Below are 122,591 nucleotides of genomic sequence, written 5' to 3' on the forward strand. Positions count from 1 at the left end.
ACTGGACTGAGTTGTAGTTTAAAGAATTTAATAACCTGATTAAATGGAGAACATCCCGTTATGACTGCACTCAGTTGTAGTTTAAAAAAATAATAACATCTTGAAGTGGAGAACATCCCGTTATGACTGCACTCAATTGTAGTTTAAAAAAATAATAACATCTTGAAGTGGAGAACATCCCGTTATGACTGAACTCAGTTGTAGTTAAAAAAATATAATAATATGTTTAGGTAGAAAACATACCGTTAGGACTGGACTAAGTTGTAGTTTAAAAAGATAATAACCTAGTTTAGGTGGAGAACAACCCGTTATGACTGGACTCAGTTGTAGTTCAAAAATATTACAACATGTTTAGGTGGAGAACGTACCGTTATGACTGGACTCTGTTGCAGTTTAAAAAATATTATATTTTGTTTAGGTGGAGAACATCCAGTTTTGACTAGATTCAGTTGTAGTTTAAAAAATATATTAACCTGTTTAGTTGGAGAACACCCCGTTAGGACTGGACTAAGTTGTAGTTTAAATAAGATAATAACCTAGTTTAGATGGAGAACATCCCGCTATGACTGGACTCAGTTGTAGTTTAAAAAAGTGAATAACATGTTCAGGTGGAGATCATCCAGTTATGACTCGACTCAGTTGTAGTTTAAAAAAAATATAATAACCTGTTTATGTGGAGCATAACTCCTTATGAGTAGACTCAGTTGTAGTTTAAATAAGATAATGACCTATTTTAGGTGGAGAACATCCCGTTGAGACTGGACTCAGTTGTAGTTCAAAAAATATAATAACCTATTTAGGTGGAGAACATCCCGTTCTGAGTGGACTCAGATGTAGTTTAAAAAAAGATAACAACATGTTTAGGTGGAAAACATCCCGTTATAACTGTACTCAGTTGTAGTTTAAAAAATATAATAACAGAATTATGTAGAGAACATATCGATATTACTGGATTCAGTTGTAGTTTCAAAAATATAATAACCTGTATAAGTTGAGAACATTCCATTATGACTGTACTCAGTTGTAGTTTAAAAAATATAATAACAGAATTATGTAGAGAACATACTGTTATGACTAGACTCAGTTGTAGTTTTAAAAATATAATAACATGTTTAGGTGGAGAACATCCCGTTCAGACTGGACTCAGTTGTAGTTTAAAAAATATAATAACCGGTCTAGGTAGAGAAAAAACCGTTATGGCTGGACTCAGTTGTAGTTTAAAAAAATATAATATCCTGTTTAGGTGGAGAATATTTAATTATGACTGGACTCGGTTGTAGTTCAAATAGCATAATAACATATTTAAGTGGAGAACCTCCCGTTATTACTGGAATCAGTTGTAGTTTAAAAGAATATAATAATCTGTTTAGGGAAAGAACATAACGTTATGACTTTACTCAGTTGTAGTTTAATAAATGTAATAACATGTTTAGGTGTAAAACCTCCTGTTATGACTGGACTCAGTTGTAACTAATGTGTTTCATTAAATATAGCAGTAACATAGAAATGACATAAGAGATTGCAATGACATAAAATTGATATAAATCATAGCAATGACTCAATATAAACTAATCTTCTGACTGATTATTTTCCTCTTATATTTATCTGAATATACAAACAAATGTGATCTCCTTAGAAATAGTTATTTGGTCTTCCACATGAGTATTGTCATAAGGAGATGCTGTCTACCTGAACAGGATATTAAAATATTCTAGACTACAACTAAATCCAGTTTATTTGCTGTGCTATGCTTACACTACAGGTAGCAAAAGCCGGTTTTAAGCGTCCTAAGTTTCGCAGAGTTATCACTCTGGTTCTGGGACTGAGGTTTGATGTGGGGAAATAAACAATAGGATAATGCATTTTAAGTTATAACTTGTATTTCAAGATATACGGCATGCATCAAAGACAAAATCACAGGTAGCATCCTGATAAAGAAATGTTCATATTTTCAGCCGTGGGGGCGTTATAAAGTTACGATTAATCCCACTATTCATTGGTAAAAGAGTTGCCCAAGAGTTGGCAGTGGATGGTAATGACTAGCCGCCTTTTCTCTAGTCTTACACTGTTAAATTAGGGATGACTAGTGCAGATAGTCCTAGTGTACCTATGCGCGAAATTAAAACACGAAAAACGAAAACAAGAAATGTTTGTGCATTTAACGCACGAATTATTATTTTTCAATTCAGTCTTAAACATTAAATAAACAAATCTATAATTTATAGTGTTAGCAGTCATTAATAATTTAATGTTCGGTTGGAAATTCGCGCAAAGCTATACGAGAACTATCTGCTCTGACTCTCCCCACTCTACTAGTAATAGACTATAATGAAGATAGCTAGACAACACCAGTCACTACCAACTCTTGAGTTATTCTTTTACCAAGAAGTAATGGGGTTGATAGTTACAGCATAACGTTCCCTGGCTCAAAAGACGAACATCTTCGATGTGACTGGGGAATCGAACCCGCAACCCACAGGTTGCGAGCCGAGCGCTATAATTATTGGGATAGGTCAGGCGCAGATATATTTTCAGAGGGCGCTGTAAGCACAGTAAATTTGGACAACGACTATGGTTTCTCACGATTTTCGAGCTTGCTTCTAAAAACGCGTGAAATTGCTATGATTCACAGTTATTGTAGCTACCTGATAGAGCAATCACTGCATAAGCTGGGTACTTGGTGGAAGTGTTACGTTCCATTAGAGATGGGCCAGTGACGTCAGAGTATCATTTCTCATATTAAATTTGTTGATTATTTTTAACACTCATCATGTCACTCGTCGTTATTTTCCGCTCACGAATCCCTCGCGAATATTTTTTTGAACGAATCCAAGCGGGAAATTAGTTTTAAATCGTATTAGTTGAAGTAACATAAGTTTTAATTTTCCCTTTCTTTCTTTCGGCTGGTTGAATTCATATTTGCAAGGAACATTTAGTTAAACAATTAATACAAATATATCACATCATCTATACTTTTATAATATGTTGAGAAGTTATCTGGTTGTTTTTACGACTTCACCTTTTCCAATGTTTTTTTTTAATTTGTAAAACGTGAAACTTTAAGAGTCAAACGTTGACTCTCAATCTCCAAGCGCAAACTGGAACTTTAAAATCTGTATCTCCACCGCTCTTTAAAACGTAAAAATCTCTGTCTATAAATTGAAACTTTGTACACTTTAGCTGGAAACTGAACCTGGAACTTTAAGTTTCTAGCCCGATATTGAAGCACCTATTTAACATATATTGTAATTGTAATGGTATTTTGATGTAGAAATGATATTATATTTTGAGCCTTAATTAACGGACAATTTGTAGTAAATATCCTTCTTTAAGCATTTCTTAACTTACCCGATATAATAAATACACTTTAATAAGCTGTTATTAAAGCACATTGTGTAATAAAGATAGTACTTAAAGATTTATTAAAGAACGTTTATCGTAACATTTGTTACAATGACAGTTTTGTTGGAGTAATTTGTTAAGATATGTATATTTGTCAATACCCTCTACCTTTTCAGCGAGTACTTAGTGAAACTTATAATAATTTAACACCAGATAGCTCTTAAGGAAAACATATCCACTACTTAAAGATGCTACTAGAGTAACTTTGTACTTTGGAGTGTTTCAAGTTGTGTGAGTAAACAAGGCTCAGAAAGCCGGCCATATACTTAAATGGACTTCTAAGACATAGTCTATAATGTACCCTGGGCTTTGGAGGTGTCTAACAAATAGGACTAACATTGAGGTGGGGATACATCGTCTATCAGTCTTAACCTCCGTTCGCCAGTCTCACATGACGAAGTTAATAAAATAAACTAAGTAAGCCATAAAAGAAATACAAATCAGAAAAGAGAAATGTGGATACTCATGCCCAAAAAGTCCATCATCTATATCACCTTTCACTGCCTGCAAACAGTTGTGGGAAGGTGACTACTCTCCAAAGTAAAAGAAGAGAGAGAGAAAAAAAAAGACAAAATAAGGTATTGCTACTTGGAGATGAGTAAGATAAACATGCCTCCAGATATTGACATTCAATAAAAACAAGTATTATACAACTCCCTGTGAGGTGCTTGATAATTTACTGATAAATTTTAAAAACGCAAATAGTAATAGTAAGATACACACGTCTTGGATAATAACAAATGATCAACTCATTTTAAAATATCTAAATAACTGTGGACAACTGAAACATTTGGTTTTTAACACACTGTAAAACACAATTCCATGAAAAGATTTAATTTCTTTTACGAATTAATTAATAAAAAAATTATTATTCTTTCATAGTACTGAAAGAAAGAAACATAAGCTTAAAAAATACCTCTTTCTTTGTAGTTCAGCACAAAACTACATAATGGGCGTTGTTGTAAAAAAAGTTTCAATGGGAGCTATCTATTCTACTTGTGTTGTAAATTTATGGTCCGGTATGGCTAGATGGTTAAGGCATTCAACTCGTAATCTGAGGGTCGCGGGTTCGAATCCCGATCGCACCAAACATGCTCACCCTTTCAGCCGTGGAGGCGTTATAATGTGACGGTCTATTCCACTATTCGTTGGTAAAATAGTAGCCCAAGAGACTGCTAAGGTGATGATGACTAGTTACCTTCCCTCTTGTCTTACACTGCTAAATTAAGGACGACTAGCGCAGATAGCCCTCGTGTGGCTTTGCGTGAAATTCAAAACAACGTAATGTAAATTTATAATTCCGTTTTAGGGGAATAGGTTTATTGTATAAATTCAGAAATGTTTTATTTGTTTTATAAATATATAAATTCTTTAATTAGTATAACTAAAACTGAGATAACTAATTCATTAACCCTATTCATCCGCTGGGATTATAAACTGAAAATAATTCAATTTCGGATGTAAAGGCACATTATTTAAATTTAAAAAATTAAAATAATAATATTAGTCTAAATATTTTTGATTTAACAGTATATGGTTTAACTTCTTTTAAAAGTAGTGGTGTGTTTTTTATTTTGCATTTCGCGCAAAGCTACTCAAGGGCTATCTGCGCTAGCCATCTCTAATTTAGCAGTGTAAGTCTAAAGGGAAGGCAACTAGTCGTCACCACTCACCGCCAACTTTTGGGCTACTCTTTTACCAACGACTAGTGGGATTGACCGTCACATTATATTGCCCCCGCGGCTGAAAGGGCGAGCATATTTGGTGTGACGGGGATTTAAACCCGCGCGCGACCCTCAGATTACTAGTCGAGTGTCTTAACCACCTGGCCATGCCCGGGCTTCCATAGTTGGAAGAACACTGAGATATTACTGCGTGGCTCTGTACTTAGCAAGAAAGAAAAAATAACAAATAAACGAAGTACTATAAAATAAATAAAACGCACACGACATCTACAGGCGAGTTTAACTAAAAGGTACAATATTCGGAGATAACTTCTTAGGAACATGACGTTGGAAATGATCGTTGTATATCACTATTTAGGAATACAGCGAAAAAAAATAACTTTGGATTATTATTTAGTGACAGAACGGTTTTGGTTTCGTTTATTTTGAATTTCGCGCAAGGCTACACGTGGGCTATCTGCGCTAGTCGTCCCTAATTTTGCAGTATAAGAGAAGAGAGAAAGCAACTAGTCATCACCACCCACCGCCAACTGTTGAGCTGTTCTCTTACCAACAAATAATCAGGCCCGGCTTAGCCAGGTTGCTGAGGCACGCAACTCGTAGTCATATAGTCGCGGGTTCGAATACCCCTCACACCAAATATGCTCGCCCTTTCAGCCGTGGGGGTGTTATAAAGTACGATCAATCTTACAGGTAAACGAAAGCCCTCGACACATTATATATGTATATTCCCAACGTGAGCAGCGCTGAATAAAATACAAGGGTTAAATGGCCACCTCAGGTCATCTTAACGCAATTTAAAACTACTTATTAGAAAGGGGACAACCAGTCATCAGAGTCTGCTGACCACTATACGGCTTCTCTTAACCAAATACCTGGTTTGACTGTCACACTTATAAGTCCAGAGAGTTGAGAATGCAGAGTACGTCCAGAAGCGTGTTTCGACTCGAACCTAGGACCTCACAGCTTGAAACCTCGCATATTCTCCGGCTCTAAATATTAGCGTTACATTGATTTAAACCGTTTCAGCAAGAAAGTGATTGATTTCATTGAAACTTTTAGAGTAAAATTACTTTGCGTTACGTCGTACTTTACGCTTTTCGATAAATAACTCAACACTTAAGTCACTAAAGTCGGTTAAGTTCTAATGAAAACCACATTATTAATCTTTCGCACAAAGACAATAGTGAAATAAAGTGGTTTAATATAAATCAGGTAAAGTCCTGAAAACGTGACAACTGCTGATGTATATCGTTACCAAATAATACTGTGTTTCTTGTTGCGAGCAAGTCATAAACAGCGTAGGAAGCGTAAGGTAGAATTATACTTCTATTATTTTTCACTCGTTAACTCAAAAAAAAAATAAAAAAAATCTGCTGATAGGTAATAGGCTCTACGTGATTATATAAAGACCAGTCTGAGATATTACTCCAGCTAGGGAGATATATGCAGATGATTTTGAATCGCAATAACAGAAGGTATGGAAGGATTTAATTGGCAGGCATCGAACTTAGAGGAATCCAAGTTATGTTCGTCGCAGTGAGGTAGACATTCTTTAGGTAAAGTGCGTGAATTCAAAGACGATATAGCCATCAAAGTTAACACCAAATCAAATCAAAAACTCGTGACAAGGAACAAACACACACACACAAACTGTGCACAACGTATTGAATTTTCTTGTACAAACTCACGTTTAATTGTTCACTGCACACAACAACACGAAATTTCTGTACCACGACAGTCTCCCACTACGAACTTTTTCACGGACTACGACTGGACTGAGATGTTTCAGGATTAAGATGTTGAATGGATATAAGATATACGAATAGCATAATAAAAAAGTTGTCACTTGTCTAGCTTCCATGAATTACGTAGAAGTTATTACAAAATGACCAGTTCCTGTTTTTTTCAGAAATGTTGCTGTAGTCAAATAGATCGTGCAAGTGTACACAATATTTATTTGTGCTAACCCTAACTGTTTTTTTTTTTTTTGTAATTAACAGCTAGTTAACAACATTCACCAACAATCTTTTGACGGACTCAAATCGAATATTATGATTTGACCTCATTAATAAAATGCAATCATAGCTTTAAATTGTGGGTCACAATTTTGTAGCAACTGGACGCGAACCATAACAGTAAGGCCCACAGTTTGTTATTCGAAACACTAGAACAAACCCTTCTCTGATATGACTAAGAAACGTACAAAATCGAAGACAGTTTGTTTAATAAAATATTACATTTTATTGTAGAGTAATTTGGGTACGTTATCTTAGGATATGAAAAATTGTTTCACTTACATGCAATTTAAAAACAACAACAAAAAGAACCGCTTATAAAAACAGCAAAAAAAGAAAATACAAAACCACAAACTTACATTTATGTCCACGTGGACTAACATATCTCCATGGCACATTTGGTGAAGATTCATTAACAGTTGGCTAATTAATTCTTGATGACCTGAAGATGACCTCGGAAGGTCGAAACGTTGTTTCCTCCTTCTCAGTAAAAGTGTTAATACCCATACCAGCCATTCTGAGATACAGCTGGCTTAATAGTTTTAAAAACGCAAAATCTCCAATAAAAACAGCAAAATGCGAAAATGGAAATCTCTGTGTATATATCCTCATTGGCCCAATGAGTCTCCTTATTAAATTGAAATCTGTGTGTATATCTCCTCATTGGCCCAATGAGTCTCCTTATGAAATTGAAATCTGTGTGTATATCTCCTCATTGGCCCAATGAGTCTCCTTATTAAATTGAAATCTGTGTGTATATCTCCTCATTGGCCCAATGAGTCTCCTTATTAAATTGAAATCTGTGTGTATATCTCCTCATTGGCCCAATGAGTCTCCTTATTAAATTGAAATCTGTGTGTATATATCCTCATTGGCCCCATGAGTCTCCTTATTAAATTGAAATCTGTGTGTATATCTCCTCATTGGCCCAATGAGTCTCCTTATTAAATTGAAATCTCTGTGTATATCTCCTCATTGGCCCAATGAGTCTCCTTATTAAATTGAAATCTCTGTGTATATATCCTCATTGGCCCAATGAGTCTCCTTATTAAATTGAAATCTGTGTGTATATATCCTCATTGGCCCAATGAGTCTCCTTATTAAATTGAAATCTGTGTGTATATCTCCTCATTGGCCCAATGAGTCTCCTTATTAAATTGAAATCTGTGTGTATATCTCCTCATTGGCCCAATGAGTCTTCTTATTAAATTGAAATCTGTGTGTATATCTCCTCATTGACCCAATGAGTCTCCTTATTAAATTGAAATCTCTGTGTATATATCCTCATTGGCCCAATGAGTCTCCTTATTAAATTGAAATCTCTGTGTATATATCCTCATTAGCCCAATGAGTCTCTTTATTAAATTGAAATCTCTGTGCATATATCTTCATTGGCCCAATGACTCTCCTTATTAAATTGAAATCTGTGTGTATATCTCCTCATTGGCCCAATGAGTCTCCTTATTAAATTGAAATCTGTGTGTATATCTCCTCATTGGCCCAATGAGTCTCCTTATTAAATTCGGTGAGGATTCATTTACAAGACACGAAGAGTGGTAAAAAACGTCCATTAAACCTCTAAACACTAAATACAAAACTGAAAATTTGTATGTACTTGCGCATGGGCCTCACGAACTCCTAAGGGGATACTTAAACCATTACACATTATTTCACAGAAAAGTATTCACTTATGTTATTATGAAGAGTTGCCAATTACGTTAAGCAATCAATCATGTCAAAAGTGTTTTGAACTTCGTTTGTTTGAAATTAGGATACAGGGGCTGTTCAATAATGCACTCATTAAAAATAATTTCATAACTATTCGCTTTCTCACAAGCATGGGAATGCTAAGTATGTAGGGATGGACCAAGAAGAAAATGGCTTCTGCATTCAGTCTGTAACTTTATGACAATCAGAAGTAACCGCTAAAGTTTAGTTATAATCTTATTTGAGCATCTGCTTGCAATTTTATCGAGTGTTTGACAGCTCGTGAGACTTTCAATATCATTGAAAAGTGTTATCCTTACTCCTTGTAGTTAGCTTTCTTACAGAAATCTGGAGTTCGTTTAAACAGCGTAAGTATAGGGTGAAATAGGAATGATCAATCAATAACAGACGGACGCTAGATAACTAACATGTAGAGCACTCAATGCTTTGTACACTATACAATCGGTGTCTTTAGGGATCTAGCTCCTATATTACGTATGAAGCGAAGATGTAAAAAAAACAAATCAATATGCATAATATTAAATTTAATTACACTAATACATAGAATACGCTAACTTTCAATCATGGGAAAAAAAACTTTACAAAAGAAGTAATAAAACATATTTTAAATGTAAAGTAATGTAGGGACCACATGGAATGCAAACATTAATAGAGAATGATACATGAATAGATTTTTCATATGTTCTTTCCTTACTGCAGATTCCTCAACATTTAGTTCCAGAAAGTCAATATTATGACCAGTGATGATTAATGACCTATTGAGTGGTACAATATCAATATATGTGGTCATTCTTTAAGTGCAAAGAAGAATTTCACATAACGATAACAGCATGTATTACCATTGAATGGTATTTACTTACCAACATACTTTAATGAAATCTTTTTTAAAAAAGAAGGGAACTTCTTTAAAATGTTTGCAACTATTAAGAATGACGTATAGATGGCAGTGCCAAAAATATTGAAAGAATGCAGGGTAGAATACACAACAACAACATCGCATACAAATCACTACATAAGTGGTCAACTCTTTACAAGAATGATTTTTATCTACAATTAAATGTTGTATTCCTGTCAATTGCATGAATTCAGGTTTGAATAAAAGCATTTAAACTGATTAGTGACATACAGTCTTACAGTGGCTAATGACCATAAGCTTGTCAAATTAACTCAGATCTTATTGGCTACTGATGTAATGAGTTTTATATGGTTTTCTATTTGCATTCCTACCTTATTTCTGTACATTTTGACCTTGCCATCCCTAAATTGTACTTAAGTTTTGCAAAATGTGTTTTATTACTCGTATAAAAGGGGAAAAAAAACGGTTCTAAAATTAATCATGTTCTCATTTATGAAAACAACGACAAAAAAAGAAGTGAAAAGTGAGCAGAAAATAAATGTTGCCATATTTGACTGTCTGCTGTGTCCACGTGAGGAAATGAACCTTGGATTATAGCATTGCAAGTCCATAGGTTTAACCCTATCCCACCGGAAGACAGTAATAAGCATACAGCATTTGTTAAAAATGAATCCGCTATTCTAGAAATTACCTTGCTATTTTATATAGGCCCGTCACGGCCAGGTGGGTTAAGGCGCTTGACTCGTAATCTGGTGGTAGCAGGTTCAAATCTCCGTCGTACCGAACGTGTTAGCCCTTTCAGCCGTGGGGGCGTTATATTGTGACGGTAAATCCCACTAGTCGTTGGTAAAAGAGTAGCCGAAGAGTTGGCGGTGGGTGGTGATAACTAACTGCCTTCCCTCTAGTCTTACACTGCTAAATTAGGGACGGCTAGCGTAGATAGCCCTCGAGTAGCTTTGCGCGAAATTCAAAGAAAACCAAACTTATTTTATAAGCTTAATAGCTTCAGAAATAGTAATTAGAACAACAATATATACATTTTGTTTTCGTCGTTTTAAAAGTGTACGTTTTGTGGTTTTAATTAATTTTCAAACTAACAGAATTTTTACACAGATGTCAAAGATAACTATGCCGTTGGCCTTTTCGTTAATATAATTCATCTCTTCATATCTTAAATATAACAATACAACAACGATCTCCTAGAAAACTACACAGTTGCTGGTTTTAATGTAAATTTACTATTAACGAAAGGTTATCTCAGGACATGAGAAATTACTTCCTTTACATGTAACCGTAAAAAACGATAACAGATAGCACGATATGACTTTGCTGTAAGAAAACACGTTGTTACAGAGACCTCATAAACCTTACATTTCACTGTTCAAATATCGTATGTTAGAAGTCGTTTAGCACTACAACGCTTTGTATAAACATACATAATAAATTAATATGAATACAAAGGCATAAAAAACATTGTTCTAAAATAATTCTGATAACGATCTACCCTAGTGTATTTTCTTGAACCAGTTTCTGGAAAATTATAATCTATTTATTTGAACCAGTTTCTTGAGTATTACAGTCTATTTATTTAAGCCAATTTCTAGAGTGTTATGGTCTGTCTATTTTAACCAATTTGTGGGGTGTCATAATTTATTTATCTGAACCAGTTTCTGGAAAATTATAATCTATTTATTTGAACCAGTTTCTTGAGTATTACAGTCTATTTATTTAAGCCAATTTCTAGAGTGTTATGGTCTGTTTATTTTAACCAATTTGTGAGGTGTCATAATTTATTTATCTGAACCAGTTTCTGGATATTATAGCCTATTTATTTGAACCAGTTTCTGGATATTATAGCCTATTTATTTGAGCCGGTTTACATATTATTGTTATTCTACTTTTTATTAATCAGTATATAGAATACCGTATTGTATTCCAGTCAATTTACGGAATACCATATCGTACCTATTTGTATCAGTTTGTGGAATACTATATTAAACCTATTTGAATACGTTTTCTGAGTATTGTATAGTATTTTATTTAATCAGTTTCCGGAGTGCCATATTGGACTTACTACATCTGTGGAGGAAACATTTTATTTTCCATTGAAGTCTAACCTATACAAATGACAGTTTGTGTCACGTCACGCTTGATTTCTCGAAATATAAAGACTTATAAAATCCAAGTTGCATTTATCCAGATAGAATAATTTGATTACTGTCTGCTCATTACGATTTTAATGACTAAGGTGCAAGGAAGCCGTGAGGATTGGGAGTTGTAGTGGTGCTCTGAAACCTTATAAGTGTAGTGAGTGTTAGTATAAAAAACCTAAAGTAAAGACGTAGTGTGAGATCACTAAACCTAGAGTCAAGTGTGTAAAATTTATCATGAAAGTAAATATATCGATTCAATTTTAAATCAATTTATTTTATATTATACTACCAACGTTTTTAATAGAAAACCAACCTTTTTCATCAACCGAGTCTAAATTAAGAAATCAACAAATATTTATTCTGTTTTCTTATCTATACGTTTCATTTTATACTTTCACTATATAGACTAACAATTATATTAGGTTGTACTTTTGTTGCTAAGCAACATGACACAGAAGTCATTGTTGGAACATAGTGTTACCAAGACGCATTGTCTTTTCTGTTTATTGGAAATTGTTAATATGATTTTTGCCAATAAGTATTCTCTGAATACACCTTGAATTCATTTCATGAATGATCTTAATTCTGATTGGCTAACAAAGGGATTCTCCGACGTTTGACTGCCTCGACTGCACCGTTCTGTCTCTTTATTGGTCACGCACGATTTTAGCGAAATTTGTTTACTTCAGTTAACTACGAAATGCGAAGTTAGCGTTTTCTATGAGGTAGAGGGGTTGTACTTGTCCCCTCATTTTTGGACTGACTATACACTGTTTTTTATGACGATAATGTTTATTATATAGCCAACTAACTATCTTGTAATCACAGGTTACTTCAATATAAGTTATTTTGATTTATCTTTCTTGGATCTAAGTCTATTCCATGGATTTTTGCGTCGCAAGTTAAGCTGGTGTTGAAAACGTACCATTAAATAACTTTTAACTTTCTGTCCCTTCTAACTTTCCTAAACGTCTCACATAAAATATTTCTTTACGTTTAGTCTCGTGATAACGTGAGGTCCTACGATAAAGATTTCATCGACATTGGTAGGGTTACAAACACTGATATTTATTTCTCAAAAGGTATGCTTTATTCCCACTTGGGATAAACGGCCAAGGGTCAATGGTCCTTACGATTCAGATATGGCCATCCCTAATTCTCAACTACTGCTCTTTAAAGAGAGAAGGTGACCAGTTTAGAATACTTAACATCCACAAAGGCTTAGTATGGCTGTGTGCCCCTCGCTAGTACAGCGGCATGTCTACAGATTTATAACGGTAAAATCAGGGGTTCGATTCCCCTCGGTGGGCTTAGCAGATAACCCGATGTGACTTTGCTCTAAGAAAATACACACACACACACATAGTCTGGCTGTGGCCCAGATGATGGGAGTCAATGTCCCCTTTACTCTGTGACCTCTGTTGGGATTGAACCTTGTACCCGATACATTAACTAGTGGGTTACACGAAACAAAATAGTATTTCGTACCAAATGTCGACACAACAGTATCATAATTTTAACAATATGCGACAAACAGATAGAATATTAATCAGACTATTAGTTTCGTTCTAAGTTTATTTCTTGGTAAATCCTAGTTTTCCGTCACAATTTAAAGCTTTTATAGTGAGTAAAACTGGTTTTTAGAAGACGTTTAAATACTCAAGTTATCTTTGCCGTACAACGTGTCTACTTAATACTGGTCACGCCGGTGATCTAAACGTTGTAGCTAGGCCTGGCATGGCCAAGAGAGTTAAGGCGTTCGACTCGCAATCCTAGGGTCGCGGGTTCGAATCCCCGTCACACCAAACAAGCTCGTCCTTTCAGCCATGAGGGCGTTATAAGTGACGGTCAATCCCATTATTCGTTGGTAAAAGAGTGGCCCAAGAGTTGGCGGTGGGTGGTGATGACTAGCTGCCTTCCCTCTATTCTTACACTGCTAAATTAGGGACGGCTAGCGTAGATAGCCCTCGTGTAACTTTGCGCGAAATTCAAAACAAACAAACAAACGTCGTAGCTGTTCTAAACAATAATCTAACTTTCTGTAACAACAGTTAAGTTGTAACAATAAAACATAACTGTTAAAACAACACACTTGAGAAATAAATCCGACAAGGGAGATGGGAAGTTACAAGATATTCAGTAATAGCTTCCTTCTACCCGCTTGGGGTAGATGGGTGCACGTTGGTGGGAAACTATGTTTTACGTATTTCGATTATTTGGACATTTACCTGAGGATCTGCAATCTTATAAGTCAGTCATGCTTTGAGTCTGTTGTGATTTTAAGCTAACCCATTGAGAAGGGAAACGTTTCGCTATAAATTAAACACCAAACTCAGAACAGCGAAACATTGAAGTAATTGTTGGACGTTGAATTCCAGACAGTTTTCTTTTCGTTGTTTAATCTAGTCAACAGCACAAATTGCCTACACTTGGGCCTCTCTGAGAAAACAGTGCTCACAAAAAGCACTCACGTTCCCAAATTTCGGCGCACAATAGTACGACAATGAGTCTTCGGAACAACAGTTTTGACATGTAATCAGTAGGTTACACATGACCCATTTGTTAAGGAATTTCTTCAAGCGTTACTGCGATAAAAATATATGTAGAATGAGCAACCTTATGGAATTGCTTTCATATTGCAGGTGTAATAAGAGTTCGTTAAATTCCCCTAAAGAGGGCCGAAGGACGTCTGGAAGGATAAACTGTTTTAACCACTCACACCACTCTACAGTAGTGTGTTGTCTGTCAGTAGACTCTACAATAATGTCACATAAGGAACACTTAACGTTGACATATGTACTGTCGTGATGTTAGTAAAAAGATGTGCATGCCATGAATCACGAGAAGAATTATGTACTCTGTAGGCTACAACATAGCATGACATACAAATTTCAAAAACAATAAATAAAAACATTTATTAATCTTAATTTCAGGTTTTATTTATTCTTGAAACAAAACACTTTCAGGGACCCTGAAGAAATACGTATAGTACGCAATGCTTTCATGTAGTTTGTAACTATAAGAATTACAAGCAGCGCTTTCTTCAAGCTTTAGGCCCGGCACGGCCAGGTGTGTTAAGGCGTTCGACTCGTAATCTGAGGGTCGCGGGTTCGAATCCCCGTCACACCAAACAAGCTCGCCATTTCAGCCATGAGGGCGTTATAAGTGACGGTCAATCCCACTATCGTTGGTAAAAGAGTAGCCCAAGAGTTGGCGGTGGGTGGTGATGACTAGCTGCCTTCCCTCTAGTCTTACACTGCTAAATTAGGGACGGCTAGCACAGATAGCCCTCGTGTAGCTTTGCGCGAAATTCAAAACAAACCAAACTTATGCCATAACTTGCATTACATGAGGACCTTAAATGAATTGAGAACTGGTCCTCCAGAGGACCCGCTGGTTGATCGCAACGTTTTTTTCTTTTTTCTATGTTTCTAAATTTTACGCGCACAGCTCCCAATTTTATTTTTATAATTTCAACAAGAGTTGCATAAAAAATGACCGTTTGTGAGTAGGTCATCGCTTTGTGCACTTGACGCGTAAATTCCTCAAACCCTTTGGTCACAAAACGAAATATCTGTTTATTTTTGTTTTGTTATTACAAACAAGGATTACCAGCTTTTGGCTTGGTGTTATAAGCCCTTGATTTGGAAGTTTCAAATTACATATGAGTGTTTCAAATGTCCAGAGTATTTCAGGTTTGTGTGATGACGTAATGACTCCTTGTGCTATAAATGAAATGGACGACTTCTCTACAGTACGACAACTTACAGATTGATCATATTGTATCTTTCTATTTTCTTTTCACGTTTTCACAATTTCTTATTTGTAGAAATACATAAAAATATGTATCTGAAAGCTCTCAGTTTTTGTTTTTATAAAATAATCGAACATTAATTATTATTATCATAATTCTGACATTTTGTGACATAAATAGCATTAACAAAGTCCACATCAGCAGGTTAACACCAAAAATAAATTCAGTTTACAAATATAAACAGTCTCTCAACCATTTCTATAGCTAGTGCTAGCTGGAAGATGACTGGTATGTAAGAATAGGCCTATTCGGTAGTGAATATAGCAGATATATTTTAGTTAAAAAAAGTATATGTCCCTATTTACTTTCACTCCTAAGCTCTGATTAGAACAGAACAAGAATCTGACCGTGAAGAGATATATTTCGAGAGATTGGATGTTACCAAAATGGTTACCCCTCCTGTGGCATAGCGGTATGCCTTCGGATTTCCAGCACTAGGTAGTCCATTGCGTAGGTTTGTACTTAACTTCACACAAACCAACCAAAAACGCCTATTGCTTTGTACAAGATTGTCCTGCAAGTCACATATCTAATTTTGCAACAAACACACAGACATAACAATAGGCGAATAAACTCAATACACGTATGATAAATATAGAGTTAGAATTAGAATTTTACACTCCACTCCACTGAATGAATACACAAATCACCAAATTAGATTTGGTTAAGCCAGAATGAGACTTACTATGTAACGTGACGGACTGTAGATAAAAAATGTTAAGATTTGACTCACCATGTGTAATTGAACACGTTCGATATTTTCAGGCATGGATGCGTTATAATTGTAACAATCAGTTTCGCTATTCGGGTAGAACTAGCTGGCAGGCGGCGGGTGCAACTCACTAGTTGAAGACTTTCTGATGAGAAAAATAATTACGTTTCGCTATATTTAAAATTTGGTACAACGACCTTGACACGCCATGCATGAGCTGCTGTTTTAGTCGAACATTGTATAGTGTCTTTATAAAAATCTAGGTTACAATATACATTTAGAAATAAATATCTGTCAACAAAGTGGAACATAAAACATGTCTAATACATTATATGTCTTTATAAATATTCAGGTAATAATATGCATTTAGTAATAAATATATCTCAACACTGTTGAAACTAAAATACGTCTAACATACTATACTGTTTTTATAAAGTTTATGGTAACAATATGTATTTCGTAATAAATGTCTCTCAACAGTGTTGAACGTAAAACACGTCTAACATAGTATAGTATCTTTATGAAGATTTAGGGAAGAACACGGATTTGGTAATAAATATCTCCCAATACTCTAGAACGTTAAACACGTATAACATACTATAGTCTCTTTATAAAGATTTATTTAAAGATATACATCAAGTAATAAATATATCTCAACACTTTTGAACGTAAAAGATGTCTAACATAGTATAGTGTTTTTATAAAGATTTAGGTAACAGTATGCATTTGGTAGTAAATATCTCTCAACACTGCTGAACGTAAAATACGTCGAATATAATATAGTGTCTTTATTAAGTTTTTGGAAACAATATGCACTTAAAAAATAAATATCTCTCAACGCTGATCAACGCAAAACATTTCTAGCATAGTATAGTGTCTTTATAATGTTTTAGATAATCATGTGCATTTGATAATTAATATCTCTCAACACTTTTGAACGTAAAACACGTTTAACATAGTATAGTATCTTTATAAAGATTTAGGTAAGAACATGGATTTGATAATAAATATCTCCCAATACTGTTGAACATAAAACACGTATAACATAGTATAGTTTCTTTTTAAATATTTATTTAAAGATATACATCAAGTAATAAATATCTCTCAACACTGTTGAACGTAAAACACGTCTAATATAGTATAGTGTTTTTATAAAGTAGTAGGTAACAATATGCATTTGGTAATAAATATCTCTCAATAGTGTTCAAGGTCAAATACGTCTAACACAGTATAGTGTCCTTATAAAGACGTAGGTAACAATGTGCATTTGTAAATAAATATCTCTCAATTCTGTTGAACGTAAAACACGTTTTAAATCGCTGTATTTTTTCCCTATGACAGTTTAAAACTTGAGTATAAAAAGACAGTCTATGTCTATTACGCTTTCTTTAAGATATGTTGAAGCTTTAAAAAAGAAAGGCTCTCCATCTATGATATTTTTAGGACGCTTTAAGAACTGTGTATGTAAGTCTTATTCTCTTGGTAACCTTTTCACTGGGATAAATTACAACTTTGTAAGAAAGACAGCCTAATTTTATCATGTTTAAACATGATGTAGTATAGTGTTTAGGGAGAAAGCGGAAATCGCTACCTAGTTAAGCTGTCCCATCCTCTGAACTAAAACTGTTGAGCAACATTTACAAAACCCTTAGATCCAGAGGTTTCAAGCTTTCTCTTAAACCCAGTGCTTCTATAATATTAGAAAACAATACGTTCTAATATGGAACCACCCTATTAGAAAAATAAAACCGTCTTAGCTGAATAGTATTTCCACAATGTATATATGTTCCTTTGTTTTTCTATTCTCTCTGTTATGGATGACAAAAAGATGTCTTATCTTTATCAGCTCCATTTACAATATTAAAAACACTTCAATCTGGTCCTCTCTAGCACTTAGTTTCCAATAAAATCCAGTTTGAGAAAATTCAAATTCTTTTCATTTGACAATCTTCTCCATTTCAGACACCATTCTAGTATTCCTTTTCAGAACCCTTTCCAACACTTCAATGTCCTTTTTAATGTAAAGAACCAAAGACTGAACACAATATTACAAATGTGGCCTTACCTGTACAATGAAATTATAATGTATTTAGACTTGTATTCAATACATCTGTATATACAACTTAAAATCCTATTTGCTTCACCAATAGCAACAGCACCCTACTTGAAATTCTTAAGAGACTGATCAACTATTACACCAAAGGTTATTCTCATCCAAATTATACTTGTAACTTAAATTATGATAATCCAAATGCATAATCTCCAATTTATCATAATTAAAACCCATCTGCCATTAACTTGCCCAACTCACTGAATGATATAAATCCTTTTGTAAACAAGAAGTATCCCGCTACAGCCAGCAACATCCAAGACCTTGACATTATCATCAAATATAAGTAATTTATTGACCATTCCTTCATGTATGTCATTAATCTAAATCAAAAGAACAAAGGTCCTAATGCTGAGTCCTGAGGTACCTCACTTGTGACATTACTCCAGTTTGACTGAACACCATTTGTAACAACCATCTGCTTTCTTCCATCCAGCCACTCTTCTACCTAGTTTCCTAACGTAACCCTCCAACCTGTAGAGATAATGTTCTACAAACCTTTTAAATACTTTCTGACATCTACACCATTTCCTCATCTACATATGCAGTAACATTTTCAAAAATATTTGTAAGACAAGAGTTTCTCTCAGTGAAACCATGTTGACTATTCAATAAAATTCTAAATTTTGTTAAATTTCTTTGTAAAACATCTTTTATTAGGCATTCAAATCTTTTCCCACAATGATGTAAAACTAATGAGTCTATAATTACTGGGACAACTTATATTACCTCCCTTGGAGTGACAATCCTCTGGTACTTACCCACTATTCAAGAACTTTCAAAAATAGTAGTAAGTGGCTCACGTATCCAATTTTTAACCAATTTCAAAACTCTTGAGAAAATATAACCTAGCCCAGGAGCCTTATCATTCTCTAAACTCTCCAATTTTTTAAAACAAATTTAAAACTAATACGATCACCTAGTTCGATCTTATCAACTGTTCAGGTTGAGGAATGCAGCTTAAATATTCGTTAGTAAAAAAACTGAAAAAAAAAGCAAAATTTAATATCCCAGTATCATCAGCCTTTCTTTATCGTCTCTTTCCCCCATTCTAACATTTTGTTTACCCTTATTTCATTTAAAGAAATACTTAATGTTAATTTCTACACTTTCATCCAACTCTTTTCATACGTCCATTTTGACGTCTTAATATTCTGTAATATTCTAATTCTCAACTTAAATTGTTTATGTTTTTTAAATTTTAGTCTATTTGTGGGCCAACCTTTTTTTTTTGTTTATTTGCAGCCATTCTTTTCTCTCTATAAGGAATATGTTTGTCTTGAATATTCAAAAATTTCTCTTTAAAAATGTCTCACATCTCGCATTCCTTCAATATTTGCTTTTTCAAATTTGGAATTAAAATTTCAATATTTCTGTAAACAGCAAAACATCAAATCTAATACAGCAATGAATACTTGTACCTAGTTGTTCCCCAATTTCTACCCTCTCAACCATTTCTGTATTAGAAGTTAACAATAAATCTAAAATAACATTATTTCTAGTAGATTCCTTGATTAGTTGGTGAAGAAATCAGTCTCGAACAGTTAATAGTGTCACCTGGTGGTCTGTAACATATTTCCACTAAAAAACATTTTCCCTTTATATTCACTTATAGAAACCCAGATGGATTCAATATCCTTGCTATTATCTTTGACACTCTAAAAATATGTAATAAAGGCAGCCTGACTTTATAATTCTCTGGGATATTTTACAAATGTGTGATAAAGACAGTCTGACTTTATAATTCTCCAGGATACCTTACAAGTGTGTGAGAAAGATAGTCCGACTTTATAATTCTTTATGCTACCGTAAAAGTGTGTGAGAAAGACGTCCTATGTTTTTAATGTCTTCTTTAGGCGACTTTAAAGGTATGTAATAAAAGAAACTTATATTTAGAAACTCTGTATCTATGTAAGAGACACGATAACACTTCTGCTGATGTAGTGTTAATAATACTTAGTTTAGGCAGTGCTGGAGTTAATATCTTTTTTAGTTATTTGTTCATTGACAAACATTATTAAAAGTCTAAAAAGAAATCAGCGAGAATTTAAATTTTGGCATTTGATTTGCTTCTCTATTATAATGGGTTTGAAAACGTCAAACAATGTAATTATGTAATAGTTGTGTTTCAGGACCAATGAGCAAAGTCGTGAGTATTAGGGAATAGAAAAAATAACTACACGTGATACTGTAACCTGGAGAGACGAAACAGTTGGTAAACAATATAATTTCAGATGGAGGTTGTGGTACACCAGGTACTATGAAATAAGAGAGACAAAGGTTACGATACATGAGGTACTATGAGATGGAGAGAGAATAATAAAATGATGAATTCAATACAATAGTTGGTTTATAATGAGTAGATTTATGGCGACTGGGAGGATCGCTGAAACTAATAAAAGTAATGAAAATAGTGTCAAACAATATGCAAACAATGATACAGGAATAATACAGTTATATATAAATCATCTCTACGACTTTTAATAATAAAATTTAATGTTACACTGTAAAATACACGGTCGTACAAATCGACCGACCTCGTAACAAGACTATGTAACAGTCTGTAATAATTGAGACATATTTTGACAGAACTTGTTTTAACTACTATGCAAGTTCTACGATCTTAGTTATACTATGTGTTATCTACCCTGACATGGCCGTCATATTATGATAAACTGCATAACAAGCGTCTGGAATATACAACCTCTAATTACAGTAATATTAAGTATGCATTTTGCAGTGTAACATTAAAATGTAATATTAAAATCATATTATTACCCTTGTTTGCATTTTTCTTGGCATTGCCATTCCTACATCATTTTACAAATGTTTTGATTACTAGTTTTGTGATGTTTTTTACCCTGATTGAAAGTTAATGTATTTATGAACATGTGCAACAAAGTTTAACATTATCTGTATTGATATTTTTATCTTTTGTTTCATAAATAATAAAGAGCTCGGCTCCTTAAAGACACCGATTGTATAGTGTACAAAGCATTGAGTATTCTATTTATTGTAATCATCTAATGTTCGTCCAGTAATGGCTGGTAACTCCTGTTTTTTAAAAATAACACCAAGTTTCTGTAAGCAAGCTAACTTCAAGGAGTAATGACAAAACCGTTTTGAAAATTATCTGAAAAAAAAACACGATCTCGTCTATTGACTCGTCCAACGAATTACGTTCTTCTCTCTCTTCTAAAGAAGTGAATCAATTAATGGACAGATTTACTTGCCCTAACCTTCAAATCTTCACCGCTTCGCTTCTAGTAACTGGTCGTCATTCTGCTGTCTGACACGTTTCTCACGGTTATGTCCCCAAGACTTTCTAAACCTTCAAGTACGTTTCTCACCATTTTTACATTCTGAAATTAGTTATTAATCACATATCGAGGACGTATTTAGGCCTGTATTCAAGGTTGTTTGGCTTGTAGAATTAAGTTTGAGATTACATCCGTGTACAAGTCATGGTAAGGGAAGCTAAACCTAAAACAAGTTCACGCTGTGGACGAGTTTTCACGAGTTTTTTTTAGGATTGTTTGTACACTCACAGCTTGTTTACAAGGTACTTGTTCCTCTTCTCTTTTAACAATACGCATGCGTGGAAATCCCACACTTGGTGGCGATATCTGATTGTTTGAGGTGTTTGGTGTTAAGTACAAAGCCACACCATGGGCTTACCTGTGGTATGCCCACCAGGGGTGTTGTAAATCTGCAGTTTTCTGGCTGACTCACGAGGGGTCTGCAAATTCAAAATGTGTAAAAAAAAAAGGGGGCATTATAATGTGACGGTCAATCTCACTCTTCATAATTAGGTAAAGAAAAAGTCATATTATGAGCCTTAAAAGATAATTAAAATATATTTTTATCACTTTTATTTTTCAGATTTCATGAGCAATTTGAGGAAAGTTTCATTATCCTGATAACATGACAACTCAAGTTCTTGTTTTATACTTTGTTTCATTAAAACGCAAATTAATTTTTTTGAGATTCACTGAAGGGAAAATTAATTTAATGTACACACCGTTAAAATAATTAATGCCATAAACTAAGTCTCTTGTTTCTTAACCTAAAGGTTTTTTTTTGTGTCAAGAATGTTTTAAAAACTCCCACTTCATTAAACTTAGCAAAAATCAGTAAACATCTTGAAACAATGAGATAAAGTCTGAGAAACCGCTTGTAAAGAAGCACTTCTAATATTTTTATATATTGTTTAAAAATATTGTGTTGTGGGAATACACACTACGACTTGAAACTCGTGTTATAACTTTATGTATGTTTTTAGTTAAGAACAAAGTGACAAGATGGGCTTTGGATGCGCTGTCAATTACTGGTATCGAAATATGGTCTCTAGCAGTAGTACTAGGCGTATATCCCGCTGTGCTGCTGGGGAGGTTTAGCTTCAGTACCAGTTTTTCTAAATTTAAATAATAATTTTCCTCAATTTAGGCAACCTGAATTGTAAACTTAAGTATCTAGTTTTATTTTGTTTGTTTGTTTGTTTTGGAATTTCGCACAAAGCTACTCGAGGGCTATCTGTGCTAGCCGTCCCTAATTTAGCAGTGTAAGACTAAATGGAAGGCAGCTAGTCACCACCACCCACCGCCAACTCTTGGGCTACTCTTTTACGACCGAATAGTGGGATTGACCGTAACATTATAACACCCCCACGGCTGAAAGGGCGAGCATGTTTGGCGCGACGGGGATGCGAACCCGCGACCCTCAGACTACGAGTCGCACGCTTCAACACGCTTGGCCATGCCGAATCTAGTTTTATAAATTTGGGCAAACACAGTTCTAAATTTATGTAACCAGCATTGCAGCTTCAACTGTGACCTCGTAGTTTATCCTAACAAATTATTATATTTTGTTTCTGTCAAAACACCTTCGGCCCGGCATGGCCACGTCGGTTAAGGTGTTTGACTCCAAGGGTCGCAGGTTCGAATCCCCGTCGAACCAAACATGCTCATCCTTTCAGCAGTGGGTCAGTCCCACTCTTCTTTGGTAAAAGAGTAGCCCAAGAGTTGGCGGTGGGTGGTGATGACTAGCTGCCTTCCCTCTAGTGTTACACTGTTAAATGAGGGACGGCTAGTGCAGATAGCCCTTGAGTAGCTTTACGCGAAATTCAAAACTAACCAAGCACTAAATCTGTTCACTCAGGTATAAGTCCAAAGCATACATTTATATTCTTATGAGACTTAAGAGTAATAGCTTATAGATGTAAAACAACTTGGTTTTGAAACTTCTTTTGAACGTGGAATAAAATAAAAGTTCGATTTTTAAATGCAATCAAAGCGCAAATAATTTTGGTTAAAAATAAAAAAGAATCCCTTGTGGTGACATCTGTGAAGTGTTAGGGAAACTATATAATTTAATTTTAGTTAACGCATAACTCATCTGTTTCTGCAAGGTGAAAGAAACGTTAATTTTCCAAATAGAAAAACAGTAACACAGCAAGGAATCAAATGTCTCCTGTGAGCCTGGAATAATTCTGGAATCAGAACAAAATAGTCTTGATATTTCTATACCAACGACATTTATCCAGTTAACAATAAAATAAAAAAAGAAATAGCTGTACTTCAAACTGACTTCTCATCTGACCAGTATACGAGTTAAGTTAAAAGTATAATTATCTGCGACACTGAGATCGCTTCTTGAGATCAAATACTAAAAGTTTTGAACATCAAATAATTGGTGGCGTAGCTACTTTTTATCTCTTACTGTTAACATATACTCTTATTTGTTTCATCTCTTAAGATGGACAGAGAACGAGATTCGGATGATATGAAATAAAAGTGTATATATTGTGTGCTCTTTACAAGAATCTGAAAAAGGTAAATGTGGGAGTCACTTGATTTGTTTGGCCTGGCATGGCCAGTTGGGTTTAGGCGTTCGACTGGTAATCTGAGGGTCTCGGGTTCGAACTCCGGTCGCACCAAACATGCTCGCCTTTTCGGCCTTGGGGGCGTTATAATGTAACGGTCAATTCCATTGTTCTTTGGTAAAAAATTAGCCTAAAACTTAGCGGTGGGTAGTGATGACCAGCTGCCTTCCCTCTAGTCTTACACTGCTAAATTAGGGACGGCTGGCACAGATAGCCCTCGTGTAGCATTGAGCGAAATTCACAAAACAAACAAACAAACACTTGGTTCGATATTTTCCATAAAATGATTAATTTGATGAACTCCAATGATGTCATGAAGTGCGTAACAGAACATTGGACCAGAATAGAAGTGGCTGGTCTGTAGGGAAGCCAGTAACGTACGTAGAAGGAAACACAGTCCAGTTGAATCATAAGTGGGGAAAGAATCAGTAGGCATCTTAGTATTCTGGTCTCTTCACAAACTCATCGTTAAGGCTGTAGACGTAAACGCCCCCTGGAGAAAAGAGAAGTGGGATTAATAATATTTTAAATCTCGGGTCAAAGAAAGGGGAAAAGCAAAGGGCGAAAGTCGTGTTTTGGAATTCGGTGTCTGTATTTCTGTTTACTATTCACTCGCTAATAATAGGTGTAAATCACGTGGTTCATTTAGGAAAACGTACAAGCTCACGTGTCTCATCCGCCTCTAATTTTTCGGACTTCACACGTGGCCGAGATCCTCAGGTGCCAGAAGCGGGCATTAAACTGTAATTATGTTAAACGAGACAGTCTATCTATAAGGTTGAAAAACTAAATGAAATAATGGATAACCAGCCATCTCTACGATGATGAGAAGCCTTTGTTACCATGGTAACCCTACCTAGCCTTTCCTTGTAATGCCTCACTTCTTCTCATTGATTGGTGAGAACTAAACTGATCCAAGCCACGTGCATGAGCGTGTCCCTTAAATTTGAAGAAATCGATTTTACTGTGCGGTTTTAAAAACCCTATGGTAACAACATGACAGCAGAGAGAGGGGGGTAGAGTGGTGGTGAGGGGGGAAGGGAGCTTCCGTTAGTTTGCTTCAGACTTTTTTTTTTATGTTATTTCTCACCCTTGGGCGCATCCCAGTTGGAGGTTTTAAAATGATTTTTTTTTCTCTTTATTTTGAACTCCAGTCGGATATAATTGATATCGACTCTCAAGAAGAGAACTAGTGATGGTGCGAGACAGGATCAGCCGTCTTCTGTTGCCATGCCAACAAATATTAGGTTACAGTTCCAGATACAGGGTAAAGTAACTAACGTGATATAAGGTGATTGGGTATGTCTAATCGGAAGGCTTAACAACTGGGATTTTACACGGTACAATAACGTATAATATAGGATTGGCCCGAAAGTTCCATTTTACTATACCTTTCCGAAACAATGGGAATTGACTGGATTTTTAGTGGAGTTTATTGTTTTGCCTTTTTAAAAGGAATCATTCTGGTGGAAAATCTAGTGCATCTCACCAAACATTGCTGGACCGAAAACAAGTGTTATTCTTAAAAACTCGTAAACAACTAAGATGTTTTCCGCGAATCAAAAGACTGTATTTGTCACACGCCCAGCCGCGTTTCGATTCCACACAGAGCTTCTCAGGATGATAAAGTAAAACAACAGATTATATATGATTTGTAAGAGAGGTAGAAAAAGAGAAAATATTTTTTTTTTTCTGGTCCAGCGTGGCCAGGTGGGTTAAGGTTCGCAGGTTTGAATCCCTGTCGCACCAAACATGCTCGCCCTTTCAGCCGTGGGGGCATTATAATGTGACAGTCAATCCACTCTTCATTGGTAAAAGAGTAGCCCAAAAGTTGGCGGTGGGTGGTGATGACTAGCTGCCTTCCTACACTGCAAAATTAGGGACGGATAGCGCAGATAGCCCTCGAGTAACTTTGCGCGAAATTCAAAAACAAAAATAAAACAAACTTTATGGGAGTGGTAAAGAATTATCTAGTTAACATAAACTAGTGACATACACACACACACACAATGTCTAGCAACGTTTCTTGACAAAGCTCATATCTAAACTACTCTCAAAATGCGGCTTCTTTATATTGTTGTGCTCTGGAGTTAGGAGTTGGAGATCCAATTTAGGAACTGTGCCATTCCACAAAATACCCCATACTTTAAACAGTAGGTGCGTTATAAAAGTGACAGTTAACCACTTTAACGTGGACGATAGTGTGCTTCTGATTGTTTGCCTTCATTTTTGGTTTGCTTTGCTATCTGTGATGTGCCCACCATGGATATCTAAACCTAAGCTGGAGTTAGAAGCCTACAAACTTACAGTTGGGTCACCGGGAAGGAGAGCTTAGTTTTGATCAATAGTTTCAAATCAGGAACGGCTGATGATTACTCCTGTCTTCTGTAACTTTCCCTGGCAACCATTCGGAACTGGCCAACAATTGACGTATAAAGAATTTCTGTTGTTAGACCAAACTTTAAAACTGGGAAAGAAGAATATTTTAATATCAAATCAATCGCATCTTTAGGTTTCATTCATAAAAAAAATGCAGTTATCTGTTAGTAAAAAATGGCCTAAGAGTTGTCAGTGGTTGGAGTTGGCACCTGTCTTCCTTCTAGCCTATAGCTTTATATTTAAGAACTGCTAGAACAGGTACATTTAGAGCAGCTTCAATAAACGAACAAACTGATAAGTTACTAACAACTGAAAATAATGCAAATTTGTTTGTAGAAGTTATAAATTAATTGAGACAAGGGGTTAACGTTACTAGTAAAATAATTATTCTAACTGTTATTGTTGTCTTTATTATACGTATTACTGTTGTTCTTACAAATGTTTGGCCAGAGAATTTTCAGACCGTCGTCAGGTGCTACATCAGGCATCTTCTATGTGTCACAACCAAAAAGCTTTGCTGTCGAATTACCAGGATTTGAACCCCCGAACCTGTGATTCCGAGTGTAGAGATAAGCACAATATGGCTCCCAGTATTACGAAAATAATTGGACAAAAGACACAAGAAATAAAAAAAATAATATATGCACTTGCAAAACACCTAATTGTTTTTGAATTTCGCTCAAAGCTACTCGAGGGCTATCTGTGCCAGCCGTCCTTAATTTAGCAGTGTAAGACTAGAGAGAAGGCAGCTAGTCATCATCACCCACCGCCAACTCTTGGGCTATTCTTTTACCAACGAATAGTGGGACTGATCGTCACATTATAACGCCCCCACGGTTGAAATGACGAGCATGTTTGGCGCGACGGGGATGCGAATCCGCGACCCTAAGATTACGAGTCGCAAGCCTTAATATGCTTGGCCATGCATAACCCGTTATGCAAAATATTTAAAATAATAAGTGTCCACTTGATAGTCAAGTGGACAACGTTCCCGTATTTAGGATTACATGTTTGTGGATTTGAATTTTGGTAAATACACTAAAAAGAATTTCTGGTTAGGATGCATACAAAATGTCTGAAAAAAATTGTAAAAATAAAAGCAATAGATATAATTAAGACGACAATAACAGTTATAATAATTATACAATTACACAATACAACTACACAATAGATTCACAATGCTACAAACGCTAAATGTGACGATAACGCTATCAACAATTAACAACAACATTGACAACGTTTTGGTTAAGTGTGACGACAACACTGACAACGTTTTGGTTAAGTGAATAAGAACATTGACAATGATTATGGTTAAGTGTAAGAACAACGTTAACAACGGTTATAGTTAAGGGTAATAAGAATCCTGACAACGGTTATAGTTAAGTGAAATACAACATTTACAATAGTTGTAGTTAAATGTAACAACAACGTTACATACTTTTTGTATGTTGCAGAAGACGTTAATCTTTAGGTGTTGTTTCGTCAACATTCTACACTTCATGGTCAAAAGTATGTGGACACCTGGCCATCACACCCATATGTGCTTGTTGAACATCTCATTCCAAACCATGGGCATTAATATGAAGTTGGTCCCCTTTTGCTGCTATAACAGACTCCACTCTTCCAGGAAGGTTTTTCACTAGAGTTTGGAACATGGCTGTGGAGATTCATTTCTCTTCAGTCACAAGAGCATTAGTGAGGTCGGGCACAAAGGTGTTCGATGGGGTTGAGGTCAGAGCTCAGTGCAGGCCAGTCAAGTTCTTCTACACCAACCTCAGCAAACCATGTCTTCATGGACCTCGCTTTGTGCACGGGGCACTGTCACGCTGAAACACAAAATGGTCTTTCCCAAACCGTTGCTACAAAGTTGGAAGCAGATAATTCTCTAAAATGTTGTTGTGTGCTGTAGCATTAAGATTTACCTGCACTGAAACTAATAAAACCTAGCCCAAACCATGATAAAGAGCCCCAAACCATTATTCTTTCTCCACAAACCTTTACAGTTGGCATTATGCATTCAGGCAGGTAGCGTTCTCCAGGCATCTGCTAAATCCAGATTTGTCCTTCAGACTTCCAAATAGTGAAGCGTGATTCATCACTCCAGAGAACGCGTTTCCACTGCTCCAAAGTCCAGTGGCAGTGTGCTTTACACCACTCCAGCTGACGCTTGGCATTGCGCATGGTGATCTTAGGCTTGTGTGCGGCTACTCGACAACGGAAACCCATTTTATAAAACTCACGACGAACAGTTATTGTGCTGACGTTACTTCCAGAGAAAATTTAGAATTCGGTAGTGAGTGTTGCAAGTATGGACAGACGATTTTCACGCGCTTCAGCACTCGGCAGTCCCGTTCTGTGAGCTTGTATGGCCTACCGCTTCGTGGCTGAGCTGTTGTTGCTTCTAGACGTTTCCACTTCACAATAATAGCACTTACAGTTAACCGGGACAGCTCTAGTAGGGCAGAAATGTGACGAACTGACTTGTTGGAAAGGTAGCATCCTACGACAGTACCACGTTCAAAGTCACTGAGCTCTTCAGTACGACCCATTCTACTGTCAATGTTTGTCTGTGGATATTGCATGGCATATGCTTGATTTTTATGCACCTATTAGAAAGAGGTGTGGCTGAAATAGCTGAACCCACTAATCAGAAGACGTGTCCACGTGCTTGTAGTGTATTTCTTAATAGGCCTAGTTTACAGCTCCAAAGTCCAATCCATACTTTATTCCACATAATTAGATAAGAACAACATCAAAGTTAGCGGTGGCTGCTGTCTACTGCTAGACGCCATCTTGTTTATCACTTAAGTCAGGAAGACTTAAAGCTTCTAGTCCACGAAAAATTTTACGTGAAATAAACTAAAAAAATAATCTGTAAGTTCCATTACATATCTTCAGTAAAGTGAGACATTAGAACGGAAGTGCCACGTGTAGGTCACATATCTTCAGTAAAGTGAGACATTAGAACGGAAGTGCCACGTGTAGGTCGCATATCTTCAGTAAAGTGAGACATTAGAACGGAAGTGCCACGTGTAGGTCACATATCTTCAGTAAAGTGAGACATTAGAACGGAAGTGCCACGTATAGGTCACATATCTTCAGTAAAGTGAAACATTAGAACGGAAGTGCCACGTATAGGTCACATATCTTCAGTAAAGTGAAACATTAGAACGGAAGTGCCACGTATAGGTCACATATCTTCAGTAAAGTGAGACATTAGAACGGAAGTGCCACGTATAGGTCACATGTTTTCAATAAAGTGAGACATTAGAAGTCGACTTTGTATAAATCTTTAATCTGAAGGATCACAAGATTACAGGCAAACGAGTTTATTATTAAACAACCAGAGGTAACTTTTGTGTACATCCACTGTTCGAGACCATAATTTCAAATAAACTTGTTTATTAGTATAATGTACCAACAGCTAAACTGTGTAAATCTCTTGTGTGACAGTTTATAATGAGTTTTAAACTACGCGTGCTCATAAGTAACATAATAATAGGTTTGAAAAGAAGTGCTGCAGAAAAAATGAAATACAAATAGTGACAAAACTGTAAGCTACATTTACAGCAGTGATATTAGTTTTACAGAAAATATTCATTCATTTACAGCATTGATATCAGTTTTACAGATAATATTCATTCATTTACAGCATTGATATCAGTTTTACTGATAATATTCATTTATTTACAGCATTGATATCAGTTTTACTGATAATATTCATTTATTTACAGCATTGATATCAGTTTTACTGATAATATTCATTTATTTACATCATTAATATTAGTTTTACAGCTAATATTCATTCATTTATAGCATTAGTATTAGTTTTACAGATAATATTCATTCATTTATAGCATTGATATTAGTTTTACAGCTAATATTCATTCATTTACAGCATTGATATTAGTTTTACAGATAATATTCATTCATTTATAGCATTGATATTAGTTTTACAGATAATATTCATTCATTTATAGCATTGATATTAGTTTTACAGATAATATTCATTCATTTATAGCATTGATATTAGTTTTACAGATAATATTCATTCATTTATAGCATTGATATTAGTTTTACAGATAATATTCATTCATTTATAGCATTGATATTAGTTTTACAGATAATATTCATTCATTTACAGCATTGATATTAGTTTCACAGATAATATTCATTCATTTATAGCATTGATATTAGTTTCACAGATAATATTCATTCATTTATAGCATTGATATTAGTTTCACAGATAATATTCATTCATTTACAGCATTGATATTAGTTTCACAGATAATATTCATTCATTTACAGCATTGATATTAGTTTCACAGATAATATTCATTCATTTGTCAGCATTGATATTAGTTTCACAGATAATATTCATTCATTTGTCAGCCAGGCCTCGTTTTTTGTTCAACTTGAAGTATAGTGGTGGATAAAACTGATTACATACCACAGCTTTTTGTCAGTAGTTACCAACAAGTCACGGAAAATAAGAAAGTGACACTCAATAGTAACAAACATTTAGCTTTAGAATTACAGCCCTATTATGTGTAAGAAACTTATATTTTATGCAAGCAACCATAGTATTTAAAACATAGAATGGTAGGTTTCCTCTCTAAAACAATGTTAAAACTTCATCTATTGTATCACCATGGAATCTAGATTAACAGTTTCTTGTCATCACCCGCATGCACTCGGTACAACCATCTGAAACATTGTTATTTACACTAACTGTTTTACCTAATATCACGTGACACTAAACGCTCTTTAATTAGGATGATTTTACAGAATTTGGTAAATCTGTTCGTAAAAGTCAGCAGCGAATTATCTTTAATAACAGTCCACCCATATGATTCCGTTGAAAACTTGAGTTAAAAACTGCTAATCTAGTTTGCTTGGCCTAACCAATACTTATGTATCTGCAGGTACTTTTACTTTTATTGCTCTAAAGCAGTCGTCTTTAATTCGGACGACAAAAATTACAAAAAAATCCACGTTTACTTTGAAGTGAAGCTGTAATAACAATCTCAGATCAATAACTCATGTGACATAGGCGTGGCCAAACATTTTGGTCATAAATGAACTGTTTTTGTAGAAAAGCTTTGAACTTGCAGCTTATTTTTAGACTACGTTTGACAAATAATTGTTGGATGTTAAGACCTATCGATATACCAACTTACACAAAAGTTACGTCTGCTTTTCTATAAAATAAAAGTTTCCGTCTGTGCAGAAAAGGTAAAGAAAAAAAAATGGATAAAATCCAATCTAACTTGGAAATTCTAAATCTCGTGCATTTCTTAATGAATTACATCGAAATCCTGTGGGTGAGAGAAATGCACAGTATAGCACATTCTCTAAAAATATGAAACAGTTTGAATCACCACAATACAAGATACACGATGTGGAAAGTTGGTAAAATATCACTTCTTTGAAATACACACAATTTGTCCTGCAGGTCGATTTTGCCGCACGACACATCACTGAAAACTTTGATATTCGAACAGTTGAGTTGCATAAATTTATCGTGTGACAATTTACACTGAGTTTTCAGCTACACGTTTCTGGTTATGATATACCCACAGTTCAGTTGTATAAAATTTCTATTTGACATTTGAGGCCTAGATTAAAACGAATAATTTGTAACTTCGTCCAGTTTTCCTGACTTAACTGTTCGTTAATACACCTGCGCCGTAGATTTTATATTATACAGCTCAGGCCTTTTGTGTTTATTTTTGCGAGGAGATATTGTTATTGTAGAAACTTTTACTTAACCGTAAACCAAACGATGCTAACAGAAAATACACAAAACTATTATTTTTAGATTTCAAAACTTGAACTAACCTGTTTACTAGATTGGGTGGTACTCTCGACGTGAGGAGTTTCCTTAGATAATTAGGTTTTAGGACCTTGAGGTAGAGAAACGTCGCCTATACCTTATTAATACGAGTGGATACGTCGAGGAAATGAGTGTCACTACGCTCATTATACAAGTTTCTGCTGTGCTTATTAGCATCAAAGGAAGGAATTTCCAGCCCCATCCGCACGAGATCATGGAACCCCTTTTGGCAAAAGTATTGTGGTCTAAAATGTCTACGGAAATTGATTTTACTCTTCCAATTTTCTTTGGATACAAGTTTAGAGATAATAAATGTTATATAGACGTGATGGGAGAAACTGACGAATCGACGTCTTTATAGCTTATTTGGTTGGTTTGATATGACAGACAGGGGTGATAGGTTTACAAAGAGGGGCTGGTATCAGTGAGGAGGGTTATCTAATTTAACACAATGTGTGTGTGGAGCGAGGAGGGTTATCTAACAGCAGACGTTGAACACAATGTGTGTGTGGAGATCACGGAACTACAGTGCATAAATAAAAGTTTCAAACTCTGTGAAACTGAAAGCACTGAAATGAAAGTTTGAGCAGTTTTTCTGAAGATAAAGTCAGTTTAACAACAAGAAAAAAAAAGACCAGATAAAGATTAAAAGACCAGAGAAATACGAAGAAAGGGTTTGTAGAAATAATTTCAGATTTAAAGTTTGGTACTGACATTGTAGAAACCGTCCCTCATGTTAATGTCAGCCGTTTACGTCCCCCTAAAGCTAAATTTTGTCATCTTAAAAACCTCTTTTTACATTGTCTCTGAACAAACACGTGGAGACGGTGCAGGTTGCCTTATTCTGAGCAAACATAACGCCCTTGGTCAAAGCCACAAAGTACGATTACTCTCTTAAACCTCTTGATAAGCGATTGAAAACCTGAGGGCTTTTGAGAAGTGCACTAGTACGACAGGTGGTTTGGACAGTTAAAGTTGTCTCTCAAATGTTAACCTACAACTCACCGTTTGACATCAAGATAACATAAGTCGAAATGAAACTTATAGAGAAAGCCTCGGATACTTTGCCTAACCTAACTTAAAAGTTGTTTTATTCCTAATGTAAATATTTAAGAGTATTTTTACTGTATTTTAAAGATATTTTGATCTACATATAAATCTGTAAGAGTATTTTGTCACTGTATCAGAAATACATTTTGTTCCACCTGTAAAACATTACGAACGATTGTTTGTCTTGTTGTATTGAAAAGATGTTTAACCCCAAGGCTATCCTCGCTCTCAGATACTTTTCCGTCATAATTTTAACACAACTCACTTTCTCTGTCTTTTCGTGCCAGCTCGTCTAGAGAGAACAGCGGCTCTACAAACAATTCCAACTCGTCCACAGAACACAGCGGTTGTACAAACAATGCCAACTCGTCCACAGAAGACAGCGGTTGTACAAACAATTCCAACTCGTCCACAGAAGACAGCGGCTCTACAAACAATGCCAACTCGTCCACAGAAGACAGCGGTTGTACAAACAATGCCAACTCGTCCACAGAAGACAGTGGCTCTACAAACAATGCCAACTCGTCCACAGAAGACAGCGGTTGTACAAACAATGCCAACTCGTCCACAGAAGACAGTGGCTCTACAAACAATGCCAACTCGTCCACAGAAGACAGCGGCTCTACAAACAATGCCAATTCGTCCACAGAAGACAGCGGCTCTACAAACAATGCCAACTCGTCCACAGAAGACAGCGGCTCTACAAACAATGCCAACTCGTTCACAGAAGACAGCGGTTGTACAAACAATGCCAACTCGTCCACAGAAGACAGCGGCTCTACAAACAATGCCAACTCGTCCACAGAAGACAGCGGTTGTACAAACAATGCCAACTCGTCCACAGAAGACAGCGGTTGTACAAACAATGCCAACTCGTCCACAGAAGACAGCGGTTGTACAAACAATGCCAACTCGTCCACAGAAGACAGCGGCTCTACAAACAATGCCAACTCGTCCACAGAAGACAGCGGTTGTACAAACAATGCCAACTCGTTTACAGAAGACAGCGGTTGTACAAACAATGCCAACTCGTTCACAGAAGACAGCGGTTGTACAAACAATGCCAACTCGTCCACAGAAGACAGCGGCTCTACAAACAATGCCAACTCGTCCACAGAAGACAGCGGTTGTACAAACAATGCCAACTCGTCCACAGAAGACAGCGGTTGTACAAACAATGCCAACTCGTCCACAGAAGACAGCGGTTGTACAAACAATGCCAACTCGTCCACAGAAGACAGCGTTGTACAAACAATGCCAACTCGTCCACAGAAGACAGCGGCTCTACAAACAATGCCAACTCGTCCACAGAAGACAGCGGTTGTACAAACAATGCCAACTCGTTTACAGAAGACAGCGGTTGTACAAACAATGCCAACTCGTCCACAGAAGACAGCGGCTCTACAAACAATGACAACTCGTCCACAGAAGACAGCGGCTCTACAAACAATGCCAACTCGTCCACAGAAGACAGCGGTTGTACAAACAATGCCAACTCGTTTACAGAAGACAGCGGTTGTACAAACAATGCCAACTCGTCCACAGAAGACAGCGGCTCTACAAACAATGACAACTCGTCCACAGAAGACAGCGGCTCTACAAACAATGCCAACTCGTCCACAGAAGACAGCGGTTGTACAAACAATGCCAACTCGTTTACAGAAGACAGCGGTTGTACAAACAATGCCAACTCGTCCACAGAAGACAGCGGCTCTACAAACAATGACAACTCGTCCACAGAAGACAGCGGCTCTACAAACAATGCCAACTCGTCCACAGAAGACAGCGGTTGTACAAAGAACATCAACTCGTCCAGAGAAAATTGTTTGTTTGTTTGTTTGTTTTTTTAATTTTGCCCAAAGCCACACGAGGGCTATCTGCGCTAGCCGTCCCTAATTTAGCAGTGTAAGACTAGAGGGAAGGCAGCTAGTCATCACCACCCACCACCAACTCTTGTCTTGGGCTACTCTTTTACCAACGAATAGTGGGATTGACAGTAACATTATAACGCCCTCACGGCTGAAAGGGGCGAGCATGTTTGGCGCAACGTGGATGCGAACCCGCGACCCTCGGATTACGAGTCGCATGCCTTAACACGTTTAATCATGCCGGGCCCCGTTCAGCGAAGAAAATGGTTGTATGGAGACACAAACTCAACGCAGAAGACCGTGGTTATGAAATAAAATACGTTGAACAAAGGCACCTCTGTAGTCTGCGAGAAACAGTTCTTTTGTCAAGCTGAAGAGCCAACTTATACAGCCAGGAAAACGTAATGACTTTCCATTCTAACATCTATTCGAAAGAGGTAACATAATCTAGATATCCAAAAGATCAGAATTATAATGTAAGCATGAGTACAAAAAGACCAAAACTAGAGTCCTTTTGAGATTCCTCTTTCTTCAAGGTGTATCAATACAGAGTTGATGTCAGATTTATTATATCAAAAAGCTACTCTCTTTTCCATATCACGGATAGATTACCACAGTATTAACATTAATGTTATTATCTGAATGTTTCTTTTCCTTATAGGGGTGAATCGTAGCAGGGTTAATGTTGGTGTTTATTATCACAATGTCAATCTTTTCTTTTTGATTACTTTATATAAGACCTCAAACCAAGATATTTGTTTTCTCCGCTTAACCTACAGACCAGGGGCGGAGATTTTTTACACCCGATGATGAGGATGATTTTTGCAACCACTTATGTGGACTGTTCAATTTGCAAATTGGGAATCTCTGATTACGTGAACCTGAAAGCTGTAAACATGCAGTCACAGAGTAATCTTGTTTCCACGATACTTACATGTATACTTAGGCTTACTGACTGATACTTTGAACTATCGATTAGATCGAAAAGCTTAGCAGCACGCATATATTAAAGATGTACATTTCGGCTACTGAAGAAGCCTACATCTAGGCCTAATTATGTAATTTGATTGGTAAGAATACGAGAATCGCAAGAATAAACACACAATTTGTAGGCCTGTGATGCAATAAAACAATTCAACAGACCAAACTGTAGGGGGGATGATTGTATGCACCATATGAAGGGGGGATGTATTCCACCCATCCCCCCAGGATCTACGCCCCTGCTTTAGGTTGTCAAGATCTAAAAACCATGATTTGTTTGACTGTGGTTAAGCGCAAAACTTTGGTCACTAAGAGCATCGAAACTCGGTTTTTAACCTTGTAAGTCCGCAGGCATACCATTTTGCCATAGGGGATCAAAATAACTGAATTACTAAAGTTTTTTGTTTGAAAAATACATAAGTACATAAAACGACCAGTGCGCTAATGCACGGAACCTGATAATGTGTAAACTTCGAACTTAAATAATCAAATATTTTATTCTTCGTTGGTTTATTAACAGTTAAATTGATTCGACACTATGAGTTGTACCAGAAATACTATCATTGGTCAATGTACTCCACCATATGCAGGTTGGGGTGAGTCTGAAGCATATATTTAATTATAACGTGTTTTTGTTTCTTTTCGTTTAGCCGTCCCTAATATAGCAGTGTAAAACTAGAGGGAAGGCAGCTAGTCATCACCACCGTCCCTAATATAGCAGTGTAAAACTAGAGGGAAGGCAGCTAGTCATCACCACCGACCCTAATATAGCAGTGTGAAACTAGAGGGAAGGCAGCTAGTCATCACCACCGTCCCTAATATAGCAGTGTAAAACTAGAGGGAAGGCAGCTAGTCATCACCACCGATCGCTAACTCTTGGGTACTCTTTTACCAACAAATAGTGGGATTGACCGTAACAATATAACACCCCAACTGCTAAAAAGAAAAGCATGTTTGGTGTGAAGGGGATTTGAAACCGCGGCCCTAATGCCAGGCTAATGTACTTCACCTTATGCAGGATGAGGTTAAGTCAGTTTTTTAAAAGTTTCACTCACTTTTCCACTGTTTCATTTTAGGTAATTCATCACTGAGTGGTATTTACCTTGATACTGAATTAGTTTTTACCATTTTAAATCTTGTCCAAAGAAACGAAATTCAAATTATTACACAAATGGCTATCTGTGCTGTTCCCAGGCTGAGGATCGAGTCTCTGTTTAATTGTTGTAAGCTTCAAGCTTTTAACAGAATATCTTCTTGTATCACAGAACCGCTGGTATGCTTTATTTTCTTAACCTGATGATGACCAAGGAAGGTCGAAACGTTGTTCTCTGCTTATCACTGAAAGTGTTAACACTCATACCAGCTGTTCTGAGATACATTTTTATTTCGAGAGGGTTTCTCATATCCTCATTTACTGAAACTACAAAGAGGGTTAAGTGGCAAACTTCAGATTGGAGTCTCGGATTTACAGAGGCACAGCTCGGCATGTTAACTACCTGAAACCTACGCCCGGTCCAGCTATTCAGTTTGAGATGTATCCTTACACCTCGTAAGTATGAACGTTTATTTATTTTGAGCAAAGTCACATGTCTGTCGTCAACTTATAATCCCATACTTTGGAAGGTTATGTGCAATTCTACAGAGGTTAATTTATTGTCACCGCAGTCACTGCCCAATATACGTAAAGAACGTTTATTTTTTGTCTTTCGCTATTTGAGGTTTACACGTTCTATAATATTCAATGAAGGGTTTCGATCTCGCAACTAGCACTTTGCGGAGATAAACGCACTAAACACTAGGCCACACCAGTCACTTATAGTGTGTAGCCACCGAAAGCGAAACTTAATAATACCAATAAAACAGCAACATCTCTACCAAATATATAGTTAGAAATATGGTAACGTAAATCTCAGAAATTGAGTTGAAAATAAAAAAATATATACAGAGCATTTTTGTGTTTATGTTTACTGGCCACAATAAAGAATAGGTCAGAATATTTGAAACATAAGTAAAATTAGAGAAGAACTGAAGTTAGGAATAAAAACAGTCTTAACGTAAATGGTCTCATATATTCGCACACCCACATTCTTCCTAATTTTTGAGGTCTCACCCTCTCACGCCCAAATTCTTCATAATTTCTAATGGCCTCATATACTCTCACACCTACATTCTTCTTTATATTTAATTGTCTTATATACTCTCACACCCACATTCTTCCTAATTTTTGAGGTCTCACCCTCTCACACCCAAATTCTTCATAATTTCTAATGGTCTCATATACCCTCACACCTACATTCTTCTTTATATTTAATTGTCTTATATACTCTCACACCCACATTCTTCTCAATTTTTAATGATTTCACATACTCTCACACCCACATTCTCTTCAATTTTTAAAGTCTCATCTTCTCACACCCACATTCTTCATAATTTTCAATGGTCTCACCCTCTCACACCCACATTATTTTTAATGATCTCAAACACTCTCACCCCCACATTCTTCATAATTTTCAATGGTCTCACCCTCTCACACCCACATTCTTTTTAATGATCTCAAACACTCTCACCCCCACATTCTTCTTAATTTTTAATGATTTCACATACTCTCACACCCACATTCTTTTCAATTTATAAAGTCTCATCTTCTCACACCCACATTCTTCTTAATTTTCAATGGTCTCACCCTCTCACACCCACATTCTTTTTAATTTTTAATGGCCTCACCCTCTACTCGAACATTTTTTACATTCGAAATTGAAAAAAGAATTAGCATGTAAAAATAGAATTTCAAAATGTTTCTTTTGTGTCCCACTAGTCACTACCTTTTGTGTCCCACTAGTCACTGCCTTTCGTGTCCCACTAGTCACTGCCTTTTGTGTCTCACTAGTCACTGCCTTTTGTGTCCCACTAGTCACTGCCTTTCGTGTCCCACTAGTCACTGCCTTTTGTGTCCCACTAGTCACTGCCTTTTGTGTCCCATTAGTCACTGCCTTTTGTGTCCCACTAGTCACTGCCTTTTGTGTCCCACTAGTCACTGCCTTTTGTGTCCCACTAGTCACTGCCTTTTGTGTCCCATTAGTCACTGCCTTTTGTGTCCCATTAGTCACTGCCTTTTGTGTCCCACTAGTCACTGCCTTTTGTGTCCCACTAGTCACTGCCTTTTGTGTCCCACTAGTCGCTGCCTTTTGTGTCCCACTAGTCGCTGCCTTTTGTGTCCCACTAGTCGCTGCCTTTTGTGTCTCACTAGTCGCTGCCTTTTGTGTCCCACTAGTCACTGCCTTTTGTGTCCCACTAGTCGCTGCCTTTTGTGTCCCACTAGTCGCTGCCTTTTGTGTCCCACTAGTCGCTGCCTTTTGTGTCCCACTAGTCGCTGCCTTTTGTGTCCCACTAGTCACTGCCTTTTGTGTCCCACTAGTCGCTGCCTTTTGTGTCCCACTAGTCACTGCCTTTTGTGTCCCACTAGTCACTGCCTTTTGTGTCCCACTAGTCGCTGCCTTTCGGGGAATGCCAGAGCGCATCACTTTGTCTGCTCAATGAGAGATGATTGGAAAAGAAAATTTCGCAGTTAAAAAGGATTATATAACATATTTGTAGGGTTAACGTTTCGACTGTTCTTTGCGTTTGAGCCATAAATTATTTAAATTATTCACTAAATAAGGAGCTAGAAATATTAATAATAAATATGAAACTTAATCAATCATTCGTCCCACAATTTGTCACTAAGTTATATCAGTTAAGAGGGATTCTATTTTTTTATTTGTACTCTTTTTTTCAACGCTAATGCCGAGATAGAAATCTCAGAATTCAGGACAACGTAAAAAATAAGCTATGTATAATCGCATGGATGAAGAATCTGACGTCATATTCATTTTGTCTTTAATACTTTTCTACAACAATGCCACTTAATGGTATTTATAAATTGTAAATAATATCATCTGCTATGTTTTGTTTCATATACCAGATATATATATATATATTTAAGTGAGGAATTTGGGATTCAATAAATCAAACTCTCACGGTATGTCATATCATATTGTTATCTATCGGAATTATTTGTCAAAACATCAATGTAAAATTCTTAAATTAATCACTGACATATCAAAATATCAAACTTGGTTGTTTGTAGTCAAACACACAGCTACTCAATGGGCTATTTGTGTTGTGCCCATCACAGACAAGAACAATTACATTTTCTTTGTCGGTGCCGCACCTTGGTCTTCATCTCTTTTTTAAAGGGTGTTGATAGTAGCTTAAAAGTTAGTGGTCTGACTAGTAACCCGAGAGTTCATGGTTTGCGTTCCGTTGCCACAAAACACACTCCGCCCTTTGGTGCCGTGGGCAAACTATATATAATAATAACAATGAAATCTCACTAATTGGTAACAACAAGATAATTCAAACAGGTGGCGCCACGTGCTTTTGATAGGCACTTTATTTAAAGTCCGTCAGTACAAAATTAGATACAGCAAAACAACCATTGAGTGTCTTTGTTACAACAATTGAAATATAATTATAGAACTTTAAACGTAATTCTGGCTCTTTACTCTGTGGTGATAAAATCCACAAAAATCGAAGTATTAGTTAATTATTATAATGATTGTTCTACAACAAGAACAAATACCATTAACAAAATTGTTTCTTTGAACAAGTACGTAATAAGTTAGAAAACAAGTCAATATAACCCTTAACAGTGAACTACTGTAATACAAATATATGGATTTTGGGCGATTATTACTAATACCAGCTTTATTGCTTGTCGCGATCAGAGCCATTAATATAGCAGAATTTAAAAAACTGTTTGTTCAGTAATAATATTGGGTTGAGGAATAATTCGTGAGCGTTTTTTTCAAGTTAACAAAATATATTCATAAATGAAATGCTTTCGCAAAATATTTCATGTCATTTGGTAGATAATTCTTTGCTCTAATAGATGGTGTGTTTGATTTTCATATGTCTTTAATTTTTGCTTTCATTTTCAGCTCATTAAATGGAATGTCAAGTGGACAAAATCGAACATTTTCGACACCATCTGCTTTTCGCATTTAATTTCTTGCAATTTTGTTTAAAACAATGCATACTATATACCTAGGTATTACATGAAATAAAGTATCATAATAAATGTTTTGGGTGTAATGTGTTCATGCATTGAAGTATTGTATAGTCTTGCATGTAATGCTTGAATGAAATTATTTAAAAACGCTCACGAATTATTCCTCAACCTAATACAACAAACAACATGTAAGAGTGTAGAACATTCGTTAACGTTATATTAAATAAGTTATAACAGAATGTGTGGATCATCTATTTCAACATTTATTGTGTCTAGCCACAAGTTTTATTAATTAACAACAGCAAAGTTTGATTTATTCAACAATACAGAAGCTTTAATAAGAGGCAAATATTTACACTGAGAAACTTGGGTGTATTTTGTGTACACTAAACATTGATAATCGACAATCATACGTACGTGTTCTGTGATGACACTCAGTAACAAAACCGTAGGAGCAAATTTTCTTCAAATATTTCTATTAGTTTTCATTATGTGTACTCTAAAAGTTTATGTGTTAACGCAAAAGATAAGCACATTTTCAAAGCTTTATCATTTTGTGGAATACAGAACAATATGATTATGGAACTTTGCATGCGTTATTTAGCAACTGTTTTGAATTGAGGTAGTTCAGAACTTTGTAATTTTTGTACAGTGTGTTTGGTAAGCTGCTGCCCTCTAGTGGCAATGTTTTGGAATAACTTGTGAATAGGAAACGTAAAAATATGGCTTTTATTGGAACATCTGAAACAATATTATTAGGCTAGCTATTAAGTGCTGAAAATTTAATTATTTAAATAGGTTTTAAACATAATATTTATCTAGAAATATTTATTTGTTATTTCATGTTATTTTAAGAGATGGCGCTAGCAGTCGAATGAGTCAATGGAATAAATAGATGATGCTAACTACATCATTAGTGAAAACAAATTATTAGTATAAACACATTATTAACAATATAATGTGAATAACAATATAATTTATTCAGCAGCATTACTTAATAATTGTAATGTTTTGTTAGCTCGTAGGTTTGATAACGTTAGTTGTAATGTTTTTGTTAGTTCGTTAGTTGTAATGTTTTTGTTAGTTCGCAGGTTTAATAACGTTAGTTGTAATGTTTTTTGTTAGTTCGCAGGTTTAATAACGTTAGTTGTAATGTTTTGTTAGTTCGCAGGTTTGATAACGTTAGTTGTAATGTTTTGTTAGTTCGCAGGTTTGATAACGTTAGTTGTAATGTTTTGTTAGTTCGTAGGTTTGATAACGTTAGTTGTAATGTTTTTGTTAGTTCGCAGGTTTGATAACGTTAGTTGTAATGTTTTTGTTAGCTCGCAGGTTTGATAACGTTAGTTGTAATGTTTTTGTTAGCTCGTAGGTTTGATAACGTTAGTTGTAATGTTTTGTTAGTTCGCAGGTTTGATAACGTTAGTTGTAATGTTTTGTTAGTTCGTAGGTTTGATAACGTTAGTTGTAATGTTTTTTTAGTTAGTCTTAGTTGTAATGTTTTGTTAGTTCGCAGGTTTGATAACGTTAGTTGTAATGTTTTGTTAGTTCTGCAGGTTTAATAACGTTAGTTGTAATGTTTTTGTTAGTTCGCAGGTTTGATAACGTTAGTTGTAATGTTTTTTAGTTAGTTCGATAACGTTAGGTTTGATAACGTTAGTTGTAATGTTTTTGTTAGTTCGCAGGTTTGATAACGTTAGTTATAATGTTTTTGTTAGTTCGCAGGTTTAATAACGTTAGTTATAATGTTTTGTTAGTTCGCAGGTTTGATAACGTTAGCTGTAATGTTTTTTGTTAGCTCGCAGGTTTGATAACGTTAGTTGTAATGTTTTGTTAGCTCGCAGGTTTGATAACGTTAGTTGTAATGTTTTGTTAGTCTCGCAGGTTTAATAACGTTAGTTGTAATGTTTTGTTAGTTCGCAGGTTTGATAACGTTAGTTGTAATGTTTTGTTAGTTCGCAGGTTTAATAACGTTAGTTATAATGTTTTGTTAGTTCGCAGGTTTGATAACGTTAGTTGTAATGTTTTGTTAGTTCGCAGGTTTAATAACGTTAGTTATAATGTTTTTGTTAGTTCGTAGGTTTGATAACGTTAGTTGTAATGTTTTTGTTAGTTCGCAGGTTTGATAACGTTAGTTGTAATGTTTTTGTTAGTTCGCAGGTTTGATAACGTTAGTTGTAATGTTAATAACGTTAGAATAGTTTGAATGTAAAGTGGTAAAGTTCAATGACCTCCAAGAAATAATTGAAGAGGAACAATAGAACGTAAGGTCAACATGATTTGAATTTTATGATATTCGAAGGGTCAAATTACTCGGACATTAAAGTGGATACAATTTTGAGAAAAGGCACAGTGAATCGTATGTTTGTCAATACAGATTTCCTATCAGTACAATACAAACTCCAGTAAAGACAGACCTTATAAAAATAAGTGATTAATTATCGAAATATGTTAATAAAGTGTGAGTCTCATGTTCTTCTTGTTAAACTAACACATGATAGTTCCTTTAATATACGTTCTATAAGTACGTCTAACGGTTGAAATTAACACAGATTGTTCTTCATTACCTAATATATTCCTATCTTAATACCTTTAAATAGTGAAACAAACAAATAAACATGTTTGTCATTTTGTTGTTAATGTTAGATCACTGTAAGCTTACTGATGTTCTGATCTTTAAATACAGTTACGTATTGAACTACACACACAATAATTATACACTAATTAGTCACTTGAGTTTGCATTTAATTAATGAATTGTTTTAATCTATTATTATATTATATTATATTATATTATATTATATTATATTATATTATATTATATTATATTATATTATATTATAGCAAATCTAAAATTAATATAGAACAATAGATATTTATTACTTTTCTTTATGTACTTTCTTGTGATACAAATATAGTGAACTGAAAGTACTGAACACAAGCGGTGACACACACAAGGGCGACATCTATAAACTATAACGGTTGTTACCTAGTCCGTGAAGATTCTCCATCTAGAGACGTTAAGCCTAACGTGATCCTGAAACATGAAAGTAAATGTCGGTTAGGGTCGTTTCAATTATGGTTGCTAGTAGTTAGAAGTTTTACAAATAAACTAAACACATTTGAAATGTTCAAATGTAACATATATACAGTACTATGCACAAGTATTAGGGTAGAATCAAAAACTAGATTTCAGATTATTTTGAAAGAACACTGGAAGGTAAATCACAGGTGAATTATTAAGTTTTTTTATCCTCATATTTAGTACAACAGAAACTCTGTGGAAGTGTTAGAGTTCAACAAACAGTTAAATTGTTTGTCTCCATTTTGCTTTAACAAACACAGACAATCTTTCAGCTATTGTTGCAACATATTTAATCAAAGTGTGCATATGGATTTCACTCCAAGTATTTCTAATACATAAAGTTTTATGGAAATAACTTTCGATTTGTCAAGTTTTTGATCTATCAAATCCCAAATTTGCTTAATTTGGTTGATATGGGGGCTCTGTGGGGAACATTGTATAACTTGAATAACTCCAGCAGTTTATTTATCAGCTAAGTAACTACTACCTGGCTTGGATGAGTGTTGAGTTATTATCTTCTTGAAAATATAATCCTTTACCAATAACACACTAAACACTGGGTATGTCATGGCAGAACAGTATCTGATGGTTCTTATGTGGTCCATTATTCTATCAATTTTAGAAATTTATCCTGTCTTTTAAGCATAAAGAAACACCCCAAACCATCACACCGTCCACCCACATGCTTCATGGTGTCTGCTACAAATTAAAATAACTTTTACCCTTCTTTTGCCGGACGTATAACTTACGCTTTGAGCCAAATATTTTAACTTTGAACCAATTCGTCCATAAAAATATTTTTCAATAATCAAAAGTTCAGTTTTGTTCATTTTAGCAAATTTCATACTCTCGACAATGTTTGGAGATCGAAGTAAAGTCTTTTTACTGCTACACGACTGAAAACGTTCCTGTTGAGTCTTCCTGATACTGAAGATCTCGACGTTTTTCATCATCTCGTCCATTGTTGTTTATCTCATGGTTGACATCAGTGGTTGTCTTCTGTCTATTCTGAAGGCTGTATAAACATACATACTTAACATGGGTATCATTCAGTTTAGACGTAATGCCTCTTCTGTTTCTATTTTCAAATGTCTTATCTCGATATCACAATCTAGGGTGTACGTGACAATGTTTGGAGAGCATTACAAGTGTTCAGCAATGTGTCCGAGAGTCTAACCAGCATCACGTGAAACTTTTGTGACGAATCATCTGTTCTACTGACAACTATCTACGTTTGTAAGGCCGTTCTATGAAAACAATACTTAACATATAGTGTTAAAGACTGTTTTTGTCAAGGTTTATTTGTGGATTACTATTATAATAATTTTTTTCAAGGATATATCAGTGATATATGCTAACTCTTTTATATCTTCTTTCTACACAGTTAGGACATTATATGAGTAACTTCTATTGCAGTTATTTCAAACCTTAAATTTGATCAGTATGTTCATTCAATCAGAACACTTACCACATACCCTTGATACAAGTATATGTGAATTATAATGAATGATATGTATTCTAACCCTAACTCATTCAGTTGTTAACAGGATCAGTGAAGTGTTACCATAGTGTTGATGTTTACATTGTGTAATGGTATGGAACAATTATTGTTATAAACAACAAAGAACGACAAGGATCGTTTTTGTCTCAACATCTTTACACATAACTCTGTATTTATATAAAAAACTCATCTCTAGGTTTTATATACCATACAGTTTATATATCTGTAGATTAATACTCTGACACAAACAAATTCATATGGACTCTAAACTATAACATAAATAACCGTTACTTTGTTTCACTGTAAATAAACAAGTTTGGGTTTAATAACAATGCACTATGTGGTGCTAACAATAAGGTGGTATTTCTAACAATACATTTCTTGGCTAAGATCTAAAACTAAGTTAGGTGCTGTTGTCCTACAATAAAGTTTCGAATTCAAATCACGATTTGAAAAATAACACTTCATAATTAATTTATGTAAATATTTTTTTATTTAATAAAGCTATCTGCACTAATTACGGGGCATATCAAAATCCCGGAAAACTAAAAACTTTACTTCTCGAAATATTTGTCGTCAACACGTAACTATGGTTACAATAAACTTACAACTTTCGTTTTTTGTCTGAAGATTACAAAGTTTTGCTATTCATTAGTTTCTCTGTGTGTTGAACATTTATGTTGGTTTCTTTCTGTTTTATCTCTTTTTTTAAATGTTATAAAACTAAAACCAGACTTATGTACTAAATGTAGTGGTACGTAAGTTTCATTTCTGTACTATGTTTACTGGAATATTCTGTTTTGTTATAAGTTTTTTTTCCCAAATGTGATTAATATTTCACTGATGTTATATGGTATATGGCATATCTATGTATATATATGATATATATATATATGATATATGGTATTATATGGTATATTTACGGTATGTATATGGTAAAAAGTTTCAACTTTTTTGTATTTTTCAATCTGGCGAAAATTTAGGATGTAGTTACCCACTTCACAATCCTCAACATTTGAGTGGATACTAGTCTTGCCATCTAGTGGCAAATACAGTAAGTTTGAAAGCTACTGCCGAGCGTTTCGTTATTATCAAGTGATTTTGTTGCTTCATCTCAGTCTGACGAAGAAATAGGGAACAGTAAAATTTTTCTAGACCATGGTACAGGCTAGTCGGTAAAATTATAACACAAGCCATTACGTAACCACGACAGAAAACAGTTTGTGAAGGCAGTGGAGCACTATTATAATATAAGTCAACTGTGTAAGAATACATCAGTCAGTTAACTGTACAGAACCAAAACATTGATCAATATTATAGTATAAACCAGTAGGTCAAAGTCATAAGTTGGTTAAGATCATGTTATAGATAAAAGATGAGAAATAAAAAGAATGCTGATACTGTATTGTAATCCGAGGGTCGCAGGTTCGAATCCCGGTCGCACGAAACATGCTCGCCCTTTCAGCCGTGGGGGCGAATGTGACGGTCAATCCAACTATTCGTTGGTAAAAGAGTAGCCCAAGAGTTGGCGGTGGGCGGTGATGACTAGCTGCCTTCCCTATAGTCTTGCACTGCTAAATTAGGGACGGCCAGCACAGATAGCTCTCGTGTAGTTTTGCGCGAAATTCAAAACAAACAAAGAAACAAGAGTGAGTGACAACTCCAAGCCAAAATGACGTTTACACCATAATATAAACTAACATTGACTGCAAACATATATTCTATATATATTATCAGATTATTAATTATTATTCTATGCTTTCATTCACCTTATGGGTATAGCCAAACGTCATGTTATTGTTTTCGACAAACATTTTACCTGGAAGACCCAGATGCCATCTGTTAAACAGAAAGTCACCTCCAGTTAAATTCCTCTGCCAGTTGACAGGAACATCCTTATGACTAAATCAACTCCTTGTTTTATATTATTAAAGGACTTTCATTTGACCTCTTCTCACATGTGGTCACTCTGCCTGCTGCTTCTAACTTTCTTCAACAAGTTCTAATTATAGAAAATCTTTCTCTTAAACTCACTTCTCATGAAGAACGACCTCATTCTACCCAGGAGTAAATTACAAGCATCATGATTCTCATCCATCTCCAGCACATTAGCATCTGGTAACATTATTTAAAACAGTAATTATTCACGTTTTCTTCCTGTTCGCTGGACCACTTAGTAAAGTCCAACCTCCCCTTGACCATCTATTGAACTATCACATCATGCTGCTCTCAGTGAACTATTTCTAACATAATGAATCTTTTCAACTGAACCTATCAGTTATTTTAATTAAAATGGGTGATGAACTGACTCACTGTCTATACACATGATCTATGTTGCATCTATGTAAATCTATATAAAACTTCTCACAACTGATATTGAGAAGTCATCCAACCTTCACGTCACTTCGAACATTTCCACAGTGTACAATATCCACGTTATTTTTTGTAAGATAACACTATGTTTGTCCATAATTTGTTGTACACTGACATACTATACATGTTGTACTATAATTAATGATACAAAATTATTACAGTATATGCTGCGAAAATGTGCCGTAATCACATTATTACAACAAGGACAAAGAAGTATTACACTATGAAGTGTTTACAGTAGTTCATATTTGATGTTATCTTGGTATCTGGGTTTACAGTAGTTCATATTTGATGTTATTTTGGTATCTGGGTTTACAGTAGTTCATATTTGATGTTATTTTGGTATCTGGGTTTACAGTAGTTTATATTTGATGTTATCTTGGTATCTGGGTTACGACCAAAACTTATTCATAGTTACAGCTACGTCGCTATGACAACAGACCTATTTAACTGATAGTTTCTACATTATTCCAGAGAGGTCGTTATATCAGATACAGATAAGATTGGTTCACTGATATGTACTTTCGGGTTTAGTTCGATGAATCATCAAGTGCTGAGCTCGTTGAGTTTATTATAAATTATTAAAAAAACAAAAAGAAATGTATTAATGCAAATAATTTTAACTCTTTTCAAGTTTGTTTTGTTTGTTTTTTTGAATTTCGCACAAAGCTACTCGAGGGCTATCTGTGCTAGCCGTCCCTAATTTAGCAGTGTAAGACTAGAGGGAAGGCAGCTAGTCATCACCACCCACCGCCAACTCTTGGGTTACTCTTTTACCAACGAATAGTGGGATTGACTGTCACATTATAACGCCCCCACGACTGAAAGGGCAAACATGTTTAGCGCGACGGGGATGCGAACCCGCAACCCTCGGATTACGAGTCGCAGCCTTAACACGCTTGGCCATGCCGGGGCCCTTTTCAAGTTTCACAACGTGATTATAGAGAAATTTTTAAAAAATTAGTGTGTCTCAAAAATTATGGGATGGAAAGATGGTAAACTTATATCATAGAAATGTAAATAAAACAATTATCACGTGGTAAACTTATATCATAGAAATGTAAATGAAACAGTTATCACGGGTCAGCATCATATGTTCAACTATGACCTAGTATCTGATCAGTTACAGGAACATTGTCTTTTTATTGAACACGTCTGCTGAAGAATAACCATTACAATAATTTGCTATTTCTTACACAATTCTGATTATTATGACGATATAGTTAAAAGCTGCTAATGATAAGTTATCTCTCTATTGGACATGATAGACGAAAGACAGTAACTTAACAACACTTATCACTAACTGTTGAACTGTTTTAACCGAATAGTAAAACAAAACAACACATTAATATCACCACGCGTGAAAGGTCGAGCATGTTCGAGGATAAAGTGAAATATTACACCACTCTAACCATCAGGCCATTCCAGGGCCTAACATGTAAGTGATACAAGTAGTAGTAGTGGTATCCGTTTGCTATTACGTACAAACTACCCACAACAATGTTGTACCTGCCAACACCCAACAGTTTTAAAACATATTTTATCAAACCACTTACGAACAAATCACTTTGGCACAGTGGTATGTCTTCGGGTTCGCAGCGTTAGAAACTAGGTTTCGATACCCGTGGTTGGAAGAACATAAATAATCTACTGTATAGTTTTGTGCATAATTTCAACAAACAAACAAACTTTAGAGTAACCGACATAGTCATTTAAAGAATCTATAATGATACATGTGTTATACTAAAAGCTATAAACAGAACTATTGTTAACTATGCTATCAATACCTGCTGGATTTCAGACATTTCTTTATAGTCACGTGTTATACATTGAAAATTTCCTTATTATCAGCGTTCAGACTTTCGAAATTATCACATATTTTAAATTCTCCCGAGTTTCTCAAGAGATATTTAAATATCTTTCTGTCTGTATAGATATTTCTTATCTCCTCAGTAATATCGGTCAGAAGCTATTGGTGAAACACTTTCGTCTGGTTAGAGGAAAATCATCTCATGTTTTTTAAAGTAGTTGTCTTTTAATATAATGTACACTTTTCCAAGTCACATATGTATTCTATTAAACTGAATATAACACACATAAACCTTGACAGTAAGTTTTTGTAATATGTGTGTTGACTGTATAGACAGAACGTTTTTAGTCTGATGTAACACAACATGGTAAAAGTATATAACCAGTTCAGTGTGATAAACACATTAATAAAAGTGTTGTGATGATTGGTACTTTCGTTTTTCAACATTTCTTTTAAAGATTTTTGAAAGACAACTACGAAGACCTGTTAAACATCTTTGTCACACGTGTTTTTGATTCGTTACTATAAAGCTGATAGAGACATCTAACTGCTTCTTCAACTTTCAATGAGACTCATTTTACTTGAGTTTTATAAATAAATCAAACAATTAGTTTAGCAATTAATGATTGTTAAAACAAAACGTGAAAGCACATTTAAGTAAAACTAAGTTATTTGTGTCACATTAAATATCATCTGTCCTAAACTTCTCAATTAAAGAAACATACCGTGTTTCTCCGAAAATAAGACAGGGCTTATATTAATTTTAACTCCAAAATATGACACTAGGGCTTATTTTCGGGGGATGTCTTATTTTGATATATTAAAAAAATGAAGTCACAAAGTAAAACTATTAAACTAACAATTTAAAATAAACTATTATTAAACTATTAAACTAACTGATTAATACTTAAACAAACTAATTAACTAACTGTTAAACTAATTAATAAATTAATTTTTTTTATTTCTTTCCTCTTCCTGCCACTCTTAACTAGGGCTTATTTTAAGGGTAGGGCTTATATTAAAACTATCCCCAAAAATCACACTAGGTCTTATTATCGGAGAAACACGATAATAATATCTTTGTTGTCATGACAACGTTAATGTCATTTTAAACATGTACTGGGTGTAACTTAGAAACCAAGTTAACGTCCAGTTATGAAATTATGTTTACTTGTTTATGGTGTAATACCTCTTTCTTGTAATTGTAACAATGCGAGTAGGACACAGTTAAACAATTGTATATTGTAGCATTTTATTTTGAAAATATCGATTAATTACACTGTTAAAAATTAAAACATGTATTGTTAGTAATTTCAATTATTTTAATTATACTATTTTATTAACAACTTTAATTCTGTGGCGTCTATTATACTGTTACATGTATATTGTATCAGGGTGCAGTAAACTGTAGATAAATAAATAATAATTCTTACTTCCCAAATAAAACTACTTCGGTATATTCGTACAAAAATAACGGTTCTAGTTCCTCTGAAGAAAATCCAGAAAGACACGTGAAGGCTGGATCACTTGTCAATGTCACTTGCTGGAAAGTTTTATTTGAAAGTGTCAATGGTTAGTTACAAATTATTTTGTCTTCATCAGATTTACAGTAATGGGTATACGTGTGTTTGATTATAGCAAAGCTACATCGGGCTATCTGGTGAGCCCACAGAGTGGAATCGAACCCCTGATTTTATCGTTGTAAATCTGTAGACTTACAGATGTACTATTAGTGGGCCTAGAGAAACGAACAACAAAGATGTATCAGAAACTGATGATTTTACTTCTGGTGACGTCACTTTGTACAGTTTCTCAGTAGCAACAGGTAAGGTTGGATTTTGTTGCATTTTTAGCGAGAGTTGATTCAGAATAACTTAAAAATGCCGTGTCACACGAAACATGCTCGCTCTTTCAGTCGTGGGACGTTATAATGTTTTGATCAGCCCCACTATTCGTTGGTAAAAGAGTAACTCAAGTGTTGGCGTTGGGTGGTGATGACTAGCTGCCTTCCCTCTAGTCTTACACTGCTAAATTAGGGACGGCTAGCACAGATAGCCCTCGTGTAGCTTTGCGCGAAATTCAAAACAAACCAAACCACACAAATCCACGGCCATGAAGTATTGTACCATACATGTATCAGGTCATCCGATAATGTCCGAAAATTTAATATAGAAAGTGCATCATCATTCCTGTCTTTGTAGAAAACTTTAATGACTAACATGTAGCAGGACATGTATAAAAATGTCCATATAAATAAAAGAAACTAACCCAACTCCACTTTTTCAAATCATTAATCAAATAAACCCTTATGAAGATGGATGTGTCTGAGGAGCACATTAGGTATATAATGCTTTAGGAGTTTAAAAAAGACAATAGTGAAGTACAAACTACACGAAACATTCAAGGTGTTTATGGTGTAGAGTCTCAATTAAAGAAAATGTTTAAGGGGTTTCGAAAGTTCAGATCAAGTGACTACAGCTTAATTGATGTGCCACGTTCAGGTCGTCCTGTTGAGTTTAATGATGACTTGCTGCTGGCTGCACTTGATGAAGATTGTGCTGTAACAGTTGAAGAACTAGTACAGAAGTTTAATTCAACCCATTACACAGTTCACCGTTATCTACAACAGCTTGGAAAGGTGTCAAAACATAAAAAATGGTTCACCCCATGACTTGACAGAAGCCAATCTTAGAGCAAGGGTGGACATTTGTACTTCTCTGCACTCTCGTGAACGTAACTCACCTTTTTTGGACAGTTAGTGACTGAAGATGAAAAATGCATATTTTACAGAAATGTTAAGCGCCACAGAAAATGGCTCAATGCAGGTAAGCTGGATAAAGTACAGCCCAAAAGGGAACTCCATCCTAGGAAAGTCTTTTTAAGTGTTTGGTGGGATATTGTTGGTGTGATCCACTTTGAGTTGCTGCCACTCAATGTGAAGATTACATCAGACTTCTATTGTCAAGAATTCAAGCACTTAAATGTTACACTGAAAGAAAAGAGGCCTACTTTGACCAATCATAAAGATGTTTTTTTATATCAGGATAATGTATGGTCCCATACAGCAAGAATCACATCTGTAAAGATTGAAGAGCTAGACTGGGAAAAACTTCCACATCCTCCTTATTCTCCAGACCTTCCCCCATCTGATTATCATGTATTCCAAAGTTTGCAGAACTATCTTGATGGAAAAGAGCTTGGAATACATGAAGATGTTAAAACTACCCTTTCTACATTCTTTTTCTCCAAACCCCGAGAATTTTATAGAAGTGACATTCAAAAGCTTGTTAATCGTTGGCAGGAAGTAATTAATAATAACTGAACATACATTACTGATTAAATAACATTAAAAGTGTTTGAAATCTTTTCTCTTTTTCTGAACCTAAAATCGGGCAATTCTTAAAGGATGACTTGATACCCACACACCTGATAAGCTCAGTTAAACCAAGAATTTCGGGAAGAGGAGAAAACGTGGAAAGTATTTCGGTTTAACATTTAACTGGCTCTTAGCCGGAGTTCTGGGTTAAAATCAACTGTAGGTGCTCAGTTTACTTTCTCTTTAACTCACTCGTGATAGGATATTAGGTTAAGCAATACGAAAAAGAAACTAAAAAAACAAGGCCCGGCATGGCCAAGCGTGTTAAGGCGTGCGACTCGTAATCTGAGGGTCGCGGGTTCGCATCCCCGTCACATCAAACATGCTCTCCGTTTTAGCCGTGGGGGCGTTATAAAGTGACGTTCAATCCCACTATTCGTTGGTAAAAGAGTAGCCCAAGAGTTGGCGGTGGGTGGTGATGATTCGCTGCCTTCTCTCTAGGCTTACACTGCTAATTTAGGGACGGCTAGCACAGATAGCCCTCGAGTAGCTTTATGCGACATTAAAAAAACAAAAACAAATAAAACAAACCAAAAAACACGTTGGCGTCTACACATATACATAAATACACACGAACATTACTAACACATGCATTCACGAAAGAATACGGTTTTGATCGACAAGCAAGAAAAGACCGCCGACTATCACAAAATATGGAGGGATATCGGTAGATTCTATGATAAGAATTTGAAGTTTGGGAAATGGGACAATCCCGAGAAAACCCAATCCTAATCCCTGGTCTTAACCTGTCTTTGAGGATCCCGAAATTTGTGCCTAAAATGAAAATAAAGAATGTTGATTATTGGTACACTAAAAATACAGTAAGGTGACAGGTGGGTGCGCATTGGTACACTAAAAATACAGTAAGGTGACAGTTGGGTGCATCATGTCTTGTGTGTTTTTGCTGGTGTTGAAAAATGTTTTCTTAGCATGTTTCCTGTGCTGACTGTTGGATAAAATCTTTCGGATAAATTCGGAATTCTTTCACAAATGAAACTGTTATCTAAATATAGAAATAAGTGTGATACGAAAAGGAAGGATAAACACTTTGTCTCTTTAGCTAGTTTCCATATTACCAACACTTTGAAATATTAATAGGAGTCTCAGAAGCTGAGAAATGCTTCTTATTGCAAATAAGGTACTCAAATGAGGCTATAACTCAACTTTAGTAGTTATTTGTAAGCATTATTTCTTGGCCCATCCCTAGGTACTAAGGGATAGTACCGCACTTTGTGACAAACAAAAACTGAGCACTGTTAAAGAACTGGTAACTACCGTAGTTTCATGATATATATATTCATTGGACACCAAACATTAACAATGAAGTGAAGCAATAGTATAAATCCTGAACATAATCATAAATTACGAATAAACATTTGCTCAAACGAATTATCTCGAGTTAATCGAAATGAAATGAATTTTGTTTCATGTTACTCAATCATAAGTACTTCTGAATAATGTAGCTAGATGGCAGGAAATAGTATATAAAAAATTTCTCAAGTGCCTTTACGTTTAAAATATGTTACGTCGTCTCCACACGTATTTCTATTATCACGACATTCTGTATTACTAAAATCGAGAACACATAATTGTAATCCTATAGTATACGTAAATAAAAATGCTTTTAGAGAGAATATTTTTAACTTGGAGAAATACGAAAATACTTAAATATAAATAATAAATACTAATAAAACTATTTGAAACAAATTAATCATATAAAAACGCGAGAAAACAGTATAACGTATGGCACTGATTTTATGTGCGTATCAGACATTGGTTTACTGTACTATTATTGAGTATAATTGTACAGCAGGTTTGTACGTAACTATCTTTGTCGGTTACAAATTTTTATTATTTACGAAATACTCTTTGGTTTTTATTTTGAATTTTTATCAATAGAAGCATCTGTCTTTTTAGATAAATAAAACTTTACTGTTGTCAGTAAATTCTGGTTATACACAGAGATAATGAAATATATACTTCAGTTCATTGTAGATGATCCAATCATTTTATTGCAACTTACTGAATGTAACGTTCACGAATGTCCTATAATATGAAACTTCACAAGATGATGAACGCTGAATGAAAAAGTCAGTACTGTAAAAAATTACTGAGTGATTACAGTTTCACAGTTGAGCAAGTCATATGTAATAAACAGTACATAATAGGAACGAGAAATTACAGATGGATATTTTCTGTATCACGTGGTTGAAACTGACATACTTGTAATACGTCACTGTGGTTTATTTATACGTCATTTTTAACCAGTTTTTTTTTTCTCTGAGAGCTCTTTAATAACATATTAAAGACACAGATTTTATTTGTGATAACTCATGCAGAAGTCCCACATCTGTTGAAAAACTGTCAAGGCTAGCAGAAACATGAAACGTGGACTACAAACCTATGCAGTAAATTTATTCTGTAAATCTACTCTGTAAATTACCATACAATGTTCACAACCAATGTGGCTCCTATACTGCAGTAGAAATATGTATTAGGGACTACGGTTTTCGTAGAAGATAGCGCCTTTTTCAGGACTTAGTAATTACTGGTCACTTTCTTTGTGAATGGTCAACTTGTGCACCAGACACAACAATAACTGATTTCTCGTTGTGGAAAGACCTAAAGTAAACTGTGTTCCATGAAAACCTCACACACTTCCACTTCTCAACAAAACAACTTTGCAGGAAGTGTCTAAAATACCAAGAGAGATGTCAGTTGTTGTTGTTGTGATGTTAGTTGTTATATGATTATGAGTCACTATGGATGCCGGACAACAAGTCAATTGAAAACATAATAATATTGTAGGGTTAACAACGACATTAATCTAATTTAAACTTGGACAAGCGTAGATGAAGTAAACCTTAAAAGAATTGCTTGTACAATGTTCTACAATACTAGTTTTATTTGCATTTTATAAATAAATAAAACTGCAAGTACATCTTAGTACAACAAAATTATTTGTATCTGTGTTGATATCTTATTTGGAATTAAATTTAGAAAAATAATAATATTTTTGTTGTTATGACGACATAGTTGTCATTTTAAACAAGCATTGGCCTCTACCTGGAAACCAACTAAATATCCAGTTGTGAGATATTATATGTATTTTATAATTCAGTACCACGTGTTATTTTTATAACAAGATAACGAGGTGACCATTCACAAGACGCAACAATAGCTTATTTCCGGTTCTGTTAAGACCTAAAGTAATGTGTGGTTCGGACGAGGGACAACATATCAAGTTAAAAACATAATAATATTTTAGGGTTAACAACGACATTAATCTAATTTAAACTTGGACAAGCCTAGATGAAGTAAACCTCAAAAGAATTGCTTCTACAATGGTCTACAATATCAGTTTTGCTTGAATTTGATAAATAAAAAACAACATGAGATTTGTTTATAACTTATAACACCTAAACCTAAACCTGGAAGTGCAGTACAACAAAGTTATCTGTATCTGTGTTGATAATTTATTTGGAAAAATAATATAAAAACGTAATAATATTTAAGTTGCCATGACGACGTTGTTGTCATTTTGAACAAGCCTTGGCCGTTACCTAGTAACCAAGTTAACATGCATTTGTTAAATATTATATACATTTCATGGTTCAATACCACTTTGTACTTGTTGTATTATTGTGATTATAATATAAAACTGTTCATGTTGTTTGATAAAAATAATTAAAATGTCTTTGCGAACTCTTGAAAATTACACATCAATACAATGTAACACATAATTATTCATACTTTTCATTGAAGTAAGATTCATTTAGTCCTCTAGTATACATGTTCCCAAACGTAGACGTCCTTTGTGGTGATCTGTTTTTGAATTCTTTCATAAGCTCTTCTATATTTATCCTGTCGACCTCATCTTTGTGAGTGTTACAAACTGCCACATGGTTGAGGCAGCACTGAGACATAGTTGACCTTAACTACGTCTTCAACCATCTTAATACAGAAAAGCTGCGTTCACATTCGCAGCTGGATACTGGACATATAAGTAAAATTTTTATGAGAAGAAACACTTCGCTAAACATCTGCTGGTTTGTTTCATGCATTTTACAGCAAGCATCCTCTGTACCTTTCAGAGATACTGCTTTTGTTGTTCCTTTGAACATGAGCAACTGAAACTTGAGCCGTTGTGCAGAGATTTCAAGATAGAACTTCTAACCGAGTTGTCAATCTTGCCAGATATGATCATGTTCTCAAGTGCCAGATATTGTCTCAAGTCATTGTTGTCTGCATTTAATCTAGTGATCAGATGTTCTATGACTGTGTCCACAAATTCAAAATATTGGCTCCTGTAGTAATCTCTAGCTGTTGCACAATGGTGTGCTGAGCCATCACCTGTTATTCTTCTGGGGGGGGTCTGTGAATGCGTGGTAGTTCAATAGGCACCAGATCTAGGGAAGTTACCTTTTTTCTCAGCTTCATCAAATATCTTGTTGTAATTTTCCTCTGTTCGCAATACCCGCAATTGTTCAACTGTCATTGCAGAAGCTTCAATCATGCCGGATTTTGTCACTGATTTTGCTTGGTTTGTTTGTTTGTTTGTTTTGGAATTTCGCACAAAGCTATTCGAGGGCTATTTATGCTAGCCGTTCCTAATTTAGCAGTGTAAGACTAGAGGGAAGGCAGCTAGTCATCACCACCCACCGCCAACATTTGGGCTACTCTTTTACCAACGAATAGTGGGATTGACCGTCACATTGTAACGCCCCCACGGCTGAAAGGGCGAGCATGTTTGGTGCGACCGAGATTCGAACCCGCGACCCTTGGATTACGAGTCGAACGCCTTAACCCACATGGCCATGCCGGGGCGGCTTCCTATATAAGAGTTTATTGTAACCACAGTTACAAGTTTAATACCAAAATATCTCGAGAAGTTATGCTTTTAGTAGTTTAGATTCTGATATATCCAGCTGTTGGTCCAGATAACTGATATTTTATAAACGTATTTGAATAAATTAATTATAAAGAGGTTTTGGAAGTTCTGATTGGAATTCGAAATTTTAATGTAAATTAACAGTAGTTAACTTAGTGGTAGATCTGAGCCTATGTCTTATATTTGTACAAGAGTTCCCGGTAGGTGGTGATGACTAGCTGCCTTCCCTGTGGTCTTAAGCTGCTAAATTAGGGACGGCTAGCGCAGATAGTCCTTGTGCAGCTTTACGCGAAATTCAAAACAAACCAAAAAATAAAATAGTACATTTGTTGCCCTCTAGTGGCTTTTCCGATAACTACTGACGATTATTCAGCTTCAGTACGGTACACAAGAGGAATTATCTTCTGTAGGTCTGTGAGAATGTTATACAAACATGCTTTGGTTTATTATTAGACATCTAATAGGTCTACAGCTATTGTAAAATTTATCTGACTTATTAATAATTGTCAACTACATTTATTTAATTTTATACTTAGATTGGTATTAATTTAATGAGAGAATTGATGGTGTTCTCATGACTAAAGAATTCTGAAGTGTTGTGAGTAACCGTTGGTTATTGGATAGTGATGCTGTGTTAGGAAGATTTTTCAAATGCACGTTTCTTGTTGAGATTATAAGAAAAAAGATAAATTAATAAGGTTCCATTCTACTATAGAAATAATTATTTTATTTTCATGTATTACAATAACAATTTAAAATAACACATAAGACATCATGTTCTGTTATTAATATTAATGTGCTCAAGATAAACATGTTTAATTGTATCTGAGAATGAAATGTAATAAAAAATCAAATCCGTCTCGTCAACGAACGTCAGCTTTTCCCAAAATATTCAAGTAGTTCACGTTCCTGAAAAAAAAATAAACACACATATATATAAGAGATACCTACTTTATTAAAAACATTTCTAAAGTTTGGTTCTCGAGTAACTATTATAGATATATAAATAATACGTGCGGTGTATATTTAACGTTATTAAAGTAGATACATTTTGATATTTCTTGTAAGTACTGTTTGTAAATATAATACATATCTTCACACTACCTAAACAAGCAGCCAAACAGTCAGCTTCACTTCTATATCGGTTTTCATTCCCGTCACAGCCTCCAAAAATAAATTTCTTACACTTGTGGCTGTCTGGGTCGTAATAATAACTGGGAATATTAGCTGTACAAGGTCCTGAAACAGGTGGCGACTTGCAGTCTTTAGCTCGGCCTGTGGAGGTATGACAAAATCACTGTCAGTCGTAAATTTATGTTAAGTGTAATAGTTAAAGCTAACTCTTTCATACACTGTAGTTATATTTAAAAATTATAAACCTATCAACATATTATGCTTGTAGTTAAAGTATTATAAAAGAGTTATCTTTCAAGGTAATTCTGCGATATGAAACATTTCTATGCCATATACCTCGACATGAAGATTTTAAAATTGTGAGTTGAAACTTAACAAGTAATTTATGAGAAGTTATTGTTATTTTGAATTAAGCACAAAGGTACACAATAGGCTATATGTGCTTTGCCCACCACGGGTATCGAAACTCGGATTTTAGCGTTGTAAGTCTCCAGACATACCGCTGAGACACTGGGGGGCAATTTATGAGAAAAGTTGTAAAATACGAAACTCAAGAGACGTTTCTAACATTTCTTTAAATAAACATCAACAGAATACGAAACAAAAACAAACATTCACGTGATTACTATAAACCATGTGCCGATATAATACGACACAATAATGGCTTCATGACGACTAAAACACAATTTCTTCAATTAATAAGTTCTGCATTTTATCAAAACGTGTTTATTGAGAAACACGGACAGTTCTGTACGACTGTATAACACATCTCAATACCTGAGTCCACTTATAAGTATTTTAATTACATGTTTTAACAAATACAAACAATATTATTAAGGACAGGGACGACAGGGAAATCATTGTCTAAATTAGTAACGAACATTCATATTTAATTACATGCAAGTCTGTTGTTAGTTTAATATAATAATATTCTAAACAATAAGTATTTTTAATACTATTATTATCAAAATAAGGATATTGTAACCCGATCTCCACAAAGATGTATTTATTTTTATATCATTATGTTCATGTTATGTGTTAGGTCAGATATATGTAGTGGATTCAGTAGCAATATGTTATCCATTCCTGTAATCTAATATATTTTATTTATTCCGTTTTTTCATTGTTAGTATTGTTTGTATTATTATCATCATTTATAGGTGACTTTAAAACTGTTTAAAGTTTTATCTAAATCTCAGATACGGACAATACTTATATATTTATACTATTGCATCTATATAGTTCATGTTGATTGCATCAGCTTCTAAGATTGGAGGCCTGGCATGGTTAGGTGGGTTAAGGCGTTGGATTGGTAATCTTAAATTGGTTCGAATCCCTGTAATATGAAAAATGCTAACCCTTTCTTCCATGGAAGCGTTATAACGTAACGGCGAATCTCAGTATTCGTTGGTAAAAGAATATCCCAAGTGTATCAGTTCTCTAAGTGTTGCATTGTTTTCATTTTATAAATTAGTTTTCAAATGTTATATTTTACACACACACTATTACACTGTAGTGTATTAAAACATTCCTCGTATAGCTTTGTGCGAAATTTAAAACAAACTTTCGTTTCAGTTATACAATCATGAAAAACAAGATTTTTATTCACTGGATTTAAATCTTTGACATCTGATAATCCATTAGAGAACATTTTTTTTTTACTAGTCCTCTCCATCTTTATGACTGACAGACTGTAAGACATCTTCACCTACATCCAAGGTCGTACAGTTTTAAGTTCTCTCAAAACTGTACTTATTAACCTCACCTATATCTGTTTCACATAGATGATTTAACAATTTTCACTTTCTATAACTGTGTTAACTGAAACTATCATATATTCTCAGTGATTTTGTTCTGCTGCACATTAACTACAAACAAATTTTGAATGCAATTCATTAATGAATAGAACAGATATATAATATACAGTTTTTGTATTCGCATTAAAAATACGGAGAAACATGATTTAAAGGATTTTATTTAGATTTCGTACACTGTTGCACCCTTACAGTTTGCACTTAGATGAAAAGTGTGGTCTAAGTTATACGTGGAAAGTTATTGAACAAAAACAGTTTGGTTTTGAGCAATCATTTCTGCGCATCCCTACGTTAAAACTCACGTGATCTGTCGGTCTAAAATATTTACCACAGGTAAAGGTGAGTTGTTTTTAGTTTTGTAATTCGGATTAAAGGTGGTTGATATTGAGAAACTAAACTATATGGGTAAAGCACGTGCAGATACATTTGTATTCAGATCAAGTAACTTAGATTAGCAGTTTCGAGATGACTTTTTTAAAAGAAACATACAGGTAGAAAAGTATTGTTCATTACTCACCTTTAAGCTCAAATTAGTTAAATTTTAAAGAAATTTTCCTGATTATTAATAGCATTTAACGTTACGTGCTATTTACTTCAGTGATTAGTGTAAATAATAGTGTTTCTAACATCCGTCCCTCTTACATACGGGAAAGGACAAAAAACTGTGTATCTAAATTCCTTGGCGTAACTACAAATGAAGTTATAATAGGCGTTTTAGAGATAAAAACTACCACCATATAGTTTAAAGAACCAGGATTGGTTAATGATAAAAACCTATTTCGTATAATAGAATTGCGATCTCTTGGCTAATGTTAATAATTTTTGAGTGTAACTTTCTTATTGAGGTTGTTTAGTGTATTGATTGATATTTTGTTTTACCCACTATCATGCCATTAATTCAGTAAAAACCGCAGCCTAACAAACTAATGAATAAATATTTACTATAAACGTCTTACCAACTAAGTGTAGCTACCATATTTGTAGCTAATATTGAGTCTATTTCTTTCAGTCTCATAATTAATCTATTCTCTTTTCACACACAAGGTGTTTTATTTATTAAATTAACAGTTTAATTCAACACTTAGAGGGTAAATAATTTTCAATAATGTCTGGTGTTGTGCAATCTTTAATATTTACCGTTTATTTAATAACAAGTTTCATAACTAAGCTGAAGTATTTAATTATAAATACATACTCAGTGAAAAAGTTAAACAATATATCAATATACTACAACAATTACTGATACGAAACAAAGAAATAACAATGAATCGGAAGCGTTTAATGAAGTAAGATACACAGAAACAGTGACTGAGTTTTATAAACCGGTAATTTAAATTAGCAACTTAGAGTGTTTGTTTTCGAATTTCGCGAAAAGAAACTCAAGGACTATGTGGGCTAACCATTCATAATTTAGTAGGGTAAGTCTAGAGGGAAGGCAGCTAGTGATCACCGCATACTGCCAACTCTTGGGCTACTCTTTTACCAACGAATAGTGGGATTGACCGTCAAAGTCTAACGCCCCCACGGCTGAAACGGCTAGCATGTTTAGTGCGATGGGCATTTCAACCCGTGACCCTAAGATTACGAGTCGAACGTTTTAACACACCTGATCATGCCGGGCTATATTTGCTACTTGAGAAAACAACCTAAAACAAAATAAAGGTTTGAAGGAAATGTAATATTAGATGTTTACAATTGTAGAGCAGCAAGAACTTTTATCACCAGTTTAATAAATAAACCAGATTTAATTGTATAAATAATTGAAACAACAGTAATATTAAATAAATAGAAAAGTTTATTATAGGAAGTGTTTATATAGAATAATGTTAGGTTTACCACTAGTTCATATAATAATAATGTTAGGTTTACCACCAGTTGATATAATAATAATGTTAGGTTTACCACTAGTTGATATAATAATAATGTTAGGTTTAAACTATTTGATTTTATAATAATGTTAGGTTTACCATCAGTTGATATAATAATAATGTTAGGTTTACCACCAGTTGATATAATAATAATGTTAGGTTTACAACTAGTTGATATGATGATATTAGGTTTACCACCAGTTGATATAAAGTTATTCCAGCCGTAAGTATAGCTTACATTTTTACTGTATTCTAGTGAAATCAAAGTTTAATGAACAACAATAAGACATTAAACATTATTAACAAACCTGAACAAGCAGACAAACAGTCTGCTATTGTTTCATATCGGTTTCCGTTCCCGCCACAACCACCGAAATTAAATTTCTTACACTGGTGACTTTCGGGATCGTAGTAATATCTTGGTATAATAGCTTCACAAGGTCCTGTAACAGGTGGAGATTGGCAATCTTTATCCAGACCTGTGAAAGTATAAAGTGATCATTCCCTCTTGAAGTTTGTTTGGTTGTTTTTTTTTTTTAATTTCACGCAAAGCTACACAAGGGCTATCTGCACTAGTCGTCCCAAATTTAACAGTGAAATACTAGAGGGAAGGCAGCTAGTCATCTCCACCCACCGCCGCCAACTATTGGGCTAAAGAATAATGGGATGGACCGTTATATCATAACACCCTCTTGGCTAATAGGGCGAGCATGTTTGGTGCCACTGGGATTCGAACCCGCGACCCTAAGATTTCGAGTCGAACGTCTTAACACACCTTGCTTTGCCTGACCACCCTCTCGTCCTAGGTAAGGCCCGTCATGGCCAAGAGTAGCCCAAGAGTTGGCGGTGGGTGGTGATAACTAGCTGCCTTCCCTCTAGTCTTACACTGCTAAATTAGGGACGGCTAGCACAGATACCTTGGCGTAGCTTTGTGCGAATTTCAAAAACAAATAAAAACAAACCTACTAGGTACATTAAATTTAGAATACCTTAGGATACATAATAACTGTTTAATACACTATATTGAAAAGTGAAAATTTTAAACCTAACATCAGTTTACCTCCACAGTTAGAATATTTTTAAACTATTATTTTCCAGGTAATTCTACCATATGAAACATTATGTGCTACATATCCTGACATCGAAATTCTAAAGCTATACTCAAAAACTTATCAATTTATTTTATGAAATAAAAATGAAATAGCATAATTATAAACATGATTTTCCTCATGATCGTTACAAACAACTCCTACCTGTTGTTACTGACAAGTTACCCAGTGTTATCCCTAGTAGAACAACTAATGTTATCTCTTTAAACATATTTACCTTCGTTAGTTGAAAACTGACAAACACAGACTAAGTCGTAACTAATCATGGATGCTTTTATATAAAACTTCTTATCAAGTGACATTGACAAATAATCTAACCTTCACGTGACTTTCAGGACTTGTATAAGTTAGGAAAAACTAGAAACTTTAACTTTTGTTATAATGTACTGAACCGGTTTTATTAAACTTAAAACAAAATAAACTTAGCAATAAATTAACACGAAATAAAAATAAAATAACTTATCTAACAACAAGTGAGTTTTCTCATGTTCCATGCAGACAGTTCTCACAGAACACGTCACAAACATATAACCACACCTGTGGCTACTGACAAATTGAAAATGTGACGTCACTACTAGAACAACCAATAGTTTTCTTTATACGCCTGTCTTGTGTATTACTCAAAATCTAAGTTTGAATCGTGAGTCTAAATCCGCAATTAGATTTCAAATTGGTCAAGAGATGACTGAACTACAAGCTAAACGTTTGTGCTTCAAATAGGACTACACGAGTCCAAAATATACATTTTCTGTTGTTTGGTCTCTGACAGCATAAAACCGTTAGTGTTTAATTCAAAACCTGTGTCTGAGTGTATTGGTCACATTATAATCACATCAAGTATCATGTGAACCCGCTGAGAAAACAGATTGAAAAGTGTTTGAAAGATGAAGAAAGAATGAACGAAGATAGACCAATAGAAAAACAGATATGCAGTGATGTAATTCCGTCACAATTGTTATCGCAACGAACTGACTGGTTAAACAATGATAAAATTAAATCTGTATCTTTACGGTTTAATTGTGACAGTTGAATCTAGTATTACAAAGGATACTATTAATTATGGCAGTTGAATATAGTATTACAAAGGATACTATTAATTATAACAGTTGAATCTAGTATTACAAAGGATACTATTAATGATGACAGTTGAATCTAGTATTACAAAGGATACTATTAATTATGACAGTTGAATATAGTATTACAAAGGATACTATTAATTATGACAGTTGAATCTGGTATTACAAAGGATACTATTAATTATAACAGTTGAATCTAGTATTACAAAGGATACTATTAATGATGACAGTTGAATCTAGTATTAGAAAGGATACTATTAATTATAACAGTTGAATCTAGTATTACAAAGGATACTATTAAAGATGACAGTTGAATCTAGTATTACAAAGGATACTATTAATTATGACAGTTGAATATAGTATTACAAAGGATACTATTAATTATGACAGTTGAATCTAGTATTACAAAGAATACTATTAATTTTGACAGTTGAATCTAGTATTAGAAAAAATACTATTAATTATGACAGTGGAATCTAGTATTACAAAGGATAATATTAATTATGACAGTTGAATCTAGTATTACAAAGGATACTATTAAAGATGACAGTTGAATCTAGTATTACAAAGGATACTATTAATTATGACAGTTCAATCTAGTATTACAAAGGATACTATTAATTATGATAGTTGAATCTAGTATTAGAAAAAACACTATTAATTATGACAGTTGAATCTAGTATTAGAAAAAACACTATTAATTATGACAGTTGAATCTAGTATTACAAAGGATACTATTAATTATGACAGTTGAATCTAGTATTAGAAAAAATACTATTAATTATGACAGTTGAATCTAGTATTTCAAAGGATACTATTAATTATGACAGTTGAATCTAGTATTACAAAGGATACTATTAATTATGACAGTTGAATCTGGTATTACAAAGGATACTATTAATTATGACAGTTGAATATAGTATTACAAAAAATACTATTAATTATGACAGTTGAATCTAGTATTACAAAGGTTACTATTAATTATGACAGTTGAATCTAGTATTACAAAGGATACTATTAATTATGACAGTTGAATCTGGTATTACAAAGGATACTATTAGAACTAGAGTTGCCAAATTAGTTGTTTCTGATATCAAAAACACGTTCCTTGTATGTAATCATGAGATAACCCTAGTTGTACTAAAAACATATAAAAGTAACACAATAATTTCTGAAAGAGACAAAGAATGACAGGGTTTAATATAATAAATAAAAACAATTGTATGGATAATATTGGTACATATATAGAACAGTGAATTAAAATCAGTTGTATAAACCTGCCTTACCTGAACAGTGAATGAACATATTAATATTTTACTGTCTTATCACATGTTAACATCTTTTACTGTCCCACTGAAAGTGTATAAAACTGTAATACACTTCAGCTCTATTACTGATGATACCAGAAGGAAGCAAATATATTTAGTTTTAAACTTTATTGTTAAAAGCTGTTATTTTAAAACAAGTTCTCGTGAACTCACAACCAAACTTTTGTCATTGTTTATTTATGAGATTAAATATAGCAATACAGATGACAACAATAGGCAAGTTTCAACTGTATATTTATTGTTTAAAAGACTACCTGCAGGTGTATTTTGTTGTTTTGAAAATAGCGAGCAGAACTCTATACGTAAATAATAAATGGTAATTTAAACTCAACAAACCTATGTTTAAATTATAAATATTTGACGATGGCTGATGAAATTTAAAACAGAATAAAGATTTGTTCATGGACCCAACCAATGTTCTGGAACAATTATTACAAGTTTCGTACATGTTGTGTGTGGTCTTCACCATACAGCGTGACATTCCATAAAGCCTGATGGTATCGGGTAGGCACTCAACTTATTACGGCAGGTAATTTGTTGTTAAAATGTGGCATTACTTTGATAAACCATAAGAAACATACTTTGTAAAAAATTTTATCTATAAGACTTGAATGAGGTAATGAAATAAAATCGACCATAAAAATTTATACATTTTTAAAATAAATATTCAAGAAGTTTTTACATTGTTGTAAGTTTTCTTTACATGAAAAATATCGTCATTTGTTTTTGTCTTCAGCCAAACTTGTTTCTTTTTCTATAAGTATGTTTTTTATATTTTCAGTTTTTGAAAAATCTTTGTTTCTTGTATTCAACTGAAAAATGTGGTTCACATTGTTTTATTGAAATAGAACCATTTCTTTTTAATAAGACGTACATTTTATTAACATAGTGCCGAATTGTTTGGAACAGACTCTGCACGGCCAGGTGGTTTAGACTTTCGACTCGTAATCTGAGGGTAGGGAGTTCGAATCCCTGTCGCATCAAATATGCTCGCTCTTTCAGCCATAGGAGCGTTATAATGGTCGACCAATCCGACTATTCGTTGTTTAAAGAACACCTAAAGAGTTTGCGGTGGGTAGTGATGACAAATTACCTTCCCTCTAATGTCACGCTGCTAAATTAACCTACGGCTAGCCCAGATAGTTCTCGAGTACTTTCGCGCGAAATTAAAAAACAAAGAATCTTTCAAACAATAAAGCTAACTAAACTAAACAAACGTGGCAGGGGTTCAGTTTAGAGAGAGAGAAATCAGAAGAGTTCTCTCTCCAACTGGGGTGTTCAGGAACGTTGTGGTTCCTCTTCGTACCCTTACATGAGATATGTTTTAAAATATCCGTGGAATTTTTACTTTATTTTTAACATTTCAAAAATATTTGTGAGTGAGAGGAAGGACGGGAGAACTGGACGAAAGAAGCGAAAGTGAAGTGAGCCAGACCTTGGCTCGAGGATGGAGAACCCTGGCAGGTGGCGAATTGGTTTTTAAAATTTACTGTAATTGATTAGATAACCTTGACTGGGTAAACGGCCCTTTTCAGAATGAGGCTGGGACCTACAGGTCCGATGCCAGAGATTTTGCTGTGGGGGGAAACGGGAGTACCCCGAGAAAACTCACTTTCAAAAGTAAATTTGATAAACTTTTATAGGCACCGGCGAGAATCGAACTCGCGATCTCCTGTTTACTAGACAGGCGCTTTAACCAACTAAGTCACGACGCCGTTAGGTGGAGAACATTTTCTGAATACTTTACTCCTGAAGCTGGTGTCCCTCAGGGAAAGGTGGTTAGCCCTATACTCTTCATTATGTATGTAAACAATATGGCACTGAGGGATCCAAATCATGGATTCTCTTCACAGTTTGCAGATGATGTGGCAGTCTGGAAAAGTGCCGCAACACCCACGATAGCAGCCACTAACATACAACCGCAACAAAATAGAATAAGTGAAATCTGTCAATAATATAGAATAAAAATAAACAGAGCAAAAACATAACTCGTAGTGTTTAGGAATTTTACAAAACAAAAAACAACAGCCACAATTATATATGAATGACACTCTACTCCAGATTACCCCATCGGCAAAATTTTTAGGTTTAACCTATTATTCTAAACTAACTTGGATCAATCATGTGAACGAAATTAAAAAATTAAGTCTGGCGAAGAACTAACTATGCTAGGAGTCCAACTGGTAAAAACAGTGGAGCATCTACAGATAACATACTAAAAATCAATAAAACATATATTAGACCTGTAATAGAATATGCAGCTCCAGCATGGATAACTGTAAGCAATAAAATAATTAAAACTAAACTACAAACAATCCAAAACACACTCCTCATAACTGCATACAGAGTTCCAAGAACTATATCACCTGCCAACAATACCAGATGGACTCCTACATATTACAATAATGTACTTTTATAAGAATTGGATGAAAAACGAATTACTATGCGAAATAGACAGGTACCTCATACATGATGAAGCTAGTCCTAAATATCTCTCCCCCAGTTAACTTATATTTTAAATATAAAAATAAATAAAAAGAAAAAATATAAATTTCAAATAATAATAAATATATAGTTTATTTATATATGTATTAAAAAATGCCACCAACAAACTTGACATTCTGCTGATAGACTAAAATCTGACGTACACTTTAGACACACGAGGAAGACATAGGAACTCCCGATTGAGCCATTGGGTTGGGGTGATAGTAACTTATAGGATGGTTAGTGTTCCTTGGAACGCAATGAAGACCGAGGCTATGATGGAGTAATGAGTTCCTGAAATAAGATGTTACAAACTTGGTTCTCATTGCTTTCCAAGGAACATCTAGCCATCCTCTAAGTTACTATCACCGATCAACCGATCTATCTCTCCTAATTTTCGAATTCCCGTCGCACCAAACATGCTCCCTCTTTCAGCCGTGGAGGCATTATAACGTGACAATCAATCCCACTATTTGTTAGTTAAAGAGTATCCAAAGAGTTGGCGGTGGGTGGTGATGATTAGCTGTCTTCCCTTTGATCTTAAACTGCTAAATTATAGACGGCTAGCGCAGATAGACCTTGTGTAGTTTTGCGCGAAATTCAAAAACAAACAAAAGTACACCGATAGCTACCTAAAGAATTCTCAAATAATAGAGCGGGAAAAAATACGTGATGCCACGCGAGAAAGTTCTCGTTGTTCAAGCCTCCGGAATAAGACGAAAAAAGCACAAGTCTAGTTTTGTTGTAGGCCAAATACTTAATAGAGATACAAACTCCACCCTGTTCGCTCTATGTACTGTAACAACGAAAGAACTAAACACAGTAGATAAAGCAAAATAAAATAATGTTAGAAAAAGACGAAAAGCCCAAAGAAAAATAATAAAACTTACTAATTCGTCTGAAAATTCAAAAAACGAGAAAGTAGCAGAAACATCTAATACTGTGGTAGAGGGAGCTTTTCTCACAACTAACAACAGAAACACTTTGGATGTTGATAGAAGAACTGTAAACATTCAGAACGATACTATTGTAAACTACACAGACAGTGAGACAGACACAAATGTACAAGAAGGTTTTACAACTGTTACATCCAAAAGGAAAAACAAAATTCACCACAAAAACTTTATTTTTGAATTTCGCGCAAAGCTACACGAGGGCTATCTGCGCTAGCTGTCCCTAATTTAGCAGTGTAAGATGTAAGACTAGAGGGAAGACAGCTAGTCATCACCACCCACCGCCAACTCTTGGGCTACTCTTTTATCAACGTCCCCACGGCTGAAAGGGCGAACATGATTGATGCGACCAGGATTCGATCCCGCGGCCCTCAGATTACGAGTGGAACACCTTAACACACTTGCTCAAAACAAACCACACCATTCTGGTATTTTCTGTGGTTTTAATAATAATTTGAAATATATCAATAAGCTAATACCTTGTTAGACACTGGCACGTGATGCCCGTGCCCCGATTCTAGTTACCAGTGCCCCAAATCCTTAATAGCTCTCCAGAAAAATCATAATCAATATTTTATTAAATCGCCGAATATCTTTGTGTCTGGCAACTAGCGACACCTGTGGTCTTTGTTTTCTTTTCCCGTTATTATACAAGTTTGTTCTTCCAAGGTGGAAAGATATTAGTTCGTATCAGTGTTACCATATAAAATAACTTATGAACAAATGTTAAAAAGAAACGAAAGACAAAAACAGCAGGAACAAAGTAATGTTACACAAGAAAACAAAACCTTAATACAAACACAAGAATCACAAGAAAACAACACCTCAATATAAACACAAAAATCACAAGAAAACAATACCACACTCCCAGAAACAAACGCTAACACACTTGACAAAACAAGCATGTTGACTAACATAATCAAAAGCATAATCTCAGAATTTATAACAGAATACACAAAACCAAACCAAACAATCAACTGTATTGATAGGATAGCCGACATCCTGTAAAAACAGATTATATCTCATATACCACAGATAACAACAACACTTACAGAATACCTACTGACAACATAAAGTTCACAGTAGTGTATATCAACATCCAAGGTGTGCAATAGGTTCCATGAAATATGAGACCTTACACAAGAGACTGACCCTCAAAACTTTAATATATAACAACAATAGATTTAAAATACCATATTACACAACAATAAGGAAAGACAGAATAAACAAAAACGATGAAAACAGAGGTATAATGATGCTGTATAAAACAGATCTATCAGTCACAGTATGAGCAGTAATAACGAACATGTTACTAAGGGTATTCTGTAAATAAAAATAACAAAAGTAACAATATCAGGAATATACTGTTCACCACTTAAGTAACTAGACATAACATTACTCAATTTTCCCACAACCATAACTCTATAGTCATTGGAGATCACAACAGTAACAATGTTAACTTTGGATGCAACTGTACCAACAATAAAGGAAGAAGTCTCTTAAGTTGATATATGATAATAACAAAAGACAGAGAAACCAAAACACAAATTAACAACATAAAAGAATCACATAAGAGCACAAATAAAGTTACGAAAAAATCATAAATGTGATAAGTGTTGCTCAAAATTAAACAATAAAACTGACTAGAAAAAATTCTGGACACACCTTAGACGACTGACCAACGACAATCCAGCCACAAAGAAATATCCTACTCTTGAATACAATAATACAATAATATACAAATATAAAGAAAAAACCGAAATACGTAATACTTTTAAAATACATACTGATCCAAGTATAAATACTTATATTTATAACAAAGTCACAAACTATAAACTAAACAATAAAGAACAATTTGAACCAGTTTTCCCAAGAAACATAAAAAACTAGGAAGACACGATCCTAGCAAAAGAAATATCTACACGTGAACTTCATGAAGCAATAAAAACAAATCTCCAGGTGAAGATGAAATACAAGCCTTCTTCCTAGAAAAAGGCACTCCGAAATAGTTTGATCACCTGAAAGCACTTTTCAACTTATCTCTATCCTCTGGATACATAGCAGTTTTTTTGGAAGCATGAGAATATATTAAAGTTTTATAAGGTAGAAAAGCCAGTCAATAAAACTAATAGCTACTGACCAATCAGCCTGACCAGCTGTGTAGTCAGAATTCTTAAGATAATAATAAGTAATAGACTCTTCACATTCTTTGAGATAACATCAAAATTACCAGAAGAACAAAAGGGATTAAGAAAATTTAAACAAACAACAAACTACTTAGTTAGACTAACTGTAGAAATATTAAACAGCTTTAACAATAAACAATGCACTGTCGCCTTCTTTGTTGACATTAAGAAAGTATTTGACACTGTATGGCACAGCGGTCTACGGTTCCGAATGAATGAACTGTGACTACCGCGTGGAGTTATTTGCTAGCTGTCCAACTTTCTAGAAATCACAGTAAATGTAGAGAGAACCATTCTTGAATACTTTACTCCAAAAGCTGGTGTCCCTCATGGAGGGGTGGTTAGCCCTGTACTCTTCATCATGTATGGAGAAGCTGGTGTCCCTCAAGAAGGGGTGGTTAGCCGTCTACTCTTCATCATGTATGGAGAAGCTGGTGTCCCTCAAGGAGGGGTGGATAGTCCTGTACTCTTCATCATGTAAGGAGAAGCTGGTGTCCCTCATGAAGGGGTGGATAGACCTGCACTCTTCATCATGTATGGAGAAGCTGGTGTCCCTCAAGGAAAGGTGGTTAGACCTGTACTCTTCATCATGTATGGAGAAGCTGGTGTCTGTCATGGAGGAGTGGATAGCCCTGTACTCTTCATCATGTATGGAGAAGCTGGTGTCCCTCATGGAAGGGGGATAGCCCTGTACTCTTCATCATGTATGAAGAAGCTGGTGTCCCTCAAGGAGGGGTGGTTAGCCCTGTACTCTTCATCATGTATGGAGAAGCTGGTGTCCCTCAAGGAGGGGTGGATAGCCCTGTACTCTTCATCATGTATGGAGAAGCTGGCGTCCCTCATGGAGGGGTGGTTAGCCGTCTACTCTTCATCATGTATGGAGAAGCTGGTGTCCCTCATGGAGGGGTGGATAGCCCTGCACTCTTCATCATGTATGGTAAAGCTGGTGTCCCTCAAGGAAGGGTGGATAGCCCTGTACTCTTCATCATGTATGGAGAAGCTGGCGTCCCTCATGGAGGGGTGGTTAGCCGTCTACTCTTCATCATGTATGGAGAAGCTGGTGTCCCTCATGGAGGGGTGGATAGCCCTGCACTCTTCATCATGTATGGTAAAGCTGGTGTCCCTCAAGGAGGGGTGGTTAGCTCTGTACTCTTCATCATGTATGAAGAATCTGGTGTCCCTCAAGCAGGGATGGTTAGCCCTGCACTCTTCATCATGTATGGTAAAGCTGGTGTCCCTCAAGGAAGGGTGGATAGCCCTGTACTCTTCATCATGTATGGAGAAGCTGGCGTCCCTCATGGAGGGGTGGTTAGCCGTCTACTCTTCATCATGTATGGAGAAGCTGGTGTCCCTCATGGAGGGGTGGATAGCCCTGCACTCTTCATCATGTATGGTAAAGCTGGTGTCCCTCAAGGAGGGGTGGTTAGCTCTGTACTCTTCATCATGTATGAAGAATCTGGTGTCCCTCAAGCAGGGATGGTTAGCCCTGTACTCTTCATCATGTATGGAGAAGCTGGTGTCCCTCATGGAGGGGTGGATAGCCCTGTACTCTTCATCATGTATGGAGAAGCTGGTGTCCCTCAAGAAGGAGTGGTTAGCCCTGTACGCTTCATCATGTATGGAGAAGCTTGTGTTCCTCATGGAGGGGTAGATAGCCGTGTACTCTTCATCATGTATGGAGAATCTGGTGTCCCTCAAGGAGGGGTAGTTAGTCCTGTACTCTTCATCATGTATGGAGAAGCTGGTATCCCTCATGGAGGGGTGGATAGCCCTGTACTCTTCATCATGTATGGAGAAGCTGGTATCCCTCAAGGAGGGGTAGTTAGCTCTGTACTCTTCATGATGTATGGAGAAGCTGGTGTCCCTCATGGAGGGGTGGTTAGCCGTCTATTCTTCATCATGCATGGAGAAGCTGGTGTCCCTCATGGAGGGGTGGATAGCCCTGTACTCTTCATCATGTATGGAGAAGCTGGTGTCCCTCATGGAGGGGTGGATAGCTCTGTACTCTTCATCATGTATGGAGAAGCTGGTGTCCCTCATGGAGGGGTGGTTAGCCGTCTACTCTTTATCATGTATGGATAAGTTGCTGTCCCTCATGGAGGGGTGATTATCCGTCTACTCTTCATCATGTATGGAGAAGCTGGTGTCCCTCAAGGAGGGGTGGATAGCCCTGTACTCTTCATCATGTATGGAGAAGCTGGTGTCCCTCATGGAGGGGTGGGTAGCCCTGTACTCTTCATCATGTATGGAGAAACTGGTGGCCCTCAAGGAGGGGTGGATATCCCTGTACTCTTCATCATGTATGGCGAAGCTAGTGTCCGTCATGGAGGGGTGGTTAGCCCTGTACTCTTCATCATGTATGGAGAAGCTGGCGTCCCTCATGGAGGGGTGGTTAGCCGTCTACTCTTCATCATGTATGGAGAAGCTGGTGTCCCTCATGGAGGGGTGGATAGCCCTGCACTCTTCATCATGTATGGTAAAGCTGGTGTCCCTCAAGGAAGGGTGGATAGCCCTGTACTCTTCATCATGGATGGAGAAGCTGGTGTCCCTCAAGAAGGGGTGGTTAGCCGTCTACTCTTCATCATGTATGGAGAAGCTGGTGTCCCTCAAGGAGAGGTGGTTAGCTTTGTACTCTTCATCATGTATGGAAAAGCATGTGTCCCTCAAAAAGGGGTGGATAGCCCTGTACTCTTCATCAAGTATGGAGAAGCTGGTGTCCCTCAAGGAGGGGTGGATAGCCCTGTACTCTTCATCATGTATGGAAAAGCATGTGTCCCTCAAGGAGGGGTGGATAGCCCTGTACTCTTCATCATGTATGGAGAAGCTGGTATCCCTCAAGGAGGGGTAGTTAGACCTGTACTCTTCATCATGTATGGAGAAGCTGGTGTCCCTCATGGAGGGGTGGTTAGCCGTCTACTCTTCATCATGTATGGAGAAGCTGGTGTCCCTCAAGGAGGGGTGGTTAGCTTTGTACTCTTCATCATGTATGGAAAAGCATGTGTCCCTCAAGGAGGGGTGGATAGCCCTGTACTCTTCATCAAGTATGGTGAAGCTGGTGTCCGTCATAGAGGGTTGGATAGCCCTGTACTCTTCATCATGTATGGAGAAGCTGGTGTCCCTCAAGGAGGGGTGGTTAGCCCTGTACTCTTCATCATGAATGGAGAAGCTGGTATCCCTCAAGGAGGGGTAGTTAGCCCTGTACTCTTCATGATGTATGGAGAAGCTGGTGTCTTTCATGGAGGGGTGGTTAGCCGTCTACTCTTCATCATGTATGGAGAAGCTGGTGTCCCTCATGGAGGGGTGGTTAGCCGTCTATTCTTCATCATGCATGGAGAAGCTGGTGTCCCTCATGGAGGGGTAGATAGCCCTGTACTCTTCATCATGTATGGAGAAGCTGGTGTCCCTCATGGAGGGGTGGTTAGCCGTCTACTCTTTATCATGTATGGATAAGTTGCTGTCCCTCATGGAGGGGTGATTATCCGTCTACTCTTCATCATGTATGGAGAAGCTGGTGTCCCTCAAGGAGGGGTGGTTAGCCGTCTACTCTTCATCATGTATGGAGAAGCTGGTGTCCCTCATGGAGGGGTGGTTAGCCGTCTACTCTTTATCATGTATGGAGAAGCTGGTGTCCCTCATGGAGGGGTGGTTAGTCGTCTATTCTTCATCATGCATGGAGAAGCTGGTGTCCCTCATTGAGGGGTGGATAGCCCTGTACTCTTCATCATGTATGGAGAAGCTGGTGTCCCTCAAGGAGGGGTGGATAGCCCTGTACTCTTCATCATGTATGGAGAAGATGGTGTCCCTCAAGGAGGGGTGGATAGCCCTGTACTCTTCATCAAGTATGGAGAAGCTGGTGTCCCTCAAGGAGGGGTGGATAGCCCTGTACTCTTCATCATGTATGGAGAAGCTGGTGTAACTCTTGGAGGGGGTGGATAGCCCTGTACTTTTCATCATGTATGGAAACAATTTGCCATTGAAGGATCCTAATCATGGATTCTTCCCATAGTTCACTAATGATGTGGAAGTCTGGAAAAAGTGCCACAACAACAACATTAGTAGCCACAAACATACAACCACAACTAAATAGAATAAGTGAAAACTGTCAAAAATACAGAATAAAAATAAATACAGCAAAAACACAAGTTGTCATCTTTACAAAGCAGACAAAACACAAAAAAACTACAGTCTGAAATATATATGAATGGAACATTACTTCAGACTGCCACATCAGCAAAATTTCTAGGTTTAACCTACGACTCAAAATTAACATTGATTAACCATGTAAGTGAAATTAAAAGTAAAGTCTGGCGAAGAACCAACTATGCTAGGAGTCTAACTGGTAAGAACAGTGGAGCATCAATAGACAATATATTAACAATTTACAAAACATACATTAGACCAGTAATAAACTATACAGTTTCAGCTTGGATAACTGTAAGTACCAAAATAATCCAAACCAAGCTGCAGACAATACAAAACACATTCCTCACAACAGTATACAGAGTTCCCAGAACCACATCATCTAAATTTATACACAAACATACCAACCATACCAGACAGACACAGTACAATAACATACATGATGAAGATAGCCTTAATCACCTCTCTCCAATCAAGATATATTTTAAACACAAAAATAAATAAGGGAGAAATATATACAAATATATAAGAAAGGAAAGAAAAAACCCACATACTTCCCACTAGTAGAGCAAGAGAATGTCTGTAAATGTATACCAGTACATGGACAAAGGGTTGGAGAATGTCAGCTCACTCTGACCAACACTGCATGACCATATAAGTAAAGAAAGAGGTCAAAGAGCACTTGACACTCCAGGGTGCATATGGTACTTGTACAATGCTTTACGAAACCTGTTTTACTAGAATTTTATAAATAAATAAATTAGCTGTCAACAAATTTTAAAGCTAAATCTGAAAGTACAATTTGAAAAAAATTAAATTATTATTCACTAAAGTGTTTTTTGAAGTAAACTATAACTTACGAATGAAACAAATATAATAGTTTTTTTTTAATGATCATGGCTTCATTAATGTATGTTAAAACAATGTTTGGCCGTCACCTGGAAACCAAGTTAACGTCCAGTAGTTCGAAACACTAATTTTTTAGTCTTGGCATGAGAATTTAAAGAAATACTCTGAGCTTTTAAAAGTATAGACGTATAACTCATAGCTCCGTCATCTCTTGAGAGATTTGAGATCTTGTTCAACTTTATACTTACGATACAAACTTATATTTTTAGTAAGAAACGAGAAAGATAATTACATAAAAAGTATTGGTTGTTTTCTTACTTTTCAGTAGTCACAGATTTGGTTGTATTTTTGTTGCGAGTTCTATAAGAGGTGTCTGCAACTGACATGAGAAAAATCCCTTGTTGTTATTTACGCTATTTTATTTTTTCTTGTTAATTTATTCATAAGTGTGTGTTTTTCTTGTATTAAGGTTAATAAAACCGGTTTAGGACATTGGCATGAAAGTTAAAGATAATAGTTTTCCCGGAGCCTCATAATTCCAGAAAATCACGTGAAGGTTAGATTACTTGTCAATGTCACTTGGTGACAGTAGTTTTATACAAAAGTGTCCATGGTTAGTTATGACTTAGTCTATGTTAGTCAGTTTTCAAAAAGTAAAGAGAAATATGGATATAGAGATAACAATAGTTGTTCACTGTGTAACTTGTCAGAAACAACAGGTAGGAGTTGTTTGTAACGATCATGAAATATATATCACATGGTGATAATTATTTATTTCATTTTTATTACTTCAAATTAATTGCTAGGTTTTTTATTAGATAATCTTTTTCAAAGATAATGATAAATTAGAAGAATTTAAAACAGAAGTTGATTTAAAGTAATGGAAATTATTCTTTAACATTAAAATATAGATCGGTACAAATATAATGGAACAACATCCATAAAAGATTTCATGTCAACACTTTTAGATGTTGTGATGGAAACAAATAGAAAATAATAACATTTAAACCCGTCATGGTCATGTGGTTGAGATGCTAGAGTCACATTCTGAGGTTTATTGATACGAATCCCTGTCAAAACATGCATCCTTTCAGCTGTGGGAGCGTTATAAAATCATACTCAATTCCACTATTTTTTAGTAAGAGTAGCCCAAGAGTTGCCCGGAGTGGCGATGACTATCTGCTTTCCCTTTAGGCTTCCATTCATACATGAGTGACTGGTAGCGCAGATAGCCCTCGTGTAGCTTCACGCGAAATTCAAAGCAAACAGCAATATAAAAATATTGTATTTATTGTTGTTCCTCTTTCCAGGAATTGCGGAAGTCTTGGTTTATCATTTATTTTCCGTTTTAACCACGTTTCGTGATGACTGGAAAATAAAATATTTTTCCCAGAACAATACTCAGCAGACATAAATAATATTATTCTCACTTTACCAAGTTCAGTGTCGTCGAGAAAACTTATATTCTTGACTTCACTTGGAAAAGGCCTTTTAGGCTTAAGTATTTCAAAGAAAAAATGAATCCATCGTAAATAACACTAAAACGGTATATAAACAAGTTTTAAACCTTATTACCAATGGGAGGGTGGCTGAATAAAAGAAGAGGAATTTCTCTAAACAATAATGTTATTCGATCATTAAGTTGAACGAGATAAGTGTTCATTCAGTAAGAGGAGAATTGTTGTTTTTAAATGATGGGTAATAACAATTGTAACACAAGAACACTTTGTTTTGTATAATTGTTTCAAGGCAAAATAACGTGATACATTGTTTGTTTTATTAAGTTATTGGGTGATAGTATTTTGTATATAACTTCTTACAGTCGTGATCTCTTTCAATGGTTAATAAGACTGTCATAATGTACGAGTGTTTTTTCCAATGTATATGTCTCATATTAAAACTTCCATTAATTATAGCTTCACTGTCAAGTGAATATTTCATTTCTCTACAGATTATTGTAACAAATCTATGTGCTGCCACTTCGGTTCCTTTTCATATTTTACCAATGAGACTTTCATAACATCATGTCTGTTATCTTCAAGAGTAATTGTGTTCTTGTTTTCAAACACAAGAGTAATTCTGTTAGATAACTTTGTGTTATTATGTTGTTTAAAGGCGATTTATATCTCTTTGAAAGTTGGTATATTTAACATTCTGTCATTTATGTCTGTCTTTATCACACTCTGTGTTTTTGTAAATGTTTTCGTTACTACACGAATTTTTCATTTACCTGACTAGTAACATCAAATATTGGCTTTCTTTAGTGGTAATACCGTAAGTTTCGTGATTGTTAAAGTGAGATTCATTCTTTATCAGGATACGTTACAGGTCTTTATCACTTCTCTTGAAATCTTATGTTGTAAGAACAGGTTTTATATATTCATCGTAGTCACTGCATAGACAGACCAGTGTTTAGCTTTCCACTTAACTACAAAAAGGAAAACAAAACACCATAGAAGTTCTGATCACGTGGTGGACTGACTTTGTGTCTCGTTTTCTACGGTTTCTTTACATGACGTAAGGTAACCTTGATTCGGACGTGTGACAGAGCAGGCTCAAGTCAACAAATACTGTTCAAGCATTTCTTTTTGTACTTGTAAGAGAAAAAGTGGCAATCAGTCTACAGTTAGCTAAACCTAACAAGCAGAGACAGTTCTTGTCGTATTATGTGAATAATTTGATAAATTTCTTAAAGTTTAACATTCCGTTAATTGTATAGTATGAACAGTCGATTAATCGTACAGTATAAACAGCTAAGTTAATTTTACAATTTAAACCAGTCATAAAAATCTATCGTATAAACTATTTGATTCAAAGTATATTATCGACAAGTAGATTTGTTTGTTTACAGAAAAACTACTCAATGAGCTCTCTTGGCTGTTTCCAGTTTAGGTGTTGATATCATGCTTTAAAGCTTCAAGTTCATGGAGTAGTCCTTTAGGTAAAATTATAGTACAGTTTGACATGGTCACAATAGAAGACAGTTTGTTAAGGCAGTTAATTGTACAGTACCAAAACACAGGTGAACATACGTTAGTTGGTCAAAGCTATTGATTGGTTAAGATTAGCTGTAGTACTGTTGGTCAAAACTATAATACAGATAAGATAACCCTAACTATAGCGGTATGGTCCTTGATCACGAGAAACCCACTTGAAATAAAAAATGTATCTCAGAACGCTTGTTTGGGTGTTAACACTTTTGCTGATAAAAAGAGAACAACGTTTTGGTCAACCTGAAGATGACCTTGGTAGGTCGCAACATTGTTTTCTCCTTACCAATAAAAGTGTTAATACCCATACCAGCAGTTTTGAGATTACTAGTGGTATGGTATTCTCAAATTTATCTTTGAGTAGCATGCAGGATTTGTAAGATGAAACAAATATTCAGTAGAAACTATCTCAGGAAGCATTGAACGAATTATCTCTGCCTTTTACTGACCTTGAGTTACAGTACAGGCACTCCTACATGTATAGTAAATAATCTTATATTTAATACAATAGTATTGTGTTGTTGTGGTCATGACAAAGTTAAAATGATAAGTTATCCCCATATTAGAAGTGAATAAAGGAGGTCACATACTCAACACAACTTACAACCAACTCTTGAACTACTCTAACTGAATAGTAAAATAGAACATTACTTTAAGAGATTGCAATAGAATCACTGTGACCACCAGGCCATTACAGGTCCTAACACGTAAGTGATACAAGTAGTATTGGTATCACTTTCATCCGTTTGTTATTACATACAAACTACCCATAAAAATGTTGTACCTGACAACAACCAACAGTTTTAAAACTTATTTTATGAAAGTATTTGTGAAGAAATTACTTTTAAGTGCACCCTCCGCAGTATGTGGGCAGACTCACACCGCGAAAACTAGGTTTCGATACCCGTGGTTGGAAGAACATAAATAATCTACTGTGTAGTTTTGTGCATAATTTCAACAAACAAACAAACTTTAGAGTATCCGACATAGTCATTTAAAGAATCTATAATGATACATGTGTTATACTAAAAGCTATAAACAGAACTATTGTTAACTATGCTATCAATACCTGCTGGATTTCAGACATTTCTTTATAGTCACGTGCTATACATTGAAACTTTCCTTATTATCAGCGTTCAGACCTTCGAAATTATCACATATTTTAAATTCTCCCGAGTTTCTCAAGAGATATTTAAATATCTTTCTGTCTGTATAGATATTTCTTATCTCCTCAATAATATCGGTCAGAAGCTACTGGTGAAACACTTTCGTCTGGTTAGAGGAAAATCATCTCATGTTTTTTAAAGTAGGCTTAACATGGTAAAAGTATATAACCAGTTCAGTGTGATAACCACATTAATAAAAGTCTTGTGATGATTGGTACTTTCGTTTTTCAACATTTCTTTTAAAGATTTTTGAAAGACAACTACGAAGACCTGTTAAACATCTTTGTCACACGTGTTTTTGATTCGTTACTATAAAGCTGATAGAGACATCTAACTGCTTCTTCAACTTTCAATGAGACTCATTTTAGTTGAGTTTTATAAATAAATCAAACAATTAGTTCAGCAATTAATGATTGTTAAAACAAAACGTGAAAGCACATTTAAGTAAAACTAAGTTATTTGTGTTATGTTAAATATCATCTGTCCTAAACTTCTCAATTAAAGAAACTTTATAATATTTTAGTTGTCATGACAACATTAATGTAATTTTAAACACGTACTGGCCGTGACCTAGAAACCAAGTTAACGTCCAGTTATGAAATTATGTTTACTTGTCATGATGTAATACCTCTTTCTTGTAATTGTAACAATGCGATTAAAACACAGTTAAACAGTTATTTATATTTTCAAAATATCGATTAACTACATTCTTAGAAATCGAAACGTGTATTGTTAGTAATTTCAATTGTCTAAATTATACTATTTTACTAACAACTTCCGTGACGTCAGTTATACTGTTACATGTATAGTGTAACACCGTACAACAAACTGTACATAAGAAAAATATATTATTTTTCTTTTACCAAGTAAAACAGGTTCAGTACATTATTACAAAAATAAAAGGTACCAGTTTTTTCCGAAATTAAGCAAGTCTGGAAAGTCACGTGAAGACTGGATCACATGTCAATGTCACTTGCTGGGATGTTTTATATATAAGTGTTCATGGTTGTTAAGAATTATTCTGTATCCATCAGTTCTGGAGTAACGAACAACAAAAAATGTATCGGAAACTGATGTTGTTGCTTCTAGTGACGTCACTTTGTAGCTTCTCAGTAATAGCAGGTAAGGTTGGATTTCGTTACATGTTCAGTGAGTGTTGATTCAGCACAACATAGGAAAACCTACTTGTTTTTGTGTTACGTTGTGTTTTCTGTAAATGGAGGTATCTTTTAATATATAATTACATTTAACACATTCACTTTTCAACTGTCAGTGACTGTTTTATATTTTCACAGGTTTCGACTGTTGGTCTAAGCCTGACCCAGGTCTTTGCTATGCTTATTTCACCAGGTATTACTATGATCCAGCCAGCCACCGCTGTAAATCGTTTATTTACGGGGGTTGTGCGGGAAATGGAAACCGTTACAAAACAAGATCACACTGTTTCGCTGTTTGTGCTGGTTTGTAAATAATGTTTATGTTGTTGTTGTTCTGTACAAATTTTGTGAATTATATATTGTAAGAAAGAACGTAAAGCTATATATGACATTTAGTAAAACGTAACTTGTTATAAATGTTTAAAAGAGACGAACAAAATGTAGATATATTTACAGTAAATATTGTATATTTTTAATATTTACATCAGATAAAACAATTCTAAATACAGTTAAAAGTTAGAATTTCAATAATTTATTTATCCTGATTTTCTTTAGGAACGTAACAGAGTTGAATATTTTGGGAAAAGCTGATGATAATGAATGAGAAGACGATACTTTATGTTGTCACACGTTATTGTCAGATGTGTCTAAATATGTGTGTGTTCAGTAGATTTCAAACACAGCGTGATGTCTTGTTTATGTATTATTCGAAATTTCTTATACTGGAAAATAAAAACTGATTTCAAGTCTGGAATAAAATATTATTAATTATTTCATTGGTCGTAATAATAAACACAGGAAACTTGTGTTGTAAACATTAACCTGACATAGTTATCCAATAAACCATAGTTTATAAATAGTACTTTAAAACTATGATTATAGTTACAGATTAAGTACTCAAAATAAAACTAATCTCAGAATGTTGTATTGTAATTATGGGCGTAGATAATTAACAGCAGGAAATGTAAATTGATAATATATTATAGATTGTGTTGGTTTGAACTTAACTTTATACAAATCAAGGAACTAGCTCACGGTTTTTTTAAGTTTATACATTCCACAAAAAAATATTCTTTTAACTTGAACTTTATATTGTGTGTTATTGACATGAATTATATCTATGATTGATTTTACCTGTAATTACAAGGTATTCTATGGCTATTGTACTGTCTTACGTGAGTTGTGTTGTATTCTTACAAGCGTGAGTAAAGCCGTGAAATTCTAGTAATTTTCTAAATTTAAGATTTTTAAAAAAGTGTCTTCTATCTGTTTATAAACGCTTTTCTTTTTTACTCAATGTAAATAACATGTTTAATAAATTATGTTTTGTTTCCATATAATAATAAAATAAAGAAACATTCCTGTAGGTCCAGGTTAAACAGTTTAAAGTTATCTAGTAATGGTGATTACGATACTGAAACTGAAAGAAAACATTAAATAACATATTGAAAGAACCGATGAAAAAGATGTAATTATTTTATTGTTAATTATAGGTAATTAAAATAAGGTCTCTATGACAACTAAAGTATTATGTCTTTAACTAATTAAACGGCCCGGCATGGCGAAGTGGTAAGACATTCGACTCGTAAATTGAAGGTCGCGTGTTCGAATCCCCGTCACACCAAACATGCTCGATCTTTCAGCAGTGGGGGGGGGTTATACTGTGGCGGTCAATCTCACTATTCGTTGGAAAAATATTAGCCCAAGAGTTGGCGGTTGGTGGTGATGACAAGCTGCCTTCCCTCTTACACTGCAAAATTAGGGACGGCTAGCGCAGATAGTCCGTGTGTAGGTTTGCGAAGAATTCAAAAACCAATTAACCGATACATTCTAAATTTTCTGAAAGACGACATTTATTCACATTCACTTTCATATTTAGGTTTAGGTGATTAACTTGTGAATCCGTTGTTTCATTTAAACCTAGTTAAACCTAGTTTATAACAGAATATATTTCAACAGCAGAAAGTGATAGATCAGTTATCATCGGCCGACAATGTAAAGTCTGACAGACATATCTAAACAAACAAAAGTTCCCAAGTCTTTCTAGGATCTTAGAGAAAATAATAAAATTGACTTTTTTCCGTATTAAAATGGTTATAAAAAGTTCTACAGGATAACGTTTCACAAACAACATGGAACCGAGTTTTAATATAACTGTCGAATTTCACCACGAGAAAGCTTAAATATATACGTATAGTCTACATCAATAAAAATGCTTCTAAGAATATTACATTTTAATTTGGAGAAATAGGAAATTACTTAAATATAAATAATAAAACTATTTGAAACAAATTCTTTATTTGAAAAACAAAGAAAATAGAATAACCTATAGCACTGATTTTATTTGCATGTAAGTGATATGATTTTATTGTAGAGTTTCTGAGAAAAAATAACCCTATGTTTGTACGTAAGTATCTTTATTTATTACAAATGTTTAATATCTACGGAATACATTTTGAGTTTTATTGTAAATATATGTTAATTAAAGCATCTGTCTTGTTAGATAATTAAAACTTTACTGTTGTTAGTAAATTCTGGTTATACACAGAGGTAATTAAATATATACTTCAGTTCATTATAGATGATCCAATCATTCTATTGTAACTTACTGGGTATAACGTTCACGAATGTTCCACAATATGAAACCAGATTCGCTTCTTTTTGTTTTGGGTTTGGTCATTTCCTCGGCTCCATTTTCTTCTCTGTACCCGAGACTCAGAAGAATCATTGGTTCGTTCCCTCAGTCGTCGGAGACTTCTTCGAACCACAGAGACCTGCCCAGTTGACTCAGGGCAGAATCCATGAAGGTCAACATACCTTCAGATAAAGAAAAAAGACACAGTTGAAAACTGTAGGTTTCTTCTCCAACTCGCCTATACATAAGTAAAATGGCCACTTTGATACAGTGAAACTGTTGAGATTTACCTTCTAACCTGTGTGTCTCTGATTTCAGGAAATATTTCTGAAACCTGCTGATTCGGTCACTTTTCGGAATTTTCCTTAGAATCGTAATTAGAGGTTGCGTGAGGGACGATGGGTGGTATTGCTGGTCGATCATCATGTGTCCACCCTGTATTTGTCACTCCACACATCTTTGGAGGCTCTAGCTATGTGTGTTTCTTCGTATTGTAACATCAGCATTTGTTTTATCCAATTGTCTCCAAGAGAGACCTATGATCAATCAGATCTTGCTGTTCTCCTATTGTAATCCTAGGGTACCTTAATGAACATAATCTCCTTAGGGAAGGTACTGATATTGAATGGAGGTGTCGATCCCTATGTTCTTGGAACACATCCCTTCTCTCTTCAACACTGGTTATTATTCTTATTTTAATACATCTAATCATAACTACTATTCATCTCTCGGTCTGCTCCACTTCACTGTTCTCCCACTTTATATGGATGGTTGACGGTAGCCCACGAAGCAGTAATAATTTCCCTATTTTCTTAAGAGAAAATGGTGGTGAATGCTACTTGACCCGTGTGACCCGGTGGAAGCTGGACCAAGCCAACTGGCCCTCTTTCACTGCTCTCACGGAACTTGTTTGTAAGTCTTTGATGAACGACTATGTGGCAGCAGTGTCTTACTTTATTATCCAGGCAGCTGCTCATTGTATTACTGAAACCTCAATAGGTTTTACAAGTTAGCCTCTTTCGTGGTGGAATCAGCACATGGCACGGAAACCTCAAAAAACGAATCTTACATACACTTTGTAGCTATCGCACACTTTCGAAACGCATCGCTTTTCAGCAGGCCAGTTCACATGCGCGGGAGGTAAGACATCAAATTCAGAAGGAATCTGGGATTAAATTCACAACCAGTTTGTCTTCTACGACCATTTCCAAGTCGTGTGGTACAAGGTTCGGAAGTCCAGTGGACAGTGTAATTTGTTTCCCCCTTTCCATTTTGCTCACCTAAGTCCAGGAAGTTCCTGGTGCCCGGAAAATCACCGATACTCTCGGTGAAAACTTTTACCTGATATCTAGCTCTTCTGCTTCATCCTCCATCTTCTTAGCCATCAAGACTCCGGAGAACGATCACCTCTTTTCTTTCCAGCTGATCGTCTCTATGACTAAACTCGCTCTTTTACACTGGTGGAGTTGAAGCTGGTTCTTTTACATTGTTCAGATCTGATGATTTACACTACGAGATGCTGTATCATCTATTGCTTGCATATCTTCCTATTCTTTCGGTTGTTTTTAACTGGATCTGGCAGGAGAATGTTGGATTGCGTGGCAATTTATCTATTTTTATTAAAATTGTTTTTATGGGAAGGCGATTTCAACTTCCTGTGGGTTCGACAATTTCCTGTTCTTTTCTAAAGTAACTTGGAGTCCCTCAAAGCTGTGTCTTGAGTGTCATACTTTCACATTTCGTGTAAGTTGTTGAACGTGATATACGTTTTAAAATATTGTTTACTGTTGAGAAGAAAACACAAACTCAAGAGATGTCAGTAAAATACTAGTGTACAAGTATTGTATGTGTAGTTCAATACGTAACTGTATTTAAAGATTAGAATATTAACAAGCTTACAGTGATATAATATTAATAACAAAAGAACAAACATGTTTGTTTGTCTGTTTCATTGTTTGAAGACATTAATATGAAGAACAATCTGTGTTAATTATTACTGTTAGATCTACATATAGAACGTTTATTACAGAATCTATCATGTGCTACTTTAAAAACAAGTACACTTTATCAATATGCGTCGATCATTAATCACTTATTTTTATAAGGTTTGTCCTTACTGAAATTGGGTTAATTATTTACTATAAACCAGACGGTTAATTCAATATTATAAACCAATTTATTCGCAGTAGCTACAGGATATGTAAAATAAAAATTTAATCCGAATGTTGTTATTTCTGTAAACACTTCTCACATTTTCTCTACCATATTACTGAACGTCAGTTACTAAAAATACATTAACAGTGATTAAATTATTACGTTCTGCTGTAAACACTTTTACCTTGGAGTTAACATAGGTATTGCGTACTACACTGAGGAGTTTCTAAAGCTTGTGGAAAGTTTTTACACTCCAATGTTTCAATATTCTGTAGAAAGACTTCAGTGAATAATGTTAAAAACTTAGTAAATATACACCTTGTAGAATAGTCAGAACTTTATGTAAACACACCTTGAAGAATAATCAGAACTTAAAAGATACAAACCTTGTAGTGTAGTCAAAGCGTTATGTAAACACACCTTTTATATTGTCAGAAATTAATTGATATATGTCTTGTAGTACAGTCAGAACTTCATGTAAACACACCTTTAATATTGTCAGAAATTAATGGATATATGTCTTGTAGTACAGTGAAAACTTCATGTAAACACACCTTTAATATTGTCAGAAATTAATTGATATATATCTTGTAGTACAGTGAGAACTTCATGTAAACACACCTTTAATATTGTCAGAAATTAATAGATATATATCTTGTAGTACAGTGAGAACTTCATGTAAACACACCTTTAATATTGTCAGAAATTAATTGATATATATCTTGTAGTACAGTGAGAACTTCATGTAAACACACCTTTAATATTGTCAGAAATTAATTGATATATGTCTTGTAGTACAGTGAGAACTTCATGTAAACACACCTTTAATATTGTCAGAAATTAATGGATATATATCTTGTAGTACAGTGAGAACTTTATGTAAACACACCTTGAAGAATAGACAGAACTTAAAAGATACACACCTTGTAGTGTAGTCAAAGCGTTATGTAAACACACCTTTAATATTGTCAGAAATTAATGGATATATATCTTGTAGTACAGTGAGAACTTCATGTAAACACACCTTTAATATTGTCAGAAATTAATGGATATATATCTTGTAGTACAGTGAGAACTTTATGTAAACACACCTTGAAGAATAGTCAGAACTTAAAAGATACACACCTTGTAGTGTAGTCAAAGCGTTATGTAAACACACCTTTTATATTGTCAGAAATTAATTTATATATGTCTTGTAGTACAGTCAGAACTTCATGTAAACACACCTTTAATATTGTCAGAAATTAATGGATATATATCTTGTAGTAAAGTGAGAACTTCATGTAAACACACCTTTAATATTGTCAGAAATTAATTGATATATATCTTGTAGTACAGTGAGAACTTCATGTAAACACACCTTTAATATTGTCAGAAATTAATTAATATATATCTTGTAGTACAGTGAGAACTTCATGTAAACACACCTTTAATATTGTCAGAAATTAATGGATATATATCTTGTAGTACAGTGAGAACTTCATGTAAACACACCTTTAATATTGTCAGAAATTAATGGATATATATCTTGTAAAACAGTGAGAACTTCATGTAAACACACATTTAATATTGTGAGAAATTAATGGATATATGTCTTGTAGTACAGTGAGAACTTTATGTAAACACACCTTGAAGAATAGTCAGAACTTAAAAGATACACACCTTGTAGTGTAGTCAAAGAGTTATGTAAACACACCTTTTATATTGTCAGAAATTAATTTATATATGTCTTGTAGTACAGTGAGAACTTCATGTAAACACACCTTTAATATTGTCAGAAATTAATGGATATATATCTTGTAGTACAGTGAGAACTTCATGTAAACACACCTTTAATATTGTCAGAAATTAATTGATATATATCTTGTAGTACAGTGAGAACTTCATGTAAACACACCTTTAATATTGTCAGAAATTAATTAATATATATCTTGTAGTACAGTGAGAACTTCATGTAAACACACCTTTAATATTGTCAGAAATTAATGGATATATATCTTGTAGTACAGTGAGAACTTCATGTAAACACACCTTTAATATTGTCAGAAATTAATGGATATATATCTTGTAGTACAGTGAGAACTTTATGTAAACACACCTTGAAGAATAGTCAGAACTTAAAAGATACACACCTTGTAGTGTAGTCAAATCGTTATGTAAACACACCTTTTATACTGTCAGAAATTAATTTATATATGTCTTGTAGTACAGTCAGAACTTCATGTAAACACACCTTTAATATTGTCAGAAATTAATGGATATATATCTTGTAGTAAAGTGAGAACTTCATGTAAACACACCTTTAATATTGTCAGAAATTAATTGATATATATCTTGTAGTACAGTGAGAACTTCATGTAAACACACCTTTAATATTGTCAGAAATTAATTAATATATATCTTGTAGTACAGTGAGAACTTCATGTAAACACACCTTTAATATTGTCAGAAATTAATGGATATATATCTTGTAGTACAGTGAGAACTTCATGTAAACACACCTTTAATATTGTCAGAAATTAATGGATATATATCTTGTAAAACAGTGAGAACTTCATGTAAACACACATTTAATATTGTGAGAAATTAATGGATATATGTCTTGTAGTACAGTGAGAACTTCATGTAAACACATTTGGAAGAATAGTCAGAACTTAAAAGATACACACCTTGTAGTGTAGTCAAAGCGTTATGTAAACACACCTTTTATATTGTCAGAAATTAATTTATATATGTCTTGTAGTACAGTCAGAACTTCATGTAAACACACCTTTAATATTGTCAGAAATTAATGGATATATATCTTGTAGTACAGTGAGAACTTTATGTAAACACACCTTGAAGAATAGTCAGAACTGAAAAGATACACACCTTGTAGTGTAGTCAAAGAGTTATGTAAACACACCTTTTATATTGTCAGAAATTAATTGATATATGTCTTGTAGTACAGTCATAACTTCATGTAAACACACCTTTAATATTGTCAGAAATTAATTGATATATATCTTGTAGTACAGTGAGAACTTCATGTAAACACACCTTTAATATTGTCAGAAATTAATGGATGTAAATTTTATAGAATAATAATATTTGAGCTAACGTATCTCAGTCACTCTTAGAAGCGATGAAAACTTTTAATCACTGCTTTTATGTGTTCGAACTTGGAATTATTCCGACTTCTGATATTTTCTAACGAAATATTTCTGTAATGTGTATCACTGGATGACAACTGTTCGGTACGTGTGACAAACACCATGTTTTGTACAGTTGATAAACAGTTGTTTAACAGTTTTTTTTCCATTTCCCCAACTGTATTGTTCAGATAATTTGTTCTTGAAAGACCATGAAGTTTTTCTTGCTCAAAAATATTTACCTTCTTCTTATCCTAGTGGAAATAAAAGTTGTTGTTTTTAATATATATATATATTTTATACTTCTAATAATTGTAACGCTGGACAAGTGAACTGCACGAAATTTGACAATACTACATGCTGGATATTTCAGTTCTGCAGGTAGAAGCACTGCAGCAGAAACCCAGAGATAACACAACTTTTGCAACAACATCTCTGGGGTATAAAGGTGTGGTCTCAAGATGACTCACATGGGTATGGAAACGTTAATTAAAAAAAACAAATAGTGTTTTAATACCCATTCCAGTCGTCTTGAAAATACATTTTTACTTCAACTTAACAAAGGAACATTCTTTGTATTTATATCTAATGAGCTCTAAATCAATGTGTATAACCTGTATGTTATTGTATAGCGATATATAACCTGTAGTTTGATGGATAACGATACATAACTCTTAGATTATAACATAATGTTATATAATCTGTTGTTCATTGAATAACAATATGTAACTTGTAGATTATTGTATAATAATATGTAGCCTGTAGTTAGTAAATATAACCCGTAGCTTATTAAATAACTATATATAACCCGTAGTTTATTAGATAACGATATATAACCTGTAAGTTATTAAACAACAATACATAACCCGTAAGTTATTAGAAAACGATAATAACCCGTAACTTATTACACAACCATATGTAACCTGTAAGTTATTAGACAACGATATGTAACCCGTAAATTATCAGAAAACGATATATAATCCATAGTTTATTAGACAACGATACATAACATGTGAGTTATTAGACAATGATATATAACCCGTAGTTTATTAGACAACGATATATATAACCTATAAGTTATTAGACAACGATATATAACCCGTAGTTTATTAGACAACGATATATAACCTCCAAGTTATTAGACAACGATATATAGATTATAACATAATGATATATAGTCTGTTGTTCATTGAATAACAATATTTAACTTGTAGATTATTGTATAATGATATGTAGCCTGTAGTCAGTAAATAAGGAAATATAACCCGTAGTTTATTAAATAACGATATATAACCCGTAGTTTATTAAATAACGATATATAACCCGTAGTTTATTAGATAACGATATATAACCTGTAAGTTATAAGACAACGATATAACCCGTAATTTATTAGAAAAGGATATAAAACCTGTAAGTTATTAGACAACGATATATAACCTGTAAGTTATTAAACAGTTATACATAACCCGTAACTTATTACACAACAATATATAACCTGTAAGTTATTAGACAACGATATAAAACCCGTAGTTTATTAGATAAGGATATATAACCTGTAAGTTATCAGACAACGATATATATAATCTGTAAGTTATTAGACAACGATATATAACCTGTATGTTATCAGACAACGATATATAACCTGCAAGTTATTAAACAACGATATATAACCCGTAACTTATTACACAACCATATATAACCTGTAAGTTATGAGACAACGATATATAACCTGTAAGTTATGAGACAATGATATATAACCTGTAAGTTATTAGACAATGATATATATTACCACTGAAAATAGAAGCTTGTTTCTTTGTTTGTTTTTGAATTTCGCACAAAGCTACTCGAGGGCTATCTGTGCTAGCCGTCCCTGATTTATCAGTTTAAGACTAGTTATCACCACCCACCATTAACTGTTATATTCACGTTCAATATACTACAGTAGATGTTCCTAGAGAGCAAAATGTTTCTACAGAACACAACAAAGGAAACATTGTTTGCAAATGTGAAACAAGGAGCCATGAACCCTGCTTTTGTTTCTTATCGATTTCCATTCCCACCACGACCCCTATTAATGAAACTCGTATCCTGGCGGCTATTTCTAGCCTAGTCCTCCATAAGAAGCACATGGTTTGGGTGTTGACTTGCAGGAATTTCCTGTGAAAATATGAAGCAGTCACTGCAGTTGATAAGTGAAATAAACCTTAGATTCCCCTACAATTGTAATGAAAGTTTCTGCATATCTTGTAGTTATAGCTGAAAATTATAAACCTATCATTAGCTAATGCTTACACTGAGAATACAACAGTGGTTTATCAGAGTAATTCTGATATGAAAAATATACAGTTTAGATATGTTCACATCAACACTCGAAACACTCACGTAGAAACTCAGCAAATAATCTTCAAACATATATCGTAACGTAACGGACAATTGACTATTTAATATTCACCGAAATCAACACCCACAGAAAAACTAAAACACACCAATCACATCTGTGGATATTGAGAAGATACAAAGTGACGTCACAAGATCATCTTTCTTGTTCATTACGTCAGAAACTGACTAGAAACAGTACGTCGTAAAAAACAGTGGACACGTGTGTATAAAACGCTTCAGCAAGTGACATGAATTAGTGATCCAATCTTACCCTGATTTGTATTTGTTGATAGGTGATCTTCAAGGTCACAACGACGACGCATAATTTTGCGCTAGCCCTCCCTAATTTAGCAATGTTAGACTAGACCAGACCTAGACAAGTTTATTTTAGTGATAAAATCACAAAACGTATTAATAAATTAACGGAAAAAATAAAATAACCTGACTCACAGCATGTGATTTTCTCATGTTCCATACAGGCAACCGTCAACGAACACGTAACAAAAGTACCACCATACCTGTGATTACTGAAAAGTGACGTCACTATGAAAACAACCAATATTTTTTATTTATAAATCTCGCTCGTTCGTTACTCAAAATCTAAGTTTATATTGTGAGTCTAAAACCATAATTAGTTCTCATTTCGTTCAAAAGACGGAGCTATGAGAAAAAAAATATCTTTAATTCATAAGCTTACACTTCAAATTCTCAGAGCCAATCTATGAACCGTCATGTCGATGTTGAACTTTGTGTTTTGAACTACTGGACGTTAACTTAGATTCTAGGTTAGAGAAAATTTTGTTTACCATCGCATTATTGACACCGTGAAGATTAAAATGTCTTAACATTTGTTTATTTTTATAAGTTTTACATTCTCTACAAAGAAACACTTTAATGAGATATAATTTAAACTGTTTTGTCAAAATGTACTTTCAGGTTTTTCGTTAACACTAATTTATTTATTTTATTTTATTATAAAATTCAGGTAAAACCGGTTTCGTAAAACATTGTAAAAGTAACTTTCTTCTGTAGTTAGTTAAGTATGTTAAGTCAGGTGAACGTTTGTTTTATTAGGAGAATGAATGAACGTCCAATTAACAGCTGGTATTTGATTTTCCTTTACTGATAAATTTCACGTAAGTTGTATATTGAGGCCTGAGAATTAACTTTATTAACAACTGTAGCTCTGTAACGTAAGTTTATTTTACTTTATTAATAACTTCAGTTGAACTATACTCACATGTAATTTATGTTAAGGAACTACAATTCTTTTTTAAATTCAAATCAAACCAGTTCAGTCCATCATCATATAAATGAAAGTTCTAGATTTTTTAGAGGTCACTGAAGGCTGGAATGTCACATGAAGGTTGAATGACTGGACAATGTCACTTGTAGAGAAGTTTAATATACATGTTCCCGTACTTACTTGATACATATTTTGTCTCCGTCAGTTCTAGAGTAACGGACGATAAAGATATATCAAAAATGTTGTTCTGTTATAATGTTACTATTTTTATATAAATCCATTGACGAAGTTTTCTATAGAGTTTTCGAGTCCCAATATTAAGATATTTGAGGTGGAAATGATTCATATCACAAAACTACCAAGGAAAATAACATCTTTAGAATACCCTAACTATAGATATTAACTGAATGTAAGCTTTAACTTTTAAACTATAAATAAGAAATATGGAAAAATATGTGAGGTTTTATGTGTGGACTGGATTCTTTGCTGTACGTGTCTGTGACTTGTTGGTGATAAATTTAAACCATAAATAATCAGCATACACTCCACTCGTTGTAAAATATATTATTAAAACGTGTCAAACATATATACATATGTTCGTTACACTGTTGGTGATCACGGTTGAATCCAGATATTTAAATAATTGTATTATTTTTTGCGTGATAATTCACACAGGCTCGTTTATTCACTTTACAACGGGATAGAGACCATGTTTCAACAGGTTTTGGTCAAAGAGATCTTGAAAGTTTCTTGTTTCAACTTGAGAACTTAGATACGTCAGGAAACTTTAATATTAAACTGAGAAGGTAATTTGGTAATTATAACAATTATTTTTCAAGATGAAAAATTACACATTGTTCCAAAGATTGTTTGTATGTTTGTTTTTGAATTTCGCGCGAAAGTACTCGAAGATTATCTTCGGTAGCCGTCCGTTAATTTAGCAGCGTCACAATAGAGGGAAGGCAGTTTGTTATCACTACTCACCGCAAACTCTTTAGGTATTCCTTCAACAACGAATAGTGGAATTGACCGTCACATAATAACGCTCCTATGGCTGAAAGATCGATCATATTTGATGCGACGGGGATTCGAACTCGCGACCCTCAGATACGAGTCGAAAGTCTTAACCACCTGGCCGTGCAGAGTCTGTTCCAAAGAATTCGGCACTATGTTCATAAAATGTACGTCTTATTAAAAAGAAATGGTTCTATTTCAATAAAACAATGTGAACCACATTTTTCAGTTGAACACAAGAAACAAACATTTTTCAAAAACTGAAAATATAATAAACAAACTTATACAAAAAAAAAGTTTTTCTGAAAACAAAAACAAATGACGATATTTTTCATGTAAAGAAAACTTACAACAATGTAAAAACTTCTTGAATATTTATTTTTAAAAATGTATACATTTTTGTGGTCGATTTTATTTCATTACCTCATTCAAGTATTATAGATATATTTTTTACAAAGCATGTTTATTATGGTTTATCAAAGTAATGCCACATTTTAAAAACAAAGTACGTGCCGTAATATGTCGAATGCCATAATTAATAGTATCCTTTGTAATACTAGATTCAACTGTCATAATTAATAGTATCCTTTGTAATACTAGATTCAACTGTCATAATTAATAGTATCCTTTGTAACACTAGATTCAACTGTCATAATTAATAGTATCCTTTGTAATACTAGATTCAACTGCTATAATTAATAGTATCCTTTATAATACTAGATTCAACTGTCATAATTAATAGTATCCTTTGTAATACTAGATTCAACTGTCATAATTAATAGTATCCTTTGTAATACTAGATTCAACTGTCATAATTAATAGTATTCTTTGTAATACTAGATTCAACTATTATAATTAATAGTATTTTTTGTAATACCAGATTCAACTGTCATAATTAATAGTATCCTTTGTAATACCAGATTCAACTGTCATATTTAGATATTTTTCATTAGCATGTGGATGTCACGGAAAAATTCAAATCCAGTTCAATAACTTCCTTTTAATACTTTTCCGATAGTTCATAAAATCTATGGTTATTGAATTTTACTGTTCATTACAGGGTACTAGTATTTTCCAGTAACTTTGAGGTTATCCTTTGTTATAAAATAACCAACAGATTATACAGTGTTTTCCAACAACATGTTTAACACAACGTTACGAATATCGAACATATTATATAACACATCGATATCCAATAACCTAGAAGTTTCACGTCTTTATTCATTAAATTAGAAGTTACACGTCTTTATTCATTAAACTAGAAGTTACACGTCTTTATTCATTAAACTAGAAGTTACATATCTTTATTTATTAAACTAGAAGTTACATATCTTTATTCAGTAACCCACAAGCTTCACACGGTACTTCAGAATTCTGTACATGTTACGATACAAATACTTCTGTGAAGTCAGATAAACTTTATAATACTCGTTGAATAACGAGATGCCAAATAATAAAGTAAATATTAATTATCTTTAATGTATTATTTTCCCACAGATCTTCTCAAAATAATTTTCCTTCTACTTTTCTATCATTTTGAATGTAAATGATGGTCAGTAGCTATCACGAAATGTCACCAGAGGGCGCTAAAATAAACAAGTTGTTAAAAAGACAACCGTGAAAGATACAGATGTAATTTTATCACTTTTCAGCCACTCACTTCGTCGCTATAACAATTGCTACAGTATGACGTCACTGCATATTAGTTTTTCTATTGGTCCATGTTCGTTCTTTCTTTCTTCATTCTTCAATCACTTTTCAATCGCCCGCTGTTTTCTCAGCGGGTTCACATGATACTTGATGTGATTATAATGTGACCAATACACTCAGACATAGGTTTTGAATTAAACACTGACGGTTTTATGGCGTCAGAGACCAAACAACAGAAAATATATATTTTATATGCAAAAACGGCTCGTTTGGGCTGAGAAAACACTTTACATAGAAGAGCGAACAACGTTTCGACCTTCTTCGGTCATCGTTAGGCTTTGGACTCGTGTAGTCATATTTGAAGCACAAACGTTCAGCTTGTAGTTCAGTCATCTTTTGACCAATTTGAAATCTAATTGCGGATTTAGACTCACGATTCAAACTTAGATTTTGAGTAATACACAAGACAGGCGTATAAAGAAAACTATTAGTTGTTCTAGTAGTGACGTCACATTTTCAATTTGTCAGTAGCCACAGGTGTGGTTATATGTTTGTGACGTGTTCTGTGAGAACTGTCTGCATGGAACATGAGAAAACTCACTTGTTGTTAGATAAGTTATTTTATTTTTATTTCGTGTTAATTTATTGCTAAGTTTATTTTGTTTTAAGTTTAATAAAACCTGTTCAGTACATTATAACACAAGTTTCTAGTTTTTCCGAAGTCATACAAGTCCTGAAAGTCGCGTGAAGGTTAGATTATTTGTCAATGTCACTTGATGAGAAATTTTATATAAAAGCGTCCATGATTAGTTACGACTTAGTCTGTGTTTGTCAGTTTTCAACTAACGAAGATAAATATGTGTAAAGAGATAACATTATTTGTTCTACTGGGGATAACACTGGGTAACTTGTCAGTAACAACAGGTAGGAGTTGTTTGTAACGATCATGAGGAAAATCATGTTTATAATTATGCTATTTCATTTTTATTTCATAAAATAAATTGATTTGTTTTTGAGTATAGCTTTAGAATTTCGATGTCAGGATATGTAGCACACAATGTTTCATATGGTAGAATTACCTGGAAAATAATAGTTTTAAAATATTCTAACTGTGGACGTAAACTGATGTTAGGTTTAAAACTTTCACTTTTCAATATAGTGTATTAAACAGTTATTATATATCCTAAGGTATTCTAAATTTAATGTACCTAGTAGGTTTGTTTTTGAATTTCGCACAAAGCTACTCCAAGGTATCTGTGCTAGCCGTCCCTAATTTAGCAGTGTAAGACTAGAGGGAAGGCAGCTAATCATCACCACCCACCGCCAACTCTTGGGCTACTCTTTTACCAACGAATAGTGGTCAGGCGTGGCAAGGTGTATTAAGACGTTCGACTCGTAATCTGAGGGTCGCGAGTTCGAATCCCAGTCTCATCAAACATGCTCGCCCTTTTAGCCATGTGGATATTATGATATATCGGCCCATCCCATTATTCGTTAGTAAAGTGTAGCCCAAGAGTTGGCGGCGGTGGGTGGAGATGACTAGCTGCCTTCCCTCTAGTATTTCACTGTTAAATTTCGGACGACTAGTGCAGATAGCCCTTGTGTAGCTTTGCGTGAAAGTAAAAAAAACAAAAAAACTTCAAGAGGGAATGATCACTTTATACTTTCACAGGTCTGGATAAAGACTGCCAGGCTCCACCTGTTACAGGACCTTGTGAAGCTATTATACCGAGATATTACTACGATCCCGAAAGCCACCAGTGTAAGAAATTTAATTTCGGTGGTTGTGGCGGGAACGGAAACCGATATGAAACAATAGCAGACTGTTTGTCTGCTTGTTCAGGTTTGTTAATAATGTTTCATGTCTTATTGTTGTTCATTAAACTTTGATTTAACTAGAATACAGTAAAGATGTAAGCTATACTTACGGCTGGAATAACTTTATATTAACTGGTGGTAAACCTAATATCATCATATCAACTAGTTGTAAACCTAACATTATTATTATATCAACTGGTGGTAAACCTAACATTATTATTACATCAATTAGTGGTAAACCTAACATTATTATTATCTCAACTAGTTGTAAACCTAACGTTATTATTATATCAACTTGTGGTAAACCTAACATTATTATTATATCAACTAGTTTAAACCTAACATTATTATTATATCAACTAGTGGTAAACCTATCATTATTATTATATCAACTAGTTGTAAACCTAACATTATTATTATATCAACTGGTGGTAAACCTAACATTATTATTATATCAACTAGTGGTAAACCTAACATTATTATTATATCAACTGGTGGTAAACCTAATATTATTGTTATATCAACTAGTGGTAAACCTAACATTATTATCATATCAACTAGTAGTAAACCTGACATTATTATTATATCAACTGGTGGTAAACCTAACATTATTATCATATCAACTAGTGGTAAATCTAACATTATTATTATATGAAGTAGTGGTAAACCTAACATTATTATTATATCAACTTGCTGTAAACCTAACATTATTATTATATCAACTGGTGGTAAACCTTACATTATTATTATATCAACTAGTTGTAAACCTAACATTATTATTATATCAACTGGTGGTAAACCTAACATTATTATTGTATCAACTGGTGGTAAACCTAACATTATTATTATATCAACTAGTTGTAAACCTAACATTATTATTATATCAACTGGCGGTAAACCTTACATTATTATTATATCAATTGGTGGTAAACCTAACATTATTATTATATCAACTGGTGGTAAACCTAACATTATTATTATATCAACTGGTGGTAAACCTAACATTATTATTATATCAACTGGTGGTAAACCTAACATTATTATTATATCAACTAGTGGAAACCTAACGTTATTATTATATGAACTAGTTGTAAACCTAACATTATTAGTATATCAACTAGTGGTAAACCTAACATTATTATTATATCAACTTGTGGTAAACCTAACATTATTATTATATCAACTAGTGGTAAACATAACATTATTCTATATAAACACTTCCTATAATAAACTTTTCTATTTATTTAATATTCCTGCTGTTTCAATTATTTATTCAATTATATCTGGTTTATTTATTAAACTGGTGATAAACGTTCTTGCTGCTCTACAATTGTAAACATCTAATATTACATTTCATTCAAAAATTTATATTGTTTTCGTTGGATTATCAGGTAGCTAATATGGCCAGGCATGAATAGGTGGGTTAAGGCGTTCGACTCGTAATCTTAGGGTCACGGGTGGAAGTCCCCGTTACATAAAAGATGCTCGTTCTTTTAGCCGTGGGGGCGTTAGAAATTGAATGGCAATCCCACTATTCGTTGGTAAAAGAGTAGCCCAAGAGTTGGCAGTGGGCGGTGATCACTAGCTGCCTTCCCTCTAGTCTTACCTTATTAAATTATGGATGGTTAGCGCACATAACCCTCGAGTTGCTTTGCGCAAAATTCGGAAACAAATAAAGTAAGTTGCTAATTTAAATTATTGGTTCATAAAACTCAGTCACTGTTTCTGTGTATTTTACTTCATTAAACGTTTCCGATTCATTGTTATTTCTTTGTTTCGTATCAGTAATTGTTGTAGTATATTGATATAGTGTTTAACTTTTTCACTGAGTATGTATTTATAGTTAAATACTTCAGCTTAGTTATGAAACTTGTTATTAAATAAACGGTAAATATTAAAGACTGCACAACACCAGACATTATTGAAAATTATTTACCCTCTAAGTGTTAAATTAAACTATAAATTTAATAACTAAAACACCTTGGGTGTGAAAAGAGAATGGATTAATTATGAGACTGAAAGAAATAGACTCAATATTAGCTACAAATATGGTAGCTACAGTTAGTTGGTAAGGCGTTTATAGTAAATATTTATTCATTAGTTTGTTAGGCTGCTGTTTTTACTGAATTAATGGCATGATAGTGGGTAAAACAAAATATCAATCAATATACTAAACAACCTCAATAAGAGAGTTACACTCGAAAATTATTAACATTAACCAAGAGATCGCAATTCAATTATACGGAATAGGTTTTTATCATTAACCAATCCTGGTTCTTTAAACTATATGGTGGTAGTTTTTATCTCTAAAACGCCTATTATAACTTCATTTGTAGTAACGTCAAGGAATTTAGGTACACAGTTTTTTGTCATTTCCCGTATGCAAGAGGGACGGACGTTACAAACACTATTATTTACATTAATCACTGAAGTAAATAGCACGTAACGTTAAATGCTATTAATAATCATGAGAATTGTTTAAAAAATTTAACTAATTTAAGCTTAAAGGTGGGAAATGAACAATACTTTTCCACCTGAATGATTCTTTTTGAAAAGTCATCTCGAAACTGCTATTCTAAGTTGCTTGGTTGTAAACGGTTGTAAGTATTTCAGACCAATAGATCACGTGAGTTTTAGCGTGGGGATGCGCAGAAATGATTGTTCAAAAACAAGTTGTTTTTGGTAAATAACTTTTCACGTGTAACTTAAGCCACACTTATTGCCTAATTTCAAGCTGTAAGGATGCATCAGTGTACCTAATCTAAATAAAATCCTTTAAATCATGTTCCTCCGTAATTTTAATGCGAATAAGAAACTGTATATTATATATCTGTTCCATTCATTAATAAATTGTATTCAAAATTGGTTTGTAGTTAATGTGCAGCAGAACAAAATCACTGAGAATATATGATAGTTTCAGTTAACACAGTTAGAGAAAGTGAAAATACATCTATGTAAAACAGATATAGGTGAGGTTATTAAGTACAGTTTTGAGAGAACTTAAAACTGTACGACTTTGGATGTAGGTGAAGATGTCTTACAGTCTGTCAGTCATAAAAATGGAGAGGACTAGTAAAAACTAGTCTAAAAACAGTAAAAACTGTTCTCTAATGGATTATAAGATGTCAAAGATTTAAATCCAGTGAATAAAAGTCTTGTTTTTCATGATTGTATAACTGAAACGAAAAATTGTTTTGATTTGTTTTGTTTATTTGTTTGTTTTGGAATTTCGCACAAAGCTACTCGAGGGCTATCTGTGCTAGCCGTCCCTAAGTTAGCAGTGTAAGACTAGAGGGAAGGCAGCTAGTCATCACCACCAACCGCCAACTCTTGGGCTACTCTTTTACCAACGAAAAGTGGGATTGACCGTCACATTATAACGTCCCCACGTCTGGGAGGGCGAGCATGTTTGGTGCAACATGGATTCGAACCCGCGACCTTCGGATTACGAGTCGAACGCCTAAATACACTTGGCTCCTGAAACGAAAGATAAAATCGTTTGCTCGTTTCTGAAAACGAAAAACACGAAACATAAATTTATACCACACTTGTTATTTACCACATTACTCATTACCACACTTGTTATTTACCACATTACTCATTACCACACTTGTTATTTACCTCATTACTCATTACCACACTTGTTATTTACCACATTACTCATTAGTTTTCGATTGACATCAGAAACGTTTGTAATTAGAGCATATTTTTCAAACTTCGGGTCGTTATAGAAGTTGATGGATCCAAGAATGGTTAACACAGAAGATGAACAAACATCGATACGGTGTGTGTGTTTTCTTATAGCAAAGTCACATCGAGCTATCTATTGGGTACACTGAGGGGAATCGAACCCCTCATTTTAGCGTTGTAAATTCCAAGACTTAGTTCTGTATCAGCGGGTGACGTTATAAGTAGGTAACTTATTTATGTTTTAACTTCTCTCCAGATCAAGACCTTAATATTTTTTACTCCATAACCTAAAAGTGATATTAAAATAAACTGGAGTTGTGTAAGAGTTGTTAAAAGCAGTGTTTAGAATGGATCATGTATCACATCTGTCATCAACTACATACAATGTAGTTTGACACATTGTTCATTAATTTGAAGATAATGAAAATAAACAAAAAGAAAACCAGATGTTTATTATTTTTTGATACATTAACAACGTTGGTTAACAATAATAATTAATCATATTGAAAACTGCAGTATTTTGTTTAAATTTGGAAAAATATTTTAAACATTACTTGGAATTATTAACAACTGATGTAGATAATACTAATACAGAAACTTTATGACGTATGACAAGTACAGAAAATTATATCGAATTATAGCTTAGCTTTTTAAATCACGTTTTCTATAATAATGTTTAATTTGAATATTAAGTTATCCTGACAACTAGGATAATGTTCATCGAAGCTCTAAAGGGTCTTTATTTGTAATTGAAGGGAAACGTAATAATGAATGTTTGTTCATAATGAAACGTTCAAAACTCTAAGAATTATTTTATTATTGAGTTATTTATTTTCACATGATAATCTATATAAGGAATCATGTTGGTTCTATACGTTTACCTAAAAATAATTTTGAATTAACTGATTATAGCTGTTATGGTACTGGTGACAGTTGGTCAAAAATGTCAAATACACAGTGAGTTTATTTTATCGCTAACACTTGGTAAAATGAAATCGATATTGAATTACAGAATTTTCTAAGAGAAATCAAAGTTGCTTATGTTCTATACGATTGTTATTAATTAATAATAGTTATAATGCTGTAATTAGAAGTGTTAGAAATGTAACGAAACAATAAGAAGGTTTTAATGCAGCCAACAAATGTATGCAAAAGAAAATGTTGAGAAAACATTGGAAGAATGTAATAAAACATTAAAAATGTATATTGTAGTGTGAATGTTTTAATACACTTCAATGTAATAGTGTGTGTGTAAAATATAACATTTAAAAACTAATTTATAAAAAGAAAACAATGCAAAACATAGAGAACTATGTCTTAATACATTTGAGATATTCTTTTACCAACGAATACTGAGATTCGCGGTTATTTTATAACGCTTCCATGGAAGAAAGGGTTAAGCATTTTTCGTATTACAGGGATTCGAACCAATTTAGGATTACCAATCCAACGCCTTAACCCACCTAACCATGCCAGGCCTCCAATTTAGAAGCTGATGCAATCAACATGAACTATATCGTAGAAATATATAAGTATTGTCCGTATCTGAGATTTAGATAAAACTTTAAACAGTTTTAAAGTCACCTATAAATGATGATAATAATACAAACAATACTAACAATGAAAAAACGGAATAAATAAAAAATATTATATTACAGGAATGGATAACATATTGCTACTGAATCCACTACATATATCTGACCTAACACATAACATGAACATAATGATATAAAAATAAATACATCTTTGTGGAGATCGGGTTACAACATCCTTATTTTGATAATAATAGTGTTAAAAATACATATTGTTGAGAATATAATTATATTAAACTAACAACAAACTTGCATATAATTAAATATGAATGTTCGTTACTAATTGAGACAATGATTTCCCTGTCGTCCATGTACATAAACACTGTCCTTAATAATATTGTTTGTATTTGTTAATACATGTAATTAAAATACTTATAAGTGAACTCAGGTGTTGAGATGTGTTATACAGTCGTACAGAACTGTCCGTGTTTCTCAGTAAACACGTTTTGATAAAATGTAGAACTTATTAATTGAAGAAATAGTGTTTTAGTCGTCATGGAGACATTATTGTGTCGTATTATATCGGCACATAGTTTATAGTAATCACGTGAATGTTTGTTTGTGTTTCGTATTCTGTTGATGTTTATTTAAAGAAATGTTAGAAACGTCTCTTGCGTTTTGTATTTTACAACTTTTCTCATAAATTGCCCCCAGTGTCTCAGCGGTATGTCTGGGGACTTACAACTCTAAAATCCGGGTCTCGATACCCGTGGTGGGCAAAGCACATATAGCTTATTGTGTACCTTTGTGCTTAATTCAAAATAACAATAACTTCTCATAAATTACTTGTTAAGTTTCAACTCACAATTTTAAAATCTTCATGTCGAGGTATATGGCATAGAAATGTTTCATATCGCAGAATTACCTTGAAAGACAACTGTTTTATAATACTTTAACTACAAGCATAATATGTTGATAGGTTTATAATTTTCAAATATAAGTACAGTGTATGAAAGAGTTAGCTTTAACTATTACACTTAACATAAATTTACGACTGACAGTGATTTTGTCATACCTCCACAGGCCGAGCTAAGGACTGCAAGTCATCACCTGTTTCAGGACCTTGTACAGCTAATATTCCCAGTTATTATTACGACCCAGACAGCCACAAGTGTAAGAAATTTATTTTTGGAGGCTGTGACGGGAATGAAAACCGATATAGAAGTGAAGCTGACTGTTTGGCTGCTTGTTTAGGTAGTGTGAAGATATGTATTACATTTGCAAACAGTACTTACAAGAAATATCATAATGTGTCTACTTTAATAACGTTAAATATACACCGCACGTATTATTTATATATCTATAATAGTTACTCGAGAACCAAACTTTAGAAATGTTTTTAATAAAGTAGGTATCTCTTATATATATGTGTTTGTTTGTTTGTTTTTTTCAGGAACGTGAACTACTTGAATATTTTGGGAAAAGCTGACGTTCGTTGACGAGACGGATTTGATTTTTTATTACATTTCATTCTCAGATACAATTAAACATGTTTGGCTTGAGAACATTAATATTAATAACAGAACTTGATGTCTTATGGCTTATTGTAAATTGTTATTGTAATACATGAAAATAAAATAATTATTTGTATAGTAGAATGGAACCTTATTAATTTATCTTTTTTATAATAATCTCAACAAGAAACGTGCATTTGAAAAATCTTCCTAACACAGCATCACTATCCAATAACCAACGGTTACTCACAACACTTCAGAATTCTTTAGTCGTGACAACACCATCAATTCTCCCATTAAATTAACACCAATCTAAGTGTAAAATTAAATAAATGTAGTTGACAAATTATTAATAAGTCAGATAAATTTTACAATAGCTGTAGACCTACTAGATGTCTAATAATAAACTAAAGCATGTTTGTATAACATTCTCACAAACCTACAGAAGATAATTCCTCTTGTGTACCGTACTGAAGCTAAATAATCTTCAGTAGTTATCGGAAAACCCACTAGAGGGCATAAAGTACTATTTGATTTTTTGGTTTGTTTTGAATTTCGCGTAAAGCTATACGACGGTTATGTGCGCTAGACTTTCCTAATTTAGCAGTGTAGTACCAGAGGGAAGGAAGCTAGTAAAAAAAAAAACATTCAATGAGAAAAACAAAACTTAGTGTCACTATCACCTTCTAATCCCACGTGGTCATCCTCAAAAATATAACTGAACCCGAAACTGGTTACCTTGGAGGGTGAGAAAAGAGGCAGTTTTTATTATTATATTTTTTTATATTAGAATCCTCGTAAAAGGGGTATCATAATCATGAATATTAGAAAGGAGATATGTACGAAGATCAAATAAATGTTTAATTCACCTAACTACGCTTGGCCCCCTAGCTGAAGGAAAAACAAGTCTTAAAACATTATGCAGGTATACACAGTATAATGGTTTCGAAATTACGGTATAAACTCCGTATGTTGAGGAGACTTTTCAATAACCAGTTGACGACTTATGGTATTATACGAAATGCCTCTTCAGCAGTGATTTGTTAGAAACTAAAGATAGGTGCGAAATTTTACTCATCTGACTTTGAACTTAAAACGGACATATTAAGTGAACAGAGAGAAACATCTCCAGATAATATAATTATCACAAATCTTTAGACTATTGTAGTTTAAATTACAAATGTAATAATATCACATTTAGCATCACTTCATCTCAATGTCGTGTGTTATGGTTTTAAGTAACTATGTATCTGTAGAGAAAAGAGACGAACTGTTTATATATTTGTTTTTAATTCTTCTGTTTTTTATTAACGTAAATCATAACTTACAACATGGTCAATACTCTCTGACATAGTTTTGATTTAAACATTTTAAACAATTTTATGAAGTCAGAAGTCAAACAATCGAAAATATTTATCATGGACTCGAGTACAGTCATATTTAAACCAATCAAGATAAAACATTTTCATTCTCCCAACACCTGACGTATAAAAAACTTAGATTTGTTCATTTTGAGTACTTTTAAGAGGATCAGAACTCGAAATCATAATATAAAGGGGCTGGTCAGTTACTCGGTCATATTAGGACCAATATTCATGGAATTATGTGCAACGATACTTTTGTACAGATTTCAAACAGTGAAAGAGACAATTCTTGTTTTAGGTTTAGCTTTTGAGCTAAGAAAGCATAATTAAGAAGGTATTTGTGTGTATGTTAACCGACTTACATGAGATTTGGTACCAAGATAATTTGTTACAGGTCGAAATCAGTGATATAGACAGTTTTCGATTTTAATGTTTTTCACTATTGTTAAGGTATCAAAATTAACCATGTTGTGACTGCATGGCGGAGGCATTTTATATTCGTCCTAGAATGCTGGTCTTTCTAATTTCTAATATTTGAGCTTCGAGAAGTTCCAGGTTTCTGATCAAACATGTGGTGAAAGTCGGATTTTTTTCTCTTATGCTGTTGTTGTTTTTTCAAAAGTTTAACTCAATACGGTTTAAAATTCCAACGAGATTCTTGTACAGATTGAAACGAAGTTACAAAGGCTTAGCCAGAAATATAGTCCTGATTTTGTTTGTTCTTCCAGTATTTACATATCTCAAAAAGCTTGCTTTATCATTTTATAATTCGTTTCAACTACATTGCGTTATGATTGGAATATGAAATATGTTTTCGTAGAATAAGATGAAGTTGACTTAGTTATTCTTGTACTCGTCCTATCAAGTTTGGTTTAGATGGCTGTTCGAGATTTTAGTTGCATTAGGCCTTGTAGGCGAAACTACCTGATAAAAAAAAATAAAATAATGGTGAATAATTATAAAACAATGTATAAACGAATATAATCAAGTTAACTTTATTAGAGATGTTAAGAGAAACACACAGTGGCGTATCGGTATATGTGCGGGTTTCGAAAACCGTAGTGGACAGATCACAGACAGCCAGGTTCGAATCCACGTCCCACCAAATATGGTCGCCCTTTTAGCGGTGGAGGCATTATAATGTGACGGCGAATCCAACTATTTGTTAGTTATAGAGTAGCCCGAGAGCTAGCGATGGATGGTGATGACCAAAGGCCTTCCCTCTAGTCTTATACTGCTAAATTAGGGACGGCTAGCGCAGATAGCCCTTGTGTAGCTATGCGCAAAATTCAAAAAACAAACAAACATATTATATCAGAATACATGAGATGTGTAGAATTGTTAAAATAGAAATTTCTTTGTTATCTTTTCGTGGTCTGTACTTCACCTTATTTTTACCAAATAATGTAAAAGGACTTACCAAACAAAATAACAATATTTCAACACAAAGTATTTCGTATTTGTTGTTTTTTTTTTTTTAGCGCAGTGTTATATTGTGGGGATGGGAGCCCTGTCTAAAGGTGAAATCGAGTCATGAACATTTTTGGCATTGTAATTCGTTGAATTTATCGCGGACCTACCAAGTTTTCTTGACCCGGCATGGCCAGGCTGTGTTAAGGTGTGCGACTCGTAATCTGAGGGTCGCGGGTTCGTATCCCAGTCGCGCCAAACATGCTCGCTCTTTTAGCCATGGGGGCGTTATAATGTGACGGTCAACCCACTATTCGTTGGTAAAAGAGTAGCCCAAGAGTTGGCGGTGGTTGGTGATGACTAGCTGCCTTTCCTCTAGTCTTAACTGCTAAATTAGGGACGGCTAGCACAAAGTAGCTTTGTGCGAAATTCAAAACAAACAAAAAAAAACAAGTTTTCTTTACAATGTGAAAGCATTTCAAATCTCACCATAACAGTAAAGTCAGAATGAAATTAGCTCGAATAATAATCTACTGAGAGTGAAAACCCGGGTAACGGACAGTAAAGTTTCGTTTTCTCGGATTCAATCAGACAAGCTATGAAAATATCTGTTATCTAATATAGATTTGACAATTAATATCTGTTTACCTGTGAAAATAAACCCGTGTTTTCTTTTTGTGAAAGGAATATATTCCACAACAACCGTTTTGAAAACAGTAATAACTGAAATCGACACCAGGTTATCGTATTTGTTTGTTTTTGCTCCAAACATGCTCGCCCTTTTAGCCGTGGGGGCGTTATAAATCTACGGTCAATACCACTTTTCGTTGGTAAAGAGTAGCCCAAGAGTTGGCGGTGGGTGGTGATAACTAGCTGCCTCCCCTTTGTCTTACACTGCTAAATTAGGAACGGCTAACACAGATAGCCCTCAGTAGGTTTGCGCGAAATTCAAAAATAAAACAAAGAGTGATTAATTATTTTGTTGGGGGAAGAGGTCTCGTGCACCTGACCCTCCTGGGTATTTAAAAATATAACATACCCAAATACCCACACAGAAGAAACGAAATTACTTTGAAAAGTTTTCTGTTTGTTAAGCCTTTCTTGTCATTTCGATAATAACATAGATTACAGTTCATAGATTTTCATTGTATTACTTACTATCTGTTTAACAATAATATTTAATTAATAATAATTACTGAAAAATGTATTATTAATTCTTTCTTTTTTCCTTTTATCTTCAATATAAATTCTCGAAAGTTAATATTTAATCTCAATAGATGGCAGGACCAAGTACATTAAATTATTTGGATTGGTTAATTCATATATCAAGGTACACAGTGGAATATCTTCAGTGTTTCCATCACCGATATCGAATCTAGAGTTTTAACTTGAAATTCTTTCAAACCTACTTCTGACCCAAGGTTGTTTGTTAACGCTGACTCTATTCTACACTGAAAATCATTCATCTTGTGCTTGTCTTCTCTGATGAACATTTACCCCACCAGTGGGTTATTTACTTTCAGAATAATTTCTTATGGAACGTAATTCTGATTAATTTGGTATTTCACTGGCTTTCTGTTAATTCTCCATATCCTTGATTAATATCTATTTTACTCGGAGATTAGTTTTATTTTAAACACTAAATGTCTGATTATAATTACAGTTTTCAAGCGCTACTTATAAACTATGGTTTATTGGATAATTATATCAGGTTAATGTTTGAAATGTAGGCTTCCTGTGTGTATCATAACGAATGACGAGTCGATTAATATGAATTCATGCCAGACTTGAAATTCGTTTTATTTGCCAGTATTAGGAATACAAAAGAATACATAATACATCATTCTGTGTTATTAATCAATCGAACACAAACATGTTTAGATATATTTGACGATAACATAAAGTATCGTCTTCTTGTCCACGATCTTCAGTTTTCCCAAATATTCATCTCTGTCACATTTCTGAAAAAGAAAATTTATATATTACTGAGATCAATCAGTGTTTAGATATATTTGACGTTAAAGTATCGTCTTTTGTCCACGATCTTCAGTTTTTCCCCAAATATTCATCTCTGTCACATTTCTGAAAAAAAGATATATATTACTGAGGTCTCAGTTTTAGTTACAGTTACCATTTTAGTTACAGATAGATAAATCTGGTCTCATTATTACTTCTTAGAGCCACGTAATTACTCATGGTCAAGAATACCAACCTGGTGGTACCTCACTTGGCATGCTCGACTTTTCACCCTTGAAACAGTTAACGTGACGGTCAACCCAACCATTTGGTTGCAGATGTACCAGGGCTGTGTTCACAATGACTCATTTCTATCCCTTCTAAACAGGTCACAGCTGGCACAGATTTGAACGAAACTATACAAACAAACAACACTTGTCTGACAAACGTGGTCAAACTAAATTTTGTTTTTTCAATATTTCTATGGAAAGACTTTCTTAAGTGGTTAAAATTTTTTTCATGTTAAAATACAATAAGTATATGAATACTTTATTTATTTATAACAATACTTTAACAATATTCTTAATACCAATGTTCTTTACATCAGTTTAAGAATATTAAATTTTTCCCGGTAATTTAAGGACTAATCGAAAACTATAGATTTTTATTACTTTGTTTTACATTCTAGTTTATTATACGAAGAGTTTGTTTGTTTCGAATTTTGCGCAAAGCTACACGAGTACTATCTGCGAGTCGAATGCCTTAACCCATCGCTGTGCGAATATAGTGAATGTACTGAACATGTGTGACAAGTAACTCACATAACAGCAACATTTGAAAATCTAAAACTATCCTGGTTACTACATATTCTGTTAAATGTCTTTCTCTATAGAGACGTAAGGCCTAACATGATCCTGAAATATGAAATTATATATTGGTTAGGGTCGTTTCAATAATGGATGTTAGTATCTGTAAGCTCCAGAAATTGATAAAATACATTTTAAAATGTTCAAATGTAATAAATATATGTTAAAAAGAAATTCATGTCGTATTCTCCAGGCACTAGATACTAATCGGTTTATGATTTATAAATGAATTCAATAAAAACTACAGTATCACAAAAACAATGTGTGGATTCCAACAAAACCTATGCTTTGTTTAATTGTTGATAAACGTAAGTGGTTATAACAGTAACTCAGTACGTGGTTCTAACAATACTGTATTATAAATACAATTTTACTACTTGGTAATAAATACAATGTAATATATAGAGTAACGATAATGCGGTATTTTGTGTTAACAACATATGCTACTTAGTGTTAATAATAATTCATTACTTGATATTAACAGTAAGGCACTACTTGACGTCGATAATAACACAAATAACACTATGTAACACACATTTTGTTCCTGGATAGAGCGTGTTATTTCTTAATTGCTCATGTTGTAAAAATACAGAAAATGGCCTTTATTCACTTCAAACTTTGCCTTTGTGACCTGGATAACGAAATTTAGAAATTAACCTATTTTCTATGTAAAACTGGATAAATTTGCACATTTTCATTTACATAAGATCTGAATGAAACAACATATGAATCAAGGTGTACTTGTACTAAAGTTATACAAAAATGAACAAAATGTTTATAAATGAGTAGTTTTCCAGATTTGTAAAACATTTTCAAATATAATATCAGTATTCGACTTTGTTAAACCAAGATCTCTGATCAAGTCATTGAGGCCTCTTTGGTTGGGGTAGTGTGGGTTTCTCTCACCAGCTGCATCTCTGAAATTGTAATGTGGATCTTCAACGTCTACCTCCTCTTCTGATTCGCTGCTCTCTTCTGAGGATGGCTGTTTTCTCTCTGGCAGAGTGGATACAGGGGAGCTCAGAGCAGTGTGGCACTGGGGTGATGGATGATGGAAGGTCTGGATACATGATAACAGACTCATTCTTGCCAGCCCGACGTTTGAAAGGGTCCCCCATGCAGAAGTAGCAATTGCGTGAGTGGTCAGTGAGTTCACATCAAATTCTTGAAATAGCGAACTTTATGGCTCTCTTTTCCCCTCTGTACCATCCTGCAAAAGAGCAAAACAAAATTGTTATTATGAAGAATAAATGTATTTCATCCACAACTAATGTATAAGAGGTTCATGCAAGTTATTTTATATGTGATATTTTTTTATACTATTGGAAATTAAAAATAAATTAAAATATATTTAAATTTTAAAAGGTCTAAAATTTGTATTAGCTTAGCTATCACCATTAGATTCCATTTAGAAACACAGAACCGCAATCGCTTGCGGATTCTTCAACAACTATTTGAGTGAGTAGGTTGTTAGCCCAATGAACCGAGCCGTCCCTTATTTAGCACTGTAAGACTAGAGGGAAGGCAGATAGTCATCACCACCCATTGACAACTCTTGGGCTACTCTTTTACCAACGAATCGTGGGTTTGACCGTCACTTTATAACGCCCCCACGGCTAGGAGGGCGAGCATGTTTGGCGCAACGCGGGCGCGAACCCGCGACCCTTGGATTAGGAGTCGCACGCCTAACGCGCTGGGCCATGCCAGGCGTAAAATTTGTATAATATAAAATATTACTATTCAAGTAATCAAAACTTGTCCGTCTTACCTTCTACATGTTTTTTTGTTTTGTTTTGCAGTGCCCGCGGGTAAAATGAAGTCCCCAGGGTTTGTATTGATCCCCGATAAGCATGCTGAAATATGCCTTGTAGGCTTCACACATTTTAGCAGATGCTGTCACAGAGTACTTTTACGCTCTTGTCTTGATATATTGGCCACATACATAGCAGAATATGTCTGGAGAATGCTGGAAGCTTCTTGATGCTATCTCTGATCAAATCAGATAGGTCTATGTGTTCACTTAGGCAGCTAGAACTAAACTAAAGTGGTGAACCCTGTATGTATATTACTATAGAAAGTTCTAGAAAATTCTAAAAAGTTCGAAAAATTCTCTATCAGCTCCTCAGCACTGAATCTACTTGAAATGTTCTGGAAAATGGGTAAATTTGAAAATTTCATTACCAAGGTTACAAAGGCAAACTTTGAACAGAAAAATAGGTTTTTTTTCTATTTATTTTAGGCATAAGCAATTGGGAAATAACACTTTCTGCCCAGGAACAACAAAAAGTAATAATTTTGTTTCATAGTGTAATGTATCTCGTCATGTAACAGGAAGAAGTGTAAAATAGTGATTTTACCTGCAAAAGGATTTCAGAACTTCAACAAAACTTAAGTTTGTCATTCATGGAAAAGATATTTTTAACATGTATCACAAACATGCGCACTTGGTATACAATAAGCACTAGAGGATATATGTAGCTATTTCTTGTGTAATTTTAATCAAATTTTGAAAAAAAAAACAAAAGGCCAACAAATAACTTGTGTTTTTTTAGTTATAGGTATTTCATACCTTTGTGAATTAAATTTTATATTTACAATCACCATCTTTTTATCATCGTAAGCTGCGATTATAAACAAGTTTGTTTTACATGTTCTGTTCAATGCGATAAAGTATATTTGAAATACGTGAGATTCTAAATGTTATTGAAGAAACTAAGTTAAGCCTACTTTTTAAGATCCGAGATGATTCTCATTTCATCAGGTGAAAATATTTAACCACTAGTTACTTATCGAAAATATAAAGTCTGTTAGAAATAATTAAATAAATATAAATTCTTAGATATCTTAACTGGTAAATGATATCGTGTTTCGAACGATATGTTCACAACCTTCAAGCTCACAATACGAGCTCCGATACCTGCAAGAGTGTATCGTCTAATAATGACGGTAGTTTCATGTATTCGGTCGTTGTTATAACTTAAGGGAAATTTCGTTTATCTCAGTGTTTTACTGTATCCTAGTGGTCTGTGCGAGAAACCTCTAGGCTGTTGTTTTCCTTTCCTTTTAGTGACAGAAATAACTGTAGTGATAACAAGTTCATGGCTGTAAACCTGTTTACCAACAAAACTCTGTGTTTTATCAATGATCATAAAACTACTTGAAAACTGGATAGCAAAGTTCCAGCTCTTCTAAACAGCATTTATTTATTTAATATAAGAACATGGCTAACTGTAACTTAAGGATATTATTTGTTTGTTTAGAATAAAACACGAAGCTTGTTTTGGAATTTCGCACAAAGCTACTCGAGGGCTATCTGTGCTAGCCGTCCCTAATTTAGCAGTTAAGACTAGAGGGAAAGCAGCTAGTCATCACCACCCACCGCCAACTCTTGGGCTACTCTTTTACCAACGAATAGTGGGTTGACCGTCACAATATAACGCCCCATGGCTGAAAGAACGAGCATGTTTGGCGCGACGGGGATACAAACCCGCGACCCTCAGATTACGAGTCGCACACCTTAATACGCCTGGCCATGCCAGGCCAAGAAAACTTGGTAGGTCAGCGATAAATTCAACGACTTACAATGCCAAAAATGTTCGTGACCCGATTTCACCTTTGGACAGGTCTCCTATCTCCACTATATAACACTGCGCTAAAAACAAAACAACAACAAATACAAAATACTTTGTGTTGAAATATTGTTAGTTTGTTCGGTAAGTCCTTTTACATTATTTGGTAAAAATAAGGTGAAGTACAGACCACGAAAAGATAACAAAGAAATTTCTATTTTAACAATTCTACATATCTCATGTATTCTGATATAATTTGTTTGTTTGTTTTTTGAATTTTGCGCATAGCCGTCCCTAATTTAGCAGTGTAAGACTAGAGGGAAGGCCCTTAGTCATCACCATCCATCGCCAGCTCTCGGGCTACTCTATAACTAACAAATAGTTGGATTCACCGTCACATTATAATGCCTCCACCGCTAAAAGGGCGACCATATTTGGTGGGACGTGGATTCGAACCTGGCTGTCTGTGATCTGTCCACTACGGTTTTCGAAACCCGCAGATATACCGATACGCCACTGTGTGTTTCTCTTAACATCTCTAATAAAGTTAACTTGATTATATTCGTTTATACATTGTTTTATAATTATTCACCATTATTTTATTTTTTTTATCAGGTAGTTTCGCCTACAAGGCCTAATGCAAATAAAATCTAGAACAGCCATCTAAACCAAACTTGATAGGACGAGTACAAGAATAACTAAGTCAACTTCATCTTATTCTACGAAAACATATTTCTTATTACAATCATAACGCAATGTAGTAGAAACGAATTATAAAACGATAAAGCAAGCTTTTCGAGATATGTAAATACTGGAAGAACAAACAAAATCAGGACTATATTTCTGGCTAAGCCTTTGTAACTTCGTTTCAATCTGTACAAGAATCTCGTTGGAATTTTAAACCGTATTGAGTTAAACTTTTGAAAAAACAACAACAGCATAAGAGAAAAAAAATCCGACTTTCACCACATGTTTGATCAGAAACCTGGGACTTCTCGAAGCTCAAATATTAGAAATTACAAAGACCAGCATTCTAGGACGAATATAAAATGCCTCCGCCATGCAGTCACAACATGGTTAATTTTGATACCTTAACAATAGTGAAAAACATTAAAATCGAAAACTGTCTATATCACTGATTTCGACCTGTAACAAATTATCTTGGTACCAAATCTCATGTAAGTCGGTTAACATACACACAAATACCTTCTTGATTATGCTTTCTTAGCTCAAAAGCTAAACCTAAAACAAGAATTGTCTCTTTCACTGTTTGGAATCTGTACAAAAGTATCGTTGCACATAATTCCATGAATATTGGTCCTAATATGACCGAGTAACTGACTAACCCCCTTCATATTATGATTTCGAGTTCTGATCCTCTTAAAAGTACTCAAAATGAACAAATCTAAGTTTTTTATACGTCAGGTGTTGAGAGAATGAAAATGTTTTATCCTGATTGGATTAAATATGATTGTACTCGAGTCCATGATAAATATTTTCGATTGTTTGACTTCTGACTTCATAAAATTGTTTAAAATGTTTAAATCAAAACTATGTCAGAGAGTATTGACCATGTTGTAAGTTATGATTTACGTTAATAAAAAACAGAAGAATTAAAAACAAATATATAAACAGTTCGTCTCTTTTCTCTACAGATACATAGTTACTTAAAACCATAACAAACGACATTGAGATGAAGTGATGCTAAATGTGATATTATTACATTTGTAATTTAAACTACAATAGTCTAAAGATTTGTGGTAATTATATTATCTGGAGATGTTTCTCTCTGTTCACTTAATATGTCCGTTTACAGTTCAAAGTCAGATGAGTAAAATTTCGCACCTATCTTTAGTGTCTAACAAATCACTGCTGAAGAGGCCTTTCGTATAATACTATAAGTCGTCAACTGGTTATTGAAAAGCCTCCTCAATATACGGAGTTGATACCGTAATTTCTAAACCATTATACTGTGTATACCTGCATAATGTTTTAAGACTTGTTTTTCCTTCAGCTAGGGTCAAGCGTAGTTAGGTGAATTAAACATTTATTTGATCTTCGTACATATCTCCTTTCTAATATTCATGATTATGATACCCCTTTTACGAGGATTCTAATATAAAAAAATATAATAATAAAAACTGCCTCTTTTCTCACCCTCCAAGGTAACCAGTTTCGGGTTCAGTTATATTTTTGAGGATGACCACGTGGGATTAGAAGGTGATAGTGACACTAAGTTTTGTTTTCTCCTTGAATGTTTTTTTTTACTAGCTTCCTTCCCTCTGGTACTACACTGCTAAATTAGGAACGTCTAGCGCAGATAACCGTCGTATAGCTTTACGCGAAATTCAAAACAAACCAAAAAATCAAATAGTACATTTATTGCCCTCTAGTGGCTTTTCCGATAACTACTGAAGATTATTTAGCTTCAGTACGGTACACAAGAGGAATTATCTTCTGTAGGTTTGTGAGAATGTTATACAAACATGCTTTGGTTTATTATTAGACATCTAGTAGGTCTACAGCTATTGTGAAATTTATCTGACTTATTAATAATTTGTCAACTACATTTATTTAATTTTACACTTAGATTGGTGTTAATTTAATGGGAGAATTGATGGTGTTGTCACGACTAAAGAATTCTGAAGTGTTGTGAGTAACCGTTGGTTATTGGATAGTGATGCTGTGTTAGGAAGATTTTTCAAATGCACGTTTCTTGTTGAGATTATAATAAAAAAGATAAATTAATAAGGTTCCATTCCACTATACAAATAATTATTTTATTTTCATGTATTACAATAACAATTTAAAAAAAACGCATAAGACATCATGTTCTGTTATTAATATTAATGTGCTCAAGACAAACATGTTTAATTGTATCTGAGAATCAAATGTAATAAAAATCAAATCCGTCTCGTCAACGAACGTCAGCTTTTCCCAAAATATTCAAGTAGTTCACGTTCCTGAAAAAAACAACAACACATATATATAAGAGATACCTACTTTATTAAAAACATTTCTAAAGTTTGGTTCTCGAGTAACTATTATAGATATATAAATAATACGTGCGGTGTATATTTAACGTTATTAAAGTAGATACATTTTGATATTTCTTGTAAGTACTGTTTGTAAATGTAATACATATCTTCACACTACCTAAACAAGCAGCCAAACAGTCAGCTTCACTTCTATATCGGTTTTCATTCCCGTCACAGCCTCAAAAATAAATTTCTTACACTTGTGGCTTTCTGGGTCGTAATAATAACTGGGAATATTAGCTGTACAAGGTCCTGAAACAGGTGGCGACTTGCAGTCCTTAGCTCGGCCTGTGGAGGTATGACAAAATCACTGTCAGTCGTAAATTGATGTTAAGTGTAATAGTTAAAGCTAACTCTTTCATACACTGTAGTTATATTTGAAAATTATAAACCTATCAACATATTATGCTTGTAGTTAAAGTATTATAAAACAGTTGTCTTTCAAGGTAATTCTGCGATATGAAACATTTCTATGCCATATACCTCGACATGAAGATTTTAAAATTGTGAGTTGAAACTTAACAAATAATTTATGAGAAGTTGTTGTTATTTTGAATTAAGCACAAAGGTACACAATAAACTATATGTGCTTTGCCCACCACGGGTATCGGGACCCGGATTTTAGCGTTGTAAGTCCACAGACATACCGCTGAGCCACTGGGGTGAGTAATTTATGAGAAAAGTTGTAAAATACGAAACTCAAGAGACGTTTCTAACATTTCTTTAAATAAACATCAACAGAATACGAAACACAAACAAACATTCACGTGATTACTATAAACTATGTGCCGATATAATACGACACAATAATGTCTTTATGACGACTAAAACACTATTTCTTCAATTAATAAGTTCTGCATTTTATCAAAACGTGTTTACTGAGAAACACGGACAGTACTGTACGACTGTATAACACATCTCAACACCTAGGGTCACATATAAGTATTTTAATTACATGTTTTAACAAATACAAACAATATTATTAAGGACAGTGTTTATCTACATGGACGACAGGGAAATCATTGTCTAAATTAGTAACGAACATTCATATTTAATTACATGCAAGTCTGTTGTTAGTTTAATATAATTATATTCTCAACAATATGTATTTTTAACACTATTATTATCAAAATAAGGATGTTGTAACCCGATCTCCACAAAGATGTATTTATTTTTATATCATTATGTTCATGTTATGTGTTAGGTCAGATATATGTAGTGGATTCAGTAGCAATATGTTATCCATTCCTGTAATATAATATTTTTTATTTATTCCGTTTTTTCATTGTTAGTATTGTTTGTATTATTATCATCATTTATAGGTGACTTTAAAACTGTTTAAAGTTTTATCTAAATCTCAGATACGGACAATACTTATATATTTCTACGATATAGTTCATGTTGATTGCATCAGCTTCTGAAATTGGAGGCCCGGCATGGTTAGGTGGGTTAAGGCGTTGGATTGGTAATCCTAAATTGGTTCGAATCCCTGTAATACGAAAAATGCTTAACCCTTTCTTCCATGGAAGCGTTATAACATAACGGCGAATCTCAGTATTCGTTGGTAAAAGAATATCTCAAATGTATTAAGACATAGTTCTCTAAGTTTTGCATTGTTTTTTTTTATAAATTAGTTTTCAAATGTTATATTTTACACACACACTATTACACTGAAGTGTATTAAAACATTCACACTACAATATACATTTTAAATGTTTTATTACATTCTTCCAATGTTTTCTCAACATTTTCTTTTGCATACATTTGTTGGCTGCATTAAAACCTTCTTATTGTTTAGTTACATTTCTAACACTTCTAATTACAGCATTATAATTATCACTAATTAATAACAATCGTATAGAACATAAGTAATTTTGATTTCTCTTAGAAAATTCTGTAATTCAATATCGATTTCATTTTACCAAGTGTTAGCGATAAAATAAACTCACTGTTATCCCTTGTGTATTTGACATTTTTGACGAAGTGTCACCAGTATCATAACAGCTATAACTCGTTAATTCAAAATCATTTTTAGGTGAACGTATAGAACCAACATGATTCCTTATATAAATTATCATTTGAACATAAATAACTCAATAATAAAATAATTCTTAGAGTTTTGAACGTTTCATCATGAACAAACATTCATTATTACGTTTCCCTTCAATTACAAATAAAGACCCTGTAGAGCTTCGCTGAACATTATCCTAGTTGGCAGGATAATTTAATATTCAAATTAAACATTATTATAGAAAACGTGATTTAAAAAGCTAAGCTATTATTCGATATAATTTTCTGTACTTGTCATACGTCATAAAGTTTCTGTATTAGTATTATCTACATCAGTTGTTAATAATTCCAAGTAATGTTTAAAATACTTTTCCAAATTATAACAAAATACTACAGTCTTCAGTATGATTAATTATTATTATTAACCCACGTTGTTAACGTATCAAAGAATAATAAACATCTGGTTTACTTTTTGTTTATTTTAATTATCTTCAAATTAATGAACAATGTGTCAAACTACATTGTATGTAGTTGATGACAGATGTGATACATGATCCATTCTAAACACTGCTTTTAACAACTCTTACACAACTCCAGTTTATTTTAATATCACTTTTTTGGGTTATGGAGTAAAAAATATTAAGGTCTTGATCTAAGAGAAGTTAAAACATAAATAAGTTTCCTACTTATAACGTCACCCGCTGATACAGAACTAAGTATTGGAATTTACAACGCTAAAATGAGGGGTTCGATTCCCCTCAGTGTACTTAACAGACAGCTCGATGTATCGATATTTGTTCATCTTCTATGTTAACCATTCTTGGATCCATCAACTTGTATAACGACCCGAAGTTTGAAAAATATGAACTAATTACAAACGTTTCTGATGTCAATCGAAAAATAATGAGTAATGTGGTAAATAACAAGTGTGGTATTGAGTAATGTGGTAAATAATAAAAGTGTGGTAATAGTGAGTAATGTGGTAAATAACAAGTGTGGTAATGAGTAAAGTGGTAAATAACAAGTGTGGTAATGAGTAATGTGGTAAATAACAAGTGTGGTAATGAGTGGCAATGTGGTAAATAACAAGTGTGGTAATGAGTAATGTGGTAACTAACAAGTGTGGTAATGAGTAATGTGTTAAATAACAAGTGTATTGGTAAATGTGTGTTGGTAATGTAATGTGGTAAATAACAAGTTGTGGTATAAATTTATGTTTTGTTTTCTCCTTCCAGAAACGTGCAAACGATTTTACTTTTCGTCACTTCAGGAGCCAAGTGTATTTGGACGTCTGACTCTCGTAATCCGAAGGTCGTGGGTTCGAACTCCCGGTCGCGTAACAAACATGCTCGCTTTTTTCAGCCGTTGGGGCGTTATAATGTGACAGTCAATCCCACTTTCTTGTTGTTAAAAAAGTAGCCCAAGAGTATGGCGGTGGGTGGTGATGACCTAGAAGGCCTCCCCCCATTCTTACACTGATAAATTAAAACGGCTGGCGCAGATAATAATCCTCGTGCAGTTTTGTTGCGAAATTTAAAACAACCTTTCGTTTCAGTTATACAATCATGAAAAACAAGACTTTTACTTACTGGATTTAAATCTTTGAAACTATCATATATTTTTAGTGATTTTGTTCTGCTGCACATTAACTACAAACAAATTTTGAATGCAATTCATTAATGAATAGAACAGATATATAATATACAGTTTGTGTATTCGCATTAAAAATACGGAGAAACATGATTTAAAGGATTTTATTTAGATTTCGTACATTGTTGCATCCTTACAGTTTGCACTTAGACGAAAAGTGTGGTCTAAATTACACGTAAAAGGTTATTGAACAAAACGGCTTGGTTTTGAGCAATCATTTTGCGCATCCCTACGTTCAAACTCACGTGATCTGTCGGGTTTTAAAATATTTACCATAAGTAAAGGTGGAGTTGTTTTTAGTTTTGTAATTCGGATTAAAGGTGGGTTGATTATTGAAAACTAAACTATATGGGTAAAGCACGTGCAGATACATTTGTATTCAGATCAAAACGCTTTGATTAGCAGTTTCCAAATGACTTTTTTAAAAGAAACATACAGGTAGAAAAGTATTGTTCATTTCTCACCTTTAAACTCAAATTAGTTAAATTTTAAAGAAATTTTTCCTGATTATTAATAGCATTTAACGTTACGTGCTATTTACTTCAGTGATTAGTACACAAAACCTATTTTGTATAATAGAATTTGCGATCTCTTTGCTAATGTTAATAATTTTCGAGTGTAACTTTTCTTATTGAGGTTGTTTAGTATATTGATTGATATTTTTGTTTTACCCACTATCATGCCATTAATTCAGTAAAACCGCAGCCTAGCAACCAATGAATAAATATTTACTATAAACGTCTTACCAACTAAAGATTAGCTAGCATATCCATAGCTAATATTGGAGCTCTATTTCTTTCAATCTCATAATTAATGCATTCCTCTTTTCACACCCAAGGTGTTGATTTATTAGATTAACAGTTTAATTCAATACCAGAGGGTAGGTAAAACATCAATAATGTCTGGTGTTGTGCAATCTTTAATATTTTACCGTTTATTTAAAAACAAGTTTCATAACTAAGCTTGAAGTATTTAATTATAAATACATATACTCAGTGAAAAAGTTAAACAATATAACAATATACTACAACAATTGCCAGAGCAGAAACAAAGAAATAACAATTAATCGGAAGGCGTTTAATGAAGTAAGATACACAGACAGTGACTGAGTTTTATAGGCCGGTAATTTAAATTAGCAACTTAGTTTGTTTGTTTT

At 34.2% G+C, this 122,591-nt stretch overlaps 2 protein-coding genes, 2 long non-coding RNA genes and 1 other non-coding gene across 8 annotated transcripts; 2 read left to right on the top strand and 3 right to left on the bottom strand.

Moving 5' to 3' along the window:
• Window positions 1-59,262: 59,262 nt before the first annotated feature.
• LOC143227274 (uncharacterized) lies at window positions 59,263-63,821 on the bottom strand. The gene is made up of 3 exons (XR_013014978.1): window positions 63,680-63,821; window positions 59,660-59,830; window positions 59,263-59,464 (listed from the first exon to the last, which is right to left on the bottom strand). It is a non-coding gene; the product is annotated as an uncharacterized LOC143227274 (long non-coding RNA).
• Window positions 63,822-68,525: 4,704 nt separating this feature from the next.
• TRNAT-AGU (transfer RNA threonine (anticodon AGU)) lies at window positions 68,526-68,599 on the bottom strand. The gene has a single exon. It is a non-coding gene; the product is annotated as a tRNA-Thr (tRNA).
• A 9,490-nt stretch (window positions 68,600-78,089) lies between these two features.
• Window positions 78,090-83,568, top strand: LOC143226657 (kunitz-type serine protease inhibitor-like). Of its 2 annotated transcripts, none has more exons than XM_076457893.1 (3): window positions 78,090-78,215; window positions 82,948-83,112; window positions 83,365-83,568. In XM_076457893.1, the coding sequence occupies exons 1-3, from the start codon at window positions 78,107-78,109 to the stop codon at window positions 83,370-83,372; spliced, it is 282 nt and encodes a 93-aa protein (XP_076314008.1). In that variant the 5' UTR covers window positions 78,090-78,106; the 3' UTR covers window positions 83,373-83,568. The 2 variants fall into 2 exon arrangements, with proteins under 2 accessions (XP_076314008.1, XP_076314009.1); XM_076457894.1 differs by lacking the exon at window positions 78,090-78,215 and adding an exon at window positions 82,614-82,774.
• Window positions 83,569-97,811: 14,243 nt separating this feature from the next.
• LOC143227275 (kunitz-type serine protease inhibitor A-like) lies at window positions 97,812-105,669 on the top strand. The gene is made up of 4 exons (XM_076458735.1): window positions 97,812-97,942; window positions 98,691-98,861; window positions 105,142-105,312; window positions 105,512-105,669. The coding sequence occupies exons 1-4, from the start codon at window positions 97,876-97,878 to the stop codon at window positions 105,517-105,519; spliced, it is 417 nt and encodes a 138-aa protein (XP_076314850.1). The 5' UTR covers window positions 97,812-97,875; the 3' UTR covers window positions 105,520-105,669.
• A 4,712-nt stretch (window positions 105,670-110,381) lies between these two features.
• LOC143226658 (uncharacterized) lies at window positions 110,382-120,327 on the bottom strand. 3 transcript variants are annotated; one of them, XR_013014698.1, is made up of 4 exons: window positions 117,894-120,223; window positions 112,075-112,378; window positions 110,559-110,718; window positions 110,382-110,428 (listed from the first exon to the last, which is right to left on the bottom strand). It is a non-coding gene; the product is annotated as an uncharacterized LOC143226658 (long non-coding RNA). The 3 variants fall into 3 exon arrangements; XR_013014700.1 differs by lacking the exon at window positions 110,382-110,428 and having other exon boundaries at window positions 110,520-110,718; window positions 117,894-120,222; XR_013014701.1 differs by lacking the exons at window positions 110,382-110,428; window positions 110,559-110,718; window positions 112,075-112,378 and adding an exon at window positions 117,496-117,700 and having other exon boundaries at window positions 117,894-120,327.
• Between the last annotated feature and the right edge of the window lie 2,264 nt (window positions 120,328-122,591).

The sequence above is a fragment of the Tachypleus tridentatus genome, chromosome 9, assembly GCF_004210375.1.
Source record: "Tachypleus tridentatus isolate NWPU-2018 chromosome 9, ASM421037v1, whole genome shotgun sequence".
Taxonomy (NCBI): Eukaryota; Metazoa; Arthropoda; class Merostomata; order Xiphosura; family Limulidae; genus Tachypleus; species Tachypleus tridentatus.

Bases quoted from the DNA above. Each gene is read 5' to 3' on its own strand.
- LOC143226657 (XM_076457893.1), top strand. From the start codon at position 78,107: ATGGTTAGTTATGACTTAGTCTATGTTAGTCAGTTTTCAAAAAGTAAA. The intron at 78,216-82,947 runs GTAGGAGTTGTT...ATATTTTCACAG, and splicing joins TAACTTGTCAGAAACAACAG to GTTTCGACTGTTGGTCTAAG.
- LOC143227275 (XM_076458735.1), top strand. From the start codon at position 97,876: ATGTGTAAAGAGATAACATTATTTGTTCTACTGGGGATAACACTGGGT. The intron at 97,943-98,690 runs GTAGGAGTTGTT...ATACTTTCACAG, and splicing joins TAACTTGTCAGTAACAACAG to GTCTGGATAAAGACTGCCAG. The intron at 98,862-105,141 runs GTTTGTTAATAA...ATACCTCCACAG, and splicing joins CTGTTTGTCTGCTTGTTCAG to GCCGAGCTAAGGACTGCAAG.